We start from the raw sequence: 127,840 nt of genomic DNA on the forward strand, positions 1-127,840 counted from the left end.
GTACTGGACGCTACTAACATCATCTTACCTTCCTTAGGACTGTCATCCTACCAGCTCTGGACCGTTGTCCTACCACTCACCACTCCCACATCCGCTCGCGTCCCTCTCGCTCAATGCCACCTCTAAACATCGTGGTAGGCTATACTATTCTTGTACTGGATACTAACATTCATCTTATCTTCCTTAGGACTGTTGTCCTACCAGCTCTGGACCGTCGTCCTTGTCGTCCTACCACTCACCACTCCCACATCCGCTCGCACATCCCTCTCACCGCTCGCACTCACCTCACACATCCGCTCGCACTCAACCATGGTGCATTGTTCAATGGTGCGTTATTCTCTCACTCGTCTACCTACTCTACCCTTTCTTATATACCTACCGTACCTCTTTCTTATATCAATCGAATTCTTTTTTACATCACCCATACAATAACTCACACACAAATGTCTACTTACTCTCGATCGAATATTAACTCACATTTACTTACTCTTTCTATATATTTCACTCGTCCTCGTCTTTGACATCCTTGTCCTCATTCTTGTCCCCGTCGTTTTTGTTTTCTTCTTCTTCCTCCTCCTCTTCCTCTTCCTCCTCTCCATCTCCGTCCTCACTGTCACCATACTCACCATCACCATACAGTGTCACCCGCCTTCGGATTTTTGATGTGGCGCACTTCACAGCGGCGACCCGCATGGCCTTGGTAATGTTTTCTGCCTGCTTGAAGGTGCTCGTGTTTGTACACGTCTCGGATCATGCCTGGCTGGAAGCCTGAGCGGTTTGCAAGTCTCACCACTTTCTCTTCGAAGCGAACTGCGTGAACTGTGCGATATCCACAGTGTGGATTTGAGGGTCTATGTTGAGGAATCCTGGTGTTGGCCTCCAAGCTGCTGTTGATGGTGACAGCTTTCTCGGTATCTTCGATCTTGCTTGTCTGGCCAGCGCCAGCACCCGTTTTCGAGGAAGTATGCAAGTGTGGGGTCATTGAGTATATTACTGTGTACTAGCTCTCATTAGCTTGAATTTGCTTCCCTGAATGGACGATAGCTAGGAAAATTAAATGTTCTCAACCCACCAATTAGAAAATAGAATCAAATGGTGATTCAGTGCGGCAGTTAACACAAATTTGAATATTGGCAGTGTGGTGGTTGAAGTAGTTAAGATAAAAGAATCCCGACCCCTAAAACGTTGTCATTCCATCCCCGCCACCCAAGTACACACATTGCACTCATGTCGGTCTTCGAACTGAAAACAATCCTTACTCTTCTCAAGAACTCGACAGCCATCTCTCCTCTCGAGAAAAAACACCTTCGAGAAGAATTGGAGGGTTAGTGTGAGTTTATTCTCTTGAACGGCTTGAAGTGCGCGCACTCGGTACCTCCTTCGACTAACCAAAAAAAAAGGTAGAAAACATATCAGCACATGGAATGAGGCACACAGCCATATGAACAACTCACGTCCGCAGTTTCAGCTACAGTGGGAATCTGAGATTGTCGAGTACGTCCAGTTCCTGTGGGAGAAGACGAGAAGACGGTCAAAGAAAGGCAAGACCAACAAGCTGGGAGTCAACATACCGTTGCTTGGGCCTTGGTTTATGCCTCCATCCTACCTGCACATCCAGAAGTGGTCAGGTGGTGGAGCCATTGATCCGACAATACAGTACCTCACGCCACTCAATATTGTGCACCCGTTCTACTACCCACAGCTTGCACGGTGTCTGAGATGCGGGTCTGACAAGGACACGACTTGGGAGGGATGGATGAGCAAAGGACCTTGAGAACTCCATGGTATACTCTGTGAAGAGATGGCTCTCGGTGCACAACTGCGGTGCAACCGCTGCAAGGAGACATCAAAGTCGAAGCCGAAAACCAGAAACAGCACCACTCACCATTTGGACTTGGTGAACTCAAGCATCGAGGGCTATTGCTTCACGACGACCAGTGCCATGTATTGGAAGTCCTGGGAGCACTGGAGAATACCGCGTGAGTCTTGTGCACCGGCAGAAGACCTGTGTCAGTTGATCTGATGTATTCAGACCTCGGCAGGGGGCATACTGATCTTTTTCTACTGGTGTGCATTGACACAGGACTTGTTCGACCTGCTCGTCGAGTTACGGCCATCTTCGACATCTGCAGGTCTTGAAGAACGCATCCAACGTAAGTATCGTGCTACGTCATCGATGCAGCAGCTCAACGCACTTATAGAGCTGCATCTATTCGAATATAAGCGCCAAATGCTGGAATATCTTGAAGCAGTCAGCACTTACGAATCTTCAAACAGCTCAAACTCACGCACGCTTGGACTCGGACATTACTTTAACCATGGCGCCACTGGTAGCATGACCGCAGGATCTGGGCTTCAAGCGTTCTCAGAACCAGATGACCAGCTCGGCTACGATAACAAGTCGATCCCAAATGAAATAATAACCGAGGTCTTCGTTGATTTTTTGACTCGCACCAGGCAGGATGAGAGTGCGCTGTATTTGAAGTCACTATCTGGTAAGTACAAGACCAAATACACAAATAGACTTACGCACTCACCATTTGTTTGTCAGCAATATGCAGTTCTCTCGACAACACTTTCAAAGCATCAAACAAGGCCACACTCACAAACAAGGATGGGCAAAAGACAAGGGAGATCAAGGGCGGGATACTCACTGTGCTGAATGAAAGCAACGAGATCATTGCTTGGGTGAGTACTTCCATCTGACTTTGAAAAAGTTGACGCTGATACGCTGTAGAGACTCGCGCCTCTCAATGCAGAATATACGGCCCTATTACCCACATAATTCCCTACACGTTCCAGCTCTTATCCGAAGGATCAGTCATACATGCTCTCACGCACGCGCCCTACGTACGCGCCTCGTTCACGCGCCTTACACGCACTCGCGCCTTTCACGCGCACTCGTGCGCCTCCCCTTAGGCCGTTGTACCCTTGTCCGTCTGTCTGTCCTATGTCCTCGCTGATTTACTGGTACGTTATTCTTATCCCTTTCACTGAATTGACGTACCTTCGGTCCGATCTCCGCGCTTACATACAGAAAGTCTATCATAGGCTTTAGAATATATTTAGAGTTGATATGGTTACTCGGTTCGGTACCACGCTCGGAAGCGCGCCACATAGCATAATCTCCCTTCTTAAATAGAGGGAAAGTTCCTTTTAACTTACTTCCTTCCCTTCTCCCTTATCTGAGTATACTGCAAATTGTATAGTGCACCTTAGTACTTGAAATCCGATTATACTTCACTATTCTACCATCGCTTGCGCATCTGCTATACTTGAACACTCTCCCCCATCACTCAAAAGCACGCTTCCGCATACGCGCGCGCCCCTCGCATCTTTCGCTCGCGCGCGCCCTTCACGTGCCTTCGCATCACTTACTCGCGCCTATGTGCGCATTATCTTCTCGCGCCTTCGCGCGCCTGTTACCACCCGTCTAGTTGACGAAGACTCCCTCCATTACATTAAAGAGGAACTTCTCTCAGTAGCTGTCCTTTGGGTCGAGTCGTATTCTCATATCCTGGTCTTACTGTAGAACCCCCGTTAGCTTTAGCGTTTCACCTATAGTCAAGATTCCTCACCTTCAACGCCCTGTTTGCAAGTGTTTCTGTCAGACACGCGCGAATGCCGAGATCACGGAGCTACTGCGTGGCCTCAAGCGGCGCCATGATGTCCTCAACCTCCCGCAACCAAAGATGATGGTCACCAACAACTGCTGCCACATACATGGCGCGGTGGCTTCTGCCATGCCTGAGACAGAGGCTAAGCTGGATGTCTGGCATTTTAGTGCAAGGTATGTAACTTCAGCATGAGCTATACTGCTCTCACTAACAGGAACCCTCACCAAACGAAGATACATTGCTGCAATCTTGAACACCAGCAAGAGCCCATTCCATAGTGCCATCGCTGCCGATATTTTGGGTGCGATCCTCAAGAAACACGCAGAACATGGATGTGGAGCAGAGTACTGGGATTGTGGTGAACAAGAGCGGCGCCTTGTTGCAGTGTTTGACAAATGGGCTGAAAAAGGTGTGTGGTCAGCAGCGGCTCAGAAGGTAAGTCTGCCTGCTTCATTAGCAGTGGAAATGGAGTCTCACAGTGTCATATCCTGCTAGGTACATCAAGAACAACTTAAACACGTCCAAAAAGGGTGTCTTGAGCGCTCAGATCAAGACATCCGGTCTGATGGCAGCCCCATTGAGGGCACCCACAAGGGCTGGAACTCGTTGCAGCGTGCCCAACCGAGTGGGATCGTGATGCTGTCTGCGCTTGGGTCACGACTTTGTCCTCCGTCGAAACATTAGGGTCGCTTCCAGTAGGCGTCAAATGACGCCCTTTGTCAATTCACTCACGGCTCCCATCACATCCAGCTCTCTAACCACATTGCAAGACTCTACAACGGACTGCGTGAGAAGGACACACGGCTGCTTCCTCTACCAGAACTCCCAGATGTGGACTCCAGCGAGACCTTTGGACTTGTAGCGTCAGATAATACAAACTACATTTGGTGGTTGCTCGTCAAGGAAGAGACTGCAGACGCCGAACTCACACTCACACATAACTTTGAAGTTTGCACAGATAGCTTTACTGGTGGGACTATAGATTTTGCGACCGAAGCCAGCCGCAGCATCATGATCGAAGACTGGCAGATTGATCCGGCGCTCCTTGACCAACCTGCTACACAGCCTGCTGCTGCCACATGCTACCAAGTCATACCTGCCTCTCCAACCAAACGCAAGGTCTCTTGTGTCTCCTTTGACGCCAATGATGAGTTGGACAGCGGCAATACTTCAAAACGACCACGGACTTTGGTTTCAGCTGGCACCAAGACACTCAATGGCTACTTTTCTTCTGGTTGCATTGTAATGCGACCCAGAGAGCTCCACAGGCCTGTCACAGAGGTATGTTGTCATACCACCATCCTTGATCAATGATACTCACGAAAACTTCCTCCCAAATTCTCACAGGGTCATCCAGCAGTCACCAGCGCTGGCATCAACAACTCAATCACACCTGACCAACGTTACACATGAAAACTTCCTCCCAAATTCTTGGAGGATCGCCCAGTGATTCCTGGTGCTACTGCAGAGGTATGTCCCATCCCTCACACCCAACCAATGTTACACGCGAAACTTCCTCCCTAATTCTCACAGGATTGCCCCAGCACTGGTATCAGCAACACCATTACCCCCAGCGCTGGCATCAGCAACGCATTACTGGGGGTCACCCAGCAGTCACCAGTGATCACCCAGTGATTCCTGGGGCTTACTGCAGAGGTATGTGCAATCACACCCGACCAACGTTACACGCGAAAACTTCCTCCCGAATTCTCACAGGATTGCCCCAGTGCTGGCATCAACAACCACAATTACCCGGTCTCAGCACTTATTCTCCATTGCTACAGGTATTGATCCTCGCTCACTGACCCTTCAAAATTCAGACGAGTTCTACCTGTTTATGGACATGCGGGCCGAGTTCAAATGGCTGTCATATCAAATGACTTCGAAGCGCTGGGTGCTGGCAACAGAGGAGTACAACCGTCGTCTCACACAGACAGCTGGCCGGTCGGTCATTCAGAAGAACCCACAAGCCCTCCTACGTGCACTGGGTGACATCGAGCCCAACTGATGAACCGCATCATCAGAGATGAATATACCTGTGAGTTTATCAATATTTCTCTTGCATCACTCTGTAATTTTCTGACATCTGGATTATGAACACACAGCAAAGAGGAACAATGAGACATTTTGGCGCCACCATTGTTCTGTTGTACCTCTTGTCAAGCAGGAGCGAGGGAAAAAGGTCAGTTCACTCAAGTTCAACACCAAGTTTCATGCTGAAATTTTTGCTGTTTAGCCCCGAAAGGCGCAGACATGCTCACGCTGCCAAACGATCATGTACCCTGGCCCTGAAAACTCGCCACTCAACCACAAGCGGGCTACTGTGCTGATGGCATCAAGCAGGTGTCAAAGAACAGCGGTGAAGATCTCCCTCCCTGGCCTCAGCCTCAAGGTCTGTTCTCCGAAGGCCACACATTCCATCCGCACGCATTTTTGTTGGCTGTTCAGCGTGTCTATGAGTATGTTTCCTTGCAGGGACCGGGAGAGATGGACTTGCTTGAAACGGAGGCCTTCGCGAAGCTGCTTGTCTCACGCACTGAGATCCACGAGGATGGTGCAGTGCTTTTCTGGCTGTTTACAGACTTCATCGTGGACCCATCGACCCCTCGTGATTGCATCGTTGTCCGCGACGACAAGCAGTGGTTGAGGATCAATTTCCTGCAGCAGCCGTAGTTTCGTTCGAGATTGGTGTTTGCATTTTAATTCATTTCATGCCTTTGTCTTCTTACAGATCATTTACGCACCTAATAGTTTACTTTTTTCAATCACAATCATCGCAAGGTCTTCGCGCTACGAATGGTACTGTCTATTGCTCGAAAATCTGCGCGTCCCAGTCTCGTCCTTTGAGCTGAATACCTTCGTCTTAGAGGCAAAATGTTCGTCTTAGGGCAAAACTCCAACGTGTCACGTGACGACAAAAGTCACGTGCTTAGGAAAAGGTCCAAACGGTCTGGCGGAGTTGCAAAAACGGTCAGACCGTTTGGACCGTTTGTAATCCTCCCCTTCCCATGGCGCAGCTGCCGAAATTTCCGACATGTTTCTGAATCTCTTACTGGACGCGGCCCATGTAAGTTAACCACCGACTCGGATGGCTTGCAATATCCGGACGTGCCTCAGATCTCAATATTGATATCCTATCATCTGAACTGCATCTGAACTGCAAACTTCGGAATACGCAGTTGATATATGCATGAAGCAAGTATAGTTCCCAGCCTGATTAGAATTAAGATACGCCAATGGTACTTGAGCTTACATAATTACCCTTAGCCAATTTAAATTAGTTTGGAACGTCGCGGTAATTACCGCAGCAGAGTGCTAGCGAGGCACACTAGCAGTTGCAATTCCATGAGGTACTGACGTACTGCGATTGTAAATGAGAGCAGTTCTTAAAGATCAACGCGGTGCTTGGCAATGAGAGCCTCCTTGACGTGACGACTTGGCCGCAGCACTACCAAGCCTTGCCTTGAACAACAACTTGAAGTATAAAAACGAAACGGGTTCAACCAAGAACTCCCAATTCAAACGACTTGATTTACTCTGACATCAAAAAGTCAGCTCAATATTACCCCAACGTGATGGCCACTACCTCTGGAATTGGTGTCTCCCCCGAGCTGACAAAAGCATTCTCTGATGCTGTCGAGACAAAGAATGTTCGGTTCTTCAAAGTCATCATTCAGGACGGTTTGTGCTAGTTTACCTCTCTGCATCATTAGTGATCTCATACCATCACAGAGTCTCTCGTTCCTGTAGACTCCTTGCCAGTGACCGATTCCTTCAACGAGGATTTGGTACAACTTCAAGAATATCTTGAAGACAAGGAACCATGTTATATCCTGGCGCGTCTCGATGATCCTCCTTCAGAATGGCTTGCTATCAGCTATGTGCCAAATTTTGCCAACGTTCGGGATAAGGTAGGTATTGTTGTTGATATTGCTGAACTCAATCTGATCAGCCCAGACATTGTATGCTTCAACACGTAATTCTTTGACCAAGTCGTTGGGCTCGACTGTTTTCACGGACAGCCTATTTGCGATTTCTAAAGAGGACCTGACACCTGAAGCCTATGAGGCTCACAAGAGGCATAAGGCTGCACCAAAGCCTCTGAGCGCGCGGGAGCAAGAAATGGCAAATATCAAGGCAGCCGAACGAGAAGCTGGGAACAGTTATGAAGGCAGCAATGCAAGAAAGAACCATATTGGTCAACGCGTTGGTCTGTCTTGGTCCTCAGAAGCTGAGGACGCTGTGAAGGCGCTTGGCTCGCGAAATGATAGTCGGATTGTCATATTGGTTCGTATCCCTATTGGTTACATCCAGCGAGGTGTTCACCTCTCGTTTCAGAAAATTGAACCATCAACCGAGTTGCTCGAGCTGGACTCTTTCGTAGATGTAACAGTGGACAATTTGAGTTCAAGCATACCAAGTGATGAACCATGTACGTGCTCCTTGCACCGCGATTGCGCTTTATGTGATACGCTCACGCGTTCTTTCATTAGCATATGTATTCTATGCATGGGCGAACTCGTATTCTCAGGCAGGCGGAGATGTCGGTTTGTATCATTACACCCGCTGCATCGCACGTGATACATCTGACTTACTTGTTCAGTCTTTATATACTCTTGCCCTACGACATCACCTGTTCGATACAGGATGCTCTACTCATCAGCGGCAGTATCAACTTATCTCGCTGTGAAGGAATTCTTGATGGAAAGTGGGTCGGCATTCCCGCTTGCCACAAAGAGGCTCGAAACGTCGGACCCAGCGGAACTCGATGAGTCCTTCCTCAAAGCTGGTCTCAACCATGATGGACCCGCAGATGCTATTGTTAACAATAATGGTGCTCGGGAGGATTACCCTGCAAAACCCTCATTCGCCAAACCGAAAGGCCCTGCAAGGAGACGATGAAAGCTAAAGAAAGATGGTAATATTGTAACTAAATGTGCAGTAGTGTGAACATACCAACTTAGATACGAACTTGTATGAGTAATTGGCTATAACTTGTGTGGATGTGGTTGAGGGAACGTGAGTGACATCCACACTTACATATCCTTCCGGAAAAAGAGTCATTACTATGCACACCGGAGTTTCGTCGGCATGCAGGGTTTGGTGCTAGTGGGACTCCGCCGAGCTCCGAACATGCTCGTGCTCATTGGGCATGTGACCAACCAAATACACACTTATAGCGTTACCATGTCTAGCGAACACCAAAGACTTGTACCCCATCCATGTTGGCTACGTGCGTCTCGAGAGCGACGTTCGCCCCGGTTTTCAAACCTCGTGCAACCATCTTCCTTAGAGCAAGATGGTACAGTACTCCTTCGGAACTTCCACTACCCAATAAGTCGAAGGTGTGGCAGTCTGTCGACGAAGCAGTTAAGGATGTAAAGTCAGGAGACGTCCTTCTGTGTGGTGGTGAGTATCGTCGCATTCCATTTCTTATACCAGATGTGTGATATTCCGGAACGCAATACCCAGGTTTTGGTTTAGCTGGTGTGCCAGGTGAGTCTCGCTAGAGGGTAGATCTTGAACTGTGTAACTGAGCTAGGATACAACAAGACACGCTTCTTGCCGCCTTAGCCAAGCGCAAGGACGTTACAAAGCTAACAGGCATTTCCAATAATGCTGGCGCAGGCGACTCTGGACTTGGTTTGTTTTCCACAACTGTCCATGATCCGTGAACCTCATGAATATCCACAGGAAAGTTGTTCAACAGCAAGCAGATTGATAAAGTCGTTGCTTCATACCCTGGAGGGTGAGTAACTCATCTTGTTGGGGCTAGTTTGAGAGGAATTGTCCGTCTATCCAGAAACAAGGCCTTCGAGGCTTTATATCTCAAGGGCGAGGTGTCTTTGGAGCTATGCCCCCAAGGTACACTCATTGAACGTCTCCGTGCCCATGCCGCTGGTATCCCAGCCTTCTTCACCCCTACGGGAGCATCAACAGCAGTAGAAGACGGTTCTATCCCAACACGCTACAACGAAGGAGGATTTGCCAATGGAGTCAAGATACCAGGTATTAAGAAAGAATCACGGGAATTCGGAGGTCGCAAGTATATCATGGAGCCTGCCATTGCTGGCGATGTCGCTTTCGTCCACGCATGGAAAGTGGATGAGGTTGGCAACTGTGTGTTCCGGTGAGGAAACAAGATTTCATCTTTGTTGCCTATCTGAGCACTGAGCATGTTGATTCGCGCAGGTACGCTCAGCAGAACTTTGGTACAGTTATGGCGAAGAATGCAAAACTTACGATAGTGGAGGTGAGTCGTGGTATCGCGGTAGTTTGCCAGAACTTGATGCATTCATTGCAGGCCGACGAAATTGTACCTACTGGATCTCTTTCACCAAATGCCATCCATATTCCAGGCATTTATGTTGATCGAATTGTTCAGTCCACCGAGCCAAAACTGATAGAGCACACGACACTCGCGCCAAGCCCATCATCTTCTGCTGAACCGTCCACTCTGACACCTGAGAAAGAACACGCCCTGAAAATGCGTCATCGTATTGCAAAGCGGGCTGCCAAAGAGCTCAAAGATGGATACTACGTAAATCTCGGTATTGGCATGCCCACTCTCGTTCCCGGATACCTTGCGCCCGGTGTGAGCGTTCAGCTGCAAAGCGAAAACGGCATCCTCGGCATGGGGCCATACCCTAGTACGAAAGAGGAGGTGGATCCGTAAGTAGTGCTGCCAGTAAGTGTTTCTCATACTAAGCCTCTCTTTGTAGGGATCTCATCAATGCGGGTAAGGAGACTGTGACCTTACTTCCCGGTGCCTCGATCTTTGGTATGTTTTCAAATTGTAGTTGTATGATTCAGCTTCATTTGCTGACTCTACTGCTAGACTCGAGTGAATCATTCGCGATGATTCGCGGTGGTCACATCGATGTTTCCATTCTCGGCGTGAGCGTTTTCACATGTTTTTTGGATGATCTCACAATATCCTGGTTTATCTTGTAGGCTATGGAAGTATCACAGGCAGGTGATATTGCCAACTTTATGATTCCCGGGAAATTGGTTAAAGGTACGTGATCTATATGTATTTTCGCCATTCCGTCTTCCGCTGCGTTCTCACTGTCGATCACATTCTTAGGCATCGGAGGAGCTATGGACCTGGTGTCCAACCCCGACAAGACGAAGGTTATAGTAGTGATGGATCACTGTGCGAAAGACGGCACCCCGAAGATCTTAGCAAAATGCTCTCTTCCGCTCACGGGTGCCCGTACTGTCAGCCAAATCATCACAGAGTTGGCCGTTTTCGATGTCGACAGAAAGAATGGCCACCTCGAGCTTGTCGAGCTCCAGGAGGGCGTAACACTTGATGAAGTCAAGGCGAAGACTGGGTGCGATTTCAAGGTACGGAGGGATCTGAGCAAGCTTTGATTTGCTTTCAGGTTTTGCGGATCCCATTGTGGGGAAATGTTGATACCTTGTGCATTAAATGTATTATTCTTATATCATCCAGACAGTCTCAAACCAACCGTTCTGATTCAAGGCGCCGTGTCTTCTCGTCTCATTTACAACTTACAAGAATGTTGGTGTTTTACGCAAGCTCTGGGATGGGGTAAGTAGTGGGCTATACATCAAGTATTTTGGAACACCCTCGTGGCTCACATCTGGTGGTGTCCTACCGCTGAGTTTACGCTGCTTCCTCTCTGCGCAGCAGGACCTTACGAGCCAAAGAGTGATATTTTTACATCTCCTCTTACACCCCAACTTTAGCGGCAGACTTCTTGACATGCGCCCGTTCAACATTTTGTAGCCATCGGTCAAGCGAACCCAGAAAGAGGGAAAGAACATTGGTGCCGCTGTCGAGTTAGATGTTGCGGCTCAGTGTGTCGCGTCCTTTCTGGAGGCATGTTATGTACTTCTCTCTGTGGTTGTCCAATGAGCTTACTGGCACGAATGCATATATTCACACCCCCCGTAACACAACATGAGATCCTGTGGTGGCTTTTGGTGTTATTCGGGTTGTATTCTCTCGTCTCCTTTGTTTTCTGGTTGACGCGATAATTCTATGTGCAATGCAGCTCGAGTTGGATTTGTAACAAGTTCCCTTTCCCAGTTTGCACATCCCTGTATATAGCGTTTTGATTACTAACTTTAGCAACGATCAGACAAGTACTACCATTCGCATGCTTCGAACAATGAAGTAGATCGTTTCGAGAGAATACAACACTGGACTTGTTTGGGACTTGGCAGTGCATGCTCTTCGGAGTTTTGAAGGAGATGCCTGGTAGTGTGGCATGCCAATGATGATAGTGCCTGATCGGACCATCTGAGTCATTTCCTTATTCTCGTCGATAAGCTTCGGCTTCAGCTCCTGAAATTTGTATTCTAAAAGTACACATGACTTTATGCTATATGATGGCCGGACCCCACCAGCGTGGCTGGCTTAACGAAGGGTGACCAGTTCTGCGCACATCCGTCAGCATGTCAAATCTGCCAAATGATGGAGCCCAATTACCTTCAGCAGATGTTGGATGGATAGCAACCGTGTCATCTAGGTCCTGTTTCCGGGCTTGACACATACTCAGTTATCAACTGAAATATGACGATGGAAAGCACTCACCTCCCATCTTGACGGCCACTGCAAAGCCTTGCAATACCTCGTCGCTTCCTTGTCCAATAATATGTACACCAACTACACGTTCTTCTTCGCCAACAACAATAAGCTTGTACACGGTAGGCTCCTTGTGCTCTTCCTCAATTTGAGAGAAGTAAAGTGAGCGGAACGAGGATTTGTCTATGCTGAAATGAGCATGTTGGTGCATTTGAAAAGAAACAACGCAGACACACAGATCTTAACAGCAGACCCATACTTCTGGCGAGCTTCGGGCTCCGTTAGGCCTACTGTGCCAATGGTGGGGTGACTATATATGCACTATGAACGAGCACTTCCGACAGAAGGTGAGGTACACTCACGAGAAAACGACCGTTGGGATATCCTCATACAACAATTTGTCGTTCTTGAATTTCTCAGGCCCAAACAGCCTGTTTGATAGTCGCCGACCTGCTGCAATAGCGACAGGCGTCAAGAGCGCCTTGCCCTGGACATCACCTATCGCAAATATATTCTGCAGCTGAGGCTTGCCCTCTACAAACAGGGCCTTCTGGAATTCATCCACAACTACATCGCCCTTCTTGTCGAGCTGGATCCCCAGCTCTTCGAGACCCACACCCTCAGTGTTTGCGTGCCGTCCTATAGCCCACAGCACGCAGTCCACCTTGAGTTGTGTGCCATCGTTGAGGTGCACAGTCAATTCACCACCCTTCTGGCCTTCAACTTTGATGACCGATGTATTTTTGTGGATCTTGATTCCAGTGTGCTCCATCCAAGGTGTAAGTGTATCCTGGAGGATGGGATCAAAGGTGCGGAGAACGTGTTCACGCCTGATGAGAACATGTGTCTCACTTCCTAGTGTATGAAGTACACCGGCGAGCTCAACGGCGATGTATCCTGCGCCGACGACAGCCACGCGCTTAGGTTGGTCCTCAAGGTCAAAGAAGCCATCCGAATCGATTCCAAGACTCGCGCCAGGGATCTGGTCGTCACTTGGTATGGTAGGGCGACCTCCAGTGGCAACGGTGATGTAGTCACCTGCTATGACGTATGGCTCGCTACCGTCGGACGGCGTGATCTGAACCTCGTTGGGCGAGACTAGACGGGCAGCACCGCCATAGTAGTCCACCTTTTCTTTCTCGAGGTTCTTCTCATATATGCCATTCAACCGGCGAATGTAGGCATCACGCTGCGGTTTGAAGGATGCCCAGTTGAACTGGGGCGGAGGGACATTTTCGAAATGGTACCCTTTGCTTGCATGGCGCAGACGGTCTGCAAGGTCTGCCGCATGCCACATGATCTATGCCAACAATAATCAGGGGGTAAGGAATGAGAAGCAAGAAATGACACACTTTTTTGGGAACGCAGCCAACATTCACACAAGTACCACCCAGATGCGGTGACGATTCGATGAGAGCAACTTTCTTGCCATAAGATGCAGCGCGACGCTGGGGCGGAGGCACTCAGGATCTCCACACGATCACCCTGTTGAAATGACATACCGATGATGCGACTCCTCCGCTTCCACCACCGATGCAGATGTAGTCGTATTTCTCCTGCAGTTTATTGAGTGGTGCCATCTTAGTGCTAGTATTCGAGAATGATCTTGATATCTGGGGTGTGGGAACAAGAGAAGATCAGATACTGAGGTGACCTATGAGCCTATCATGGCACATTCAAGTTGGCAGGGCATTACCTGAAAGAGCCGCTGCGATGCCTGTGCGCGCACTAAGGATTGCGATGTTGCAATTTTCGCAACAAATAGGGCGCTTTGCAATAAAGGGGCCACCTTAAGGAATTGGACGAGCAATGGCTCGTCTGCACTCTAATTATATAGGCCTTAGCACCCTGCTCAGTCAGAACTTGGTCATTGCTGCGTCATCGAAAGTCGCGGGTCACGTGTAAAGTGACAAAGACACGCGTCACGGGTTACATTTGCCAACGATTATTATGTAAGTTAGAACCTACAAGTTTCGATCTGTAGAAAATATGGCAACGGTAGACTGGACAGCAGATGCAAATGAGGCTCTCACTCTTTCATTAGGTGGGTCACTATACACGAGCTCAAGCATAGCTAACACGCTTTGTGCAGTCCGAGCAGAGGAGGACAAACAGGTGCCCGGAAGCGAGGAAACTTCCGAAGAATTTCATCCGACATTTACTTACCCTGTATGTTTTTACTTTATGTTATACATGCTCTCCCGTGATACGCTAACATGCTGTCCAGATCTACGGAGAGGAAGAGAAGCTTTATGGGTACCAAGACTTGGTAATTGACGTGCGTTACAACTTCATTCGTGAGTCGACATCGGCGCTGAACATTCAACCGGTGGCCTGCAGCTTCGGTTTGCCTCCGGTTCACTGGCACAATACCTCTCTGTCCGCTACGCTCAAAAGCTAGATGCGTCTACAACTGTGGACAATGTAGAAGGCATATTAAAAGAGTTCATACCTCCTGGTACGTTCCACTTCTCATACCTGCTACTCCGTAACTGACTTTGTACCTGACAGACTATGATACAGACGAAGCAGCATTTCTCACACGTGTCAAAGAAGATGCAGTTTCATTTCAGCCTATAGGCAGCGTCGTACATACTTATACGCGACCCGTACCAAACACGTCGGGATCCAGATCTGCCACTCGGGAAGTGGTTGAGTACGAGGTGTACCACGTGAGTGTCGTGAGCACTTTCTGTCGTGAAATTTTACTGAGGCACGTATAGGCGACATGGAACGATCCAGGATTCAGAGAATATCACAGGCGAATGCAGATTTTCATTCTACTATACATTGAAGCAGGCTCCTATATCAATGAAGACGACGACGCGTGGCACTTTTTTGTGTCGTCAGTTCCTCATTCGTATCTACCAGACTATTTAACCGCGTGCAAACAGGTACGAAAAACGCAAGCGGCAAGATGGCACGAACACATACCATTTCATTGGGTATTCATCAGTGTACAAATTCTACTGCTTTCCCGAGAAACACCGTCTTCGTCTCAGGTACGTACTTCCTTTGCGAACTGGACCTACATCATCAATGTATGGTTTGCACAGTCAATTTATAATTGTACCACCGTACCAACACCAAGGTCATGGATGTAAGTACTGATACTATTATCCCCCGCCTCTATTAATGCTCAAGTCTTTGAAGCGGAGCTGTATAAAACAATTTATAACTACGTCCTCCTTAACCCCCTCATATCTGAGTTGACAGTGGAAGATCCTGCCGAGGCATTCGAGGATTTACGAGATCGAAATGACCTGAGGATGCTCCTCGCCAACGAGAATTTTATGAAAGAAGGCTTTGGCAACGAGGCGGTTTCGCACGGTGGAGGAAAGGTACGAAAACGGAAAACTCGCGTTCGAGCAAACCCGGTGGGTGCATCATCTGGTATGGTGAAAAGCACCGGGAAGATGGGTCCCCCGATAGATAAAGCTTGGTCTGAGACGTTTCGGACACAACTCAAGGTGGCGGGGGTAAGTCCTGAATTAAGTTTATTCTGATCGTTGTTCTGATTTTTTACAGCGTCAATGGCAACGACTTATGGAAATGCTCATCTTGAGGCATTTCAACCCCACCGACATTCAGGCTGCAAGAGCATATCGACTGCAGGTCAAGGAACGGTTATATCGTTTTAACTTCGTAGGTCTCGCCGCCAACTTCATCTCGCCTTTAATTAATGTCCTCTCGTCGACAGGAAATCTTGGCCCAATTAGAGAAGGAGGAGCGACTGGAGAAACTGGAGGAGACATTCCAAAGCTTACGAGCAGATTATTTGAGAATATTGGAGATGATCAAGTAGCGCGATTAAACATGCCAGTAGTTGCACTCATTATTGTTATTTCACGCACTTATAATATTTCTGCCACCTGTCTGAAGTAAGTTTCGACTACTAGTCGACTAAACAAGGTTTGTATATCAATGGCATAGGCACAGTGCCCCATGGAAAGCAACTGAGTCCCTAACAACGACTTGACAACACCCATATTGACTTCGTTCGGCAACTCATCTACATGAGAAACTATAACAGTCTGGCACATCATTAACATTTGCGATGAAGAGAGTAGTCCTTGGCTTGATAAGTCCAGTCTCGGAGAAAGGCAAAAGTGAATTACAGCCATTTGCAGAACACTAGTAGGCCAAAGTGCAAAAACTACTACTACATACATGGCAGGATTCTATTCTCCAATCAGATTACACAGGGTAAGCTAGTAGTAGCTCTCTAGGCCGACTGCAATAGGAAAAATAGCAAGAAATTCATGTCCATTGAGGAGCTCACCCAAGCACCATTGACCTCTCTTCTTGTACTGTTGCAACACTGCTAAAGGCTCAGTGTGGTCGATGTAAAACTCAGTGAACACAGATGAGATGGCTTTGTTGTCACAGTTGTCTTGGAAGAGTGTGCCCCTCAGTTGAGCAGCCTTCAGATAGCTGATGGGAGAGGATTCCAGAATCCCCTTGGCATGTTCATGAATGAAGTCCAAATTGACATTGTTGATATTTGCAGCTTCATGTTATTAGTTGTGATATCTTGATATGATGAGGGTGATAACATTAACTTACCAGCATATTTCGCCAAAGCATTGCAAGAAGCAGGGTGAGATGAGGCCAGACCAACAATGTCAACATCAAAGAATAAGGCATGAAACTTGAGGGCTTGCAAGAGCTGAGTTGCGATGTAACGCCGACGGACTGCTCTATGGACAACAAGCTGAGTCACCCAGCCAACTTGAACAGAATCAGAAAGTGAGATTTTGCAAGAAACTGTGGGACTGAACTACCTTTGTTTTCACCATAATCCCACACAGTAGCAAATGCATGACCATAGAGTTGGGGATGCTCATGCTCAATCTGGAGGTAGCAGGTTACCAGAACGGTATTCTCTGGGTGAGATAAACATTGAGCTCGTAGTTTTGCACTGGTCATCTTGACATTTTTCCCAGTGTAAAGGACTCAGCAATCACCAAGGATCCACATCCCAATTGCTGACCAGCTACAGTATACTTGGAAATTGTACTTGCTTGATCACCCCAAATGCCATAGTGGGAGCTGAAAAGATCGGCACACGATTTCAGTGTATCTTCTGAGATCTTACTGCCCACTGTCATCCTATAAGAGATGGAAGCATGGGAGGGAGAAGTGGGACAATTGAGGAGGGCAAGATGGCTTGTTGGGGGAGTGACAGGTAACATTGTTGGAAAAGTTGTGCGGTTCCGTAATTTGCAACTAGACTGAGTCCATAGCACTCTGGGCCATATCGAGATAGTAGTGACTCCGGTTGCGCAAGTCCATAAGCTTGTGCCAAAAAATATTCAGCAGTTGCCCATCAGACGTTCATGATTATTCAAACAAGTACAATATTATACAAGACCCAGCTGGATCCTATCACAACAAGAGCTACGGTAAATAAGACAAATTACACTTCGATAGCGAACATCCCCTACAAATGCAACATGTAAAGATATCCATACGCAATAAATATCATGAAACAAGGAAGAGCCCAACAGTATTCCCAAAGCCCGCCATCGCAGCTCCGCGGATAGCAAGGAAGGGCGACACTCTCGTGAATGGAATGCGGGGGCACTCCTCTGGCACCGCAGTCGGTGAGGGTGGCTGGCTGAGATACATCGAAGAAAGGAAGGACCGACGGAGAGAAAGAGGGAGTTCGTCCGTTAGGCTTGACATAGTAGCAGTTCGTGTCTTTGAGACACCAGTATCGAACAACCAGACCTCCCACCGGTCCAGAACCGCGGATGTTAGTCCACGCGATGTCAATGAAGGTAGAAGCTGGAATGAGCTTCTTGTGTGAGCCCGGGATATGCGACGAACGCCTATTATTTTTTCGCCTGAAATGTCCCAGCCCCCGCGATCGCATGCTGCCTCGCCCGCTCTTAGAACGGCGACGTTAGACCATGTTGACGGACGTGACACTATTGGTGGGTCGGTGGGGATGGAATGACCTTCGTCATCCTCATCTGGTAGATAGGGTATCACGTAGCTCTCTGAGAGGCGACGGAGTCCCTTTTCTGAGGCTCTGCGGGAAAGAATCCCGTGGCCAGAAACAGGAAATGCTAAGGTGTCTGGCGCGGAGGCAGTACTAGCAGAGGATAACCTCCGTGTGGATGTCACCGAGGACGGTCCTATAGTTGAGGCTATACTGCTACTCCGTGAGCGCCGGCCCGTAGCCAGCTCCAAGATGGCCGACTGTTGTGGATTGTTTCGAGGGCATGAACATCTCCTTCCCTGCGATGTGATGTAAACCTTATAGAAAATCACATGATGCCCAATTGAGACAGAAACCATAAAGCTGTCCATGGGCGGTTCGCCACAGAACTGGCAATTCACGACACGAGAGTTCGATATCCGCAGTTGGTCGATAGCGCCATGATTCTCCTCCAGGATGAAGATGCATTCAGAGGACCCGGCATCCCACAGAGAAATAACGCCAGCTTCTGAAACGATGCCAATAATTATATGATCCCTGCCATCTAACTTGACTTTACACGCATCCACCTTGCTGACGCGGTCCGTTGAGTTGCCTGATTGCAACGCACAGCGGATTGGCACAGCACTCCGAGCTTCGCATACGCCGAGTAGCTCTAGAGCTCCATCTGCCAACACGAATCCCGCCAGTATCCGGTCATCTGAGCGAACACGTAGAAGACGGCTCTGCAAGACAGGCTCAGACGACATTGGAGAGATGAATGACGCCGACGCGTGGTCCTCCATGACCCATTGGGTGATGACTCCATTCTCATACACGACAATGAGGGGCTCTGGTTGAGGAGGACCTGGAGGAGGTGTACATGGGCGAGATTGGGGCCCGTTCTTCTGCTTCAACACCGACTGGAGCGGTGGCGCGAAATGCATTTCCCTAACCCCTGCCGAGATCGAGGGCGGCGCAAGGGTGGCATATGGTCTTGCACTCCTCCCTGCCATGAACCATATCCCAATCATGCCATGTGTTGTCCCTATAGCACAATACTCTCCTGCGTCATCTAAGGCGATTGTACATATTCGCTCCTGCGAAAACGATGTACTGCTTGTACTCAGCAAAACGTCGCTTGTATCAATGAGTACAGGGTTCGGGTCGTTGAAGTGCCATATGGTAAGCTCGTTCTGTAATCCAACTGCAGCTATCACTTCGCAATCTTTGCTTGATGCAAGCAGCTCGACATCGGTTGCAAAAGCACGCGGTAGTGTCTTGAAAGAGGCTTCTCCATTGAGTGGCTTTTCACCCTTGGGGGACGGTGCATCAGCCTCTGCACGATTCCGCTGTGCCTCGAGAAGTTCGGCATCTTTCAGCAGGTATAGTAGCAGTCCATAAAGCGTGGCGATCGTTACGCTAATTGGCAACATGACGAACTTGAAGAACCAGAAAACGAGGTTGATGGAACGTGCAGGCACAGGGGCGTACCCATAACCATGGTCTGCCCCTGTATCAGGCTGGAACGCGACAATGGTCGGGACCTCAAGACGGAGATGAACTAGTGGCTCTTCATCAGGATTGAGCGTCTTCCAAATACGCCAGGCGGGATCTTGCGAATCTGGGCGACGGTGAGCTGCTTGTATGCGTTGCTGAACAGTGGAAGGAATGATGAATCCTGCCTCGCTTTCACGAGTAGCAGGTCTTGTCATAACATACAGTGTTGCGGTGATTGCAAGGAGCTAGAAAGGCCATGAACACGTAGACATACTGAGCTCAAACTCATACATACTAGTAACAGGCTTATATTTGTCAATGCGCGGCCTTTGAGTGATTCCTTCGCATTGAGCGTGGCTCGCTGCCAGTTAGATGCATTTTTCTCCAGTGAGGCGTCACGAGTCGAAGCAGACGCAGTTGGCGCTAAGCTCGGGTCTTGTCTCAGCAATTGATTAAGCTGAACTCATCTACTTCAGCGCCAACCCACGTATACAAACTCAGGTGGACTTACCTCCAGCCTTTGTATATCAATACTGAGTACCGCCAAGAAGAATGTATGGGCAAGGAACCAATGTGCAACGAGGACTACCACCGCGAATGTGCAAAATTGCCTGATTGCGCCAGCAGAGGAAAAGGCGATAACGCCCAGAATAGAGTTATAGGACACAACTTTGAGTGTATTAGAAGTTCCAGCACGGCTTAGACCTTCAGCGATGCGCTCTTTGACAGGGAGTGTGATAGATGTGCGTGTCACCGCATCCACGAGATTAAACATATTTTCTGCACCAATGAAGATGATAACGATAGGAAGAAGACTCCTGTTTATGGTAAGTGCTTGTATGACAAGACAGGATATAGAACGTTACCAGGGAACCATGGTCACTTTGAACCGTAGCAATGCGCATACACTCAGACTGGTGATTGTACTTGCCGCAATCTCAACGAGTGCCGTGAAAGTGAGACCGATACGGTTGTGTACACCGTTCATGCGCTTCATTGACCATGAGACATATGCAAAAAATGCACCATACGCGAGGTATAAGAATGTTGAAATGGATGAAGTTCCTGTAGTCATGGATAGGCTATGATTGTACTGCAAACATTTAGGATTCACGCACAAGCCACAAATAGTAATGTACATACCTCCAATGCGATTAGCTTCGGTTCCGCAGTCACTGCAAATATTTGCGCACTTTCTGGGTTCTCCTGTGTCGAGTTCTTGATAATTTGTAGCCAAGAATGATGACCGGCACTCCTCAAACAATCCGTCTCAGGGAATACATAGGTAAGTGCCAGGAACATTGCAGAATCAGGGGTCGCAGAATTACGTTGTGTGGAGTCGCGCCCTGCAAGGACCATCGGCGGTGTAACATGCATACCTGCAACGGTGACACCTTGTGAATGAGTGGCTGTTAGGGAGATGTTCCTATCACTACGCAAACGTTCCTCGTCGTGCTCCCAAAAGGAAAGAGGACTGATAACAAAACAGTGACGCAAGTTCAGGTTGTTACAAGAGACCCCATGATTCAGAAGTCCTCGGAGAATCCGCTTTTCTAGTTGAAGGGTGTAAAGCAAAGTCTGTAGGGAAAGTGCCCCTGCCCCGTCAGCTGTATTGATGAGAATGCGTTCAACACGAAGTGTACGGTCACTTCCACAACGTGCTCGTGTGAGGAAGTCGTCTCGTACTTGGAGGTTGGCGTTTCCATCCCAAAGTTGATGTACATCGCTATGTGTGTAACCGTCATATGCCGCATGAGCGGCGAGGAACGAATCGAGTGCATTTGATGTGGAATCAAAGCGGGAGTAAGATGGGGTCGACCAGTACATGGCAAGTGCAGGGTACGACAAGGATGTGATGACAATCGCCGAGATGAGGATGAGACGAATTTGATGTGTTGCGCAATGTCTTGATTCCACCGGCGTCAAATTCGAAGCCAAAATGATTACAGAGAGTACGCACATTCCGAATCGCCTTAGCGCAAGGTCTGCAAGAGTTCGCATTCTTTGCATAAATGAAGGTCCAAATGAAAAGAAATACTCTTGTTGGCGAGCCATCGAAGGCGGTTATGAAGGAAATTTGGAACCGAGCACCGTCAGTTGTACCCGGGCCTGACAGGCACCTTGACACCGGTTTCGGGATAGGTTTTTTTCGTTACCTGTTCGTTTCCAGAAGTACGGTAAACCCGAGGATGAGTGAAAGTATATTACACACTAGAGTCTGGAGGGTTTGTGCTATTGTAGAAACAACGACGCTGCCGTTGGTACTGACGGTAAGGTCACGCACTAGTACTTGCTTCGGAAGTAATTTATAAATGAAAAGGTTGACAATTCCCGTCAAACTCCCATCACGTATATGCACGGCTCCCTTATCACGTAAAGGTACATACTCCTGCAGCTAGACTTCTCACCAATCCAAGGTGTTTGAAAAAGTTCATATAATACTCTTACGAGCAGAGAAACCAATCCAAAGACCACTACAGAATACGGTTGAAACTACATGTGAGTGAAGAACCACAACGTTTCAGAACGAGATCCATCTACCCGCTTGCCACATACGCTTAGGTATTATGGGAGCGTCGGGCCGACGAATCCCACCAGTCACCCACATATCGCATTGTGCATTATATTCCTCTACAATACCAACCATCAGAATCAGTCTGCAGTGGAACTGAACTCAATCATGGAATCTCACTAGGCAGCAATGCAAGCTGCTGGTGGGATTCTCAGGCCCATAAATCACGTAGACTGCTACCCCGCAAAAAAAATATAATCCATAGATCATCGGCTAGCTTTCGTAAGTTGCAACAACCCATTGAACCGCGCACGATATCCATCAGCGTATAACAGCATAGTCAGACCATGGATGAAGTCCCTGTTCACAACACCGATCAAAACAAAGATAACGGAAACCACAGGAAAGGGACATACCAGCTCCGCACGAGTGAGCGTATGGGATAGTCCAGCACTTTGGGTATAGTGGTTTGCACAAACGATGGCCAGCGGTCGGTGACAATTGCTTTAGGGTTCGTCAGTGCACGAAGTCCTTCACTGCCACCGAACCGTCCGTATCCACTAGATTTGGTGCCTCCAAATGGCAGATCTTGGCTGTGGGGAAAATTAGTTACCGCATTCCGGATATTAACATACTGCTTACTTGAGCTAAAAGTAGCATATCAGCATTGCAGTAAATCAACATTGAGGCAAAACCGGCTCACATAGTACACCCCAAAGTCATTGACAGATACCATACCACAATGAAGCTCCTTTGCGACTTCAATACACAGGTCTTGATGAGGTCCAAAGACGCTGGCGCCAAGTCCGTATCGCGTTCCATTCGCGATAGTGATTGCCTCATCAATGTCATCATAACGAATGAGCAGCGCAATTGGGGCAAACACTTCATCAATAGACATCAATGTCAGCAACTCGAAACATATAACACAACAACGACACCTACATTCCACCTGTGCAATTCTCGAGTTGGGTTTGGCATCACCTACCACCGTTGCCTGGAAGAATGATTTCCCCTGGCACGATGTATGCAGGAGCTCCTTCCCGCCAACATCGACTCTTGCACCATCTTCCTGCGCCTTGAATATTAGGTCCTCGAGCACATTAAACCTATCATTGCTGATCATAGAGCCACAATCCACGGTGTTGATGTAGCCCTCGCGAGTAGGCGCCAACACAGACCCAAAGCGCAACTTGGCGACGCGGTCCGTCAAAATATCGAATAATTCATCATATTGTTTCGAGTGCACAATGAGACGCTCAATACCGATGCAGTTCTGACCTGAATTTTGGCTGGCACATCAGTCAGTTGGGAACGTGACGAGTAAACATGCGTAAAACTCACAATATACCACGCATCCAGATACTAGACCATTTCTGGAGGTCCGTGTCTGGTAGAATGATAGCAGGGTCCTTTCCACCAAGCTCGAGAGTAACGGGCGTCAGGTGTTCAGTGGCAGCCATGGCGACCTGCGGATAATTTAAAAACAATATAAATAGCGAGTCCAACGTTCTGTTCACCTTTCTTCCGATTTCCTCTGAGCCAATAAAAGTAATGTGCTTAATGAAAGGTGACTTGGTCAATGCTTCAGCCTGATCAGGCCAACAGCAAACAGTCTGAAATTTGGTTAGCATTGTGGTACGAAAATCAACACTACCCATACCTGCACGATATCAGCGTCGTATCCGAGAACCTCTAGGCACTTGTGAATAGCGCCAACAAACCATTCCGTAGACCAAATAACATGTTCAGATGCCTTGAGTACGATAGCGTTTCCGGCAAAAATAGATGCGATGATTGGTGACCAAGCATTATGAAGAGCTACAATCAGATCAGCCGCTTTATCAATTACGTCACTAAAGAAGCACCAACGGTAGTTCCACGATACGATAGCAGCCACCACACCTTTCGGCTCGTAAATGACCTGTGACTTCTTGTAACTCATCATCAAATTCGAATATCTCGTTTCCGTTCGTAGAGCACGTTCTCCGTGGTTAATCAACCACTCTAGCTTTGAGCACGTCGACAATATCTCGCCCAAAGCCGCATCAATCACTACAAGGAATTATCTCAATAACGACAGGAAATGAAACCAAAACAACTTACTTGTCTTTCCTGAGTCGCGACACGCGACCCGCGCACATAACTCCTGGTTCTCCACGAGCCACTTCAGTAAGCTGCGCATGACGCGTCTCCGCTCGCCAAATGACGTCTCGCACCACTTAATCTGTGCATTTTTCGCGCGTTTGATCTTGGCCTCGATTGACCGTGCATCATCCGCGAGAGCGGAAGTGAGGTGCAGGTTGTTAGCGGGGTCGAAACACGTGATATATTCGCGTCCACCTCCTCCAAATTGGAGAGGAAGGAGGTCGGGCATCTGGAGATGCGAGCGTAGGTTGGCATTGGGTATCACACGAGAGTCCCAGCTGGGGTCTGCCGCCTGTCAACAAGAGGAATGAGTTTTATCTTCCATAGGAAAAATATGAAAAACACGCACCTCTGGAGCAGGATGGTGGAAAGGCACTGCGCTGTTGACCGCTTTCTGGTATCTGTCAAACACCAGCCATATACCAAATGCTGAAAACGTGGTGAAGAGGTATAATACATCGACGATGCTGGCATTCGGATCGTCTTCGAGCCATAAGTTGAGCGTGTTTAGCGGATGGAATAAGACATAGAAAAGCGAGTGCATTTCTGCGACGACAGCGCAGAACTGGCAAGAACTTAAGAATTCAAAACCCCAAACCAACGCGTTCGAAATATAAAGACAGAAAAGGCAGATTCTCCATCTGATTCTCAACAACACGTCGGTAAGTTGTCACGTGATGTTACCCACAGGCGCCTATATGTAGTACAACTTGTACAAGAGGAAGATCACAAATTGACAATGACCAGCCTATGTATGAGTCTCCAGGAAAATTACATTAGCTGAAATCACAGAGCAACGCTGATAATGATTTGTAGTTACGTATGGGTATATCAGACAAAAAATTGCAATGTAACGCAACGAGTGGAGTATAAGGAGTAAAGTCAGAGTAGTAGTAACAAAAGGTAGTAATAGAACTCAAACAACACACTCGCGCAGCTGTCGTGAACATAAGCATTAAGCAAACTATGTCCGTCAAACAAGTCAAAAATGCGAATCCGTGGTATGTAAGTCGTGTGGCGGTCATATCGTCTCTTTGATGTTACTGCTCGAGTCCTTTTTCCGCTTGCCCTCGCCAATGTTAACAATCTTCTTTAGCGACGACAGGCTCGACTTGCTCTTCTCGTGGATTTTTCCCTTCTTGGAAGGAGAGCCATCCGGTCCTGAAGAAGTCGCAGATATAGCATTTGCTGCCGGGTCGGAAATAGCATCGTCTGCGGGATTGGCATCTACAACGCCAGAGGAGCCTCCACCACCGACTAACCGAATAGTCGTGCTAGGTTCTTGAGCATCCTCTTGCGACGGCCGCGAAGTAACAATGGACTCTGATGATACAGAAACCTCTAGTTCTACCACTGCATTAGTGGGGGTCGAGGGTTGCAGTGGGACTGCATCCATAGCAGGAGCAGAGTCGGCAAGGAGGTCGGTGACGTTTTCCACCGAAGGGGGTGGCGTCTCTATATGTACGTCGTCTGCCGTAGAGATGACCTGTTTGACAAGAGTCTCTACTTTCGCAGGAGGAGATTGTCTAGGAGGAACTCTAACGATTACCACGTCTGTTGGTATTGCCTGCATGCCGAGCCCACGACCCGCTTCAAGATCCTCGTTAGACGAGCGCTGTGAATCTGGCGGCGATGGGAGAGAGACGACGTCGTTGACAGTCGGTAAGTCTACGGGTAACGGAGCTGGGGGTTTTGTGATGGAGATAGCGGGAAAGGGTGGCGGTGGCTGTGGTATAACATCGGTAGGCTCTTCTGTGAGCTTCAAGTCCGTAAAGACGGGTATAGGAACAATTGCATCGGAGTCAGCGAGGTTCAAAACACCTAGACCATGTCTCTCCCGTGCCTATAATCAATACGTTAACCGTAGACTTCACCGATAAGAGCAATGATGGATACCTTGCCCTTCTTCTCATCCAATGACGAAGATCCGTGAATCAAACCTGATTCATACCATTTCTTAACGCTCCGGTCAGCCCATGCCTCCATTGGATTCAACCCTCTATACTCTCCGGTGAGCCGCAGTCCTCCCGATCCGGCCTCCCCACCACCGTCGCCTTGCCCCCGCCCACTTCCATCAAAGAAGTATGCCTCATACCCTAGGCCATCCTCACTGCCTTCGCTATCTCCTCCCTGTCCCAGCTCAAAGCCCTCACCGCTCTCTAATTCATCGACGAAATTTGCGAGCCACCGCGCCCACCCACCAGGTCCATCGCCATGCCAAAGCACTATTTTCGTGTCAAATTCGCGTCCGAAGACGATTACCTGACCCACGGCGCCACCCTTATCAGGGTTGAGGTCAATGCCGATATAGTTGCCTGCCTTATCTACGACGAGTGGGATCCAACCACGCTGCGAGTATTCTTTCCGCACATAGCCATCAGGTATGGACCGCATGATATCGCGCAGACGTGAATTGCTTCCTGTCTGAGGGTCGTCATCGACTTCGCGCCAAAACCGCCATTCCTCGAGGACAGCTTCGAGGGGGAGTAACGAGAGGCCGAAGAAGAGACCATCTGAGCAGCCCGCTGACGATTCTGCTTCTTGTCCGTCCACGACAAGATACGACTCCCTTACTGCCTGCGGTAGTGCAAAACCAAATTGCATTTCAATTTGTGCGAGGTCCTGTGGAAGAATTCCGTAGTTGAGAGTATCGCCTAGTTCTGGGTATTCACGAGCTAGCCATAGTTTTAGGCGATTCCAGGTATGTTCTAATGGAGGGTAAGGCGGCGGTTGTGTCATTGAATCTACAAAGGGTGTGTGATGAAGAGGAAGGAGTGAAGTTGGTCGTGAGCGAAAGCTGGAGATTAGCGGAAGTCAGTTGATTGAATTGAAAACAAAGTGAGAGTGGACGAACGAAGTCGGTACATAACTGTATGAAGAGATTGGGGATTGCGGTGGATATGTATATGTTGGACTGACTGGTCCTGGTGTCTGAAGAGCCGCTGGGTTGAAAGCGTCTGGATGTCGCCCATGACCCGATGACGAAGTTGGGAGTGAGAAGGCCTCTTGTGTTGTCGACATGGCTTGTCCTCGTCGTACAGATTGTTTACGGTCAGTCGAGAACAGTGAAGCGAACCAATTCATTGTTCGTCGTCGCCACCAAGACACACCGTGACAGTCCGCAAGTTGACCCAAGTGATGTTTGTTGTAAGACAGTTGCTAACCCTCACATTTGGGAAATAGATTTTCGTGTCTATTTGTGTCACATGTGTAAGTAACATGCCACCTCAGACTTTCTGTGTAAAATATATCTTTTACTGTGCAATGCGAAGCGACGGACGGCCTCTTATTTTAATACAGCAACCATCCCAAATATATGTAAAATACAACCGTATGTGTATCAAAGGCTTCGAATGCCCGTGAAGAACGGAATTAACGTGTGATTGATATGCATCAGATATCAAGGGTGGAAATCAAACAAGCCTACTGATCCATGTATTTATATACATATCATCGATAGGAACTTACATCTGCCCAAGGTTGTCAGAGACCTTGAAGTCGCAGGCTGTCTTCGCTTGTACCTCCTCCACCGTCACACCCTTGGCCACTTCAACGAGCGTCAAGATGCCACCAGACCGGTCGACATCAAACACAGCAAGTTCGGTAATAATCTGGCTGACCGCCCGTGCACCAGTCAGTGGCAACGAGCATTCCTGCATGATCTTTGGACCTCCATCTTTTGCACAGTGTTCCATGGCCACAATGACCTTCGTCTTGTCAGGATTTGATACCAGGTCCATGGCTCCGCCAATCCCTGCAGGTGTCACATGAGTCTAGGTACGGACTGTGATGCTGAATCACATGCCCTTCACAAGCTTGCCTGGAATCATGAAGTTTGCAATGTCGCCAGCCTGGGATACTTGCATAGCCTGGAAAATATTTGATCACAAAAAATTCCTACAACCAACCAAGATGAAACATACACCAAGGATGGCGACGTCCATGTGGCCTCCCCGGATCATACCGAACGAATCAGTTGAATCTATGTACAGCACATCAACACGCGCCTCTTGCTGGTGTCCTGACGTCACTCACCAAAGACCGAAGCGCCCGGTAGCAAAGTGACCGTCTCCTTTCCAGCATTGGTTATGTCACTATTAGCTTACTATCAGCACCAACATCATTGGAACACATAGCCAGCGATACCCACAGATCGACTTGGTCTTCAGAGGGGAACGGACCCATTCCCAGAATGCCGTTCTCACTTTGCAGCCAGATCTTGATGCCCGGTCGGAGATACTCCGTAACGAGGGTGGGAATGCCGACACCAAGGTTTACATAAAAGCCATCTCTGAGCTCTTGTGCTGCGCGCTTTGCTATTCTGCGCCGTGTGCTCTTTTCCAGGAGTTCCTCAGGTGAGGGGCCACCTGTAGTTCCGGGTGGCGGAGCAGTGGCAATTATATCAAAACCTCTTGGCTCAGTGGCCTGCACCACACGGTCAACAAATATTCCTGGGACGTGGACAGCGTTTGGCGGTAATGAGCCAATAGGGACAATTTCCTCTGCCTAGAAGCATGATAAGCTTTGTGCTAAATAGTTACTGCACTATTCTTACCTCTGCGATAACCAACTGCGCATTCCTTGCCATGGCGTTGTTGTAATTGTTTGCGACATATCGGAACATGAGGTTGCCTGCCTCGTCTGCCTTCCAGGCGTGGATGAATGCGACGTCACCAGCGATGGCAGGCTCCATGATATACCGCTTTCCATTGAAGTCTCTGTATTCCTTTTTGTTTCCCGGTATTAAGATACCTTCTTTAAAGCCGCCCGTTTTAAATCTGATGGGAATTCCGCCAGTTTCAACGGTCGTGGAGGCACCTGTGGGTGTGAAGAAGGCAGGAATACCTGCGCCGTGTGCACGCATCCGTTCAACGAGGGTACCTTGCGGGACCAGTTCGAGGGACATCTTTCCATCGAGGTACATCCGCTCAAGGTATTTGTTTCTGAGCGAGCAATGAGCACATGAACTTAAATGCAGAAGTAGCACATACCCGCCAAGGTATGATATTATGAGCTTGTCAAGTTGCCCGCTTTTCATGAGCTTGACTAGTCCATTATAATTGGTGAGACTCCACTATTGGGCGCGGAAAACTGAACTACTTACCCAGACCCAAATCACTTGAACCAGCATTGTTGGATACAGCAGTTAAACCGTGCACGTCCGTCCGTCGTGAAAGAGCAGTGATCAAAGTCTCTGTGGGGCGATTAGACATCCTTCTTTAGAATTAGTGGGCAATGAACTTACCAGGAGTACCACACAAGCCGAACCCTGACATTGAATGAAATCGCGTCAACTCCAATCTAACTGCAATGACGCAGACATACCTCCACTCAGGACAATGTCCCCAGACTTCACACCTTGCACAGCAGCATCTGCAGATGCCCATACTTTCTTCCGCTGGAGTGCATCAGACTCAGGCTGCGTCGCATAATGTCTTATATACAACCGGAAGGATGTCAGATCCTGGTATCGTCGAAAAATGCGAGTACTATGCATAGGAAGGAAGGGAGCAAGACCCATAGGTGCCAGATTTCAGGTCCCAGGACAGTGAACCAGAGGAATTTGGTTGTAGTTGACCAGGCGAATGCCAATTCCGTTCCGAAAATCAGTCAGCCGTCACTGGTCAGGTGGTCAGTTTCCGCCTCGAACCTTATCGTAGCGGTGGGCAAGCCGCCCCTCCCCGACTGTCCGAGAACGTCCGGGAAATGGCCGACTCTAGGGCTACTCCACATAGACTCTGAGGCCAAAGTCTTGGGCCGGTCTGGGGTTTCGGCAGGCGGAGTTCAAACATTCTTCGATGACAAGACGTCACGACTGACACAATCTCCCGCCCCCTCCCGCCGCTTGCCTGCTGCCGCGCCCTCTTGCCCGTGCAAACAGGAAATCGGGCGGGCGGCCAGATGGGCGGGATGTGAACAACAAAAGCTACTGATAGTGTGCATTTTGAGCGGAGCACGAATGCAGCATTCCAACAACAGATGGCGGGCGGGCGGGAAGGCATTTGCATTGGCAGGGAGGCAATATTCGCAGCGGCGGGGGAGCTTGTGTTAGCTATTGATCAATATTGACATGTGACGCTTTGCCTGTTTGAACTCCGCCTGATATCAGCTCCAGACCGGCCCAGGACTTTGGCCCGAGAGTCTACCCCTAGTCCTGACTTTCACGCTTGTCCGATTATCTCTTGGTCGTGTTTGATGGTACACTAAAACATGTGATCCTTAGCCAAGCAGGATTACACCGAAGCTAGGTGAGGAGGCTACACTCCAAGCATGTTCAAAGTGAGAACGAGCAAAAGTCCCACTGACACAAATGGTAACATCAGAAGTCAGTGAGTCCACACGATGATCTGAATGACACTTCGAATATGACTCAACATGATCGATGAGTGCTGAGTACAAAATCCAATCGTAGCAGCGAACATGGCCTCAGAATGATTAGTACAACAGGTCATGATACAACGCGACATAAAGTTTGTTATAGTTGCCGGACAACCGAATTAGGCATTTAAGGTTTGAGGTGGCTGTCAGCTGTAGTGCACCCCTTTTTTGCTCAAGCTGGGAGGCAGCTTTTATTATTATTGAACTCGCCCATTGAAGTCCTTAAGTGGTACAAGAACAATACACGTGCTGCAACGAACAATTTTCGTAAGGAAACGATGGTAACAATGTTTGTTCGATGATAATAAATTAATAACCTCGAAACCTGAGAGCGATCAAAGCTTGCTCAGGTTGCTCCGTACCTTGAAATCGCAGCCGGTCTTCGCCCTGACTTCTTCAAGTGTTACGCCTTCCTGGAGCTCAACAAGCTCGAGGTGACCGTTCTTCCTGTCGACGTCGAAAACGGCCAACTCCGTAATAATTTGGCTGACAGTACGGGCACCCGTGAGCGGAAGAGTGCATTCCTTCAAAATCTTAGGACTGCCGTCCTTTGCACAGTGCTCCATTACAACTATAACCTTCGTCTGGTCTGGGTTAGACACCAGGTCCATAGCTCCTCCGATACCTAAGAATGTGATCGGCGATGAGAATGCAGAAGACTGACGAAACATGTTTAAATCACGAACCTTTGACCAGTTTTCCGGGAATCATGAAATTAGCGATGTCGCCTGCTTGTGAGACTTGCATAGCCTATGAGATGAACCGGAATAGTGCGAGATGAGTCAGAAAGTCGACAAGTATACGAAAATACTCACACCGAGAATGGAGAGATCGACGTGACCACCACGGATCATAGCGAATGATTCACTTGAATCTGCCCTGTGGCGTTAGCAACCAAAGGTGAATCGAGCGAGAAACATACCGAAAACCGAGGCACCTGGCAGCAAGGTCACAGTCTCCTTGCCCGCATTGATGAGATCCCTACAAAAAGATGCTTAGTATGAGGAAACATTCCCTGGCGACACAACTTACGGATCCACTTGCTCTGCCGTAGGATATGGCCCCATGCCGAGAATGCCATTCTCGCTTTGCAACCAAACACGCACACCGGGTTCGAGGTACGCCGGAATGAGAGTAGGTATGCCAATACCGAGGTTTACGTAGAATCCATCCTTGAGCTCTTTGGCGGCGCGCTTTGCAGTACGATGACGCATCTTCTGTGCGAATTCTTTTTCAGCACTCAGAGTGGACTGTTCACCAGAAGATGATGGGCTTGGCGCAAGCTTGATATGCTCTATTTGCTTTGGTGCGGTGGATTGAACAACTCGGTCGACATAGATGCCAGGAACGTGGATGGCGTTTGGTGAAAGAGAACCAGTAGGCACGATTTGGTCTGCCTACAAAGAATGCATCAAATTCCTCACAAAAATACTGTGATGTACTCACCTCCACTATCGTGAGTTTTGCGTTCTTCGCCATGACCGTGCTAAAATTCTGCTGGGTATACCTATACAAGCCAGAACATTTAGCGCTGAGGTAAACGAACCGAAAATGGCCTCCTCACCGGAAAACACAGTTGCCAACCTCATCCACTTTCCATGCACGAATAAAAGCGACATCACCAGCAATAGCCGGTTCCATGATATACTTGCGACCTCCGAATTCCCGTGATTCTTTCTTAATACCTGGTATCTTGACGCCGTTGGCAAATCCTCCTTCGTTGTATCGTGTTGGGATCGAACCATCTTCTACTGCGGTTGATGCTCCCGTAGGGGTGAAGAAGGCTGGGATACCAGCGGCATGGGCACGGAGACGCTCAACGAGTGTACCTTGAGGGCATAGCTCCAAAGACACCTCGCCCTTGAGATATAGAGCCTCGAAGGCCTTGTTTCTGGAAAGATAGATTATTTATCTCGCGCTGGCCCCCACAAGATGAGTCACTCACCCTCCAGGGTATGAAGCGACGACCTTATCAATCTGCTTGGTGTTAAATAACTTTCCTATGGATATTCATGAGTTTTCACGGATCATGGATAGTTGTGGAAAACAAACCAAGTCCAGAGTCGCCTGCGCCAGCATTATTGGAAACTCCTGTTAGCTTTGTAACGTCCTTGCGCTTGGCTAAGGCGGCAAGAAGCGTGTCTTGTTGTATCCTAGCTTAGTTACACAGTTCAAGATCCACCCTCTAGCGAGACTCACCTGGCACACCAGCCAAACCAAAACCTGAATGTCGACGGTATATTACGTTCGGTATAAGAATAAAAGTTACAATACTCACCGCCACATAGAAGGATATCTCCTGATTTCACATCTTTGACTGCCTCATCGGGAGATTCCCACACCTTCGACTTCGGGACGGTACTGGACCATCTTCCTCTGAGCAAGACGGTCACACGGGGTTTGAAAAGTACTGGGACGAGCGTCGCTCGCGAGACGTATGTAGCCAGCATTAGACTCATTTTTCGATTTTTCTCAGTTAACACTTATAAGATTGATATTTCGGAGACGAGCTCCGAAACGCCCCTTGGTGCTAACTTGCGATATATCGTGAGAACGATAAATATTGATCTAAAACATTCTACTGACTACTCCGAACTTGCATATACACAAATCCGTCAATCTCCATCCGATTTTCACCAGCTAGGGATCAAGCTAAGGCTAAGGCTGGCTAAGCACACCAAAGCTGAGTACAAGGCACGTACCCTGAGTACCGTTTTCCTTGACAAAATGAAGGGCGACTAGCTCGCCGTTGCTATCTGCAAGGTTCATGCCCCTGCGCCTGCCTATCTTTCCAAGGCGACCCTCTTCTGTGTCCCTTCCGGATTCGCGGTTCGGTGCTGCGGGCATTGCCATCTCAACGTTACCTTTCTTCGCAGGGTCGCGTTCTGGGTCTCCTGTCGGAAAAAATTTCTCGCTTTGCTCGCTACATCCTGGGTCAACGCAAAGTTTCGAGTGCCCAACCAACTATCCCCGTTATTTGGGCATCGCCCCACCTGTATCCTGGCAGCACGATGAGTCTCCTCTTCCAGCGATACACACAGGCTTGTTTGAGCTGTCGGTCTTCAAATCAACCTTTTCTAGCCAAACCACATAGCCTCGTACTTATTACCGTTTGTTCTTCGTCTTCTGAATCGACGCTGACACAACAATTCCGAGCTTCAATAAGATGATCTCCACTTTCCCTCCGCATGCTTATCCGGGCGTTGGTATTGCCCCCCTCCCACTTCACGATCTGTCAATCCCACAGACTTCAATCCGAATGACCCCTCCGCCTGGATGTCGGCAGAGTACAACAACTCTCAGACTTCATCCACATACACTGGCTTCCCTGCGCACTCCAACATGTCTCTGCCTGTTGTCATGCCCTAGCCGCAGCATGCAGCCGCCCAGTTCGATCACTGGAAAGACATGTCACAACAGTACAACGCCAGGGGGTTGGACTACTTGCAGGAGTGAGCAACAGATCACAACATGGTTCTCCTGCTACTCAACTGGCATTCAGGGTTTGTTCTTCCCGTTCGGCGTTATTGATCATCACGAACCCCCCATCATGGGTTTCGACAATAACTCGTATTGATTGTTTCAGCTCGGCGCATATCCGCCTCCACTTACACGATCTATCACTTTATGTGTAGCTATTTTCTTACGCTTCCACGTTTGTATCCATATCGTTTTGATTGTCTTGTATGCTTGTGAACGAGCAATATCATTATACTCGCTTTAACCTCGTTATCGCGCAGAAAGTGAACTGCGTTGTACTTCCTAGACGATCCCCTCATTTCTGCCCTCCTGTCCAACAGACCAATCGATCTGGAGACCATTGGTTGAGGAAGGATATGGATTTGGTGCGTTGGGTGTGCCCCCGCAAGCGTCACCCCGTCATCCCTTATCAGATAGACCTTCACACAGAAGCCAGATCCGCGCACCTAACTTAGTTATATGTTTCTGGGGCCTTAGCATCAACAAAACCATATATTTAACCGAACCCATTTACAAATATCCTATATAATATAAAAGCAAATCCACTCACTCTTTGCAGAGCACTGGGCAGCCATCAAATTCACCGAACATTACAGTGTCACTACTGCTGGCCAGTCGATATATGCACACGCTCTTGGAAAACGATTGAGGTCCACGGCATACTCGAGTTAAGAAACCTTAGCTAGCTAAGAACATTTGACAAAGGAAAGGTATGGGCACATTAGGCTGCTATCGTGGTATGATTGACATTCCTACTTCTACACAAGGGTATAACTGGCATGCAGGGCGCTTGGGCCATCGAGTCGTCCGTCCAATTATCTTCCGCTTAGTTGAGGTAAACGTAGTATACAAGCAAGTTGAGCTCAAGCGTGCACTTCCGGTGGTGCGACAGATGAGAAACTGCTCGGAGCAATTAAACGAATGCTCGCATACAGTGCCGCATGCATGCAGGCCAAGAATGGAGCACGTTACCTGAAGTAACCTTGTCCTGTATCCCCGACTCCCAAAGGAGGGTTTTGTAGGTTAGAAACGTACCCGTCTCTGTCAGGTTGTTATTGCCTTATTGAGTGGTTCGTGGTTGCCGCGTCGCATCGTTGTGTGTTTTTCACTCCTTTGTCTTGTCTCACTTGTTTTTCGGCATTAAATTCAGTACGACCGAAGTTCTGAGCTGAGTAGTCGAGTCGAGGCGAGACATTACTGATACAGCCGGGCGGAGTTGGGGACTGGCGGTTAACCGCCGTTACGATTGGCATTAACCTTGTAATATGCCAGCCTGTTCAAGACATCTGACATCATCGGTCGCTGTCTCGGATCTTCATTCATGAGCTCTCGAGCTATTTCGAGTAGCGTGTTGCGATCCCTGGATGGACTACACAGGGAGCACAGCTCCTCCAACGTCTTTCCACAGGACCACAAGTCTGCGCGGATCGCGCTGTAGAGGCCTTGACCAGCCGCGACTTCAGGCGCAAGATATCCGGTGGTGCCAACAATGCCGCGGAACATTGTTTCAGTGCCTTTGACGCGTACGGATCTGTTGAAGTCGATAATAGACAGGCGGCCACCGTCGGCGGGGAGGAGGATATTTGGAGGCTTCAGATCCAGGTGCGCCACGCCATGCTGATGCATGAAGTCAACAGCTTTGAACAGCTGCTCGGCCACAGGCCATAGGTGCGCGCTGGCGTTGGATAGACTGGTAAGGTGGCTGCCAGCCATAGGCATTGATATGACGTTACCCCCATGCACCGGCCAGATTTGGACTGGCGAGATGGTGTAGTTTGAGGGAGATTCAATTCCCGTGAGGTATCGCAAGATCTCGACCTCCTTTTGCCCCTCTTTCACGAATTTGAGATATCTTTGTTGAGAATCATCCTCGATATTTGACACCAAGGCGAGGAACGGATGCTGTAAGATGTATTGTCAGTGTTACTATATTGTAGATGGCAGTGGTACGCACCCCAAATACAATGAACAAGATCTGGTAATCCATCTTTTTCAAAATACCTTGAATGTCGTCAGCATCAAAGACGCCGAGATCATCCTGAGCGCCACTGGCTTCACGGTTTTCTTCGAAGACAGAGGCCAATGTCGTTCTCGGCGTGTTGTTGTGCTGAGCCTGTGACGTAAGAGAAATCACCTTGGAAGCGGCAATCTTGATGTTGCCAAGGCGTGTGTTGTTCTTTGGATCAATTTTGCCTGCCAAATCGTCGAGCTCCTGCGCGAGGTTGTACATCTCACGAAGGAATGCGACTGCCTCATTGGCCTTTGTAAGGTCAAAATTTTTCTGGACAATGAATACCTGGCCTCCGTTTGAAAAAAAAAAGCGACGACAAACAGAGCGACATACCTTTCTGTCTGCACCAGGCTGGGTAACAATATATCTTTCGGCAGTCAAATTTGCACGGAGATAAATTGCCACAACGAAGAATTTCTCTCCGCTTGGCATAAAACATTGTCCTACCCACGCAAGAGCGATTCCTTGAACTAGCATGCGGAATCGATTGGACTCGCTTCTCTGTGAAACCACTTCACAGATCATGAAGGGGCAAAGAAACGACGTAGACGAAACCATGCAATCGCTGGCTGGGGAGAACTTGCACCAGGCGTTGCGATTATCCCGAGTATTCAGGAAGATGGGAAATTCCCAAGGTGTCTGCCTGAGAAATTAGTGATAGTCAGTTGGGCTGTAACAACGAATTGATCCCACTTACTCCTTGTATTTAAAATGTTCACTACGATGGGAAAAGAAAGGCGGCGATATAAAATGCACAGTGAAATTGCTAGCCTTCTGGGAGGAGGAGGAGTCCGCCAGAAGAGCGCAGTCTTGGTGATAAGAACGGAGGACGTTGAAGAAGGCTGCGAATTCCCGGGTATCATTCACATCGACGGGGTGGTCCTCGGTGGGTACAGCGGATAAAAATGTGGTATCAAAAAGTGGCTGGCAACTGGTGGCATTTTTCAGGTCCTTTGTCGTATCCGGGATGAATCTAGCGGGTGTGACTGGGGTGATTGACTGGTTTGAACTTGATAACATCCTCGAAGAGTCCGCATGAGACGGCGGGTCGTCGTTTGGTACAGCGTATGTACGCGTTCGAGCCAGTCGATCCTCTAAGTCAACGATTGAATCTGGTCGTTCTTGGCCATCAATCAGCCAGGCGCCACCGTCCAGGTTATGTTCAACGTCTCGCGCGGTCCATGACTGCAGCTTTGCTACAGTGACTTGCAAGTGACGAAAAAGCTCTTCATCTTTCTTAAGCACATTTTCAATGGCTTTATCTGTCTCCTCTGAAGCAGAGGATGAGAATGTCAATTATCAACAGATACAGTGGTGATGCACCTTCGAGTTGTGGAGGCTTAATCACCAAGTAGACATGATCGTTTCTTAGTTCTGATCCCAGTACTTTCAAAGATCTATTCGGTGACACTTCTGTCCAATTTTGCTCATCCAGACATTGTTGGACAATGTCGGTGTCGTCCAAGACGTCGTCGAAAATTATTACAGGGTTCTCGAATTTGTAGAACTTGCATCGATTATACAGGATCCTCTTCAGGACTGGATGATAGCGGGGCCCAAGGTATTCGAAGATATCCGAGATTCTACTATTTGCAGATATTGAAACTTTGCAAAGTTCGTTCCCCAGCACGGCATAGAAATCGACTGTGGCTGACTCGTCCCTACGTGACGTTAGTTGAATGCATAGAGTCATCGAGTGCAAGTGCGAACATTTGCAGATTCTAGCACCATGATGTACAAGCTCCCCATTCCGGATTCCTCCGAGTCGCACAGGTCACAGGAATGATTCGTTTTGTTCGCATACTTCTATTTCCTTTCGCCACCAGCGCCTGATATTACATTCCTCTCCGTACCTGTTGCATTCTTCCCCCCAGCTCACGCGTTTAGAAATGCCACTGGTCTCGGTCTTTCCTTCCGGACCGCTTGCGCAAAGGCGCTATAGTAACGGTGTCGATGGTCTATCTCTCTGGCATCATATCTCATCACAGCAGTGTAATGATCACTGATAAAGCCAAGGAGCAACGGGACATACGGTAGTGCACTTTATTGTTTACACTGGCAAACATAACTACACAAATGTCCCTTCGAAACGCTGAATACAAAAAAAAATGATCACTGGTAAAGCCATGATTTCTGAATTCTACCATTACACATCCGTATTGCGAAGACAGTCACCCAATTGCATTGAATTCCTAGTAGGCTCGTGACCAGCCTGGCTTTATACACCAAGCAGAGTTTTAATTTTAACAGGTGTTGATCGTGATCGTGCCTGGTACTCGATCGTGCTCCAACCATTGAAGAATATTGAAGTTTTGTCATTTATTCTATCTCATCTTTGTTGTTTATACTACTCTAGAAGATAACGTATTAAAGAGTGGTTACGAGTCTAGATTCCCAGTAGAAATCGCTTGTACCGTTGGATCAGGGGGTCCCAAGGGCAAGAGTTCCGCACCAAGGGCCTGTTGGCCCTTTCCATAGCTCAGTCAGCGTGTAGACTAGGTCTCGAGCATGTTGTCGCGTAGCTTCACCTCATTCCAGCTTGGTTGCTCTGTCTCTGGGCTGCGAGCCCCTCGGCCTGCTCCACCGTGGTACTGTACAGTTGGTGCGTCGAAGTGACTGGATATTTATCTGACTCCTTTCCTCAGAATACATATATTACTTCAGTGGAACTTCATGAAAGCATGACTCGCACAGACTATGACAGACTTCGAAGGAGGCATACTAGTCAGAAAGGAACGTGTTTGGAAACATTTACCGCCAATAATTATAATTACAATAACAATCGCCAATAGTTTTAGAACTCAGGCCACCCAAACTAACGACGATGGGAATGCTTGAAAATGTGATCAAATGGCTCAATAATGGGCAACTTACATGCGAGGGCAATAACCAAGTAGAGGGTGAGGAGCATGAGACCTTCCATATAATTTGCTTTCCCATCCCTGAAACTAGTGAGTTAGGTCGGAATGACCATGTGGTAAGAGGGAAACTGACATGAGTAATAGGTTGACCAGAAAGACAGATACAAAGAGGACAAGTGTCTGAAAATTCGTTAGAAACATAGATAATGACGGAATATGTTCTGGATAAGCAGACCTCGAAGTTATGGAAGTGCAACGTCAGGGGTTGGTCGACGCTAAAAAAGAGGACCGTAAGAAAAACGCCTCAAGATATGCAATATATGGTCGTACATCCAACCGGCAATCACAAAAAGTGGCACTACGAGGCAGGCAATTTGCTATCCAATAGTCAGTACAATCACAATGTTATGAGAAACGGTCTACACTTACAATCGAACTACCAACGCAAATGGTGATAGTGAGCTCGTATTTATTCTTCATTTCCATCCAGACTGAAGTTACATGTTCTGCAGCATTGCCCTACAAATGATGTTGGGAGGCAGTTGGTCGGATACAGCTTGAAACATACCACGATCGGCAACAAGACAACACCAATGAAGGCCTTCGGGATGGAATATCGGACTGCAGTTTCCTCCATGGAGGCAACCACTGGTATAATCGAACAGTTGAGTACAAGACCAAGGGAAAAAGGTGGGACACTTACGATACTCAGCACAACATGCAATGACGACAGTTACTGATAAAAGTCTAACGAACGATAATAAGCGCCCAATGTATCAAATGACAAAACCAAACATACGCAACACCAGCAGCGGCCGTTCCCATGCGAGGCTCCGTTTCCGCCATCTCACTGTTTTGTTCATCCGTAAGTGGAGAAGGCGCAATGAAGAGGTCGGGATGGGTTTTTAACTGAACCCTGGAATGAGTACGTGGAAGGAATAAGATATTGGAACATGCCTGAAACCAAATGTAGGCACAGTAAACTCCTAGGAGCAATATGGCAGTTCCTCTGGAAATAAAGAGTAGACCTGCAGTGGGACATTGGTCGGGGTCACTGCAATATTTCTGCTTTCCAACGTCTGTGATACTTGTATACGCCGCAGGAATAACAAGCGCTGTGAAGTATTAACAAAACTCCTGAGTTAGAGGAAATATTCGTACTAATACACGAGAGAGTCATAAGCTAGACTGGGTTAGTTATGATTGCGATGAACAAGTCAGATAACTTACGGAGGCAGATCTAAATATTGCAGTAATTTAACTAAGGATATGAAGGACAGAAAAACAGAGGACGCACGCCTGAGCTCCAGTACCATTGAAAAATGATATAATCCACCTATACCGAGTGAGCCCATACTCCCCTTTGAAAGAACAGAGGTCCCTTACTGGCAAGAAACGAACAACCAAGGACAAGCAGTATATTTGACAAGATCGATCCCAGCATCTAGCTCAAGGTCATTATATCACAAATAGTGGCCGTATGAAGACACCCACAGACATCTGAACAATTCGTAATTGACCTGGGATCATCGTGAGTTACAAACAACTTCAGAGAGGTTGACAGACCATTGAGTAAAGCAGCAGCGCCGACGATAATTTCAACGGCGTTCCCAAAGGATGCATTAAGGAGACCTGACATAGTTTCCCCCAATTTGACGGACAATTGATCAGTTGCCTCGCCCAACAACTAAAAAAAATGGTGTCAGTCTTCCAAGAGTCTGAAGCCAAGGGCACGATGGCCATGAAGCTAAAGAAAAATACAAGCCCAACATCCCAGTCCATGTTATGGGATATGAAGCTTAAAGGTATGAATACCAGTAGGACATCGAACCATGTCCCAAAAATAAAGAACTTGAACGATTGGGTCCATGATGGCTCACCCTCGCCTTTCATGAAGTTGACGACTCGACGAGTGATAGAAAGGTTTCTATGACCTGTATGGCCACCGTTTTCGAGGAGCGGTGCGTATTCAAAGCTGGACATAGATGACTGGGGAGGACGTGTTTCACGTTACGAATTTCGAACGCTCTGCAAAGTCACTTATAGTGTAGCACTAACTGTGACCACACCATCCACTATTGATGACACAAGCGGAGGTTAGTGGAACTATCCACACCGCGATGGATTTCGTGATGTGTCACATCATTGTGGTTTGTGGAAGTTTCGCTGCCATTGCCTGGGGATATTATTCATACTCAACTGGTCTACAGGCGAGAGCATCCCGCCTGCCTTAGGACGTGCACTACCCTCAGGCTCTATGCTGAAGACAACTCGCTTGTGTATGATCGAGGCCCGGGCAGCGGGTCATGGTAATATTTTTTCATGATTTGAACAAGAGCTGTCCGTGTAAGTAACTTACTGATTTATTCAACCTGTGGATGCGATTGGATACTCCCAGTAAACCAGAACCAAACTGTATTAGATGTATTCGATGCGTTGTGACTGACCTCACCACTTTCCCCTGTGTCACTGGTTGCACTCCAGCACGAGACAAATCCGGTCCAAGTGACAGTATGACGAACCTTGAGGTACTCTTTTTCGTCCCTGCGAAGTGATCCAAGCCTAGAAAAGTATTAATAAATGATTTGAAGGCCGAGACCGATGACTTGTCTGTCATAGAAGACAACTTTGCGGGATGTCATCACCTTAAAATAACACCTGTGGTTCTATCTCGTGACATGTTCCTGAAACAGTTGTGCGTCGGTGCACACTGGGAAGTGAACGTGCCGGATGAAAAACCAATTCATTTGAATCCTTGGTATGTCTAGTCACAATCCAGTATGTCTAGCTGGGAACTCAACCAGTGGGGGTGATACAGCTAGAGCAGAAGTCAGTTAGCTTACTATGGGCGGCCATCATTCACACTGCGGCGTAACTGCGTAGCAAGCAGCGCAATTTTCAATTCGGTACGCACAAATAAATTTACACGTATTCAGATGGTGACCTGAAAGCAAGCTAGTTTGAACTTTATAAGCCTGCCAACTGGAACATCGAGCACTGGGACCTACCAAGCTACTCCAACTATGCTCGCCAGCTGAAAACAAAATACGCCAAGCGCTAACCAGAAGGCCAAGAAAAGGTCCGCGATGGCGTTGATGTGGCACATGTTGATGGCAGATGTGGCGCGTGACCTTGCATGACGAGGACATGTCGTCAGACTGCGCGGGGTCACGGTGCGTATATAAGCAAAACCCCTCTTGCTCCGTACCTTCATCCTCGTAAAGCAAATCACAACATTCACAAAGAGTATCAGAGAATTAACATGTCAGGCAGTTGGACAGACGATATCTTGCTCAAGGTTTGTGGTCTCTCAAGCTTTAGCCTGATCATGTCGGACTCACCTGTCTCAACAACTAGATTGCAAACATCATCGTTTACTTCCTTTTCCTTGGTTCCAACGTCTACACTGTAGCGACACCTCATGATATCTACTTCACTGGCAGGGATACATACATAACACCTGCTCCATGGGCCTTTTTGATCTGGTATGCTGTTTACTGTCCGCCCTAACAACCAATACTTATGATACTCTCAGGTCTCTCATCCACTTGCTTCTCCTGGGTACCATCATCTACCAGTTCACCGCCTCTGGCAAGAAAGTAATAATTGATGGCATTTCATGGCGCTTCCCTCTCCTCGGCATCCTGAATGCGATATACGTACATTTATGGGCATCCCAACACTATATATTCGCATTCGTCCTTGCTTTGTTCGTAAGCAGTGCTATCTCCGTAAGTCTCTTCGCTCCCTTTATGGTGTTCAGCGCATCACATCTTTCATATTAGCACATCTACTACACGGTGAAGAAGTTCCACGCACCTGGTAACATCGGTGACGAAGTTTTGGTCCACTTGCCCTTCTCCCTTTACCATGGGTGGACTACCGTTCTTGTTGTTATCACTGCGTTCCAAGCATTCGGCGTCAACGCGATTCTTGAACCAGCCGGTGTTTGGACTAAGGTTTTCGCATTCCTTGCTCTGTACGTCAACAAGGTTCTTCTCGTGATACATCAGAATTCTAATGTCGTATAGGTTCTTCCTTGAGGCGACTGCGGCCACATATGCTTTCTCCAGCCCTGAGGGTGACCTTCCTGCCAGCTTCGCGATAACGTGGTCCCTGTTCGCGATCTTTGCTCATCAAAATGTTCACCGCTCGGGATTCATTCACTGGTCTGCACTCGCGTTTGCATTGCTCTCTGCGTTCTGGGTTTTCATGGGTATCTTTGGCACGTACAAGCGGTACAGGGTTGTCAGTGGTTCAATCCTTTTGGACGAAGAGCGTGCACCACTTGTTGGCGGTGAAAATTGAAACGTTTTTGAAAGCAATTCGAAGAGAACGAAGATGAACCCATATGACTATTGAATGTCCTTTTTGACATTGACGTAGGATTTCCTAATGTACTTCCCGTTATGAACATTCTTCTTGCATGGCTAGTGCTGTTGTCTTTACTTATGAGTTGTACTGTAGTTTGCTTGTATATCTATGGCCGAATCAGCAAAAGCGTTATCGATTCAGTTGAACTTCTGAAAGGGGTGCTCAGGCTCAACGAATCGTGGTATAAGTGGGCAGTAATACATTGTAACCCAGACTACGAGCGTATCGTAACATATGTTCTACTAAAACGAATAAAGCGTTCAAAAGACATGAATTGCCTTGACGTGGATGTTCCAATTGCAATTAAAATTGAGGAGAAAGGCGGCGAAAATGATTATCAGTGAAGAGGGAGGAGGAGGAATATCCGTGCACTACGTCTGCTCCCCGGCCTTTCGACCCTCATGTAAATATATTTTTATAATAGGCCTCGCCCACTACCGTCATCGAAAAGAGTCGTCGAGAATCAGGGCGGCCCTATCGACAAGCGGTGCAGTGCGAGCCGTAGTGTGATGGAAGGCAGGAAGATAACGAAGCCTCGAGTGGAGACAACATCAAGGTTTCCTGAACTCGCACAGCACTGTGTAGATGGTGTTGAACGCGGTATAAATCTCTTCCCTGACCTAGCGGAAAGGAGAAGAACAACAGGTGTCAGCGGAGGGTTCGAACCAGATCCACCAACACGTCGTCTCATCTTGAAATAATCCAAGAATCACTGACGAGAAGATGTAGCAAAGGTCTTCACCTTTGCACCAGTCAACACTATCTTCCCCGACACGAAGATCAATAACACGACCTTCGGCTTGAGCATGCGGTAAATGAGACCAGGGAACAACTAAAAGCGCGTGAGCAAATGAAGGTCTCGCATTACACTTACATACCTCAGGCTCGTAACTGCTGAACTGTCCGTGGCTATACGCAAGACCCTCCAAGCGAATGGGAAACTTCACGTCACAACTTCCGACTATATTTTGAATCTTGAACTCAGCGAACTTGGCGTCGAAGCCAAGCTTTTGCACGATACGTGCGTACTTGCGCGACGCCAATCTCGAATCGTCTTCGCTCTTCGCACCCGTGACGACCATCTTGCCTGAGGCGAAGATAAGAGCCGTTGTCTTGGGATCACGAATTCGCATGATAACAGCTGCAAAACGCTATCGTGCAAAGCGCATTGGCGTGCAACGACAGGTAGTCAAACAGTAGTACCAACCTTGGGGTTATACTCTGCATTCCGAGCGTGCAGTGCAATGGTCTTGAGGTCAAGACGACAATCGAGGTTAACTGTTGCAACAATATTTTGCAGCGTGGGCACGATGCCCTCCACAGCCGTAATGTGTTGTTGCTCAAGTGTGAGAGGGGCCGGAGTGGCGGGAACAGCATTGACCGGTGGTGTCGAAGGACCTGCCACAGCGGCTGATGTTGTGCCATTGCTAATTACCGTTGTTGCATTTGCAGGCTGTGACTGTGAAGGAGGAGGGGTATGTGATTGAGACAGTGGCGATGGTCCCGGAAGCGCGAGATTCGATGGCGCAGGAAGACTATAAGCACCAGCGCCGGGTAATGCTAGACCATGATTAGGTTGGGCAGCTTGGGGCTGAGAGGGTTGACTTGGTTGCTGGTAAGGCGCAGCAGACCTGCCGAAGGTAACCTGACGAGCGGGGAGTGCGAAGGACATTATTGACAATTGGAAAGACAACAAAAATTTGTTCTTCTAAGTTCGTGGGAAATCTCGGCGGGGAGAAAAATTGCGTGAAGGGTCGTGGTCGAGGCTATTATATATACCTTTCAATTTTAAACTCCGACCATGACTCAGATGTAATTTCCTTTGGACGTTTCTCTTCCTCTTTCTCCCATCATAAATCCATCACTTATGATCCGAGTGCGTTACCTTGTATTTTTCCTTAATCCTTGAATGCGCAAGGTAGATACTGGTGCGAACATCTTACTATGCTTTGTTCTGAATGAGCAGGATACCTTTGGAATCGACTTCAAAGCTACACATCGACCAGGCGCCCATTGTATGTGGCGTGTAATATTCCAGAACCCTACCCGAAAAGGTAATATTGTTCCCACGCCCGTGTAACCATGATGGTGTACGTGGCAGCGCAGCACTGCTGAGCAGTGCAGTCTTGATTTGGGGTACGAGACTAGTGCTAGTATATATCCCATCTTCCAGACTTAGAGGGATTGAAATATTGATGTTGTTTAGAAACAATCTAGGCAGTGTGTAGATCCTATCTTACATATTTGTACAGCCTTTTACGTCCTCTTACTGCAACTCAAGTTCTCATCTTTGACCCACCCGCGTCAATCTTGACATAATGGATACGGGATGTTACCAAATACCTACCCAGTAGCATCTCATCATGGCAGGTGTACATGCCTTGTCGTATATATGTGCGCATCAGTACTTTTCCGCAATGTACGCCGTGTGGAATCATCAAAGCTGCGTGCGCCCCTCCCTGAGAACGCTTTTCCAGACAGTACGGACGTATGTATAATCAGTCCATCTTCTGTCATGTATGTGGTCTAACTAGGGGTAGGTATGTATGGTACATATTATATCGTTTTGCCGCTGAACTCTGCTCTGCCAGCAGAAGTGCATGCAAGTAACCCTTAATACAGGCTGATCTCCCCACTCTAACCAGCTAAGTCAATGGTGGTCAATTGTCCTCTTCTGTCAAGGCTGCTATCGAGACTTCTTGGGTGAACACTATGTCCGAATTGGATTTTGATTCGGAGACACTACGACGAGTCACGGTCCTATAAATGTAAGTTGTGGCCACCAGAAGGTTGCATGTAATGAGCGAAACTGCGAGCTAATTGTTTTTAGTATGCAGTCAACCTTAACAAGATGCGCAATTCATACCTCAAGATCAGTCGCGATTCTCAAGGCAATCCTGAAATGGTTGAGTTGGCAGACAGCTCGGAAAATCGAGAAGATCGTCACAATGATACTGGTCGACAGTGCTGCCAGTATCATGATTCGTTCCTTCGCGGGAAGCCTCATGCCCCATAGAAGATGCGAGGTGAATGATACAATGATTATATCAGAAACGCAGTCCGCTGTTGATATCATCGTGAGTGGTCAGGATGTGGTTCAGACCAGATGATTTACTTATCAACTCAAAAATAATCACGAGGTGGGTCAAATACGCATGCTCGTGCTTATGCTTGTTGGCGCGATGGTACCAATCAGGATCGTGGCCATATTGCCAAGCTCTCTGCGCCACTAAAGCGCCATACAGCACCAGGAAACCGAGGGCTATTGCAATGGTCTTTAAGCGCAAGGACCTGACGGACCAGAAAATACGTGCCACAGAAAAGAGAGTACTTTGTCGGACTGCCCTGGTTTTATGATATGCTCAGTGAGCAACGCTGATGCACGGGAAGATGCACACCAGATAGCTGATGGAAATGCAAACCCGTATGCCCAGAAACATATGGCTGCCGACCGGCCGCCATCTGTTATGTAAAGATAAGTGTTAACCACAGTGGATAAATCATGTTGCCCACCAGCATAGAAGATTTTCCATCCAACAATTAATGAGGTCTTCGACGTTCGTCATCATTGCGATATAAAAAATACAACAACTTGCACTCACCACCCCGCATGCAAGCGCTACGAAAGCCCACATGTCCTCCACCCAGAACATTCGCGTCCGCACACGATATCCGAGCCGCAGGATAGTAATCAAAACACCCAAGACCTGAAGGATAGTGCAAACGACTGAAAATCTTTTGAATGGCTAGAATGCCTGTAGAAACGTTCAACTTTACCTCTCCACACTGTATGTAACATAGTAGTGTATCGATGTACGCTGAGCAGCAATGCAAGACCCAGCAATTCAGCTCGAGACTTAAATTGTGCATAAACCCTGAGGCAACGTAACAAAGCGTGGAAGATCAGCAAGGTCACGATAGAGCCAAGAAGGTCTCAGGCAACTTGGCAAAGGTGAATCTATTGGTCTGACTAGAAATCAAGGTACAACACGTACTTGTAACATAGCTCTCATGTTGTTAATCATTAGGGGGTTCTCCGCCGAGCGGTTCTATTAGGCCCCAACCGATACCTGGATGTCAACGATTTTGGGTTTATGTTACTTGTCAACCAGGGAATTATTCTTTGATAATGAAGTTATCATGCATTCTCAGTCGTTTTGGGTTCTCCCAGCCAATCACGTACGAGCCGTTTGATCCCATCGAAGATCAACGGCCAAGCTGTGGGTGTTTGTACTTAGCACGAGCACGTGTCAATTCAGGGATAGTTGATTGGGAAACCTGCCAAGTACATTGAATGTGACTCGTGCCTGCCTTCACTGCCCTTCAGGGAAAAAAGCAAAGTGAAAAAAACCCACCAGGTCACTTGTCTTGGAGAGCGACCGGCACGTATTGCATGTAACTTGCCGTAGACTTATCTCTTCGATAAACTCGGTAGCACAGACTACGAACTTCGTTCAAGATCTAACAAAAAAGTTACTCCAGTAGTTGGAACAATTGATTACTACTACTTAGCTCACCTCCGAGTCAAGACCAATTCGGAAGTCACCGGTCACCGGTGTCACCGCTGATCGCCACAGCTATATATAGTTGGCAGCCAACTCTAACGCCATGATGTCACGGGAGAACAGTGATATGCCCTGCCTCAGGCCGCAATATTCAATCACGGGTCATCGTACTCTTTTCGAGTTTTCGGGTCTCGAAAATAAAATAGACTAAATTCAACATTAGTTACACAGTATTGACAGTCTTCTCGCCTTGCAATGTAGATTGAATCCTCGAACTTCTCTGCTCACCGCTTCCTGACTCGGCATTGTCCAAGTCGACAGTGGTGAAGACCCCACCCGTAGTGGTTCGCGTCGTGTAATCATCGTCATCGATGGGGATCGAGTCATCCGCACCCGCGGAACTAATGATGCGGTACAGGAGAGTAACTACGACAAGGAGGTTGCAAACAAGAAGCGACAGGGCCGTCTAGTACGTTCAACACTCAGATTAAAGTACTCCTAGAAAAAAAATGACTGTACCTCGAAGTCTGTCGTCAGGGCAAGAACAGTGACATATTTCGATATTTGACAGACTCCCCGGAAGATGGATATAATGGTGATGATGATGCTGGAGGAGAATATGGCGAGAATCATCCTTTTTTGTCTTTTTGGCAGTCCGAGACTCCAGAGTAAGCGCAATGGCAGAATAATCAGTATTGTGTCGGATAAACAATCAGCTTACAAAGCGTGTGAGTTCAAGTCGTGTAAGAGCCACAAGAAAGTCGCACTTATCAGTTCGAACATGATCATTGGTTTCGTCATAAGTATATGCACCTTTCCAGTTGTTTGATACCAGCAGGTGTTATGCCCATAATGCCACGCTTTTTGTGCAACAAGTCCTGCCCACAAACCGAGGAAAAGACCAGCAAGACAGAATATCAGGCGACGGAGGTGCTGCGTTGCGTAAACAATGCGAACGATGGAGAACAAGATACTTTGCCGGACAGCCCTACTTGCCCTTGAGAATCGATGGTGGAAATTTGAACAGATACTTACCACACGACGGAGGGGAAAGTAAATGAGTACACCCAGAACGATACAATTCCTTCTTCACCCACTGCAGGCAAGAGTTCAATAATGAGTAGGCAATATGCACAAGCGAACTCCTTTTACCTGCTTTAGTGTAAGTCCAGCAAGAAGTAAACACGGCTACCCCGCAGAGAAATGCGACGCCTGCCCAAGCATCCTCGACCCAGAACCTGCCCAACCAAATACGATAGGCGAGTCTAAAAATCGTCAATACCAGCCCTAAAACCATAAACACACTCGAGACGGCTGTGGGAGGGTCAGTGAAGCTTTTATACCATGGAAAAATTTACCTCTCAGAGTCACGAAGGTCGACCAAGAAATCACCAGTGCCATGGGGTGAATACCAAAAAGGGGGCGGCACCCCAGACGACAGAATAAATGCATTTATCTTGCTAACTCCAAGTTTGCAACCCCGCTTGGTGCGCGACATTCCATCCCTGGATCTGTGACATGTTGCGTAACGATAGTGCTACTAGTACCAGTAGTGACGTCTGTTGACCCTGATTGTGGAAAGCATGAAAATTTTCACCCCAAGTTTAAACTGTAAATCTGGTCCAACGCTATAGTTTCCCCAACCATCGCCCAGGAACGGCTGGTTCGAGACTGGGTACGGTATACTACTGCGACAAGACTCTCATCAACTTAAAACGCCATCATAGAAAGTAACGACGACTCACACTGGCATATATGGCGATGTATTTCCGCAAAACGTCACAGGTGCAAGCCTATGCAAGCCCAGACCATCGAATCGTGCTCGTCCGCAGGGCAGCGAGCCTAAAATTGGCTCGCTTATCTGAAATCTGCAGTGTAGTCCTGATGAGCAGACATATAGCGATGCGGTTACTCTCTGAGATGAGCCTCGAAGCAAAGGAGCGACTGGATAGTGGCGTAGACTCGGCGTGGTGGTTTTGGACCGACGAATCACGATCGTTCAGTTGGATTGGTTCACGTGTTCTTTCGGCGATTAGATAACCACGTGCGAGTAGCTAGCTGTTATCTACGATAATCTCGATTCTCGAGTCATTTGCATCTGCTGCTTTTAAATACCAGTGAAATAGTTCCAACTGAGCTTAACCATACCTTGTTAGATGTCCAACTCCCAACCTACTACCATCCCTCCCGAGGCGCACGAGCAACTGGTCACGCCGTGGGATGTGCAGGGCTCAGTCTCCGCCGACGGCAAGCAACTTGCGATCGACTACGACAAGTTGATTATCCAATTCGGGACGCGCAGAGTTGATGCAGAACTTCTGGAGCGGTTCGAGAAATTGACAGGGCATAAGCCGCATCCGTTGTTGAGGCGGGGGATGTTTTTCTCGCATCGGTGAGTGCAATGCAGCTTAACTGCTGCGTCCCTTGCAATTCAGTTGATGTCATTGCGCTTTCATAGAGAATTTGACAAGATTTTGGATCGATATGAACAGGGAAAACCTTTCTTCTTGTACACGGGACGCGGCCCAAGTAGCGATAGCATGCACCTCGGGCATATGATACCATTCCTCTTTACCAAGTGAGTCATTTGCACAGCATATCCGTCATTGGCCTGACAATTTTTGGAGATGGTTGCAGGATGTCTTTGATGTCCCACTGGTTGTCCAACTAACAGGTGGGTATTTTAATCATCTCGATTTGATTACTTGCTAATCCAACGAACAGATGACGAGAAATTTTTGTTCAAGCACGAACTGAAAGCTGAGCAGACGCTACAGTTCTCGAAAAGCAACGCGAAAGACATCATCGCGGTGGGATTTGATATCAAGAAGACATTTATCTTTAGCGATTTCGAATACGTCGGTGGACCTTTTTACCGCAATGTCGTCAAAATATCAAGGCAAATATCATACAACCAATCAAAAGCCACATTCGGTTTCAACGACTCGTAAGTCTTATTCCTCCTTCATCCAGGATGGCCAGCATATTTTTTCAACAGGGATAACATCGGCAAAATCCATTTTTGTGCCGTTCAATCAGCCCCGTCCTTCTCGAACTCGTTCCCTCACATATTCGGCGAAGTTTCTAATATCCCTTGCCTCATCCCCTGCGCGATAGACCAGGACCCCTACTTCCGGCTTACGCGTGATGTCGCTCAGAAACTCAAGTACCCCAAACCATGCCTCATTCACTCTCGTTTTTTCCCTGCTCTTCAAGGACCTCAGACGAAGATGAGCGCGTCGGATGCGACCTCAAGTATATTCATGACCGATACCCCAAACCAGATCAAAAATAAGATCAATAAGCATGGTTTCTCTGGTGGTAGGGAGACGGAGGAGGAACACAGGAGACTTGGGGGTGATACGGATGTGGATGTTGCATATCAATATCTGGGCTTTTTCCTGGACGATGAGGAGGAACTTGCGAAGATAGGCGAGGTCTGTGGCTGCGGTTAATGTCTGCGGATCATGTCGCTGATGTCCGTGATCAGGATTACAGAGCAGGGCGTCTACTTACAGGACAGTTGAAAGCACGTTGCATTCAAATGTTGCAGGAGTTCGTGAAGGCCTTCCAAGAGGTCAGTGTCTCCCCTATGACCTCCAGGATTGTGTACTCACCCTTACACATAGCGGAAAGCCAAGATCACAGATGAGGATGTCAGCGCATTCATGGACTCAAACAGGAAAATAGACCCCAATTTCGGCAAGCGGTTACAGACATCATGACTCGAGTAAATTGTTGTACGAGGAAGTAGCATCCCTACAATACAATGTGTGTGCTACATGTTGCAGCAACACTGGGATATGTTAGCAAACACGTGGTGTTGCAGTGTAAACGAATCTGCCATTCCGTGTCATGATCATCGCGACAACTACACCTACTGACTATATATGAGATATCTGAGCACGATCCGGACCCGTGCCAACCGTGCATTGAGGTTGTAAGATGCACAGCTCATCCTGATCATCCTGTCAGGCTTTGACGATGGGAATTGTATTAGTGTTGTTGCCCTTCGTCCAGTGAAAAGGATACGTCTGGACCTGGCCATACTGCCATGCTGCAATGACATCCACCGTGGCCTTACCCCAGTTGAAGGATACATGATTCTCCTCGTCCGCAGGACCCTCGACAGATACGCAGGGGCTTCTCATTATGTGGCCTGATGAACCCCTGTGAGTGTCGAGTTGGTTCCAAGCTCGTAAGTAAATGATCCGGCTGACGACACTCGAAAGGCCAACTTGCACTGTGTGAGTTGCATGAATACTAATCTATTGACTTGTTCAAAGTGTTCTGGAAAGTGTGCGTTTTCGGTGATATTGAAGTCTTCGCGCCTGGATAGAATATAAATCAGCCCAAAAGATATCAAAACTATGCCTTGGGCATACTCAAGATGGAGGCGCTGCACTTCAACCATCAATGCTTCAGCAAATCAGCGATACGTGACCTGAACGTAGGACGTGCATGCTCGAGAGATAGTTCGTCGTCAACCTGACGGCATTGGATATGATCAAACATCACCATGGTTTCCTCGAGCGAGTTCTCGAGGTGGTACCAGAGGATATGGACACAAGCACAACACGAGGTTCAAAGCTTAACGCAGAGAAGAACCCGTGCACAGAATCCCGTCCACGACCATTTCGTGAGAGGAGCTTGCGGGAAGGTGTACTTCAAATATTGGATGATGTGGTGTGCATCAATTATCATATCCGGGACTTCGCCCGATCTGATTGCAGCAGTCAACCAGCGCTATTCTTTTTGGGACCATTTAATTATTGAAGCCGAGAACAAGATAATCCAAGAACCCCTTTCCAAATGTTGAGGACACACTTCTCTGTTTGCTGTCCGTCATCAGCCAGAACATGAACCCCAGAAGATCGTGCAACTTACCCGAGCCTTAGTCTCATTGATGACCACCAAACACGGGCCCGTCGGTGATACGAGAAATGATCAACAAGTATTAATGATAGAGTATACACACGCTGCTTGCTTGCATCACCGGTTCCTTGTCACCCTCACCATTTCCGGCTGTGTTTGTGACATTATCGTCCATGTTGTCGTCTGCGATGCTTCCATCATCATCATTCCCGTTGTGAGCACCCTAGAAGAACGGGCTGGCTGGCTTGCATCATGCGACACAAGCAGATCTACATCATCTCCGAGTCCTGTATGATAGATTTGTGGCTAGGTGAGCGCGTGGCTTGCTGGTACGCGGAAATTCCCAGCCGGGAACAGCACTAAGAATGGAGAACTGGCTGCTAGGGCGGTGGATGTAGTGTAGTGAAAGGCATGGTACTGCGGACGGAATGCCGAAATCAGTGAGAACAATGAAAACACACCCAACATACCCTGGAGGCACCGAAGCAGCAAGGCGCTCGATCAAGTCCGCCTTTCTCCCTCATACATTCAAGTCATACTCACGGCACGGCGCTCGCAGTTACTTTACGGGCGATAGTACGGTGTACGTATTCTCTGAGTGCAATAGTTTGACATCTGTTAGCGTAGCGTATAGAATGGAATACGTAAAAAAATCCAGCTCACCTCGTTGACGGGAAGAGTGAAGACTTCGTATGGGCCCAACTCTTCCTGTTAGCAAGCGCTCGTCAGGAAAGCACTCACCGCTTTATGCATGTGTGGGGGCTGAACGGGTCAATAACAGCATCGGAGCCAGTACTCGTGTCGACGGCTATCGGATGGGCGTCTATGACAAAGCTGAGATTCCCATGAACCGCGAACCTGGTGAATGATGGGGGAGGCGCTGGAGAAACAAGCTAGGTCACGTCTCGATCAACTTCGATTGAACCTAACGTTACATAACACTTAGTCTTTGTTTCTGCTCCACCGCTAGAGCATATCCCTGCTGAGCGCTGAGTACTCTACCTTCACTTTATTGCTGTACGGGGACACATTATTGAGTGCAAAAACGATCAGGTCACGGCTAACAGGCCTAACTGACTTCTTGCAGTGGACTTGTAAAATGACATTATGATCGGGCACGAATACTTAATATTATGCCACCGACGTCAGAACCCCGGCAAGCGATCACAGACGGCTTGTCTCGGAACTACCTTAGTCAGTGATACTTGTTCTACAAGAAAGTGAATCTCAATGTAAAGAATGTATGCTGGAGTCCTAGAAGATATAATGGGTGGTAAATATGATAACGAATAGGTGCGAGTCTGCTAACCTATGCCATGATCAACATGAACGGAAGCAAGCGTGCCAGACCCTCTTCAACCACGCGTTGGTCATTTTTAGCCCGTATAATCCACTAACAACTCCGCTCATGCCTTTGATGTCGGATTTGCCATTAGGTTTTGCACTGGTATCAGTGTCCTTCGTCCAATGGAAGGGTAATGACCGTATTTGGTCATATTGCCATGCAGCAATTGCATCTATAGCGGCCTGCCCCCAGTTGAAAGATTCATGGTCTTTATGGTCTTTAGGTCCGTCGACGAAGACACATAGTTTCTCGTTGTGCGGCTGGATGAACCCCTCCCGTACACCATTCCGGATGAGATCACGGAGAGGACTGTAGTAGGACAGAACATTGAGCAATATTACGGCTGCAAAATATGGTCTTGGTTGGCCAACATAATGATACTGAAGCAATGAAATATGTTTACGTTTGTTGTGAATGTTGATTTGGTTCCAAGCTATCACTTCAAGAATCTAGGGGCACGATAGGGTAAGTGTGAATTACGTTGAGCGAACGAGCCTCGTGTACCTCTTCAAAAGTGCCGTATCCTCCTGGCAACCCCACAAAAGCACCGGCACGCTTCGCCATCTCGATCTTGCGCTCGTGCATCGAGTCAACAACGATCTTAATGTAAAAACGAATTACAAAGATGGAAATGAAGAGGAACGGAAATCAATTAAACAATGTGGTATGGGCGTGCAAATTATTACTTACAGTTTCGATCTATGGAAAGTGTGCGCGTTGATGAGTCAGTTCTGTGTCGACATCATTGACGGAATCGCGTACATGTCTTCGCCGGTCCTCATTGAGAACTCCAGCAACAGATTCAGTCTTTACAACACCATTGCCCTTGTCTTTTTCGCCACCTGCAGCTTGGATGGCATATGGGATAATGCCAGTAACTTGACCGCCCTCTTCTATTACGGCACCTGAGACAACGCCCATAAGACCCATGTTACCACCACCATAGACAAGGGGTCGTTTTGCCTCTGCCAGAGCATGGCCCAATGCTGTTAAAAATACGACGCAAAACACGTGAGAGCAGTCGCGAGATTGAATGAAGAAGACATACATAGCGCAGCTAGCTGAAAAGCATTCTGCTTCCCGAGTGATGCAGCACAATAAACTGCCACAGCTGAAGAATTGGAGGGTGCAACCATAATTGACTGCTCTGGAAGGATTGTTGATGTTCGAGCGAGGGATTTGGGGTTGGAAGGATTATGCATGTCTGCACCTTTCAGCGAGCCTTTAAATAAATGTACGTACAGCGGACTCGAGGCAGATGGCGTTCCTGCCACGTGGCAGAGAGTTCCGCCTACAACACTAGCCTCGGCTTTTGTTCGACGTCTTTCGGTGGGAGACTCTAACACAAGAGCTGTACGTTTACCACTGCGCGTGTCCTTGGCTGAGGAGGAGTCGGGGGTGTCACAGTCGGACACCGGGGAACCGATGGGCCAGTGTGTTACAACTCGCGATATGTGCAAGTCTCACGATTTATGAGTTGTGCCATCCAAACTTCGTAAGGTGTTGTTGGCAGAATGACAGAAAAGTGGCTCCGGCTATTGCTGGTAGTATTTTTAGGTCAGATCGGCAAAATTCGAAGTCACTTAGCATATATTTTTTAAACTTATAATTTTGAGAATTCTAGACAAATTTAAACCTTTTTAAACTTTCACAATACACCCTCTAGTTGACACTCACCTAACCGAATCATTACACACCAAAGTTGCAAGTTGCAGTCCGCCAACAATTGTCGCCCTGATTTTTACTTTTAGAATTTGGCTGCCCCATGCATTTACATAACACATAACGTCACAGCTAGCACTAACACCAGAATTTCAATTGGTCGCACCGTTGGGCGGCAGAAACTCAAGTCCCTGTCAACCGGTTATGCCTTGCCTACGGCGGAGATGTGATTACGACAATAGCATGATGGGTATCGACTTCCTGCTGGTGGCAGAGCAGACGGCCCTTAAAGCATGGTGGAAAAACTTTCCAATTGATCCAGGTGACATTCTTGCAGGTTCGGAGAGTATTGCGCCCGACGACATTGCCGTTGAATTTGCGGCTCTTGGGGAGTTGAAAAGGACCGAAGACTCGGACAATCAATCTTCAGAGCATCGTCGAAGTCGAAGCGCTGGAGGGAAATGGTTTTGACTTGGATCGGGGCGAACAAGATAACAAAAGATGTTCAACTGAGGTGGTTCAAGTTAATATTAATGATGAGGACGAATAGGACGAGGCGATATTGTCATTAATTATCATTTCATACACATGATAGTCTACATAGTGAGAACCCCAGTCTCGGGGTGTGTAAGCCCAGATTTAGCCAATAAGCCTGAAGAGTTTGGTCACAGGAAGCTGTAGTTTCCAATTGCTACCCATCCTGTCCCTAGCTGCTACGTGGACACTGGAGACGGTAGGCAGCATAATTAATCTGAGACACTAGGGTGGCAGAAAGATAATCGGTAATCTATGATTAGATAACGTAGCACTGCCACACTGCTAAGCTGGGGGTCAGGCTACCCATACCGCCCGACCCATGATTCACTGGCACCTGCTCACGTTGCACCCTAGACCATAATCGGCTATCTGAGTCCTGACGGCGTGGGCACTATAGGGCACAACGAGGCGACCCGGAACCTGCAAGGCTGCAACGAGCAATTTGTTACATAAAATATGATTTTTCGGTCCCCGTGCTTTGGGGAGTCATGATCTGACCACTTAGAGACTCATCACAAGCTTGAGCTTAAGCTTGCCGACAAATAGTTTCGTTCAAGGTCTGATCAGTGACTAGTGCCAACCACCACAAAGTCGATGTTGTGTATTGAAGATCACCGACTCGGAATCACCGTGATCATTACCGTCGTTCATGTCAACGTTGAATCTATCCATATCCGAGGGCTAGTCGCACAGCTTCGAGGTTGCCAGCTGGCTCGAGGTGAACACGTTGAAAACGTGAAATCCGCCCACCAGCCCATGATGATCCTAGCAGAGCTTATCGGTGCCGCCATAGTCGAGCACTGCAAGTTGTCTAGTCGATAGCGTATAGAGGTGATTAGGAGGTAAATTTGAGGTAAATCATAGATTTCATGATATCTCAAGGCATATAGTCATGCAGAGGTCCTATACTTCCGCGTTTCACGCCCAACCTTCCTCGCACTTTCTCCCTCTGAAATTACATTCTACAAGTAACGGGACAATACTTTGTCCTGTCGGGTCTTCGTAGAAATCCATGAGTACCCAACCCCTGATCCGCGGTCCAGTATCTACATCATTCTCTCCTCGTTCGTCGAACTGATCAATGAGCCATTTGCCGACTCGAGCATTAACGCCTTCAAATCCAATTCCCCATTGCGGCCATCCGAGGCCGCGAGCGAATATGGGAGGGAACGCTAATGGTAATGACAATGCAGAAAGAAAGGATATTGATAGGGTCGGGGGAGAAGAATCACAGGAAGCGACGAGGATATTAGTTGAAAGAGCAACTTTCTCGGGAATAGAAAGGAAGGAGGGGATCGTGTACCTGTGGTGATAGTCAAGATCATGATTAGCCAGGCGATCCGAGAATCCCCATACATACCAGTCGTGAGTCTGGACCAGGACGTCCTGACAGTTCCAAGTGAAGCCGTGCCTGTCATTATCAGGCCAGATAGACGGATGGATTCCAATAGCTGCATTGTCCCAGCCGTGACCATCTGTGCCGAAACGGCTGAACATTACAACCTTGCCTCTTACCTCACCCAGAGTTGGTAGTCGATTTTCCAAATACCACATGCCCAAGCCCCCTGGGGAGGTAACAATCTCTTGGTGTACAAGCTTGCTGAAACGTTCCGTATCAGAATCCTCCTGCTTGATTGACATCACTATGGTCTCGCGCGAGGTCGAGGGCGTTGTGAGGAACGTGTATACCGTTGATAAGATTTCCGCAAACAGGGTACGTTCCGGGTATATTCCATGGTATGAAATGAGGTGGGAATCAACGATTGCCAAGCGTATGTCGAGAACTCGAATGCCAGCGTTAAGTTGTCTCTCAAGAGAGGTGCTTGGTGATTGGCATTGGGCGATAGGCCATCCATAAAATGCCATTCTATCATCATCGTCATAGCAGCATTCACTCGCACATACAAGTCAAGACATACGTGTCATGAGTTCCTAATATGTTTGGTTAGGTGAGTACTGAGATCACGAATAGCAATTTTACCTGGAAGCGTTAAAGATGATAGAGGAACAGCATCGGGGATGAGAGACAAGAAACAGGATGTATCGCGTCGAGGGAAAATAAGCAAACAATAATGTTTGCGAGACAACTGAAAGCATATGGATTCAGGCGGGCCAGTATTTTCTGCACTATTCTCTCACCTTATGACGATACACCACCCATTCTGAATCTGCTGGGACTTTGACAAGCTTCCACTTCGCTGCAGCGCCGACATCGAGACGCATAGTGACAGAGACGGGGGTTATAGGACTCGCCTCGTGTTCCTTCGTCGCATTATCCCATTTATGTCGAGATACCTTGAGAAGAGAGCATTTTCGGGAGAATGATACGCTCTTGGAATGGGCTCGGACGAGGAGAACGTGGTCTTCCTGTGCCGTGCCTCTGAGGGTACAATGTAAATCGTCCTGTGTCTGATTTGAGATTGTGACGTGCATACGTATTAGTGGAGAACACGAACTGTCTATCTGTTCGCAACCGTGTACAACGTTCGGCTCCCATGCTGCATAGCGTTGTGGCACCTCACGTGATCTGCAACGTGCAGAGCAACCGGCGGTCAGGGACTCGGAAGCTGGCATGTCACGGATTTTGATTCGAGTACTTAAACGAGTACGACTCAATTGGCAATTTCTCAAGAAACGGTCCTAATATTATATAGATATAAACATCGGGTCTTCGATACAACGTTTTCGAGTAGCAGTGTCAAAAGCACTTTGAGCGTACTTATCAGGGCTATTGTGATTCTCGCCCATCTTTCTCCTCGCATGCCTCGCGCCATTTCTTGCCCTTGTAAAAGACAGTCAGTGTCAGGATTTCCATTATTACCATAATGCCGCCCCAGATGGTGTACAAACCACCGTCGCCAATGGCAACCTAACAACAAAGTTTAAACAACTGTATACAGTTCAGCTAAATAAGATTGGACACACCTGAATCGGAATAGCCACTTCGATGGCAACGAAAGCAAAGACACATCGAAACACGCTATTTGTGGCAACAATCGTTGACGAACGGCCGGGGTTAGCATCTACAATGTATGCTAGCGTGCTTGCGTATATCCATCTAGAAAAATAACAAATAAAAAACACGTCAGTCAAGTTCTTGCAAAATTTATATGAGCGTACGTCGAGAGGAATCCAGCGAGATAGAGCATAAGGCAGATTGCTGCGATATGAACGTGCTTTTCGCAAACCCATGCGTATCCAATTATAGCCAGTGGCAAAAACCCCATTGCGGGTCGGGTGCTGGCCAATCGCATCTGAATTGTTATATTAGGATGCCTGTCGCATAGGCTTAGCCATAGGAACATTATCAACCTCGGGGTAGCTGTTGCCTCCATTCTCTTGCTTCAACTTAGCAATTGTTCGGTCAGACCAGCGGCCGCCAAGTAAGGACCCACATATAGAGCCTTCGACGCTAGTCAATCATTGTCAATCCAACAAATAAGATCCTACCCGTTCCAGACGAAAGTAGAACTAGACCGATCTGGAGAGCGTTGTAGCCATAGTATTCGGACAACGTTCTCGAACAGGTATATGAAATGCTGTAGCTGAAAGCGAATATCAAACCTAGACATATATATGGCTCGTCGGGTGATGCACATGATGGTTCGGAAGACACTTACCGGAAGCAAACAATATTACGAGATTATTTACGCGTGTAAGAATTTTCCGAAGTGGAGGAAACGGATTGACATCTGCGAGCGACACATCGACATCTTCCATACTTGAAGCATGTGCAACGGTGTGACTATTCGCCTCCCCTATTTGCTGCGGAGAGGCTATGCCTTCTAGCGTAGGTTGTGCGGGCTTGTCCGTGACAGAAAAGGCGTGACTGGATTTGTCCAAGTGTTGGTGTTGTAGCTCCCCTTCCTTTGCCCGTACTTGCAGAACGTTCTGATACGTCAGACTACGTTCCTTCCTGAACGTATCTTTGAATATGAAAATCAGAGCAAGGAGAACAACTCCGGCGCAAATAGTGATGAACCAGAAGACCGAACGCCAACCCAAGCTTTGTGTCAGCACGCCACCCAATATCGGGCCCAACGCAGGCCCCATGAGAGGAGCAGAATAGTATATCCCCATTTTAGTGCCTCGCTCATGGGGTTCGTAGATATCTGCTAGTGTGGCTGCGGCAATTGACATGAGTGCGCTCGAGCTGATTATTGTAAGCAGTGGCTCTGAGAGTCAATGTAACTTGCTTACCCGATAGCTTGAAGGGCTCTCATTCCAATCACCAGACCAATGGTTTTGGACGATGCAACCATAGCGGAGGCGACCAGAAACAATGCTACAGATGACACATAGACAAACTTAGATGGAAGAATATCAGCAGTTTATTGTTATGAGACAGAGCGCTCGACGAACCTTACGTCCTTTGATTTCGCTAATGGCGCTCCATATAAGTCCGGGGAGTCCCTGAACAAGAATAAAAATTGATAATGTCCAACTTATTTCCGATGTAGACGCTTGTAAGTCACTCTGAATTTGGGCATTTGCAGCTGGGCGCAAGTTGTTTCAGTCTTCTGACCACCTGGGGAAGGAATGGCCATACGATTCTGTATGCTGACAGCCAACCCTGCAATCATGGAGCCAGCCGAGACAATGATTAGAATAGCAGTCTATGACCGACAAGTCAGCCTTTTTTTTCAGAGTGTGAATGACTGCCACCTACCTTGTGGGCATTGCTCCATCTCAAAGGATCATCTTCCACAGTGACGTGTTCGATGTCTGTCTTGATTTCATGGTAGAAAGCAACGACTGGGCTTCCAACTTCAACTGCAATGTGAGGAGAATTTTGTACATGTCCGGTACCTTCCTCACAGACCATTGCATGAGCAGAATGCATGGTAAGCTGAGGGTTTAGCGAGTAACACCGACAAATACATGAAGCGCAAGCTTTTATATGAATCAAGTGAGGGCTCAGGCCTCGGCCCCAGGGAATCAAATGGTGGTGTGTGCTAATGATGGATGACGGTGCACACTAACGGGCTGACTGAAACATTTCCAAGGTGGTGCTGGAGCACATGGTATTGGTTCGGCATGAAAAGTGAAGACGCTAAAACCATCCATGGCAACAGATAATTGTGTGGGTGTAGTGTTTCGTCGGTCGTGAGCGGTCTGAGATCTGAGCCCCGTTGGTGGTAAATGCATTAACCAACTCGGTACGGAACTGAAGGTTATTCGCTTCAATTTCGAAGCACGGAAAAGAAGTTCTATTGACGCTTACGAGACGGGCCGCACAACCCCATTAGGAAACAGACCAAATATTGAGGCGCAGCTGTCGGGGTAAATATTACTAAAAGTCCTTATCTACTCAGTGAACACGATATATCGACGAAGATTTTGAGACACAAATGGGTAGGTCGAGCAACAGAGAAAGTTTAGTCATGAGCACGGCGTTTGCTACGCAGATGAATTTCGCGTATGTGGCGGACAAGACAATCTCTCCTCATGAGCTTGCCACATCCGTTCCAGGAGCAGTAAATGCGACGATGCGAGAATCCTCCAACATGCTTCCGCATATGAACGACGAGGGTATTAGCAGACACGATATCATTGCAGAGGTCAGTTGCCTGTGACCACCCGCAGCGATCTCGTGGCAGCAATGTCGACACACCGGCTGGTATATCCATAAGATGAAACGTTGGATGAGCCGACGGCCTCGAGATAACCTGTCGAGCAATGGGGTGCAATGATCGTGGGGTGGAAGGATCCGCAAGAGCTTGTTCTCGAGCGACTTGCGACGCCTTTCGGCTGTGGGGTTCCTACATCATAACGGAAGCGTAGGTCATGGGACAGTGAATACAAGCGATGATTACTCACAGCAGAACGATCGCAGCGCGCATAGCTTGTATTACAGGTTCTTCCATGCCTAGTGATTTGACGCCGTCAGATAGGGCGGCTTACAAGAAAATACCATTATACACTGGCGCAATTATAATTCGACGAAAGTGTGCTGGAGACATGAGGGCAGTGGCAATTTCGAAGTTCGCGCTAAAAAAGAACTTGTAAGAACAGTAGCGGACCGGGTAAAATTGACTGACTAGTTTAGAGTTTGCCCTGTTTCATCCGATTTATTGAGAGGGGGTTCAGCGCCACCAGTCGAGTAGGAGAAAACTATCGAACATGATGGTTCTCTGTGAAATGGTATTGCGGGGATGGTCAGCAGTTCGTTGCGCATGTTTGCAGTCAGGCAAGGAATATAAAAATTTAAAGGAGACTGCAAATATTCGTCAATTTATACACGAAGATGGCACTGTCGCTGGAGAGTCTATCCTGCCAACCACGAAGTGACTTGCAAAGTTAAGTCGTCAGGACCTTCTAAATCATAAACGGAGATTAACAGGCGTACAGATGAGGGTAGCTGTGACACAATTGATAAAAACTCTGATTCACAAACTGGTAATAACCAGTGATTGGGACCTGGGTGAAGGTGCGGTCGAACAGGAGAGTTTGAGACGCTATATTGCTGGTACATGGCAAGCGGTAGGAAAGGTACGGTATCCGATCAGAACGAGTTTGAAGAGTAAAACACCATTCCGGCAATGCTATGTTTGTGTGGGGGTTCAACACCATCTAGATAAGCGTTGCCCTTATTCGCGGCGTTTTAAGCGGGAAATGAGCATGATACAATTTGAATCACTATGATCACTGATTACACCAAGGGACCAAAGTCCCTCGTGTTGTGGGGCCAGCCGCCAGGACGGAATAAAGTATACGGCTATCCGTTGAGGCTATTCTTCCAATGGCCACCGGATCTTTGAATATCGAAGACCAAGCCCTGCAGATAGTGTCATAGTAGTAGTAACCGATTGATCATTGGGCACGCGGAAGACATATGGAAGACATAAGGTGAATAGCCTTAGGAAAAAGTATCCAACTGACAAAAATGACCATTACGTAAAGGCTCTTAAAGGTGTTTTTCTCCTTTTTTGCACTAAACGCACTTCAAGTTAGACTCCGTGAACCAGGAAGTCGTTACATACTTTGACAAGCGACCATCATCATGGCCAACACCACCGTCAAGGGTGCAATTGCAATCCATGGCCAGAACCCTCAGGCGAATATTTGCGGTACACTTTTTCATGATTAGCTGAAAATTGTATAGTTTCTAGTCGAGACTGTTATCCGCAATCGAATATGGGAATCAAATTATTGGAAGGAGCATTGCTTCGCTTTGACTGGTGCGTCTGCCGCGTTTTCTAAGACATTCGGTTCACCCTTTTTCAATATAGCGGAGTCTCTTATCGACCAAGCAATCGCGCTTAGGTGCATTGGGGGTGTTTATGGCAATCAGCGCCCTACAGAGTTCATGTGCTTGCTCCTGAAATTACTTCAGCTTCAACCGGAAAAGGAGATATTGATAGAATATCTACAGGCAGACGAGTTCAAGTGAGCATTATCATGTGCCGCCCGTTGATTGCTGATGCAGGTACTTAGATATATGAGGGCATTAGCCGCCATGTACATACGAATGACCTTCAGTGCAGTGGAGGTGTATGAGCTTCTTGAACCATTAATGAAGGACTACAGAAAGCTCCGATACCGCGACACAGGTGTGTTGATCTTTTTTTTCTCCGTTGGTACACGTCTTACAGCCTGACAGCAGGGTATTCACTAATTCATTTTGACGAATTCGTACATTCGCTTCTCACTGAAGAACGAGCCTGTGACATCATTCTTCCCCGTATAGCCAAGCGTTCGATACTTGAAGAGAATGGCGAGATTGGCCCTCGGAAAAGTCGCTTGCTCGATGCTATGGAGGGCAAGAGTGAACATGGTAGTGACAGGAGTCGTAATTCCAGTCGAAGTAGGAGCCGCAGTAAGAGCCCATACCGGTCACGGAGCCCCAGCGCTAGTAGAAGCAGAAGTCGATCTCCATCAGAGAACGGTCGGTACGTATCGCGGAGTCCCTCTCGTTCTCGCAGTGGAAGTATATCTTCAGATAGGATGAACATTGAGCCCATGAGTGTATCATAATCTACCTAGCACGTCTACATCTTTTTGACACCCTTAGTATCGAAAGTCTGGTCCTTGAAAGAAAGTAACTGTTTAGACAATTCCTTCCATCGCTCCTCCACTTTTGGGTTTTTCGCAATAGCTTCAGGAGAAAGATATCCTCGGTTGTGCCAGTTAGTGTACCACACTTGAAGACGTGACTTTCAGAAATAATCAAAGTCGAGGGAGGGAGAGGCTCACGAATGTCCGTGCGACGAGTTGGTGCTGCTGAAATACGATCTTCACGGCTCTTGACACAATCACGAAGAGCCAATGGGTTGTAATATTGGCAGAACACACTTCCTCCAATAGATTCGACCGCTTTGATGGCACTTTGAGATGCACGAGAAGGTGTAATGTGAATAGGCGTTTTCAAACATGGAGCATTCTAAATGAAAATGAGTTGTACTAGGAGGATGCCTGAGAGTAGAAACATACGTCGCCCAGAAGTTTGATTCCATCGTGTACATTATGAATACATCCGCTCAACAGCAATTCACGGGCTGTAATGGGGTTCTCAGGCGATGATTGTAGTCGACCTTGGTCAATCCAAAACTGTATCCGGTCCAGGTTAACAGGCGCGTACACCTTCCGGTTGCTTGACGGACCTGTCAGATGGTTATGAAACTAGCTAAAAGAGAGCACTGACGGATTTACAAAGCCCTTCTTTGGGAACCTCTTCGTAATCGGTGTCTGACCACCCTCGAATCCAGCTTTTGGTTTGCCATTACCTGCGCGAGCCTTTTGGCCCTTGTGACCTCGTCCGGACGTTCCTCCGCGACCAGAGCCTTGACCTCTACCAAGGCGTTTTTGCTGCCAAATAAAGTATTAGAAAATGTTGCATCAGAAACGATGACAATGCCAACCGCGTGCTGTGAGTTTGGTCCTGGCGAAAGATTCGAAAGCGTTATTCGAGCCGTCTTTGAGCGGAACACAGACGACATGTGCGCTAAAAGTAGAAGTCTAAGTAGTGAGTTGTCACTTCAAAATTCGACTCCCACGATTAGTTAGACGCAAAGTCGTCCCGTCCCGTCGTTCCTGTCTCCCCAAACGAACTTCAAATTTTAGTAAGGGACTGCTCAGTGCTAACACCATTTTTACTTTTCCCGACTGCCTAATATAAGCGGGAGAGGGTTCTGTCTGCAGCAAACGCACCACAGTAGAGATCATCAGTCCACCTAGTAAGGGAACTCATTGTCAATATATCTCAACTAGTTCACAGGTGATTGTTTGCATTTCTAGTAGTGACAAATTGAGCTGATCTCAACTCATTCCAGACGCTTGAGGAAGCATCCTCGGACCTCCAGCATGCGCCATCTCACCGAGTCAGGGACGTCGGTTTCTATGTTCTATCGAATTCAGAACGAAATCAATCCATCTTATCAGTTATTAATTACATCAATGCGAGTCTCGGATACCCTGGAACTTTGCCAGGTTCTGCAGGTTCTGCTACTTCTGCCGTTGATCAGGCACAACCAGTTTTGCCAGACCGGTTGGCTAAACTCCGTGGTCGTGCCAACAACATTAGAAAAATGATGGTAGCGGGCTTTGCCACGTAAGCTGGCTCCATAATTTATATCCAACTGACACGCTGTAGATAACAGCCTTCGACGGTGGAAATATTTTACTTCTGTCTCAGAAATGACAACTCTCAAACCAATAATCACGATCTGCGGGACTACGGGCGTCGGAAAGTCCAATCTGGCCATTGAGTTGGCTCTAAAGCTTGCTCAAGGAACACATGGGTGGAGAGGCGCGAGGATCATCAACGCTGACTCAATGCAAGTATACACCGGAATGGACGTAATCACAAACAAAGTCCCAGTCGCAGAAAGAATGGGGGTCGAGCACCTTCTCATGGACTTCAAGCAGCCTGGGGAGCAGTACGTAGTGGGCCAATGGCTCCAAGACGCTATTAAGTTGGTAAATACTTTATTTATCTCCCCTGTCGCTTTGCTCCCAACTTAATTGTAGATTGACGAGACGCATCGTATGGATAAGATTCCGATTATTGTTGGCGGTACATCCTATTGGATCCAACATCTCATATTTCCGAATCGGTTGCCCACAGTAGCGCAATCTTTATCGGATTCCGTTGCACAGTCTATTGCCAATTTACCTCCCGACCTCCTTGAGCTATTCAATGCTCTTCCAGAGCAGACCCCATCTGCAGCATCTCACCCTGAGGATGCATTGTTGTTGCACAAACTTCTTACTGCGCTCGACGAACCAGTCGCTCAGCGATGGCATTGGAGAGATACACGCAAAGTCATGGGAAGCCTTCGTGTAATTAAAGACACTGGGAAGGCCCCAAGCGAAATTATTCTCGAGCAGTCTAAAATAGCGTTGGTTCCAAGGTTTGAATTTCCCTATCAGCGGTGGAGTATTTTCACCGAACCAGTAACAGGTACCGAACACTGTGTTTCTGGGTCTATGCCGAGCCTTCTATCTTGAATGAGCGCTTGGATGCAAGGGTAGATAATATGATCAAGGTTAAGAAGGTCTTAATTGATTGACTGCATACTAAAAGGCTCGTTCAGGAAGGGCTATTGGATGAAATCAAAGCACTCCGGGCGATCGCTTCCTCCTCCACAAGTAGTTCGCCTGATGCAGTCGTCACAGAGCCATCTGACAAATCAGCTGTGCAACAGACTGATTATACTGTTGGCATCTACCAGTCTATTGGTGAATTTTGTTGACTGTTTTCTGCAAAAAATATCCAACTTATGATACCTAGGATATAAAGAGTTTCATGATTATCTCACTTCTCCAGAGCCCTCCGAGAAGCTTTTTGCATCCGCTGTGGAGCAAATGAAGTACGGAACAAGGCAATATGCGAAACGTCAGATACGGTGGTTAAGGAACAAGCTTCTTCCTGCTATCTATAGCGCAAATGACGGTACAGATCATGCAACAGCCCTCCTCCCAGTTTACCTTTTAGATGCCACTGGTGAGTCGACTGTGTTCGCATTTCAAATTCTAGGCGGTGTGATTTATTCCCTACAGAACTCGGCGACCAGTGGAAATCTTGTGTTCTCAGCCAAGGTGAACGTATTATGGAAGGTATATACTTTCTATTTACTTCGCGCTTGCACTGATGGATTCTGACAGCTTTCCTTGGCAATGAGACATTACTCGATCCTCTATCATTATCTGAAAGGGCACGAGAGATGTTGACAATCGACGTCAAGCCCACGAGGTATGTCAATCATATTCTAGCATCCTTGTTATCTTACCCAACAACTCGGTAGTCCTACAGAAGTATTGCGGGCGCGTAAGAAGGTCGTATGCCCTGCGTGTACCCTTGATCCGTCGCAGCCCTTCATGGTCGAAGATGGCTCTCAGTGGGAAGCCCACCGACGCTCCCGTGCGCATAGAAAATATGCTGCGAGAGATAAGAAAATGCATGGACGACCGGCCAAGCGGCGCGCTACCGTCCATAGCGACATTCCCAGCAAGGTTGACGCTGAAGATCAGCAAGATCAGCAAGGCTCCATCGTATAGATGAGGTCTACTTCTTATACACAGTTCGTCATTCCTTCTAGCATTCATTTACCATTTTTGAATGTCGGCTTTGGGAACATTTTTCGTTTCATGCAGTTATGCTCCCGGTAGTTCCTGTTTGCTTATTTATCCCACGCAATGAACTTCGGAGGAGGCGGGCTAATTTTCCTCCTGCGCCAGGGTTATTATCGATGAGTTCGTCCAGAACGACTTACATCACGTATCCACGATGTACTGATACTATGAGGACATCGGAGCAGGCTCCCTGTCTTGTTTTCCTGAAACATTTTCTCGTTTAGTTTTATCTGGAGCCATGTTGGGTACAGGAAGCCAAAGAAGCACACCTGAATGAGTGAACGTTGTGAAAATGAGTAGTAGTTGTATCAACGGACAAACGTTGTACTGTAGTTTTGTGAAAAATTGTGGTTGAGTGCGATGTTGATGTCGTCGTCCCACATCTCGCTTGCCACTATTGCCACAGCACCCTCAACGAGTGCTGCGACCGTTGCCCCTCATTACCTTAACTGCTCCTTTCGAATCCACTTTGAGAGGCGGAACCAGTGACGGACTCCTGTAACCCGAACTTCTCTTCGCTTTTCAACCATGACTTCCATGGCGGATGTTCCGGTGTACATGTTACCTGGAGTGCCGGTGGTGCAACCGCCTCATCTCGAGGGTCTTTCAGATCCGTCTCTTTCAACTGAAATTTTACCAGGTCCACCTTCCCTGCTGTCTGTTCAGCAGGCTGCGCACAAGCGCGACCCAAAGAAACCAGGAGCTTTTGTGTCATATCTGCCAGCATCTGATCCGGGCTCCACTTACTCTGGATTAATGGCTTCCACTGCCCTCAGCGCCACCGATGCTGAAGGGCAACGACGCAAACGTGCTAGGGTCGACAAAGGGTAAGTCATCGTATTCCACCCGGCTCCGACACTAATCATCTTTGCTGTTGTGCTGTAAAAATGATCCACCCTCGTCCCCCTCCAAAATTTGCCACGTCGCTGCCCGCTTATCCCTCAAACAGAACCGCAAATGGAAGGGCTCAGCGTGCATCTGCTCGCAACTTGAACAGCAGTACTATTCCTCTGTCGGATCTCATCGTCCCTGAAGCATCTTCTCGTCAACCCAGTATACCCCCACTACCAGACTCCGACCCTTTTCCGATAAACCATGACTTTGACGAACTTTCAATTTCTCGAGCTACCTCTGCTCCTGCTCTCGATGAACCCTTGCCGCCCCAACTGCCTCCTCCAGTTGTATCAAATGGGAGAGGAAGACCGAGAAAAGACAAAGGAAAAGGAAAAGAGACGGAAAAACACTCTGTAAAGATCAAAGAAGAACCAATGGCCACGTACTCGCTCTCCCCTGACCCTTCACTTGGACTGGTGCGCATTTGGTCCCTTACTTACGACCATACCCCTCATTACTGTGTCATTTAGTTGAACGAAGATCACTGCTCATCTTGTCGGTCATTGGGTGCTCTGGTATACTGTGATGGATGCCCACGAGCCTTTCATCTCTGGTGTTTGGACCCACCAATGGAACCTGTGGACCTACCAGAACTTGGAGAGAGGTGGTTTTGTCCTAGCTGCACGATTCGAAAGGTGCGTTTGTTCTATTACTAGGACTTTGTACAAGGATTTCATCCCATGCCACAACAGCATCCGCCAAACAAACCACCACCTTCCTTCATGTCGCCCCTCATTCATCAAGCACAGACAAACATTCCGAAAGAATTTCAGCTTCCAGAGGATGTTAGAAGTTTTTTCAAGGATGGTATGTTTCTTCATGGCCGGTTTTGTCTCAAAGGTCTTATCGTCGATGAACTAGTTGCTACTGGTTCCAATGGGTGTTACGTTGATAGCTCAGAGATCAAACCACCTCGCCTGAAGTGAGAGTGAAATTCCACATGTCCCCATTCGTTACTCATGCCTATAGTCGTCACGGTCAACTTGAGGAGCGTGAACCTTACCGCCTCAAGGACAAGAACGGCGTCCCTGTGCTTTGCTTCCGTTGCGGAACGTCTACCCTTCCCAGCGTTGTTGATGTATCTGCTCCACCGGCAAAGCGTTCCAGGAGGTCAACCTCGTCCTCCCATAGTGCCACCCCCGAAGTTTGGAGATGCATGGTGTCTTGCGATTACTGCAGCCTTCACTGGCATTTAGATTGTCTCGACCCGCCTCTTGTGGCTATGCCTCCATTCAATAAGAAGTGGATGTGTCCCAACCACGCAGATCATGCTTTGGTAAGTTCTCACAGTCCTTTGGTTGGGCTTGCATAATTCACTGCGCTCCCAGCAACCCAAGCGTCGCGTTCCAAAGCAAAACCCACCCATGATAGACATAACAAAACCGCGCCAGTTTAATAATGGCAACATCGACATCGTCCACCCACAAGGCACTTCGATAGCAGAGAAGTTAGTCCTGGATGAAATCCTTATCAATGGTCGAAGATATAGGGTTCCGGAGAAAGTGATCATGCTCGATTTCTGGAATAAGATCAGTAAAGATCAGTATCTTGATCAAAGGTGTGTGTGTGGCATTGATAGGTGGCGGTCGTTAATGCGGAATAGGCCACCGGTGTCCGCGATGTCTTCGCCGCTTACATCCCTGAGCTCTTTGGATGATTTTGATGAAAGCATTGGCACATTACAAGAAGGTCCTCTTATCTCTCGAGATGAGTTGCATGCTGCTCAGGTAAGATCCGTTTGAGGGCTTCCATCATCACACCATTTCAGGGTTAACATGGCTTATAGGCATTGTGCAATTTCCAGCGAATGCTGACCATACAAACAGAACAGAGACATGGCCCTATCGGTAGTTCAAGGAATCTCGTTGATTCCAGTACACAAACGGAAGCAGAGTTACCGCCTACGATACCTTTGCCCCCGCAGGTGGAGGTATTGAGAGCGTCTACTAACAAGGCATGTTGACTAATTACCTGCATATCCATATCTGTGTCACTGAGGAAGGTTCTTGCAGCGCAAAGCACCTATGAAGTCCACTCTCCCTGCGGCCGAGAACAAGTCGTCAGTACAAACTCCTGACCAGTCGGCTCCGGTGCGGCCCAAGAGGACGCGAACTGCGGTAAAACAGGAGGCGGAGGAAATCAATCTACGTCTGCCTGATAACACCGAGAAGGTAGCAGAGTCTGTGAGTACTGTGGATATCTTCGGGTCTCCCACTTACGTGTATATGCCCCCGAATTTTGCAGCAGGGGAAGTCCACGAGAATTACTCGTCAACGCCGGAAGCCCAGACCTTCGGAAGCAGCGAAGGACGCCCAGGCGCCGGCATCTTGTTCCATGATCCGATCTGTGGGTCCTGATGCTTCTGACTTGAGTAGTGCTTCGGTATTGCCCACCTCCAATCCTCACAAAGTCAATACACCTATTACTCCCAAGGCCTCAGTCACAATCACCCAGTCTGCCCAGTCTGCCACTCCAACGTTGAAGATACGATTACCGCGACTGAGTGCTGTCAGCGCTGCAGTACACTCAAATGCTGCACCACCACCCACGGCACCTGTACACACTGCAGCAAACTCTAAGGAACCTCGCCCGAAGCGCCCATTACGACGACAGACTTCTGACACTGCTACTGTTTCTTTCAGCGGCACATCTTCGTCTGCAACTGATGGTGGTGACGAATTTGAGCCAAGCAAACCCAGTAAGATTTTCGTTTCTTGCTATACATCTGAGTTTTAATGTAGATAGGATATCTAGAACCTAGGCCAAAAAAGAGAATCCGTGGATGAGCTCTATGGACCATATGTTGCACGTTGACATGCAGTACAAAAGGGAGGGGTGTAGAAGATTATATATATCTTGTCACGTCAAACATAAATCTTGATAATGGCGTTTGTTTTGTTTGGCTATGTTAGGAATACATTGCAAAGCCAAAGTACACACGTACGTTCGACCAATCAATGACACGATGGTGCTATAACGTTATAACTCGTCCATTATTGTGTGTTGCGGTGCGGTTATCTTGTTGCTCTGCACCGCTTCGATGTTGCAACGTTGATGATCGACATTCCTTGTTACAGTTGGCTCATGTTCAAGAATCACAGCAAACATTGGTGTGCACAGTGCAGTTTTGCTTATGGTCGCCTCTTGAGCATGTACTGACTCTCACTGAATAAATTTTTCCTTGTAGTCACTCACATACACAAATAGCTTGTCTTCACCGCCGATTTTGGGCCCATTATCGTGTCGCTTGCATGATTCATCACCAATTCACTTCGCGAATGACAACCATTGAACACCATCTTTTACTTGTTGCTTTGGTTTCCATCGGGAAGTTACTGTGAACGTGTCCCATCAGATAACATCACCATCTCGGCCGAAAGATTCTTCAAACCATGCCGTGTTCATCGCCATATGTGCATGATACCCGACGCCGCGTCGCAACTTTGCAAGGCGCTCGGCAAACGGTCGATCAAGGCAATTACTGTATGCCTTTTCGCGATGCTCTCAGCCGATTGGCCTGCAATGAATCTGCAACCCTTCGGTATTCAAATCACGTATTTTTCATTCTCTTTGCAAGTTTCATCCGACTTTGGGACCGCCGACATTTTTCGATTGATTATGTTAGGAGGGGCTGTGTTCGCCTGCATGCATATACCCGACCTATCACACAGCCAGCCCGATGGAACCTGCAAAACATACTCGTCGGCACACCGGCACACTCAATAAGCACTCATCATGTTGTCTCACCAGCTGTGCATGAAACAAGCGACTCCGTTTGCCTGTATCAACAGCGAGATTTTGCCGAGAGGATACCGAGATGATGGAGGGGAAGAAGAAAGCCTAGGTAAGTCTAGCGGGGATGGAATCAATATGTATCATATTTGGCCCACTGCGCATCGACGTCGTTGTGTGTACAGGAATACTCAAACGTTCAAATATTGATCACAAAGTCAAGCCGAATTTCAGCATGCTTAACTAATATTCAATGGATCTTTACTCGATGGATCAACGGATCAACGGTTCTTTACTTGATGGATCCGCAGGCCCTTACTCGGTGGCTCAACGGCATGTTTCTATCTCCCGATTTGCGGAGCTCTCGCGATGTTGTTGACATATTTCCCACTATTACCGTCATTTGCCGTAGATATGGCTATGTAGGACCGCTTACTACCGGACGTCATTGTGCAATCCAAGTACTAATAGTCTGTCTTTTTACTCGGCTCGACAATGTCTCCGCCAGTCGTTCAGTACGTTGTTCCCAAGGAACCCACTATACTTGCAGGTCGTGAATATGTTGATCTTCCAGGTTACGACCTATGGCTACACTTTGTGAGTTTTACTCAGCTGATGGGTTCTCGGTCCCTCTGACAAGAGGAACATTTTTTAGGTGGACAATGTTCATGCATTCGATGGGTCCATTGACATCGAGCATTTCCACGACGCCCTGGCAAGCACTTTGCAAATGTACCCTCATGCCGCGGGGAAACTGTGCACAACCGGCGGTCGTTGGTTTGTGAGTGTTACAGAATCATGCATGGCCGGCCGAGACTCAAAGACTTCAGATCCAGCTGACAAATTCCGGACTGGCTGTTGAGGCCGAGGATCGCAAAGAAGAGTTGTCTACCTCTTTTATTCAAGGAGACTGGGTCATTCAAGACGACCTTTCTCCCTTGCTTAGCCAACCACCACCAGATGCTATCATCGTCAATGGTAGTGCTTCCCTGGTTCGTTTCAAGATAACAGCGTTCAAAGATAGGACATTTCTTGCGGTATCTTGGCACCACACTCTCGGTATGTCTTATACGTGACTCGTGAATCATTTTTTGAGTAGGGTGGGAAATGGCAGGAGATGCGGTGGCACTTTTTCGGTTCATGCAAACGTTGTCCATGTTCTACCAAAGGATCAAGCCAGATTTTTCTCCTCCAACTTTCGACAAATATCAGTACCGAACCCCGGAGCCATCTACGTCTTCAAACTTTCTTCAACTATTACCTCATTTGTGGGTCTCTTATCCTTTCGATGAGCTCGAGGCCAAATATGCCGAGGCCTGCGAGGATCTGGGAAACCTTAGATGGAGATTTCATGAACATCATCTTCATGCGCTCCACTCCATGCTCAGTGGCAATGAGGAGGGCTATCTTTCGTGGCACGATTGCCTCACAGCGTATGTCGTCACTCTACTGAACCGTTCTATGCCTAGGCCCATTCGCATGGTCACGAATGTTGCTAATGTGAGGCTTTCTTTCAACATTATAGATTGCTTCTGATCGCTAGACGCTGCAGTTTCGGCGTGTTGAAGCTCACTATATCGCAAGCAATGTTGCAGGAAATGTTATCCAAAATGTCTGTGGCACATTCCACGCAGCAAATATTTATTTATCTGTCCGTAGATCCCCACCGGCACCCTGCCATCTAATATGCGAGGTATCGCCATTGCTGTGCGGGAATCGATTGTTCGGTGCCGTGACCAGATGTTTCTTGAGGATTGGATGGCCGTGACAAGCGATATCATGCTAGCAACTGCCAATGCTGGGAAATATTTCTTCTTTGCTTCGCGTCCTGGCGTGATGACAATCAATTCTAATGTCGCGTATGAGTTTTCTGGGTCTTCCTCAAACACTCTCTCATGACTGTTTACTTGGCAGGATTGATTGGTGTGACGCTCACTTCGGGTTCCCTGATTCTTCCAGTTTTTTCACAACTGGGATGTCGAAGTTCTATTTTCGGCCCTTCAAATCGAACCCCACGCTATGCGATGGCACTTGGCGATCTCGAAAGGGCTCGATAGACGTATCTATGGGTGTTCCGAGAGTACTGAAGGCTAAGCTTGTAGACCGCCTGGCGTTGGATTTTGAGACGATCCTTTATCGGTCACCACGGGACACCGAGCTGCGAATGGATACCGGTGCCCAGCCAGGAGTGACACCATGAATATTAATTATGTATGCACCAGATACTTGTACACCATATACATAAGGAGTCTTTTTGTATTATTCATTGTTTCCGTAGTCTGTTCCAATTATCAGCCGTCACCTCCGCATATGCATGATTTTGAGGGAAATTGCATTCATTACAAAAGGAAGTGTGTATAAATATTGGCATAATGTATCTTGTTCTAGTGGTAACCGTCACTTGCGTCGGCAAGACTTCGAGCACGTCTCACAACACAACAGCGCATTGTAAAAAATGTGATTGACCATTACAAGTGCTAGAAATCTTGAGAGCATCAGAGTATGTATTACAGAGTGGTGAATGAATCGAAAATATGTTTATCGGTCCCACAAATGGTATTACTCAATCATGATCTAATAGTTACGCGAGTCGGACGACACAAGTGGCGGTGGATTACTCTGTAGCGCTTAGCATTTAAAGTTGTTCCTATCTATATTTGACCAATCATAACTTCCACTGAACCAGTGTACGATCTTATCATTGTGATGAATACACCTTTGAAGGATCTTGTTGAGGAGTGGCTTCGCCTTGATCCAGTGTGTGCTAGAGGCTGTTGCTTTGGATGTTGCTCACAGTTACTCTAGAATGAATCCACAAGAAAGGATGTGGAACATTTGTGGAATAATAACGCCGTTGGCGAGTTGGAACGACGTATGAGGTATGTTACCAACTAGCATTACGGTTCGGGCAAAGACATGCTGAGCATGAGACGCGCATAGGACACGCATAGAATTCGGCACCGCAGGTGTGGATGTTCATTGTTAGCTCAGCCTGATATTCTGAGGCTTTGCATTTACAAAGGTCTGAGGGGAAAGATGGAGGCCGGATGGTCTCGCATGAATGATCTGATCGTGATTCAGGCATCTCAGGTGGGTTGATCACTTGAAGATGTTAAAATCGTCGTGAATGCGACGTAACTAACCCCTTGCGACAGGGATTGTGCGCCTATGTCCTCGAACACATTCAGAATGCTGCTACCCGTGGAGTAGTCGTAGGACATGACCACCGGCACAACTCGGAGAGATGGGCTCAGCTTACTGCAGCTGCTTTCATCGCCAACAATGTCAAAGTTTACCTGCATAATGGACTTGTACATACTCCAATGTATGTTATCATCCCTTCTGCGGTTACTTCTGATATAGATCAACCGTACTCGAAGGGTTCCATTTTCCGTAAAAGCGCTCAATGCTGCCTGTGGAGTCATGATCACAGGTACGTTGCACTTTCCATTACGGAGTCGCACGCCTTCAAGCTGATTTCCGATCTAGCAAGCCACAACCCGAAGGTCAGGCAGACATTATGTGTTTGAAGTGTAGCTCATTTAATTTCTCCTATAGCAAGACAATGGCTACAAGGTTCGATCCTGATCAACTCCCGTGTCGCTCCACTTATCATTAGCTAGGTTTATTGGGAAAATGCAGTCCAAGTAAGACATGTGACTTGTGTTTCCATCCTTTATCACTGAGTGTGTTCTTCTTTTAGATCATCGGTCCGCATGATGTCGGAATTGCACAATCCATTATGCAACACTTGGAGCCCAGAGTGCATGATGCTTCTCGGATAATGGAATCGGACCTGTGCATTGATTGTACGGAGGAGATGAAAAAAGGGTACTTTCATTCTCTCAGCAATCTGCGCGCAAAGATGTTATCGTAAGTTGTTGGCTACCACTTGTCATTCTGACCCTATTGAGTCACCAGATTTGACGGAGCTTCAGTGGCGTTCGTAAATACATCTATGCATGGCGTTGGGGATCCATTTGCATCTAAAGCCTTCGAGATTGCCGGATTTTCGCCTTATACACCTGTTAAGGAACAGCAGCATCCAGATCCCGAATTTCCAACGGCGAAGTTCCCAAACCCTGAAGAAAAGGGTAATGACTACCCCCTTTTCTGTAATTATAGCTCTGACGACGAAGCTTGCAGGCGCACTCGTATGTTGAAATTTATGTGTTTGGAGCACCGGCTAACTTGTTTTCAGGATCTAGCTATAGCTACGGCGGACGCTAAGGGGGCATTGTATGTTCTTGCACAGGACCCAGACGCAGATCGCTTCTCTGCAGCTGAAAATTGGTATGCATGAGGCTTTTTGTACTGGCTGACTTCATTAGAGATCGATCTATAGTGATGGAAAGTGGGTAACATTTACTGGTGATCAGCTCGGAACATTGTTTGCCTATCATGTATTCGAGACCTACAAGGCCTCCAGCAAGCCAATAGGTCAGTTCGGCATGATTCGTTGCCAGCCAGCCTGAACATATCTTTAGGCAAGTTGGCCATGGTTGCTTCAACAGTCAGCTCCAAGATGGTTGAAGCCATGGCGCAAATTGAAGGGTTTCGCTTTGTCGATTGTCTCACAGGTGTGCACTGCATAATAGGGTTTCTGTGAGGCGCTGGAAACGACTCATGCCGTTCTAGGCTTCAAGTTCATTGGCAACACTGCTTTAGATCTTGTCCAGGCCGGATACGAAGTACCTTTTGGATACGAGGAAGCCATAGGGTACATGTTTGGTTCTGAAATTAGAGATAAAGATGGGGTGGCCGCAACTGTAAGTGACCCTGCTAACCGTTTTACTTCTTTCTCACCAAGATCGTCTAGATGGTATTTGCACAACTTGCTGCAAGCTTACGAGCACGAGGCACCACAGTGTCCGCACATTTACAAGAATTATATCGAAGGTGAGCCGTCCTCATCATTGTCGTGGCCACGAGTTTATCGTAAACCAAGATATGGATATTTCGAGGTCCGTATACACTCGTCCATCGCCGTAGATATCATCTCATGGATTCTGCAAAGACGAGCAACAGCTATTTCGTCTGTACTGACCCTCTTGTCATCGAGAATATCTTTAGGAAGATTCGCTCTTCTGGTGATATGGTATCATTCCGCGTGATTAGAATGGCAGGAAATAAACGTCATTATTGACAGGGCTCATCTCAAGGACGTTCCTATCCATCCTCAATTGGCGGGTTGCGAATACGGAGCGTTGTCGATCTAACGGAAGGGCACGGTTATGATAGCACGAACGCACCCACTTATCAACCCAAATTACCGTTGTCCTTAGGACATATGATGCAGTTCAGAGCATCATCCGATTCAGATGACTCTGGGATCGTCTTGACAATTAGGTGAGCCAAGGTGACTGTAGTTGCAACTCGTGCCATGTTCATTTTCTGCACAGGACAAGTGGGACCGAACCAAAGGTAAATGCTCTTAGATGTCTTCATATAGTGATGTCTGAGCTTCCCCGCATCAACCTGCCTAGATCAAGTACTACCTCGAAGGCAGTGGTAGCAACCGCCAAGTTGTGCACAGCTTACTTGGTGGTGTAGTGGATGATCTAGCAGAAGATTGGATGAATGCCGCTGAGAACGGACTAGGCCGGCCATGATTTAAATGTTGTAAACCCAATTCGTGTTGTTTGTCGCATTATGCTGTACTGTAGCCACAAAGCTCAAGCGCTCGCGCAAGTTGAAGTCCCCAAGGCTTTGTTTTGATGATCGGGTTTCTCCCTGTCATTCTCGTGGTAAGGTGTCAAGTTGAAGTGTGATAGCATGACTTGGCATGGATCCGCAAGATGCACTAGAACGAGAAATTCTTTTCTTCCGAATAGGTTGCCCTTGTGCGCAGGCATTGTCAATAATTCCCACTTGTACCGAACAAGTCGGATAGGATGCTCCGCAGCCACTTATGTCCGGATGTTTGCGGGAACCGCTAGTATTGCTGGGGTCTTACGAATGATGTGCAAGGCTAATTCAGTGACCAAATAGAATCGAAGAAAGGAAGTTGAATCATGGCGATCTCTTCCTTCGACTAGCATCAAGCCTCTTCGACCTTTCCCATATGTCAACGGTGACTTCCCGCTCAAGCATAGACGCCGCTAGTAATCTGTCTCAAACATGGACATGACAATCAAATAGATATCAGTGAGAGACTCCGCACCTTGCCACCTTCATCAAGTGAATAAGATCGTCTGCTGTTATAGATGAGTCTTCTTGGCGTTGACGCACAAAGTCTTCTTGAATGTGCTGCTTGAAAGTCAGCCATGTAAGACACGGTATCCGATATCGCACACACCCGCGACGTCTCCTCTGCAACTTGAACAGTCCCAAAACAACGTTTTGCGGCTGCCAGGAAAGAACGGTATGCCGCCAGCTTCACGGTATCGGGTATCTTTATCTGGTCTCTCGGTTTATACAGATTGTCCTTGAGCGAGGGTTTTGTTTCCAAAGGTACAGTGAATCCCGTCTGTCATGGAAGAAGGTGCGAGTAAGTGTCTTGGAGTTATAATGAAGGTCGATATCTGTATTACCTGGAAGAAGGCACTTTTCCGACCATCACATAACACAATCGTTACTATGTCTGTTGAAAATGAAAATTTACTGAATGGGAATGAGTACTCGAGCGTTTGAGCATCCATGACTTCCTGGACAGCCCTAATGTTCATGATGCCTGCAAAGCCATATTAACATAAGATGCCAGAGCCAGAAGGTACCGTTGGACTTGATACCTTTTTCTACAAGCTTGCCCTCTCGCACACCATTCTCTGTTAGCAGTAAGGCGGTCCCTTGAGGGACCTGCAAATAGCCCGAGTGCAAATCTTCATCCTTGCTTTCAGGACTGAAATTTTCCTTGTTAAGAAGATCCAGGGAGAGGGGCACCGTAAGATACTGCGGTAGCAAGTCAGAAAGTACATGGTGAAGGGTAGGTAGTGCGGGTGATGACGGTGTGGGTGAAGGAAAGCGTGATAAAGTGAGGGACGGAGGTAGGAGGGGTGTGGTCCGAGTGTAGCTGTATCTGGTATGAGGCGAACTCGTTTGAGAGATAAGGCAAAACTGACACTTTTGCGGAAAGTTCGAGAACAAGCCAATGTGCTGCATCTTCATCGCCCCCAAGGGCCTCTTCGGCAATCCATTTGATGAGATCTTCTCGAACAGTCGCTAACTCTTCTGTGTGCGACGCATCACCTGTAGATTGCGGTTTATGGCACAGAACATGAAGTGATGGGACCATCGGAGAAGAATCAGCTTCTGGATCAAGACTGCACCGAATTGAGCATCAGTCGCAAAGATGGTTTGTACACTCACAACTCAGACGTCAAAATTCCGATAAACGTAACGACGTCAGTAGCTTTGAGTGACTGAGCGGCCTCGTTGTCATAAATCTAACGAATCACGAATGAGCCGAATTTTTGGTGAATTATGCGTATCTACCTTGATTTGGACGCCGATATGGGGCGCATTTGGCACGGGAAATTTATGAGGTTGTGGTGGACTTTGACTAGAAGAGCTACCTGAGAAGGTCAGACTTAAGCACCTCAATTCAGCACGCCGAACATACCGCAATGCGATCTGTCAGTCAACTCTTCTGTTCTCCAATCAGTCTGCCCTGGCACCGTCACGGCCCATAAAGTAGTAGCCTCTCTAAGGTCACAGTAATCAAAACTCGAAGGCCATTCACTAGCAGGTATGTTCTGTGAGATTCCCCAACCACCACATTTATTTTCGTTCAAGCTTGCGAGATACATCTCCGGTGAAGGCGAAGTGTCCTGTACCATGCCATGAAATCGCACCAAAGATCTATGTGTGAATGATTCAGGGGGATGGTTCACATCCAACGGAAGGACCTAGTAGCATCAGGATCAATAACGGTGGTGTCACTGCAAAGATTCCATAGATCCCAACCTCGCGAAGGGTATCATCGGAATTTAGAAAGACATCCGAAAAATGGCGAGCGACGACAGCGGGGAATTGATTGACATCTCCGGTGTGCTCCTCAAAAAGTTCTTGGACTGCTTTTGTAGGATTGTTGATAGCATCTATGAGAAAAGCGGATACCATGATGAATAACGCAACACTGGTTTGCGGCGGGCGGTTAGAACTTAGTACTGTTTCAGCGACGCGCCTCCACGCATAGCCGTTCGGTGTTACCTAAGCATTCGGCTGCATCATCCGTGGCTGCGCCAAAGCGACTTGTACTACCACGACAACCATGCCTCTCTTCAACCGCTCAAAGAAGCGTGGTGACTCCTCCGACAATGGACAAGATCAGGACGGAGGGCGTAAGAAGGAGAAAGGAAGCTGGAGGAAACCAGCAAGTTAGTACACCTGCTCCAGAAATCTTGAGAAGACTCTGACATCTGGTTATTACGCTAGATACTGCGTTCAAACAGCAGCGTCTCAAGGCGTGGCAGCCTATCTTGACGCCGAAAACTGTTCTCCCAACGCTATTCATTATCGGGATCATCTTTGCACCGATAGGTGGCTTGTTGGTGTGGGGTAGCAGTCTTGTGAGTTCTAGGTCAGCTTGTGCTGTTCAATATCTACAACTGTGCTCGAAAAGGTGTCGGAAATGACGTTCGACTATACGACTTGCTGGAATCAGTCAAGTTCGACGTCACTAACCAACCTCACCTTCACGAGCATGCCCTACACATATAACCTACGATCATCAGACTCAGGCAAAACAATCACACCTCCCTCATTCGCTTACTACTATAATGACTTAGCACCGGAGGACCAGAAGCATTCATGCTACATCGATTTTACCGTCGTATCTGACCTGGCTGCCCCAGTGTTTCAGTATTACAAGCTCACTAACTTCTACCAGAACAACCGTCGATATGTCCAGAGTTTAGACACCTCTCAATTGCAGGGCAGCTATGTCTCTCCGAGTACTCTCAGCGGTAGTAATTGCAACCCTCTCAGCCTCAATGCGGACGGAAAAGCTATCTACCCCTGCGGATTGATCGCTAACTCCGTTTTTAATGGTGCGTCTCAGAGTACAATACAGTGTCTGGGAATCTGATGACCTAATGTTGTACAGACACCTTCTCTGGGTTTGCATCGTCAGACAACCTCTATTATAATTTCTCACAATCTGGCATCGCCTGGCCCGGCGAGGCTAAGAAATACAGCGCCACGTCGGGTTACACCAATAACCTGGATGAGGTCGTACCTCCTCCGAACTGGGTGCTGCGCTACCCAAGCTACCCCAACGCCAGTTCCATACCAAACCTGCAAGAGGACGAGCACTTCCAGAACTGGATGCGGACGGCGGGTTTGCCGACGTTCACTAAACTTTATGGGCGCAACGACACTGCCACCCTGCCTGCGGGCCAATATCAAGTCCTTGTCTATATGAGTATGACCGTCGTCCCTGTGCCTGCTTCTGTTCCTGACTGTTGTACTTGCTTTCAGATTATCCGGTTCAGGGCTACAAGGGAACAAAATCCCTCGTCATTTCTACAGTGTCTTGGATAGGTGGGAAGAACCCATTCTTGGGTTGGGCTTACGTTGCAGCATCGTGTGTCTTTGTGTTCCTTGCATTAGCGGGCACTATCCGACACCTTCTCAAACCGAGGTATGGTTCTTTTTCATGTATCATGGGACTATGACTAAATGCGCTGCAGACGTTTGGGAGATATGTCATTGCTGTCTTGGAACCGATAGAGCATGTTGGATTTTACGAACACTCGTATGTACCGGAGGGTGGCCGATTTGACCCTGTAATATCATTCCATGAACTTAACCCGCTGCACATCATATTTTATCTATTTTATGCGGCGAAGGGGTATAGCCGATGCCGTCGCAGCTTATAATGACGAAACCTGATGGATTCTGCTGGAGATGAAACGTAGCGCCGGTCATTTGTTCCGCTATCTTTATTGCAGTTCTGTGGGTGGAAAGATTCGAGTCAAGGTAGATGAATGTCGAAAATGCCACCTCACATTGTGTGATCTGTGAGAGGTCCCGTCTTGATTGTTGAGTGGCCCTTTGCTAGAGCTATGAAGATAATAATCTGGTCCTGAGGTTCAAGATTTAGCGGATTGGACTCTAATCGAGGAAAATCTCTGACCTGTAGATGCTCATCGACGCATCCATCATGACGAAGATTACGAAGGAGCTCCTCTGCAGCTTCTTTTCCAATTTCCTCTGGATCCCTGCTCTTTGTCGAAACTGAAGATCCGCCTATCACGCACCCATTGCCAGTCTCAGCGAATACTAAGATTCCCCCTCCACTGCCGAACGCCTCTTCCTGGGTTTCTCTGACCGCGTCAATCCGGATAATAGCAGAAGAAACACCTGCAGCGAGTAGTATAGCACACGCAGCGTTTCTCATGCGTTCGGCAATAATGAAAGGAAGCCCTCCGACCCGTGCTTCACCTCTGATGAGCTGAACAGGGCCCCTCTCTGTGAGGGTTACTGGAGGAAGTGCTTTTGTGAGGGAGGGGACACTACAAAACACGGCTCCGCCTCCCTTTGGGAAGTAACCTCGTCGTATGATGTTGAGCGCGATGTCCAGGCCGAAATGCCGTTTCATGAAGGGCAAGAAAACATGCTGGGTATAATCTATCTGAGGAGCTTGGATTGCATTTGTCCCTCCGCGGAGAGTTAGTTGGGAAGGCGGAGTGGGCGAAGAAGAAAATAGTAAACACGGCAAGGAGACTTGGAGAAGCAAGGTTGTCGAGCCCGCTGTTCCGGGATCAGCAGTTAATATTTTAGGTAGTTCTATTTTCCCGGGTTTGAAGGTGACGCTGGTCGATGACAAGTGCACGCCCTCTGTTTCGGCTGAACAGATGGCGGCTGCAAGAATGATCCCTAGAGTCCGTGTTAGCCACACTGAGATACGAAGCTGATAGTACATACCTGCTTCATGCTGTTTTCGGAGGCCCGGAGGTTTTCGATTATGGCGAACGTTTGGGATGGATATCGGTTTTGACAATAGTGCAGAGAGAGCGACGGCGTTGCGAAGGATCTGTCCACCACCTTCACCAAAGCTTCCATCAATATGCACCAGATTATGCGCGATGGTGGAAGTCATGATTGTGTTCCAAATCGGGGGAGTTGGTTGTAATTGGTCCGTGCACTAGTTGAGAAGATATAAAAGGGAGCTGCGAACGACCTGAATCCTTACCACTCTGGCCTTTTGGCTTAGATCAAGTGTAGTATCTGTTCTTAATAGTTTAACCACTATTATGAGGGCACCGCCCTCATTCTTTGGTTATCAAATTTTTGCCGCCCTTGTTCCTTCGAGCTCTGCTTGCAACTCGAGAGACATGATGACCTTGCCACTGCACTATCGGCCTGCGTCGTCGGGGGTTCTTTTTTCCCAAACTCTTTCTCTTTGTGGAGTCGCTACTGCTTAGTCTCTTTACTTTGCATGGTGCTTGGCAAACAGTATGAGGCTTGGTTTTTTTGTGAAATTAAATGTTATTTTTGTGTCTATAACTGTCCGTGATAAGTTACAAGAATTAGAGACTAAACGGTGTGGGTAATCCAGCCTGGGTCCTCCGAATTAGGTACAGAAAAACTGAACATATGTATGAGTGGTCGTGATGAAGAGGGTATCACCTTTCAAGTCCGGATCCAAGCTAGATAACCACATGAGGCTTCAACATAAGAGTACACAAAAACATACACCCACCGCATTTCGTTGTCGCGGGAGCCATGCAGTGGGAGCAGGCTTGCCTTTCGACGACGGATTCGATGCGTTTCGAAACTTCGCCATGCCTTGGTTGAATATGTAGCTGGACATCAGCACTTGCTCTTTGCGGCGTTGCTTCTCGAGATCGACCCGCATCGCCTGCAGGTGTTGATTCGTGAGCTCCCGACCAGACAGCTTATGATACAAAGTTCGCGTACCCTTTCGCGTTGAACTTCCTCCTTCAAATCTTTGATTTGAGTCTGGAAGCTTCCTTCAGCCTCTTCGAAAGAGGACTGCACGATGGTTTAAACATCAGAACATTGATGAGTCAGGTAGACCTAAACTCACCGTCGAACGGCCACCGAGCTTGGCTTGCTCCTCCTTGAAAAGCTTGTCCTGAGACTTGATAAACTAAGAGCAGGACTGAGCGAACGACAATCATCTTTGGCCGCATCACGTACCTGCCGTGCTTTGGCGAGTTTATCTTGAGCAGTTTTCAATTGCTCCTTGATAACCACATTGTCTTCATGCAAAGCTAATAACCTTGCCTTGACGTCTTCTGGCACATCTTTGCCAGAGACCGATGCTCGCAAGTCACTGGTAGCAGTCAGCGTGCAGACCACCATTAACAACTGCAACGACCTACCCAAAGACTCGCTCACGCTGGATCATCTTATCTCTCTGACCAATACCGTCGCTCTGCAGGCTCGCTTTTTCTAGCAGGAGCCCATTGACCTGCTCCAATAGCATCTTATTCTTTTCGTTCAGCTCCCTGATCTGGTTCTTTAAACGATTCATATCAGCTTCCATGCCCGCCTTGTCTTCCTTGAGGGATTCTCGCAATGATGCAAGGATGTCGACCTGGTCCTTGTTTACAAGATTCACTGCGAAATACCGCCAGTCAAAAAAGAGTAGCACTTTCGAGATCCGAGGACTTACGATTCGATTTAGCAATCGTTAGCTCCCTCTTCTGAGTCTCAAAAGCGACTTCAAGCTCGGCGTGCTCTTTCCGCAAAGAATCTAACTGATCGACTGTCTCGTTAAGACGTTGTCGTAGCGCAATTGCAGCTTCCGGCCTGTGAACGATTTGAATCGGCTACTTGTATAGGAGAGATTCACCTACCCATCTCCTAGTGCTTTACCACTCCGTATTTCCTCGAGGTCGCGTTGCAGTACCAGCTTTTCTCGATGTGCGGTCATATAATCCGCTTCGTACCGTGCCTTCATCTTATTGGCGTCTTCTAGCAGGTTCTGCAGGACAAGTATGTGGCTGGTATCGGCTTCGTTCTTCTTCGCTGATTTCAACTCCCTTTGCAACTTCTTCACCTGCAGCTTCAAATCCGTCATCGTCGTCCCTGTAATGGCATCGTCTAGCTCTCCATCGAGACCAAACGAGTTGCCCATGAGCTCTTCTTCAGTGAGTTCATCATTATTCCCCAAAGGCTCTGTCGCCTGCGTCTTCGACGTAGTGGGTGCCCGATGCGAAGTGAGTTCCATCTCGCGCATACGTTCCTGGTAGAGCTCCAACATCTCGGTATCCTTCTTACGCTCCTCGGTAGTAATCTTCAACTTCGTACGGGCTTGTTCCAACTCGAACTTCACTGTCTCGATATCTTGTGAGCGTGTTGAAACCCTTCCTTCAAGTTCGGCTATCTGGTTTTTATAAGATTCTATGAGTGGCTTGAATGCGGCAACCTTGCGGTAGTCCTCCTCAAGCGCTGCATTCTTGTCGACGAGATCGGCATTTTGTGCCTCCAGCGACTGAATGGCAAGTCATTGAAGTGGTCGACATGGTTACAACAAAGAACAAACCTTGACGTGTTGGCGAAGGTCAGCGCCCTCCTGGAGTTTCTTCTTGTACTTCTCCATGACATTCTCTGTCTTTTGTAGTCTATCGGCTGCATGGCGATACCTATGTGTTTGAGTACCAAGGTCAATCAGTGATTGAGATAACACATACTCATCTACTTGGTCTTTGAGGCGCGCAGCCTCGTCAGCTTTGACCTGCAACTCGTCGATTCGTCGTGTAAGGTCAGTCACCAACGATGTGTGCTTGTCAAGCTCGGCCTCCGCCATGGCAAGATTGTCTTCGCTCTTTTGGCTAGCACCTCCGCAGTCATAAGACGAGATCTAACTGAATGGTTCGAACATGTACTCACAGTTCAGTGCGAAGGCGCTCGACCTCGGCACGCATCATGCCATACGCATTATCATTGCGTCTGCTCTCAATGCCCCTTTGTGCTTCACGTAACCGTGTCAACGCATCGTCCTTTTCAGATACCATATCGTCGTAATTTGTTTGTAGCGTCCTGTGGTCTTCAAGAAGAGCCTGGTAGACCTTCTCTACAGTCTCCTTCTCTGAAAGGATCTGGCTCCTTTCAGACTGTATGAGGTAGTAATGGTCGTCTCTGGAGATCCCATCAGTGACTAAAGCCCATTCTTCACAACTAACGACTGACTCTGTCATGCTGGCTTCTCCAAAACTGATATCCCCTTGCGAATCACTGATTTTGCTCATCACCTACATACACGCACGCATCAATAATGGTGAATACTCCACGCGTGCAATCAGCATACCTGCTCAATAGCCTTCATCAAAAAATGCTGGTCCCCCTCACTCAACTGCTGGATTCGGGCAATGATCTCCTTGTTCTGCTCGCACTGCACCGCGATCGCGATCGTGATCCGACACATGATGAGCGTCTCCCCGACATCGCGGTCCTTTGCAATCGCCTGCAAGTTCGGAACTTCGAGACCGCTGGTAGGTTTCTGCAAGACTTCAGCAAAGTACTGCGTAAGGAGGCGATAGAGACGCTTTAGTGCGCTGAACCGGAGAACCCAATTATCGGAGAGCTGTGTGGAGGACCTGCTAGACTGCCTGAAGTACTCTGCATCTCTGACGGCGAGTTTAGTTTCTTCTTGCAATTAATTACAGATGGATGGATGACGTGAGACATACACTAGAGCGAGAACATCGAAGAGTGCGGCCCCATCGCTGAGGTCGGCGACGGTGGTGACTGGCCGGGCTAGGTTGAATGTTGCGAAAAAAGAGATGAAAGCGTTGATCTCTCTTCTCTCCTGCTCGGACATGGCTGTCAGGATTGCGAGCCGGTGGTTAATGCTCTCCTTAGGAATTAATTATGAACGATTTTCATTGGCTGATTATAACTACTTGGGCACCACATACCGCTCGGACTTTAAATTGACAAGCGCTCCGAGTCAGCCCAGGCTCAGCCAATAGAAATTGTGGCCTCAGGGGTTGTTGTCTTCGCCCACACCCGTTATGCCTTTGGGCTTCTTAGTGGTGCAGTACTGCAGTAGACTATTCCCTCTAACTAGTGACGCGAAAGTGTACGTTCTCACGTTACTATGTAGTAGTTGTCACTCAGATCTTGCCTTGCATTCTTACATTCTGTTAGACACAAATAGCCATGCAAGCTCCACCAGGACGAGAAACCATGCAACAGCACGACGCCGTTGTAAACTGTGCGACGGTACTTACACGATATGAATGTCTGTGCACCTCAACGTCATGAGTCAATGAATAGTGAATTATTGCCATAGATGTACGCTACATACGAGCCGCTGTAGCCTCTTAACCCCTGTATAATTTCGAAAACCAAAGTGTCGAGCAGAATAGCGCCACTGCAAAGAGATAAAATATTCTTCCTTCCTTCATAGGATCGCCATTTGCAAGGAAATTGCGCAGCGGAAGAAAGATAAGACCAACGACGAAATTGCTCGACCCTTGAAAATTGAAGTAGGAGACGGACTTTCGAGGGCACAAATGAATACTTACAGTTCAGCGACAAACCCACTGATGAAATGGCGGACACAGCCTGCATGGGGTCAGTGAAGGAGCTATGCACTTCGTGGAATAACTGACATGGGGTGGTGCCACCTCGGGGATGATGACAAACGGAATAGGACCTAATCCGAAGGCAAACGACCTTCAAGATAACATAAGTTGCGGAGAAGAATTAGATATAAGCCACGTACATGACAAAAGTGGTGATTGCGATACTGGACAAAGTCACGAGACCGCTATTCAGCCCATAGCCAACAGCCAGATGAGATAGAAGAGCGGCAGCAACTGATAATTGGATTAGTTGTTTCCTGCCCACTCGCTAGGTACCTGTTAAGTTGCTGCAGATACTTGAGCATGACTAAACTCGCCTCAATAAGGAAGATCGGCGGAAAAGTCATGAAAAAGTTGACAATTGTGATTACCAGCGAAACATATGATGCTAGTTCGGGAAGGGATTTAGAGAGTATATCGTTACTGTAGTACAAGACTTTGGTACATTGAGAGATGTTATATTGTGCAAGTGAGTGTTCTGCTTACCTGCGTTAATTCCTGATATTTGTTGGGATGTCATAGCGGCAATAATTGTCAATAGAGGCCGGCGAAGTTCAGTAGAGGCAAACACTTGAGGAATAGTCATTGCAGGTTGGCGGACAGCTGAGGGGCTTTCTGTGGCGCTATCACTGTCTGGTAACAGAGGTTCCTCGCTGTCTTGTTCTTCAGCTAAAGATACGATTAAAAAATTGACTCGGTAAGTTAGTATCTGCTCACGATCTATACGCGAAGCATCATGGATTTCGCCCCACAATCTGTGAATCGCTAACTTTTCTTGATCTACCAGTCCCTTTCGGTTAAGATACGAAGGGGACTCTACGACAAACGGGCTGCTGAAATACTGGAAAATGGATATCCCCGATGAGATGAGCAGTACAAAACGCCATTGTCGGGGAGTAGCAAGACCGAAGCCCATTCCTTGGGTGACCATTATACCGATGACTATAGCCAACTGTGTTAGAACGCCTAACGAGACAGTCGATCAATATTACTGCTCATTCATGAACTAAGAAACAGCACGAACCCAAGTTTCCCTTGATTTTGACTGGTGCTATCTCAGACAGGTATATTGGACAAAGACAAATGCCTAGGCCAGCTGCGAGACCAACAAGAAATCTGTGGGTGTGGGAGATTGTAGCGAATATTGCTAGTATGAAGCACATACCTGCCAAGGATCAGTGGACCTACGGAAGAAGACAGTCCAAATACGGCTGAACCAACAGCTGTGAGCACAGCGCTGAGACGAGAAGCACCTTTCCGCCCATAACGGTCCATAACAATGTTAGCACTCAAACTGCCAAAGAAGCCTCCCATGGTATACATGGATGTCACTACAGAGAATGTTGCATCGGACATGGGGATACACGTGGGTAGACCATAGTACATTGGGGTAGTTGCATCAGCGATTTTGCACGTCAGGACAGCTTGTAGCTGATTCAGAGCGGACGTGTGATAACCATACTTGTACAAAGACGTGAGCAGGGCATAGACTTGAATAGGGAACAATATTGGGTAAATACCTGGAACGAAACAGTGAGGACCCATAGACATACGAGCCAGCCGTACTTGGTAAATGTATGAGCGCCCTCAGATGTCATCTGAAACTTATGAAGACAGTAGTACAACTGCCAATGCGGACAACCGCTGCGTGGCCCGGGCAGCTGTCTCGAGGTTTCTCACGTATCACTGACATAATGTACTAAAACGTTAAAGTCACGTTTATCGTTATGCCTCCCCGTCCGGCGTGTACTAGTAGCGGCAATTCCGGCAGAGAGCGGCAGTAAAGCTGATGGCCAACAACGGCACGTCGGACATTGAAAATAAAAGGTACACCAGCAGGTATTGATACTACTCTACTTAAAATTTACTGACAGAAGCCGTCCACATCCAGGCTGCAAACAGTAACTGTTGGAATGCGGCAACTGAGATGCGATGTTCATACGAATGAGTGTACACTATGTAGCTATGTATAGTTTCTGAATTTCTGCCTTGGCTTACATACAATCCCTAATCGGCACAATACACGTGATGCGAGGTGCGAACTACCCGTGACTGTAAAGTTCATGCCTAAGGCTAGGTGTACACTACTACCTAGCACCCACCCGCTGTTTGACACTAGGCTTAAAGCCATTTCTTTCATATATATGCTACGGTAATGAGCTTGTCGAGAAGCCGCGCCGCCCGTTCCTGTTACGAACATCCAGCAAGCCCAGTCACACACTTAATGCACCCGATGCACTCAAGTATCATTGTGCACCCAGCGCCATCTATTCCCATGATCTCTTCTGGTATCGCGCCTTCTCCAACAATGTCTTACTATCCAATGTCACCCAGTCTTTCCGCCTGCGCAACGGATCATGACACCTCGAGTTTCTACCCACCCTCCTAGCGTGACTCGTGAGTGCCGCATCCATTCTAGTATCCTGTTGCACCTTTGCCACCGCATTGTTCACAAAATGTATCTATGTCCTATGATATGAATTCTACATGTTTCGTTTACTTCTATCTACTCCTGAACTCGGAACGTGCCTGCGACTTGGTGAGAATAACGCCGCACGGCGCACCGTGAGTTGGTGAAATTTTACTTACATAAACCAAATTAGGAAGCCACCCCAATGAGGTATCATCGCTTAAGGTTTGAGGCTGAAACTAACCAACTGATGGTTTCAAACTTTCAGTGACCTTTTCGGCGTGGACTAGGCGAGTCCATCGAGGTCACTAGCACTTCTAGGCATCGCTACATCTCTAGTAATGTTGCAAAGCATCGTGCACTCAGGCTCGAAGTGCGGTAAGTATGTAACGTCTGTGACAGATGTTGTTTCACTGACATGAACTAAATTTTAGCCTAGTGACGTTACGACTTTAATGCCATCATAATATTGATGCTGCTACCCCCGCTCGTTCTGATGGACTGAGCTGCTGCATTGCGTGGAGAAGGTATGCATTATTATGTACGTAGTCAAGCTCAAGCTTTGGATTACCTCCGGAGGGCCACATGATCCATTCTGATCATTCTTGTCGGTCATTTACCTCCACATGATGGTGATTCGGTACCTTCACGGTTCCCAATTCGGGCAAGCCGCACTACTAAAATTTGATCAGAACGTTTGTATGCCACTTTCCTCTTCCGCCTTGCCAACATAGCTGTGTCCTACACGTTCAGCCCGACCTTCACTCTTTCTGCCTCGAGCCTCGCTGGCTTCTACGCTCCTTATAACTCACGCTCGTTTTGTTTCGTATCATGTCACACACTGCATTTCTCGCAGCTGCTATTCTCGCATTTGCATTTCCTTATGTTTATGCCGCCACTTCCGATCAATGGCGAGGTCGATCGATTTATCAGTGCGTGTATCTAGCCATTTCACCAAGTATCTGATCGATTAATTTCTGTAGAGTCATCATCGACAGATATGCATTGCCCGAAGGTGCTGACCCTAACCAATGCCCATCGGGGACCCGTACGTGGTGTGGTGGGACCTGGAATTCGTAAGCACCGCGAGCGCTCATTTTTACTTTATCCTGACTTCCCACAGTCTTCGCCAGAATCTAGACTACATTCAAGACGCAGGTTTCACCGCAGGTACGTGCAACTTCACTCGTAGTCATTAAGATGTCTGACTTGATATTTCAGTCTGGATAAGTCCTGTTTCCCAAAACTATGAGGGTCCGACTACGCCATATGGAGACCCCTACCACGGATACTGGCTTGCGGATGCTTCTCAACTCAACTCTCGGTTTGGCACGTCTGACGATCTCAAGGGTCTTTCAGAGGAACTGCATCGTCGCGGAATGTGAGTGCATTCACAGACCAAAAATCACATTGTTGAATCTTTCAAGGTACTTGATGATTGATGTCGTTGTTAACGATGTCATGGCGACTTCGATAACCCCCGATTTATCTACATATATGTTCAAAGAACAGGTAAAATTACTCTTCCGTGTGCTTCATACATTCAATTGCTGAGTCATTCATATGTAGTCGCAATACCATCCATATTGTGCCATAGATTGGAGCAACACCACTAGCGAGGAACAATGCTGGTTAGGCGACACCGTCGTTCCTCTTCCTGACCTCAACACGGAAGACCCAACTGTTGTTGCCGGGTTCGGTGACTGGATTCAGTCCTTGGTTAAGGAATACAATATTGATGGACTCCGGATTGATGGTAAGTGTGTTCAAACAGTTTTATGATCATAATATAATGAAGACTTTACCAGCTGCGAAGTAAGGTTTCCCTCCATCCCCCCCACTCACACTAACTGAGGTGTAGACATGTCAATATCGACTTCTGGCCCGTATTTTGTGGCAAAGCCGGTGTATTTTGCATAGGAGAAGTCTTTGGTTCAGATATCGAGTAAGGTCTCACCGGTCTATCCTGCGCTGTTTAACACAAATTTGTATTGCAGCGACGCTGCTCTCTACCAAGGATCCAATGCCCTTGACTCAATTCTGAACTATCCCATGTACACCGCACTCCTTGATGCGTTCACCCTTCCTGGGCCACAGAATATGAGTGCTGTTGCAGATATGATTGGGCAGGAGGCAGCGAAGTTCAAGGTATGTGGTCCACATCTTTCTGTGAATGCACTCCAATGGTTGTAGGACCCCACACTTCTCGGGAACTTTATTGAAAATCAGGACATTCCTCGCTGGGCGAATATCTCTGTCGATCCACAAAGTTTATAGTAAGCTCTTTCCTATATTGTATCCTGCAGATCCTAACTCAAAATAGCAACGCCATGGTGTTCAACTTTATGACTGATGGGTAAATTGCATCACCGTGTTTGCTAACAAATCGCTGACATGTGAGAAGCATACCCATTGTGTATTATGGTCAAGAACAGGGCTTCAGCGGGAATAGCGATCCTGTGAGTTTGACCTTGCTGTTTCATTTCGATGCGCCTTAACATTGCCGCAGTATAATCGCGAAGCAATGTGGCCTTCGAAATATGCCAACACTACAACATACCAACTCATAACCACATTGAATCAGGTATGCCATAGTTTGAATTTGAGGGCCTAATGTTAACCATTGCGTCTCACAGTTCCGCAATTTCTTGGTGAATAACACCCAATGGGCAACCACGCCGACGCAGGTGCTCACGACATCACCATACGGCATTGCAACCTTGAAAGGGGATTGTGTCTCCATCATGACCAATATCGGATCTCCCGTAAGTCCATGTGAACCTTGCGAACTTTTATCCCCGCATCTTCGATTTTTTCTGATCTTACCATACCCTATTATTAGCCTCAAAACATCAGTATTCCCGTGTATACCCCGTACCTTGCAAGCGCGTCACTAACCAAGTCAGCTGCTTCTCAAATTTAACTTGGACATCAGAACTCACATCCTGTTATAGTGTATTGACTTGTGAACAGTGGCCAGTAGGCAGCAATGGCACCATCAACGCACAATATAGTTTAGGAGGCGTGCCTCTTGTTCTCTATCCCACTACTCTTCTGCAGGATTCTGGTTTGTGCGGGAACTCGGACACCGCGACAGGTTCGGCCACATACGTATCCTCGGCCCTGCGCATCCATCGTCCTGTCATATCTCTTTTAGCTGTGTTGTCTTCTTTGTTGTTGGGCTTTTTGTCTTCTTTTTGGTGATGTTTAGGGACGCTAATGGATAAATTTTCATATCGACTGAAGTTCCTCGCATCCTCGACTACTCTTGGAAGCTGTCGGGTGTGACTCAGCAGGCATCGACGATGTCAGGTAAGTTGAGTTGACTGGTATGTGGTTTGCAACATATCATATTCATTGAAGCGAGTGGACCATGATTAAAATCGAAACGTGCAGGTATCCCGGGGTGAAGTGCGCTGTTGATGTTCTATTCATGTTTCCAAACGGTAAGTATGAATTAATGTGGCCAAGTGGTATGGGGTACAGCACACAAGCTGGACAATTCGATCTCGCTATTGGCCTGCTGTAAGTAGGTCAGACCGCACGGGCTCAACCGTTACACCAGAAGGTAGAATACTTTAGTGACGGTATATGCTACTCGGGTAAGCCAGTATGGATATGCACCCTGAGCCCATCTGGTGTGATGCAGAGATTTCATGAAACGCAGTGCCTGCCGATTCAGGAGTCCACTCGTATTACCACCTATGTACTAGCACCTTTTTCGATAACAGGAATCGTTTGAATTACCCAGGCCGTCGAGCACAAGCTCTGGGCTGTTCTGAGATGTGGTGACCGACCTTGACAATAGCGGTCGAAATGCCGGAATGCCGTATTTGTTTGAAACCGAAGCTATCGCCAAACAAGACACACGATCTGTCCATTTGCGGCAATCAAGGTTGAACTTTACGTCGGCTAGGAGCAAACTATCAGGACTCGGAGTCCACGAAGCTGTCATCAATTCCCTCGATCGAACTCATCAAGCTAGCTAAGTCTGAGTGGAGGCTGTGCCCATTTGTATACATATCTTACTCCTGAAGGAGTATGCTGCTATCTGTGAGTACTAGTGCTGCTGTGTCCAGTTACATTTCAGTACGGTGATCAAAGATATCTGAGCTTCAAGCGGGCTAGATATCTTAGAGTCTCGCCTTCCACATCGACCACGTTTGAGGACCACAGATCTGACGGTTTAAATTGAAATTTCAGGTTGTTTGTTTTCCACATCACTCCTTGGACCTCTCCTTAGCATCAGCATCAAGCTTGTCGACAAGATGTTCATCAATAGCACCCTCAAGCACAAACTCACTTTTCGGCGCAAGAGCGAGGGCTCTGCTTCCAGAGTCGAATTACCTGCGGATACAAAGCCTGTGATCGAGCCCAACTCGCCGACCGCAACATCTTCTCCTTCATCTTCGAAGGCTCACAAATTTCGCATTTTCTCCACTCTCACGCACATCAAAAAGATGTCTCTGGCTAGCGTCTTCAAGAAAGGCCCTGTTAGTTCTCTTCTCAGCGTTATGCGCTACAATCGACTTACTTGTTTTTAGTCGGTCCAAATACCTCCCACAGCGCTACATTGTACAACTTCTGCCGTTCCAGATATATCAAGACATGTCCTAGCTGTTTCTGAAGATGGCGTCTTACATCCCACGATGCCCTTGGAAACAAAACATTGGGAGGGCGGTACAGAATTTGGGCTTATATCTTCCGCTATGGACAGATCCTCAGATCAGGAGGATATAAATCCCAATCCTCCTGGTAGTCGCATAGCAGATCGCGTGACCAGTTTGCGAATGAGAACTGCTGCAGTTTGGGCTAGCATTCCGGCCACCGTGGAAGGACTACCAGCTTCATGCACATCTAGTGAAACGTCTACTCCAGTCAAATCCCAGATGAATTCCTTGGAGCACTATGAGACTACAACTGTCGCGTCTGCAACGGTGGACAGCCCATCGTTTTCGTCACCTGCTACTTCTGTCACGGCAGTGTCAGATTGGGGTCCGCGGGACTCTTTGGCCAATCTCAGCATGACAGGCTACAAACAAGAGCGGATACGCGTAATGCCAAAAGTATGTTTCACGTTCTTGGGTTAATATCGAGGCTTATGACATTGTGAAGGTCTTACCTGCGTTGGATGTCGTCTCCCTTGCACAGCTGCCAGAGCTGGGTTTGGCATATGCCAAACCTCCGTCTGAATGTCGGACGCCCAATGGGGACAAACTTGACTATACCCCCAGTACTCCTACATCTGGTTGGGAGTCATCCCCTGAGATACCAAGTAGCTCATCAGGACAGCGCGCAAGTTCGCGAGCAGCTGGACACCTGGACTCACCTTCTCCGAGCCCTCGAATGGCTCGTACTATACCAAGCACTGCCGGCTACCCCAACACTGCCAAGGAGCGATCCTTCCATTGGTTGCCAGTCGTGCAACTTTTCACGAATTCGGACGAAGACCTCGCAACGTCCAGCATCCGAGGCTCTCTTACCAATCTGTTCCAGGGACCGCTCGCAGCGGAGATGCCCCTTCACCCATGGTCGTGCGCAAAGATAGCTCGTGCTGAAACCAAGCGAGCGTCTCGTAAGAAACAATCGGACAAGAAGGGCTTCTTTACTCGCATATCTCGCTTTTTGGAGGCTGGTCCTCAAGACAGTATTCCTGTCTCATCCAAAAGGTATGCCTCTACAATGTGCTCTTCCGCTTTGGAATTCATGCTGATAACTCGCACAGGTAGCATCACTTACTCAGGACTGCATAAGAATTTCCCTCTATCACTGTTGCTTGTGTTTTTTTATTCTCATCGTCATCCCATGGTATCACCTTTCATCTATGCGCTCTGGAGCACATTATCAGCCTAGTTTATGATACATCGCACACATCCATTTCTATCCATCGCATACGTCACGTTCTCTCGCTCTCGTTCTCGAGTTATCCGCTTTTTCATTGCAATTGGACCATAGGAAGTCGTGTTATCTGTCTACTTCCAGCTCTGGTACACGGTACAAGATTACATTACCCCGGATCTGCAATTATCGGCTTTCACATGTTCAGGCTGCAGTGCAAACGTGAATTTCAGTGATTGAGGCTGTGCCGCGGGGTTTATATTACACCACGTCGCTCCGGATCCGACTCCACCTCTTGACCAGAACATGTCTTCCGGAACTACTGCACAAGCAAGTCCACCATGAAGTATGTGAATCAGGCATTTGACATTCATGAATATAGGACCCTACATGGAGATCGAGGGAACAAGGTGAAGAAGCAAAATACATTCACGAGAAGGCGAGGCTTCCCAAGGGGTTACTGCATCAACCATGGCAAGCATTACTTACCGGCTTTCTATACACAGGAGCAAGCTCAGCTCGCTGCTCTCCATGAGGAGCAGGGAAAGCGCTCCACTACATCTAATGACAATACCACAAACGATGCCGCATCATCCACCAAGGAGCGTGATTTTGAAGGTGGCTTTGGTGGCCAAGAGGATTTGGAAGATCGGTACGCAACAACTAGCGGAGAGCACTAGCTTGGGCCTAGCATTACAGGCGTCGTTGAACAAGCATAATTAAGCGTATCAGAAGTACGAGCAACATGAGACACGACGATAGATGAAAGAAACTGATAGCTATATATACTAGGATGTTATATAAATGGATGTCGGTGTATGTCCTATGTATGCCCGCAGAATATGTAATGGGTCCGTCACACGTGTAGGTAGGATTGAAAGATAGTAATACTGTCAAAAGAAGGGAAGATACTATATAAGTTGTTGAAGTTCAATTTGAGTATAACACAAGGTTCAACAAGTCAACTGATGAATCTATCGTCCTACCGTCCTCCAGATCAAGTAGCCCAGGAAATTCCAATATTAGTATTAGTGGTCCAGTCAAATTCACAAGGAGAAAGGTTGTGTTGTCCCAAAGTTAACGAGCGGCGTTATGATTGATGACGAGGGACGGGGGTGATGAGCGGAGCAGGAACCGCTCGAGCGGCAGCTCCACTGCTACAAAGGGGTGAAGGTGGTGCGGCGGTCCCAACCCATGGATTGAGATAGCTGCACGATGCAATGCCAACCATTCCACTTGCAGTGTCGGAGGGATTCTCCCAGCCATTCCCAGCACTGGCGGTTTTAACAGCATGAGCAGAAGAGTACGTGAATGTAGGAGGGGGAAGGGTTGCCACAGTTCCCGTGGGGGTATAGGAAGGCAACAAGGAGACAGCACCGGCATTACTGATCTGAGCAGGCGGCCAGCTGTACGATGAAGTAACGGCCGCAGCAATCTGACCTGCACCTGCACCCCCTGTTTGCCATGCTTGGAGAGGAGGACTCCATATACCTTGATTTGCGCAAGTTCCTGATGCAACGCGAGGGTCTGCGGGCATCCACCCATTCTGCAGACCAAGCTGGTACGACCATTGCGGTGACTCAACGACACCAGAAGTAGAAGAGTTTCCGATTTTCCATGTCCAGAAGAACCAGTTCTATAGACATTAGTTCATATGGAACCACGACTTCTAAAGAGAATCGCTTACCTGCAAAGCATCCATGCTGGCCAAGGCGAATTGCTCGATGCTTGATTTCATGGTCGAGTTCCAACTCTGCCAGTCCGTCCATGGCGTGCAGCTCCCCATGACAGGCCAGGTTCCTGGAGTATATGTACCCTCGTAACGTGTTCCAAGTCCCACACCGTTCAGATAAAGACCGCAGTCAGTAACAGCATTACTGAATTCTCCGGCAGCTGTGAACCCGAATGCGTTCATGGAGGTATTCATCGTGGCACCCCAGGCAGAGCATGGAGTCTGAGCGTAAGATGACATAGGGGCAGAAGACTGGGTCTCAAAGCACATATAAGGATGATTATCGAGAGCAGCGCGGTCAGCATTCGGGAGCCAGCCAGCCCATTGAGGAAGACCGAGGAATCCATCGTGGTAGGAAATGAAGGGACCATTGCCTGCCCCAATGCCCGAAGCCTCGCGGACGTTATTGTATGCCTGCATATAGCTGCAGTGCAAATTATGTTACCGTTACCGAGTGTGGTGGTCCACAATCACTAATACACTTACTATCGAGAGAGAGCATCCTGGCCGATCGGGGTTCCTTGGGGCTCATTTGTAATGCCGAAAATGGTAACAACATTCTGGTACTCAGGCTGAGAGATGAACTCTGCGAGGATCCGAATATAATCTAGTGACCGCTGGGCATTTGCGATACCCATCGGGCCGTAAAGAACGTTTATTGACCCGAACTTGCCGGAGTGATTCCACCCATTCTGGCTTCCAGGAAGGGCATGGAAGTCGAGGTTAATGCGAATACCATACTTACGAGCCCACTGAATGGCCTTTAAGAAATATCTAAAACTTGCTTCAGCAGGGTAACGGGATTGGAAGGATGATGCGGACATACGTCCACGAGGTCTTGGGGAGGAACGGTTCGCCTGATCGTACCTCGATCGCCCAGTATGGAAGAGGAATGCGAACGAAATTCAGTCCTGCTCCAGCAATTTCGGCAAAATCTTGTTCGGTCTGGTAACCGATTAACATCTTCAGTTCCTTCACTTGCAACATGAAGAAAAACTTACAATGAACGTTTGATAATGCGTTTCTAGTTGCGACAAACCGCCGCCTGGTGATGTATCAGCGGCCATAGCTTCGCTCAGCGTCCACTCATCAATAGCTGTAGGGTATTTCTGGTAAAGAGCGGGTGCGCTAAGATAAATATAAGTAAGGTTCATGGTTCTCGGAAGCGAAGATAGACTTGCATAAACTAGTACGAAACATCAGTACAGTGTATTAGTCAAACTGAGACTAACTCACGGGTTCTGTAGTAAGCCAACCACCCAAATTGACGCTATAAACAACAATGTGTCATTGTAGGTACAGGGAATGGCAGAGAAAAGCATACCCAAAAATCTTATCAATGCCGAACCTGAAGGTCTGGTTGAGGGGAAGGGTCCACGACTGAGCCTGAGCATTATTGTTGAATGGATTTTGAGGATCCCAATACCAGGTACCACCAAAAGGGTTCAAGTACGTGAAGGTAGTACCATCCTCCATTGTGATGGTGCTGCCATTGCCACCAGTGACAACATCGGAGGCAGGTTGACCGGATGAAGAAGTTGAGGTGGAGGTGGGACTGCTGGGAGAGCCAGAGCTATTATTCGACGATGATTTTGGCTTTAGCACGACGAGATATATAGGGACAACGATAGCAACGAGTACTATGACAGCTGCGAGAATTGAGCCAGCTATGATAAGTCCACGCTTTGATTTTACGCGTGGGATTGCGTATGCTGACCGCTTCTCAGCAAGGTAACGAGGAGAGTTGGAATTCCCACCCTGACCAGAGCCAGAGTTGTACTCAGGGTCATTGGGATCATCATGGTAGGCAGCAGACTGTTCTGCCTGAGGAGTATCATTATTCAAGGCGTAGACAGAGGAAGTAACGACAGAAGGAGCTGTTCTGAAGGTATTTTGGGTATTTTGTGACGCGAAGGAATCTCGATATCCATTGGAAGGATCGTCGTACAAAGCTGCGCCAAGAAAGCGTGGTTGGGCTGCACCCGGGGGTGGGGTGTCAGCAAAATAAGACATTTCAATAGGAGGAGTGTCGAAACCGGAGGCATGGGGAGAGGAAAGATCGCTGTAAATAGAATCCCTAGGTGGATCTTGAGTCAAGGGTAAAGGATCGTAAGGAATATCTTGAGAGTGTGCGTTATTATTGGGATACATGGTATCTGGAGGAGGGGAAACGATGATTTCAGGCTGCGGGTCCTGGCTGGCCATGGATGGAAGAGAAGGTTAGTTCGGCATAACAGAAATGAAGAAGAACTTTATGTAAATGGCTGCGCTCAACGGCCTCATGGGATACGAATCTGATCGTCCAGTAGAAAATAGACTTACCGACTAGGGATAGTGGCAGTGACTAAGACACAAGTCTAGTGAACGCCAGTTACACAGCAGGGATAGCTAAACGAGAGAGCTGGGATGTAATGGTGGGTTTAGAAGAAGAACAAATACTCGGCCGAACCGAGAACGTTCTCAGTCCGAATTTTGACACTGCCTCCGAGTCTTACGAAACTGTCGAACTGTCGTGTTTAAATTAGTACCTGTCGTGAGGGCCGGGCTGGTTCAGAATTCGATGAACAGTATTATGGCAAGTTCGTTCAAAAATACCATCCAGTTACAGTCAAGACGCCCGCTATTACAAGCTAGCCTATCTGAGATTCGAGAATTTCGAACCAGACCAACTCAAGAAGAAAGAGTCTGGGACGACGAAGGAGGTATCAAAGTGTGTGACCTTGCCACCAATTCGTTTTATATTGCGATTCCCCATAACTATATTCGAAGCCATCGAATTTGCAACTTCCCTTGGTGAACCCATTGAAACCTATTTTCCTTCTATGGCAGGGCAAACCTACCCTGAATCAACTGGCCCTGGCTATAACACACTGACTTGTATCCACTCGTGAACGTCTCCACCTGCGCGCGCAAGTGTCAACCCCGGCATCTGCGGGGTCAGACGTCAAGGGACAAAACGCCACCTCCTATATATCCAGCAAGGCACAAATTTACTCTTCAAATTCAGGCGATATCGTCTCTCACCCGCAAACTCCTGCTACTTCTAGCTTTCCTTTCATGTATATCAATGCAACTGATTGATATCGATGTTCATTCCGTCTATGATTGCATTGTACATAATAAAAAGGTGCGCGATGTTCAGCCTTGGCAGTCCGCCAATGTCATGTCTTTATGTAATCTGTTATCAACAACAGATCAGCGCTCAGCCCGACAGCCCTTCAAGCTCCCAAACCTTGCCAGTCGCCACCCTCAACTCACATAGCCATAGCAGGTGTGATTCCAATCGTCGTTGATGCGCCCTCCTCCTGAGTGAGTTTGCTTATGTACACTGACCACTTTCACGGAGTTGCCCAAAACCGGGTATGATGAAAAATGCATGTTGGTGCAGCTTATGGAATCAACACACTGCGAATACTTAGGATCACGACAATCTATGATAGGGTAACTCTTTTCGAATGTCACCGGTGTCACCTGTGAGATCCTATGACTTACATGCGCCCGGGCAGGCAGCCTTTGGGTTCCGGTCTAAACTTATGCTCGGCAGACGTCACCTCATGTACTCTATAATAGCTGCGCACTTGCAAGACCCGGTACCCACTTACGTGAGAGCTCGGACGTGTTGCAAGACTTTTAATGGTTTCACATATGACATCGGTTCTCTTGATTTATTTTTTCGACAAGAACATTGCAATCACCTGATCCACCAAACAATTCGGTTCCGATCGCAGCTTCCCAGCTAAGCCTATCCGCAAATCACACAGATATTTGTGTCTTCGAGTTCGCCGTGATTTCGGGTTGCTAAACTTAGCTATTGCAAGGACGGCATACTACATAGCCAACGGAAGCCGTTCGGATTGCAATCACTTGTTTTATGATGCTTATTGTCTGATCCGATCTCGCATCGATCGTGCGCAATATGTCCAGTACTGTATCAGCATCTGACGCTTTAGCCCAAACTATTCATGCACACAACAAGCGGTTGCTACGAGGAAGAGGAAACAAAGTTTTTTGATCGCTTTCTATACTTAGCCAACTAGAGCGGCCAAACGGTATTCTCGACTCCCGGCGTGGGTGTGTGCACGTGGTAACACTCTCAGAGCTACCCCGTGCACGGCGCATGGCGATTTTCACACCGACTGACTGGTAGTCTGGTACGTGCACACACAAGTACTGTCGACCGGCCCAGAAACGAGTCAAGCCAATGTGCTCATGACATGAGGAAAGGATCGACTGAGAAGGAACCACGGAATGCGAATCTGCAGTGCGAAAGACGAAGGGAGTAGGGAGAGGTCTAAACTATATGACGCAGGCTCGATATACTTGCGTCAAGGTCTGTAGCATCATATGGTGATTATCTGCTCGATCAACTCAACCTACAGCAAGACGCTCCACCGACCACGAGCAGGTTTCAAAGTTATATCATGGTTCAACATTCAATATTCAATATTCATGACTCATCTTTTTTTCTTGTCTAGGATACCCCCCGCTATTTTATCGCATATCCACTCCACCGCACCAAATTCACTCGTCTGTCACTTTCGCTGCTCTCGTCCTTCTCCAGCAATTAAAGGAACACTTTCGTACCGCTCGAGGATCTTTGGGTCACCGATTTTTGTGTCCACCCAGATCTATTTTACACCGATTGGAGCGGTCTCTGTGGTCGTATGCGGCTGTGGCCGCGACACCCGAAGGTGATGTACTGGTTGGTATCCAACCAGTACAATGTAACAAGCCAGAGTCTACATATGAGGAGAACTGTTCATGACATTTTAAATTGACAATTGGATATATTCGTACATGAATACATTGTAGTTAACGCGACATCCGAAGATCAACTGCCAAGTCAGCAACGAGAGTGGTAATGAAAACAGTAACGAAGGAGAGACATCGGCGAGGGAAAGACTGGGAAAGACAATGACAAAGGGAACACGAGCAATGCACAATTGGACATGGTAACGAGGGGCAGACCCGGGGGAAGAAAGACAACCTGAATGATCATCCGGGGGCGGTGAGTTGTATTCTATGTAAATTCGAGGCATGAGAACCAATTGCCAATTGTGTAGAATGCGCGAGGTCTATGTGGCGAAACAGTTTCTCGACTTTCTTACTTGCAAATCCTCTACTGCTCAACTACACTTGACAGGCTCTCGTTTCGTCACAACCGCATTCCGCTCCCTCATAGCAGCCGGCGTCTCGTTTCATTCCATTAAAGTCTTCGTTTTGTTGCTGGTAAATGAACTCGACGCATCCGAATCATTTTCGGCCTTGATTCTGCATCGCGAGTTGCTGTGAATCATCCTGAACTTTCTCCACAGGTTCGAAACGATCTTTCAGGTCGCAAAACCCTTCGGATTTGAGCCCAAATTTTAGTCTCACCACCATACCATGTTGCTAATATTTGTACAAATCAGATATCATTGCTAAGCGCTAATCGATGGATACACATGGAGGAATATATGTGTGGTGATGTTAGTAAGTGGAACCGAACATCTAGGGAAGAGTCTGGGGTGTGCGCGTGAATGACGCGATGGTGCCGGAACCGAGGAAGGTCCGACTCGGAGTGGTGACAGGCTCTCGCCACGTACATAGCGCCGTTGGACGCCCCGCAGCCAACGTAACGCTCCCTAAAGGACTGGCATCAGTTCTCAGCTGATGCCGCCGGCCAGCGCATACTGCCCATGTTCATACTATTCTCCGTATCTCAGCAAACCCTACCCAGCGGCCGCCCACCAAGGGCATCTGTCTAAACTTACTGCAATCATTTTTTACCGAGGCTAGCGGCTAGCCTGATTCAGCCTAGTGTGTCTTTACTCGGCAAGTTGACGCTTTTCGCTTTGAATATTATGTCAATGGCATGATCATTGATTAGTGTATATACGTGATGCAAAAAATTGGGTCGTTCGTTCGTTCGTTCAACCTTCGCTCTGTATATCGTTGATGTACGACTGAACATCTTTGTAGCTTATGCGACCCTACATGACGTATAATCGCATCGAAGAGATGCAGCCTTTTTAAAGCCTATAGCTAGTTTAAACGGACCATGTTGGCGAGCGAAGTACGGTACTAGTACTACCACATTTGTACATTGCACAGCATTTGACTTTACGTCTACTATGTAGTACCGTCGCGAATGCCAGCTGGCAAATGTCCGGGATACACGCGTTTCAACTACGGGTCACTTGAATGGTTGTGCCAACGATCTCATTATCGGGTTTGTGTTCAAGGCTACGTTCTTCCGTCTCACGATGTGGACGCCATCTATTCAAATAAAAAATATTCAGTATGCTTCGATTTTACCTTCGGGCAAATATAAAGTGGATACGAAACTTTGTCAGGTGCCAGCGTTTTCTTTGTTGCACTCTGCGCATCTCACTCGCCGGTAAGGCATGGTGCTTGCAAGCTTACTTTTGCTCGCCCTCGGCGCGATCGTGAGTCAGACCACCCAGGTCGCCGCACTGGGATCAGCATGTGGTGTGCCTCTCACTACAGGAAACGCATTATGGGGAGAGCCTTACTGGCTTGAGAATATCCACCATCAGGGTGTGGCACCGTTTGCGCCTAATGCGACAAAATATAAAGTGTTCCGGAACGTGAAGGAATATGGAGCTGTGGGCGATGGTGTGCATGATGATACTGCTGCTATCAAGTGCGGTGTCCTTCGCATCAATGATCTTATCCTAACGCTTATGTTTTTTGTAGTGCTGCAATCTCCACCGGTAGCAGATGTGGTAACTTGACTTGCGGTTCATCAACGTAAGTCACAACTTTTCCAAGATATCTAGTGCACTCTCAGGCTCGATGGCTCGTTAGAACCACTCCGGCAGTGGTCTACTTCCCAACAGGGTGAGTATCTGTGTATAATGTCGAGTTTATTTTCTGATGCGCTTAATCAGAACCTACCTCGTGTCTGCTCCACTTCATGCATACTACTACACAGTCATGGTGGGCGACGCAAAAACACCCCCGACGTTGCTTGCCAGTGCTAACTTCACAGGAATAGCTGTAATTGGTGCGGAGCAGCCTCTTTAGTGTGATAATACCAACTAACGGCGAGATCAGACGGTGACCCGTACACAAACAATCAGAACTGGTATACCAACCAGGTTAGCTTGTACGTGTCTTTCGAATTTCATTGTATGCACGACATCGATGGCTTATTATTATGAAAGCTACCGGTCAGCGCGTAATTTCGTTATCGACCTCACACGAATGCCTGCGAATGTCTCGGCCACTGGTATTCACTGGCAAGTCTCACAGTCGACGTCGCTGGTCAACGTGGTAGTCAACATGTCTACCGAACCTGGAAACAATCACCAGGGTATGTTGTTGTTATGAATGATGGGATGTTCATTTATTCCTGTTCCTAGGCATGTATATGGAGGATGGAAGGTAAGTGAACATCGCTATATCGACAAACATAATATATGAACACTAGCAAAGTGGTGGCTTTATGGGAGATCTCGTATTCAACGGGGGAAAGTATGGTATCTGGGTCGGAAACCAACAGTAAGTGTTTGCGTCCATGTTACTCTCCGAGTCCCGTAGCATATGATACATCTGCTCACAGGTTTACCGTGCGTAATCTCACTGTCAACAATGCAAACACAGGTAAGATTTACGATGTATGTTAGTATACTTGACCCATATCACTTCCCCCAAGCTGTGTTCGGATCATGGAACTGGGGTAATATTTGATCTTTTGTTGTGAGTGCGCAATTGATGAGGTATAGGATGGACATACCAACGTGTCATAATTAACGACTGTCAAGTCGGTTTTAATCTTTCGGGTGGCGGGAATGGAGGAGAGGCCATCATTGACGCAGTGGTCACAAATACCCCTGTCTTCATCAAGACACCCAAGCCGATAAATGGCTCTGTTTCAGGATCCCTCGTATTGAATAACATCCATCTCAACAACGTTTCCACAGCTGTCATGGAAAACGGTACTGCTATCCTTACTGGTGGAACAAGGACCGTTGACTCGTGGGGCAAGGGTAACATCTATACAGGAACGCACCCGAACGGAACGTTCACACAGGGCAACATACACTCTGCACATAAGGATTCGAGCCTTTTGGACCATAATGGCTTCATCGTTAGCAAAGGACATCCCATGTATGCTGACTATTCAGCCGATCAGTTCAAGAGCGTCAGGTCATTGGGAGCCGTCGGAAATGGGATAGCGGATGACACTGAAGCTATTAAAGCTGTGCTCGCAAAGGTATCTTTACACGATAGTCTGACAATATTTATACTGATTGAAATTTGGGGCAGTACGCTGGATGCTACATCATATATTTCGATGCTGGCATCTATAAGGTTACTTCGACTATACAGGTTCCAGCAGGAACACGAATTGTTGGAGAGGCTTGGACCCAGATTATGGGCGCCGGCCTTAATTTCAATAATAAAGAAGACCCGAACGTTGTTGTACAAGTCGGTACACCAGGCTCGCAGGGCATTACGGAGATTACAGATATCGTGTTCACGACGCAGGGACCAGCTGCAGGCGCCATTGTCGTGGAGTGGAACGTCCGCGATCCCCCTGGTCTCCAAGGAGCTGCAGGAATGTGGGATTCTCACTTCCGGTGAGTTCCCTTTGATCTCATTTGGAGTTTTTTTCGCTGATTTGCATCTGTGACAGGCTCGGCGGAGGCAAGTTTAAACTTTTATCACAGGCGGACGTTGACTTATCATTCTTTATTTTAGCTAATGGGACCCACCTCCAAGACGCAGAGTGTTCCGCGGGATCCGTAAATCCAGAGTGTTTTGCAGCTTTCCTTGCTTTGCACATCACGTATGGTGCATCGGCTTACCTTGAGGTGCGGCGTTATGACCTTAGCAATAGTAGTTAGAGCACTGATTTCCAATTTCTTTCACCAAGGGAACATGGGTTTGGCTGGCAGATCACGATCTCGACGGCTCTCACCAACTAACCTTGTTCAGCGGGAGAGGTATTTTGTCGCACTCTCAGGGTCCTGTCTGGATGATTGGTACAGGCGAGTTTGTCCTTCTAAGCACACGACGGGTATACTGATTTCGCATAGCCTGTAAGTATCGTACTTTGGGTTTCACTCATACATTCATAGATGTTCTCTACAGCGGAACATCATGTACTCTACCAGTATAGTTTAGTCGGGGCGAAAAACCATTACATGGGTCTGATCCAGACTGAGACGGTAGGTGAATCCAAAGACGACACGAGTTTGCCTCTGATATCTCTGCATAGCCTTACTTCCAACCTGATCCTGCACCGCCAGGGCCATTCGATATCTCAAACGTTTACGATGATCCGACGTTTGCAAATGGCACAACTATGGCTTGGGGTCTCTGGGTGCAATCATCCACTGATATCATCGTGTTTGGTTCGTATTAATCATGTGCTCATATGATGCTTGCGTTTACGTGCTATGCATTTTCCCCAAAGGTTCCGGTCACTACAGTTTCTTCCAGGTGAGGCATAGCCGAAGTGAACTGGGTCGTTTCTAACCATGCCTCCCACCAGAACTACAGCACGGCATGTGGGGGTAATACTACATGTCAAACACAGATCGTCAACGTGGACTGGGCCTCTTCCATCAGCATATACAATCTGGCAACCGTGGGGACAAGATACCAGCTCAGCATCGAAGAGAACGGGATCATCTATTTTGCCAACGACTCGGAAGGCTTTTCGTCCACTGTGACGCTATGGAGCCCTGCGCGAGCTATCTACCCATAAAATTTATATCCTATAGAATCCATATACCCCTTATTTATTCTTCTTCGATCACAATTAGTGGGAGAGGTTTTTTATTGTAACACAGTCATTTCTCTACACATGCGTGCAAACTTCTTAATTGCCTCCTGTGTGATCTTTACATCCATTCTTTGTTCCAACTTCTTACATTTAGTACTGGACAGTTTATGGTCTTTGCTTTAATTACTGTAGCAAATCTGGTGATGCGTTTGTAGCTGAGTCATCAAGGCACTTGGGCACCTGTATCTACATTGGATGTGCTTGATGAGTGGTGTTTGATTTAAGGTGACTGCTTGGTGAGTGTCATTTAAGTTTGAGCATCTAGCTTTGTCTACCACATGATTGGTTGATCACCAAGGTCAGACAAACAGTAATTGGGCTAGGCTGAGCATTAGCTTGATTCAGATGCTGATGAGATTGCCACTGAATGGAAGAAAACTTGACAAGTGTAATGCATTAACAATGATAGTGAATTTAATGCATATCTTCGGGGCACATTAGTGGACTACCAATTTTGTAACAGGTGTTACAGACCACACAAGGTTTCACAAGGTGCCACATGACACCATAGGTCTTACAAAATTCACAGATACATAATCAAATATCACACCACTCATAGGCTACTAATGGGTGACTATCCGTAGGCAAAATAATGTGGAATAGATTATAACAGACTTTGAAAGATATTTGCAAAAGATAATCTGTACAGAAAACACAACCGTAACGCATCTGGATTAAAATAATTCGGTCAAAACTGCAATGGACGATCTACTACTACAGTACCACAATCTGGTGAATGATGGAGAAGAGACAGCATTTCTTGACAATGAAGAAGACGTGAGGATGTTAGCAGCTACACTCGTTGTGATGCATAAATGATTCTATATGTTCGTAGTTAGTAGAACGACCCTGTGGTGGTCACAGGAATACGTTAGACTTTAGTACACACATGAAATCAAGTCTTTAATAATAAAAAAACAGTCATGGTAGCTTGGGGAACGAGTTGTTTTCGCAAGTCTAGACTTATAGGGAGAGAATGGTGTCGGCACTGCTCACCTCGTACCCTGGCCGGTCGCAGTGGTACGTGTCAACATCATCTGCTGATAGCAATCTTAAAATTTCAGCTAAAAACTTCGCCAGGGAGCTCAGGGATGGGACTGCATATATTGGGAAATGTTTGGACCAGGTGGCGACCATCGCCATGCTGAACATGTGTCAGGCGGACCTCAAGTCATGGATTAGTCAGCAGATAGCTTAGGCGTAGTGGCCCAAAACAGATTTAATCCGTCGTTTATAATCCGGAATAATCTGTAAGGGGGGGGCCCCCCCCCCCTTCTAGATTTAGAGTTTGTAAGGGGGTCAAAAAATAATGTTTTGCAAATTCGACGCAAATGAACAGTGGCATCGCGGCACGACTTGCTTAAATGGTCTCTTTTATTCTATCTTATTTTATTCCACATTATTTCAGCCTACGGATAGTCACCCAATGCCTACAGATGATAAGGTAAACATCACATGATGTGACAACAGTGTGACAATCTCATGCAATCAGTTTGCCAGAGCGGCAACAGCATTCAGAGTTACAATCATCATAGAATTAGGGGGAGTTACAGTAGTAGATGAGCTATGTAGTGTAATAGTAGGATGTATACAGATTGGTAACATATATGGGTAGGACTATGGGACTTAGAGATAACTCAGGCAAGTTTTGAGAGCAAGGTTATTGAATGTGATAAGACTTGTATTGACTAGCATTATCTATTCTGAAGCAGGTGACAATTAGTATTTTGCTATGCAGAAGTTAGAACAAAACATGCACATTTTCTATCTGTGAGTTTCCAGCCTCAGGCTCGCTGTGACCTCCATTTTCCCTTCCCCTCTTTGCTGCACATGCAGCCACGACATTGCTGATCTGTGTGTCATGACAGCGCTTTTGTCTTCCCATGATGAGTAGTGTGGCAGTGCAATGGCTGACACTGTATTTCTGTTGGAACTTAAAGTTCATTTTCTATCCATAATCAAGCCCTACAAAACTCTTAGAATTCAAAATCAACTCACTGCTTCCACAGAACACCAATATACTCAATAGATCAATCACAGACTGGTTATTTCTATATTTTGCATAAACTAATTCTATATATTTCACCTCTGTTAAATTGTTTTTGAATATTTCAGCTTCATCACTCTAATGTAACACTTGGCATGTGATGTTTGATGATTTCGCATGACACCTACCTTACTATAGGAGTTTTGGCAAGTTGATGCATCTATTCCTCCCACACTTCTGTGGAGTTTTACATTGAGCAGGAGGGACAAAGGCTAGACAAAGGTACAAATCTCAGTATTCAGATTGAAGACTCTACTAATGAATTATGTACCTAGACAAAGGTATGACTATGTAACGTTAGACTTGTGTGTAAACGACATGAACTAATGACTTACATCCCAGTATTCGGATTGAAGACTGAGATGTTTCGATGCTTGGAATGGGGTTTATAATGTGAGTGTGCCAGGAACTTTGATATAAAAGAAAATAAACTGAAACATTGCAGGGTGCAAGCTGATGTTGACACATTGCTCACCATTACCCATTTTGGATGCGCTCACTTTCTACCTCTCCCCCTGTGCCTAAACTTTAGCCACTCACTCTCCCTCTCCTTCGGCTTCCCTTCCTTCAGCCTTCTGTCCTTCAGCTGTCTCGGATTCCAACAACTTCCTAGTGAGTAAATATTGTAAATAGCATGTTTCCATGCTCTTGCTTAAGTCAAGTTGGCTTATTTGTGAGCACCAGCAACCAGCTATGACTTAGAACATGGAGGCCATTTTGTCATATTAATGCATTAATTGAATGCTAGTTACAAGACTAATGTTATGCATTAAATATTGTAACTACCAGTGCACCAGCCTTTAATTTAATTTAAATTTAACTTTTCACTTTCCAAGACAGAATATAATCATAGCTGACACTAACTAACCCTAACTAACTGCTAACCACTAACTACTAACCTCTAACTAACCAACAAACACTCTAACATCTAACCCCCAAACTCTAACTAAAATTAATTGTAATCATTATGTAAATGTGTCATAAGTCATTACAATGATTAATGCACAACATGTGTCTTGTAATTACAATGGTAATGCATTAATATGACAGAATCAGGTGTGGGTTGATACTAAGGATGAGAATGACTCCACTGATGTCTAGCATACTATCCTTGCTATATGTCTACTTATACTTGCAAACACTATGTTTTTCCTTCATGATTCATCATATAATGTGAATATATAATGACAGACAAAAAGCACCATTAAAAAAGTGAAAATGAGTAAGATATGTGAGCTTGCTGTCTGATACAGTGCCAACAATGTTTGCTTACCATTTTGGGTTGTCATACGGTGGTGTGCAACCTAAAATAGAAGTTACCTGTCAACTCTCAACTTTGATCAAAATTTGATTGTATTGACAAAAAGGAGTCTGATGTTGTTTTATTACAAATTTTGTTCACAGAGCAAAGTATATATTATCTTCACATTTGGTCAAACTCTTTTCTGTCAACTAATACTATGTTTTTTTATGACATATCAGAGGAACAAAAGTATAGATATATGAATAACATAGGGTGATATAAATTATAAACTGTGCAGAATGTGATCAGCATGAATATATTATATCGCTTGCATTCACAGACAAAAAATTCTCAGCTTTATTCCAATGAAAAGATGATAAACATAGCATAATCACAGTCAAAATCCACTCAAAATGTAGGTCCCTGACTTATTAAAAATGCGGTTGTTATGTGGCCATGAAGAAAAATGATAACAAAAAGATGTGACAGAGTAAATATTATGTTGGATCAAAGTGTGTAGATACACTAAACAGAATTTACATGTGGGAATCCAATTCAAGCTGATATAAATTAAGGAAGATGCTGGCAAAATTTTAATTTTGGTTATTATTTTCCATTGAAACCAAGTGTGATCTGAGTTTGTCTGAGATCATGCTGGGTTCAACATTTGATGCATAGGCAAATTGGTCCATGCCTCCAGTGTCACTGCCTTCGTTGCATTGTTGACATTCGGCTGTGGGTGACTTCGTTATCCAATGGAGGTGCTTATTGAGAGGAGCATGGCCAGAACATAGTTGGAACAGGAGAGAGCTGTGCCTTTGTGGGAGGTGTTTGATGATGCTAGTGAGGTGCTTTGAGGGAAATGATGCATTGATGGCATGGATGATGTCATAGTGTGGGGAGAGCATCATGATCCTTTTGGCTTCTAGCTTGATTTTCATTTGGAAGTTTTGCAGTGTGGACGACTTGCTGGTAGGGAGGGTTATGGGGAGGTTTGTCGGTGTGAAGAAGTAATAGTGACTGGCCAGCAAGAAAGCTAGAGCACTAATAGATCCAACTGAGTGCGGGTGTGCTGTCTCGACCCAAGAGGATTGCTATGAAGCACTTCCTTCAAGTATAATGCAAAGGGAGCAAACATGGAATGGAAAAAAAACCAAGTCGACCTTGGAAAAGCGAGTCCGCGGGTCTGGTGAGTGTGCGATGCGAAATAAACGAAAGCGAGAGGATCCTAGGTAAAGAGCGGCGGGTTTCTAGGTAAAGCGCGGTTCCACAAGTAGCGGTGTGTGTGAGGAATGATAGCTAGATGAGAAGGGGTGAAAGGGGGAGAAAGGGTGAAGTGGGGTAAAACTCAAATAGACCTCTGGATGTGAGTATAGATTCAGCCCAAGGGGATTGCTACTGAGAACGATTCCTCTAAGTAAAATATGGAGGGGAAACTTGGAAGCTAGTAAGAGTAACTGAGAATGGAAGAAGCGTGCGATGTTGTGCTGATGTGACGCGAGCGCGAGTGAACCACTGAAGGTGCGATATGATACGTGACCAAACGGCCAAAAGATTGATGGAGCGCGGAGATGCGGAGAAAAGCCGAAGATTATATGAGCGCGCTTTTTAGCGCAAAACGTGAAGGTGATGCGATGTGACGGTAAAGTGGGAGGAGAGTTCTGACGATAAATGCGATGAGTGATGCATGAACGTTTAGCATGACTGTTAATACAGCGCATGATGTAGTTGGCCGAAGGTTTTAGATTTAGAGTCAGAGTGTTGTGTGCAAACAGATGATAATTTCGATAGCGGGAAAAAGAAGATACATGAAAAATCATAAGTCCTAAGTATATATGATAGCACATGTAGCGCTGTTTGGAACCGAGAAGATAACCGTAATATGTATCAAGGGTCCATAACACAAATAACGAGACATAAGCGATATCACTTTCGGAAATATAATCAGTCTAATGCGAATGAGATAAAATATGCACCAATGGACAAGCGGAGGACATGGATAGGACGGAGGAAGGATGCGCAATGGAACTGATGAAAAGCGGATGTGAACTGAAGCACGTGTGTGAGCCGCGGCCATCGGCTGATGATAGAAAAGGTGTGCACCATGGTAGTGATAGCGCGCACTGCGCTAGGACCTAAGGGACACTGCAAAAATAGCCTCTACAAGGCTGCAAGGACTCCAAGTCCTACAGCGGCTAGGTATAGATGAGGTTTATGGCCGAGGTATAACTAGGTATGAGATGCTAAGTTGGAAAACCGAGAGCAGTTCAGATCTGCACAGAGCCTAGGTAAAGAAACTTAGAGGCGCATTCTCAGAGCGGTCAAGAACATGTGGGTTCAAAGTGAGGATGAACAAAGCTTGTCAATTGAACAAAGTACTAAGAACATCTAAGGTGACTCCGCAAAACAAAGGTAGCATCCAAGGGAAGGGAAGTAGTGTACTGTATGTAGCGCGCTGTAAAGAGTTGATTCTATGTGGGCGCTACAAATATGTTACCTTAGGAACTCAATGTGCGAGTGTGATGTTCATCCCAAAGAGACTGCCGATAGAAATGCTCCTTGATATAATGCAAGGGATATCTTGTTAAGATCGAAGGTGAGAGAAGGAAAAGCTACCAAGAGTGCACTTGGTGTTCTGAGGATGTGTCCGAAGTACTGGAGTACTTGTCCGAAGTGGTCCGAAGGTGGTCCGACATCAAGAAACGAAGGTCTGAGGTTGCGCGAAGCATCCGAAGAGCTTCCGATGAACAGTGAAGGTTCCGAGAGAAGTACGGCGGGTGTGTCGAAGTATAAGACTCGCGAAGTATGACTAGGCAAAGTCTATCAAAAGAACTTAGAGACAGCAAGATGCGAAATGGCAGCGGTCAGGCCAAACAATCGTTCTGAATGAACAGAAGATTGATTGTGTGAAGTACGACTATCCGAAAGTGACTCTACTAACTATGACTTGTAGCAGGGAAGGTGAAGTGAGTTGTGAGTAGCTAGCGAGGCAGATTATATCCTACAACGTGAAAGTCCAGAATCTGCATAGGCGAAAACAGTAGCAAGATAAGCCATCCGAAATGTAATAAGACTCGAGGTGAGCCGCTACAGAGATATGCATGTAATAGCACATGAGGCGCGCAGCTATACGTATTAACCAATGATTTCGATGGGCCAACAGCATATGTGCCCCTAAGACATAATCAATAGTAGATGAACAAGTAGAAAACGCACCAGTGAAGTCAAACGGACACGGACGGGACATGGTACGGAGGATCAGAAGTGTATACAGGCCTCGGAAATGGATGGACGACCTTCGGACGATTCAGACGGATGCACGGAACTCTCGGAAGGCAAATGGAGTGTCGAGGAATATGTATGTGGGATACCTATGAGATTGGTAGGATATGAGCCCAACACCGATCCGAGTGCTACAGCGCGAGACTTTATCCTACTGCATGAGTGTCCAGAACCTGTAGGCAAGAACTGTAGCGATGAAACAAGGCAGATAAGTAATATGTAACTAGAACACACGCGGAGCGGAATACGTGGTTACATGTAATAAGCCTTGATATTGTTTAGTCAAACCGAGAGAAAATGAACACGCACCAACAGAGATAGGTGGATATGGAAAGGACATGGACGGAGGATGGTTCTGAGTGCGGGTGGATGCCAGTGGGCTGTCGGCCGAAGGAAACTTCTAGGGGAGGACTGGAATGACATAGATCTGACGAGTTTCCATAGACCTTGACATGAGTATCAAAAGACACTTGTTCCTGCCCAGCGCGGGTCCGAGCATCACATCGGTGTGCATAGCGATTTTTGGAGGCTCCTCCCTTCTGACCTGTCTCCCTTTGCCACTTTCTTTGCTCATTCATCTGCTGCTTCATTTTCCAGGATGCCCACATGGCCTGGGGCCCACCTTATCACTAGTCATCTGCTGTCCACATCAGGTAGCAGGTCATGGAGATTGTTATGGAAGATGTCCATTAGGTGATGCCCCAGCTGTGAGTTGAAGGCTAGAGTTGCTTGTATGGCTGCCTGATTGTCCACTCCCAGTGCCAATGTGTTCCCTGCTCCCACTCTTCTTATCAACTTGATCACTAAGATCATCCCCACTTTATATATCTTGCTGTCAGGATGCTCTTTGGAGCCATGCCAGCTTTCTTTTCGGTGTAAGACCAATTAAGATTGGTGTCTGAGATACTGTTTATGAGCAAATATTCAAGGCATGTTCTGAAGGACTGAGGTCCTACACTGCAGTGGCAAAGTCTCCAACTCCTGGCTCACTAAGAAAGCTCCTTTCATGCAACAAGGGCTAATCCAGGCAAATCTTAATAGACAGAAGATTATTTATAATACCAAAAGACACAACAGCACAGCTAATGGAAGCCCAACTGGTATCCAAAGCGAAGCTGGCCCTAGAGATGATGGACAAGGATGACATTCCAACCCTCAAGGACCTATCCTTTGTATCAGCATGCACACTCCCCCATGGAGGCATACTATATAAGCTAAACTCCAAGGAATCAGCAGAATTGTTCAACACACCCACAAACCACAGCAACTTTCTGGAGAGGTTCAGCACCAACATCACCATAAAGGACAGATTGTTCCTTGTTCTAATGGAAAACGTACCACTAGCATTCATCCTGGAATCAACCACAGCCATTGCAGGTTGAGGCTTGGGTGCTTAGGCTTGGGTGCAGGATGAGAAGCAAGCAGCCTCTTCGTGCACTGGACCACAATAGTCCTAGGACCATCAGCAACCTCCCCACTAGTAGTTCCATCCACCACAATGTCAGATGCACTAGCTTTTGACATGTTTTGAGATCAATGCAGATGTCCGATAGCTTATCCTGTGCATTGCCAATGCATCTCCATCTCCATCGATCATCTGTTATATCCCATGTTACGGACCTGGACCGATCATGCACTCATCTCCAGATGTCTGGATGTCTGGATCTGACCCGCTTCTTACTTCCGCTTCTTTCCCCTTTCATACATCCCTTTTTGGTTAGCCCCTTTTACTGGTCCCCCAGTTATTTACATATCTGACTGTACTCATTTATCTGGACCTTGTTTTATCTCTGACTTCATTTTATTATGTTCCATTATACTATTGATAAGCTTTCCACATGCCTCGTACATAGCCTTGCACTGTGCTGACTGATCTTCTGTTATGTTTCTGTAGTATATAAACCTTGTAAATTCTCTGTATATCCTCAGTTTGAATATCATATTGGATTCTGCTCATTCCTGCCTCCATCCGACTTGAGTTTCTCCTCTCATCATCCTCCAATAGTCTTAGGATCGATTCCTATTGACTTAACATCTCCGCCTCTACCTTTGGTAGTCTTCCGCTGTTTCTTTCTAGTCCACACAATGTCCAGATTAGCCTTCCCTCTTGTTTCCGAACGTCCACTGGAATTCCCGTGCATCAGACTTCGTCCTATAGCCTTTGGAAGTTAAGGGCACATACTCGGGTAAGGGGCGCAGTGGATGAGCTGAAGCCAAGCCCTTTGGATCCGAACCCTTGAGCACATTCTTAACATTATTGCAAGCTCCCTTGTGTAAATATGCGGGTCGGTCATGTATGTATGAACTAGTACTATGTAATTGTAGATGGCGGTGAAGGTACAACAATTCAGATGGTGAGTCTGAACAATGTTGGGTCTTGCAGAACCTAGCTGCTATTCGACCCTAAAGGGTTTCTGGACCAGGCTCAAGGCTCAGAGGAGAGGAAATGTCATAAAAACTGCTGAAGACTCAGACTCATACTGGTAACTGGTGAAAAGGTAACTCCCTTATGTAAGCTACAAAGTGCCAACCTAAGGTAAGGTAAAAACAGTCTCTACAAGCCTAGCCAGAAATGAATCCCTACAGCGGCCAAGATGATTCATAAGTGGTAAGGTGGTTGGCATGCATTGTGAGGGCATGATTGGGTTATGGAATGTGATTGGCAAGTATCAGCCAGTATAAGATTCATCCCTGCACACTATTTAGTTTAGAATGTTCTACATAAACCAATGACTTACCCTCCGCAATGCTGATCTTAGGTGTTGGATAAGATGAGCACAAGTGCGTGCACTGTTACACATCAACCACCTTAGCAGGCACAGTGTTGTGGGGTTAGGGGCCTTGAGTCCGTAAATCAGGAACTGCATGAGTGATGTAGTACTGAATACATTACCACCGTGACCTTTGCCATGAGGTATTCGAGTTGTGTCTGTGAAATTGGGTGTATTGTGGCAGATGAGATTCACATGCGATAAACTTATGATATTGTCCACGTTGATGCCAATGTGAGGTAAATTCAAAATGCAAGACATGTTTTTGGTCTGACATTGAGATATAGATGGGTATGTTTAAATGATAATCTATTTTTCTTACTGTAATTGCTCCTTTTATAGCAGTTGTAAGTGGATGATTAAGATGACGATTGAATGGATCAAACAACCATAAACAACCAATAGAAACAGATTTGGATTCTGTTATGATAACCACTCGGCTAGACACAGCTCTGATTTGCTTGCAAGCTGACCGACCATAAGCATATGTTAAGGTGTGCTTTCATAGAATAAAAATAAAAAATGTTATCATCGGCAGGTTTCAAACCTACACTATTCAAGAGAAACAGATTTTGACTCTGATGATCACTGGATCAATTTCATCTTTAGCAGGTTTTGAATCCACACAGACAGATTTAGATTCTGTTGTATCAACTGCTTGGCTAAGACCAGTTAGATTCACTTCTGATGAACCCAATGATTCAGAAGTGAGTCCTCGAGGTACATTTATCTGCATTTTGTCAGTTATTTCAATAGCATGATTACTGTTGATTATTTTATAATGCTCTTATGGCAAAAGACACAGACTCCTGCTAGGGCTCTTAACTTCAAGACCTGTTTATCTAACAATTGTCCTAAAAAAGTGCTGATGACAGACCCCCATGGTGGGCCCATGAGTGAAAACTGACATAATCTGTATAATGATGTGTATTTTGCATTAACTTGGGATTCATTATGTTCCACCATTTTGGATGTCATAGAATAAAAACATTGTTATTGGCAGGTTTCAAACCTGCACAGTTGAAGAGAAACAGATTTTAAATCTGGGGATAACTTAACCAAGATCAATGAAGATCAATGTCTGAGATGCTGTCCATGAGCAAATATTCAAGACACATATTCTTAGAGAAAAAATGCAACATTCAACAAGTTTCAAACTTGTTGCACTCTGATGGAAACAGATGTTGATTCTGTTATGACAGCCACTTAGCTAAATACAACTGTGATCAGCTTGCAAGGAAACCGACCATGAGAAAATTTCAAGGTGTGTTTTCATAGAAAATGAATTTTATCACTGGCATGTTTCAAACCTGCGCAGTCCAAGAGAAACAGATTTTAACTCTAATGATCACTTGGCAAATTCATCTTTAGCAGGTTTTGAACCCACACAGACAGATTTAGATTCTGTTGTATTAGCTGCTTGGCTAAGACCAGTTGGATGCACTTTCAATAAATTTATTTAGAAGTGAATCCTCAAGGCACATTTATCTGTTGGGTTCCCTTTCCAAGCAAGTTGTAGTGCTGCCAGTGAATTGAGGTGTGCCAACCAAAATTAGAAATTTCTGACAGAATACTCAAAAATGTCTGACTGTCCCCATTTGTATTTGCTTGCACTTGGACCTCTGAGAATCTATACACTGCAAAAAAATTATGAGCAGGTTTTAAAGAAACATATTTTGATTCTGTTGCAATATTAACAGGTTTCAAATTGGTGTCTGAGATACTGTTTATGAGCAAATATTCAAGGCATGTTCTGATAGAAAAAATGCGACATTCAATGGGTTTCAAACCTAAGTGCATGAATTCATTGGATGCTGAGCTTTCATATTTTTGTACTGACATCAGGAAATGTTAGGGTGTAATTGCATAGAATAAAAATATTACCATTGGCAGGTTTGAAACCTGCAAAGTACAAGACAAGCAGATTTTGACTCTGATGATAACTTGACTAAGGCTAATGAAGATCTATGTCTGAGATACTGTCTATGAGCAGATATTCAAGGCATGTTCTTATGGAAACAATGCAACACTTGATAGGTTTCAAACCTGTTGCACTCCAATAGAAATAGATTTTGATTCTGTCAGGACAACCACTTGGCTAAAACACAACTCTGATGAGCTTGTAAGCAAATTGCAAATCGACCATGAGCATGTGTCAAGGTGCGGTTTTATAAAAAATGAATATAATCATTGGCAGGTTTCAAACCTGCACATTCCAAGAGAAACAGATTTTGACTCTGATAATCACTGGCAATTGCATCTTTAGCAGGTTTTGATCCCACATGCACACAGATTTGAAACAGATTTGGATTCTGTTGTAGCAACTGTTTGACTAACACCAGTTAGATCCATCTTTAAAGAAAACATTCAGAAGTGAAGCTGCAAGGCAAGTCTACAGTTCCCTGTCACTTGCAATGTTTTCCCTCAGCTGAACAGATGAATTGAATACAGACTGCAATACTACAGCACTTTCAAAAAGTGAAAGGAGAGAAACATGATGATGAAAGGTCTCAAATACAATGCACTTCAATCTTATACATAAGTGAATAATGGCTGGATGGCTCTTTTGAATCTCAGCCTTGACAGATGTGTATTCTTTCTCATTCTCCAGGTCATTAGGATCAAACTTGAAAGTTTGATGTATAATCTGCTCTTCTTCTTCAACCAAGTTAAGACCTTTGGAGAGAATTAAATTGCTTTTGTACTTATCATTCTGAGTTTACATCAAAGATACTTACATTTGCCTCTGGTAATTTTTTAGGAGAAAAAGCAAAATAAAAGACTCAACAGTGACCATGCTATTAAAAGAACTGACAAAATGCAGATAAAATGTACCTTGAGGATTCACTTCTGAATGAGTTCATTGGAAGTGAATCTCACTGGTCTTAGCCAAGCAGTTGATACAACAGAATCTAAATCTGTCTGTGTGGGTTCAAAACCTACTAAAGATCAAGTTGCAAAGTGATTATCAGAGTCAGAATCTGTTTGTTCTGGACTGTGTGGGTTTAAAACCTGCCAATGATAATTTTCATTTTCTATGAAAATGCACCTTGACACATGCTCATGGTCGGTTTGCTTAAGAGGTCATCAAAGTTGTATTTAGCCGAGTGGTTGTCATAATAGAATTCAAATCTGTTTCCATTGGAATGCAACAGGTTTGAAACCTGTTGAATGTTGCATTTTTTTCTATTAGAACATTCCTTGAATACTTGCTCATAGACAGTATCTCAGACACTTATCTTCATTGGTCTTAGTCAAGTTGTCATCAGAGTCAAAATCTGTTTCTCTTGGACTTTGCGGGTTTCAAACCCGCCAATGATCACATTTTTATTCTATGAAATTACACCTTGACATTGACTCATGCATACTTTCCTGAGAGCTACATTTCACTGGTCTTAGCCAAGTAGACATTGAAACAGAGTCAAAATCTATTAGGAGGATAATGGTGTATAAACTGAGCCTAAAAGTGAGTTGTAAATATGGATCCTATGAGCCTACAAAGATATAAGTCTCTACAGCAGAATAATTTTTTTCGCCAGCTGATAGCTGAGGCATGAGGCTAACCTAGAGTTTAGTCTATGAACAAATTAGGTGAGGTGATGTGGAGCCCAGAGATATTCTTGAACACAGAAAAGTACATCCACAAACATCATATAAAGCAGATGTTTGGGAGCATGAGCTACAATGTGAAAGTACACATGAGTCAATGTCAAGGTCTGATTTCATAAAATAAAAATGTTATTATTGGCAAGTTTCAAACCTGCGCTGTCCAAGAGACACAGATTTTGACTCTGATGTTCACTTGCAATTTTATCTTTAGCAGGTTTTGAACCCACACAAACAGATTTAGATTCTGTCATATCAACTGCTTGGATATAAGACCAATTAGATGCACTTCCAATGAGTTCATTCAGACGTGAATCCTCAAGGTATATTTATCTGCATTTTGTCAGTTCTAACATTAATTTCTAACATCCTCCTTGAGTCCAATCATATATGATTCTCCCATTGTCAGTTGTCACTCACGACTCAGTTGTTAATCCAAAAGACATCACAAACATTATCGACCCACTGTGGTGGTCTGCCATCAGCAATTTTTCAGAGCAATTGCTAGATAAACAGGCCTAAGAATCAATCATGGTGATCATACTATTGAAAGAACTGCCTTGAGGATCCACTTATCAATAGGTCCATTGGAAGTGCATCTCACTGGTCTTAGCCAAGTGGTTGATATGATGGAATCTAAATCTATCTGCATGGGTTCAAAACCTGCTAAAGATGTCATTGTCAAGTGATCATCAGAGTCAAAATCTGTTTCTCTTGGACTATGCAGGTTTGAAACCTGCCAGTTGCAACATTTGTTTTCTATGAAAACACACCTTGAAATATGCTGATGGTTGGTTTTCTTGCAAGCCAATGCAAGTTGTGTTTGGCCGAGTGGTTGTCATAACAGAATCAAAATCTGTTTCTATTGGAATGCAACAGGTTTGAAACCTGTTGAATGTCACATTTTTTCTATAAGAACATGTCTTGAATGTTTGCTCATAGACAGTATCTCAGATATTGATCTTCATTGGTCTTAGTCAAGTTGTCACCAGAGTTAAAATCTGTGTCTCTTGGACTTTGCAGATTTGAAACCTGCTGATAATTATGTTTTTGTTCTGTGCAATTACACTCTGATATTTTCTCATGGATAGTTTTCTCCAAAACCCATCATAAATACTCTTTTCCACATCATTGCAATGATAGATTCAAAATATGTTTCAATCAAAGCATACAGGTTTGCATATTTTACATTAGAGGAATTGTTCTCAGTAGCAATCCCCTTGGGCCAAATCTATACTCGCATCCAGAGGTCTATTTGAGTTTTTACCCTACTTTACCCTTTCTTCTCCTTTCACCCCTTCTCATCTAGCTATCATTTCTTGTACACACCATCTATGAGCAAATATTTGAGGCATGTTCTTATAGAAAAAAAAGTGATGTTTCACAGGTTTCAAACCTGTTGTGCTCTAATAGAAAGAGATTTGGATTCTGTTACATACAACAACCACTTGGCTAAATATAGCTCTGTCATATCAACTGCTTGGCTAAGACCAGTTAGATTCACTTCCAATGAACCCATTCAGAAGTGAGTACTCAAGGTACATTTATCTGGATTTTTTCAGCTCTTTCAATAGCATAGTCAGTGTTGATTTTTTATCCTACTCTTATTGAAAAAGACACAGACTTCCTGCTGGGACTCTTGACTTCAAGACCTGTTTATCTAACAATTTCTCTGAAAAAGTGCTGATAGAAGACCACCATGGTGGGTCCATGAGTGAAAACTGACAATGAAAGGATCACACAGTGTATTTTTGACACAGAGTTCAATATATGACCAAAGTCTTGATGCGAACTTGGAAGGATAAGTACAATAACAATATAATTCTTTCTAAAGGTCTTGACTTGGTTGAAGAAGAAAAAGAGCAGATTACACATCAAACTTTCAAGTTTGATCCTAATAACCTGGGGAATTAGTAAAAATACAAATCTATTAAGGCTGAGATTCTTTATTTTGCTTATTCAAGTGATTGCCAGAGTCAAAATATATTTCTCTTGAACTAAGCAGGTTTGTAATCTGTATAATGATGTATATTTTGCATTAACTCGTGATTCATCACATTTCACCATTTTGGATTTCATAGAATAAAAATGTTATTATTGGCAGGTTTCAAACCTGCACAGTTGAAGAGAAACAGATTTTAAATCTGGTGACAACTTGACCAAGACCAATGAAGATCAATGTCTGAGATGCTGTCCATGAGCAAATATTCAAGACACACATTCTTAGAGAAAAAATGCAACATTCAACAAGTTTCAAACTTGTTGCACTCTGATGGAAACAGATTTTGATTCTGTTATGACAGCCACTTAGCTAAACATGACTGTGATCAGCTTGCAAGCAAACCCACCATGAGGAGATTTCAAGGTGTGTTTTCATAGAAAATAAATTTTATCACCCAGTGGCAGGTTTCAAACCTGCACAGTCCAAGAGAAACATATTTTGACTCTAATGATCACTTGGCAAATTCATCTTTAGCAAGTTTTGAACCCATGCAGACAGATTTAGATTCTGCCATATCAACTGCTTGGCTAAGACCAGTTAGATGTGCTCCCAATGAACCCATTCAGAAGTGACTCACATACTTTTGCCTATTGGCTGCACTTCCAACTTGCTTCCATGCGCTGAGAACACAATTAGAATTACTTATATAGCACCATGTATCTTTTGACTTTGAACAACTCTCCACGACCATCTTGCATATTGTGGGACTCAAAGTCTAAAATACGCTATAACTGCTATTTGACACTGAGCGCTCGAAAGCACCTAAGCGTAGAATGTCGCACTGTTGTCTAAATACTTCTGCTTTATCTCAGAACTTCCTCGGGTCATTAGAATCAAACTGGAAAGTTTGATGTGTAATCTGCTCTTTTTTTTTTAATCAAGTCAAGATCTTTGGAGACAATTAAATTGTTCTTGTACTTATCATTCCGAGTTTGCATCAAGACTTTGGTCATACATTGAACTTTTGTGCCTTGAGGGCTCACTTCTGAATGAGTTCATTGGAAGTGCATCTCACTGGTCTTAGCCAAGCAGTCAATACAACAGAATCTAAATCTGTCTGTGTGGGTTCAAAGCCTACCAAATATTCAATAGCCAAGTGATTGCCAGAGTTAAAATCTGTTTCTCTTGGACTATGCAGGTTTGAAACCTGCCAAGGATAATTTTCATTTTCTATAAAAATGTGCCTTAATATATTCCCATGGTTGGTTTGCTTAAAAGCTCATCAGAGTTGTGTTTGGCCAAGTGGTTGTCATAACAGCATCAAAATCTGTTTCCACTGGAACGTAACAGGTTTGAAACCTGTTGAATGTCGCATTTTTTTCTATTAGAACATGCCTTGAATAATATTCACTCATAGACAGCATCCCAGACACTGATCTTCATTGGTCTTAGTCAAGTTGTTACCAGAGTCAAAATCTGTTTCTTTTGGAATTTGTGGGTTTGAAACCTGCCAATGATGACATTTTTATTCCATGAAATCAGACCTTGATATTTTCTCATGAATGATATATGTTTTTTTTTTCCTGTCAGAACACGCCTCGACATGGACTCATGTGTGCTTTCCTGAGAGCACCATCTCACTGGTGGTGTGATTTCATAAAATAAAAATATTCTCGTTGGCAGGTTTCAAACCTGCACTGTCTAAGAGACACAGATTTTGACTCTGATGTTCACTTGCAATTTCATTTTTAGCAGGTTTTGAACTCACACAGACAGATTTATATTCTGTCATATCAACTGCTTGGCTAAGACCAGTTAGATGCACTTCCAATGAGCCCATTCAGAAGCAAATCCTCAAGGTACATTTATCTGCATTTTATCAGTTCTAATATTAATTTCTAACATCCCCCTCAAGTCCAATCATATGTGATCCTTCCATTGTTGGTCCTCACTCATGACACAGCTGTTAATCCCAAGACATCACAAACATCATCAGCCCACTATGGTGGTCTGTTATCATCACTTTTTCAGAGCAATTGCTAGATAAACAGGTCTTGAAGTCAAGAGCCCCAGAAGAATTCTGATGTCTTTTGCAATAAGAGTAGAATAAAAAAATCAATCATGGCGACCATACTATTGAAAGAACTGCCTTGAGGATTCACTTTTGAATGAATTCATTGGAAGTGCATTCAACTGGTCTTAGTCAACCAGTCAATACAACAGAATCTAAATCTGTCTGTGTGGGTTCAAAACCTGCTAAAGAAGAAATTGGCAAGTGATCATCAGAGTCAAAATCTGTTTCTCTTGGAATGTGCAGGTTTGAAACCTGCCAATGATAAAATTCATTTTCTATCAAAACACACCTTGAAATTTGCTCATAGTCAGTTTGCTTGCAAGATAATCCAAGTTGTGTTCAGCCATGTGGCTGTCATAACAGAGTCAAAATCTGTTTCTATTGCAGTGCAACAAGTTCAAAACCTGTTGAACACCACACTTTTTCTACACAACCATGACTTTAATATTTGCTCACAGACAGTATCTCAGACATTCATCTTTTGTTTTTTTCATGCAAGCTTGCGCACCTGGGGCATAAGTTGAATTCAATGGCGAGTTTTATTTTCTTGCATGCACTTACCTTGACAAGTACTCATTTTACTGGTTGAATCTCTTTGTTCAGTGCGATGTGACATGCTCACCCTTATCCAACAACTCAGCCTTTTCAACAAATCTGTCTTCATTATATACCCCGTCCATCATTCCTGCCTCATCTATCATTTCTGGATCCTCTTCCACCTCTACACTGAGTTCTTCCAGCTCTATCTCAGTACTATCCACTTGGTTGGCTCCTTGTTTCTTCGCATTGAACTTGTTGATCAACAATTTCACTACTAGGTTTATCATGTGAAGGAAGCATCTAGTGTGCATCACTGCTCCACTGAACCTGAGCACTTTATCACTCAGTTTGCAAATTATTGTGTCATTGTTGGATGCATTATCACATGTAATTAATACTCAGCATCTGTGTCTCATAGATTCATTTGCATATAAGTGTATTTTGTTTTTGTGAATCATATCTTTTCTGATATGCCAAATTCTTCTAGCATCTTTGCAAATGTCTCTGCAAGCTCTTCGCCAGTGTGGGACTATGAACCTCTTAGCTCACATACACCTACTTGATAGGTAAGATTTTACCTTCCCAACTTTGACCACATCTAAAAGTGCATCCAAAGTACCAAAGTACTTGTCCAATGCAAGTGAAGGTGATCCAAAGTCAAGAAATGAAGGTCTGATGATGCACAAAGGCCTGCTATTAAGAACATGCTCAAGGAGGTGGATCCAAAGGGCTTGGCTTCAGCTTATGCACTGTAACGATACAACAATGGCTGGGCACTACACAAAGTAAGTACTCAGCCAAATATATGTGTTGTGGTCTTGCATAGCCTAGTCTGCTATACTTGCAAAATAAGTGTGTTCAACTCAAGGGGTTAGCTGTTTGGAAGAAGTTCTAATGTTAGTGATATAATGTGCGGTCAATAGTCTGAGCACAGGAAACAATGTCCAAAGGTATAATTACGAGTCCAATGTTTTTTGGGTTAGTGGATTGGTGGGTTTTGGGTTGCAAAAACAGGTATAGTGAATGTTGGGGAAGTGAGCAGTATGCAGATTAACAATAATAATGGGTATTTCAGATAGAAAGAGCAGTGATATTCACAATGTCAACTAAGAACTATAAAATATCGTGTTTGACCCCTAAGCATCAGGAAACAGCTCCCTACTACTTGGATGATGAATGACAGTCCAATATATATGTAAGTATGTATAAATGCAGAAACCTATAGGCAAAAGTAGTAGCAGAATATTTATTTTGGATCCAAAGTACATGTAAACAAACACTACATGCTGCAGACGATGGGAAAACATGTAATAGTACTGGCTGAGACATGGGTAATGTGTGAAATAAGAACTATGCACCTAGTGGGGCTAGCAGGACAGGACAGGACATGAGGACAATCGTGTGGGAATATGTTGAGTCCAAGTTGGCCTAAATGTCGTGTTGATCAGATAAGCATTGAGTTGAGTAGCTAATTGTTGGATTGTCATCAGAAAATGATTAGCATGTGGCAGACATCTGATGTGCATCAGAAAATAACTGAAGAGGAGCTTAGCACAAGGCTAAGTGCTACAGTGCTGTGTCCCCTACCCAAGTAATTGCCCTTAATTTCCAGTGGCTGAAAATGAACTCCAGAAGTTCAGCGGACATTTAGAAAACTACAGAAGGACTACTATGGACAAAGTCCGGAGTAGAACCATACAGAGTATGGACTGCCAGAGGGAGAGCTGAAGATGTGAAGTCTTCAGAATCAATCCTAATACTTAAGAGAAAGACAAGAGATGAGACTCAAGTTAGACAGAAACAGGAATAAGCAGGGATCTAAGATGATATTTGAACTGAGATGTTACAAAGAGTTGGAAAAAATATGGGGTTCAGCAGGTTTTGAACTTGTTGCACTGCAATAGAAACAGATTTTGACTCTAATTCAACCAGTAAAATGAGTACTTGTCAAGGTAAGTGCATGCAAGAAAATAAAACTCGCCATTGAATTCAACTTATGCCCCAGGTGCGCAAGCTTGCATGAAAAAAACAAAAGATGAATGTCTGAGATACTGTCTGTGAGCAAATATTAAAGTCATGGTTGTGTAGAAAAAGTGTGGTGTTCAACAGGTTTTGAACTTGTTGCACTGCAATAGAAACAGATTTTGACTCTGTTATGACAGCCACATGGCTGAACACAACTTGGATTATCTTGCAAGCAAACTGACTATGAGCAAATTTCAAGGTGTGTTTTGATAGAAAATGAATTTTATCATTGGCAGGTTTCAAACCTGCACATTCCAAGAGAAACAGATTTTGACTCTGATGATCACTTGCCAATTTCTTCTTTAGCAGGTTTTGAACCCACACAGACAGATTTAGATTCTGTTGTATTGACTGGTTGACTAAGACCAGTTGAATGCACTTCCAATGAATTCATTCAAAAGTGAATCCTCAAGGCAGTTCTTTCAATAGTATGGTCGCCATGATTGATTTTTTTATTCTACTCTTATTGCAAAAGACATCAGAATTCTTCTGGGGCTCTTGACTTCAAGACCTGTTTATCTAGCAATTGCTCTGAAA

At 46.5% G+C, this 127,840-nt stretch overlaps 43 protein-coding genes across 43 annotated transcripts; 20 read left to right on the top strand and 23 right to left on the bottom strand.

The window, feature by feature from the left end:
• Positions 1-501: 501 nt before the first annotated feature.
• Positions 502-982, bottom strand: F5147DRAFT_649486 (uncharacterized protein; the record flags this gene model as incomplete). The annotated part of the gene is made up of 2 exons (XM_041433343.1): positions 502-610; positions 633-982. The coding sequence occupies 2 exons, from the start codon at positions 980-982 to the stop codon at positions 502-504; spliced, it is 459 nt and encodes a 152-aa protein (XP_041296767.1).
• Positions 983-1,435: 453 nt separating this feature from the next.
• On the top strand, positions 1,436-1,774 carry F5147DRAFT_569298 (uncharacterized protein; the record flags this gene model as incomplete). The annotated part of the gene is made up of 1 exon (XM_041430948.1): positions 1,436-1,774. A coding segment is annotated over one exon (339 nt), but the record flags the coding sequence as incomplete, so codon positions are not given.
• Positions 1,775-1,801: 27 nt separating this feature from the next.
• Positions 1,802-2,785, top strand: F5147DRAFT_769513 (uncharacterized protein; the record flags this gene model as incomplete). Its single annotated transcript, XM_041441046.1, has 5 exons — positions 1,802-1,979; positions 2,043-2,153; positions 2,202-2,495; positions 2,552-2,688; positions 2,738-2,785. The coding sequence occupies 5 exons, from the start codon at positions 1,802-1,804 to the stop codon at positions 2,783-2,785; spliced, it is 768 nt and encodes a 255-aa protein (XP_041296769.1).
• Positions 2,786-5,364: 2,579 nt separating this feature from the next.
• On the top strand, positions 5,365-5,616 carry F5147DRAFT_535741 (uncharacterized protein; the record flags this gene model as incomplete). The annotated part of the gene is made up of 1 exon (XM_041430150.1): positions 5,365-5,616. A coding segment is annotated over one exon (252 nt), but the record flags the coding sequence as incomplete, so codon positions are not given.
• Positions 5,617-6,928: 1,312 nt separating this feature from the next.
• Positions 6,929-8,673, top strand: F5147DRAFT_676077 (actin depolymerizing protein). The gene is made up of 6 exons (XM_041435990.1): positions 6,929-7,298; positions 7,350-7,528; positions 7,575-7,904; positions 7,956-8,049; positions 8,111-8,164; positions 8,221-8,673. Exons 1-6 carry the CDS (start codon positions 7,193-7,195, stop codon positions 8,517-8,519), a joined length of 1,062 nt encoding a protein of 353 aa, XP_041296771.1. The 5' UTR covers positions 6,929-7,192; the 3' UTR covers positions 8,520-8,673.
• A 98-nt stretch (positions 8,674-8,771) lies between these two features.
• F5147DRAFT_629717 (3-oxoacid CoA-transferase) lies at positions 8,772-10,994 on the top strand (the record flags this gene model as incomplete). The annotated part of the gene is made up of 11 exons (XM_041432759.1): positions 8,772-9,026; positions 9,090-9,113; positions 9,171-9,260; positions 9,312-9,366; positions 9,421-9,747; positions 9,810-9,870; positions 9,922-10,289; positions 10,340-10,398; positions 10,456-10,514; positions 10,572-10,635; positions 10,705-10,994. The coding sequence occupies exons 1-11, from the start codon at positions 8,840-8,842 to the stop codon at positions 10,992-10,994; spliced, it is 1,584 nt and encodes a 527-aa protein (XP_041296772.1). The 5' UTR covers positions 8,772-8,839.
• A 926-nt stretch (positions 10,995-11,920) lies between these two features.
• On the bottom strand, positions 11,921-14,054 carry F5147DRAFT_676088 (uncharacterized protein). Its single transcript, XM_041435991.1, has 8 exons — positions 13,871-14,054; positions 13,677-13,818; positions 13,527-13,622; positions 12,537-13,474; positions 12,411-12,484; positions 12,184-12,357; positions 12,079-12,132; positions 11,921-12,026 (listed from the first exon to the last, which is right to left on the bottom strand). Exons 2-8 carry the CDS (start codon positions 13,752-13,754, stop codon positions 12,007-12,009), a joined length of 1,434 nt encoding a protein of 477 aa, XP_041296773.1. The 5' UTR covers positions 13,755-13,818; positions 13,871-14,054; the 3' UTR covers positions 11,921-12,006.
• Positions 14,055-14,130: 76 nt separating this feature from the next.
• F5147DRAFT_676098 (acyl-CoA N-acyltransferase) lies at positions 14,131-16,051 on the top strand. The gene is made up of 11 exons (XM_041435992.1): positions 14,131-14,218; positions 14,267-14,343; positions 14,402-14,452; positions 14,515-14,632; positions 14,686-14,846; positions 14,898-15,019; positions 15,069-15,176; positions 15,231-15,274; positions 15,328-15,653; positions 15,703-15,819; positions 15,875-16,051. The coding sequence occupies exons 1-11, from the start codon at positions 14,164-14,166 to the stop codon at positions 15,977-15,979; spliced, it is 1,284 nt and encodes a 427-aa protein (XP_041296774.1). The 5' UTR covers positions 14,131-14,163; the 3' UTR covers positions 15,980-16,051.
• Positions 16,052-16,270: 219 nt separating this feature from the next.
• F5147DRAFT_606428 (uncharacterized protein) lies at positions 16,271-17,297 on the bottom strand. Its single transcript, XM_041432342.1, has 4 exons — positions 17,168-17,297; positions 16,959-17,129; positions 16,741-16,905; positions 16,271-16,684 (listed from the first exon to the last, which is right to left on the bottom strand). Exons 1-4 carry the CDS (start codon positions 17,283-17,285, stop codon positions 16,386-16,388), a joined length of 753 nt encoding a protein of 250 aa, XP_041296775.1. The 5' UTR covers positions 17,286-17,297; the 3' UTR covers positions 16,271-16,385.
• A 201-nt stretch (positions 17,298-17,498) lies between these two features.
• On the bottom strand, positions 17,499-21,895 carry F5147DRAFT_629728 (sterol-sensing domain of SREBP cleavage-activation-domain-containing protein). The gene is made up of 6 exons (XM_041432760.1): positions 21,561-21,895; positions 20,744-21,506; positions 20,467-20,693; positions 20,112-20,418; positions 19,896-20,057; positions 17,499-19,845 (listed from the first exon to the last, which is right to left on the bottom strand). The coding sequence occupies exons 1-6, from the start codon at positions 21,653-21,655 to the stop codon at positions 17,659-17,661; spliced, it is 3,741 nt and encodes a 1,246-aa protein (XP_041296776.1). The 5' UTR covers positions 21,656-21,895; the 3' UTR covers positions 17,499-17,658.
• A 36-nt stretch (positions 21,896-21,931) lies between these two features.
• F5147DRAFT_606436 (Aldehyde/histidinol dehydrogenase) lies at positions 21,932-24,875 on the bottom strand. The gene is made up of 11 exons (XM_041432343.1): positions 24,610-24,875; positions 24,219-24,552; positions 23,985-24,167; positions 23,776-23,933; positions 23,633-23,728; positions 23,457-23,581; positions 23,058-23,404; positions 22,816-22,997; positions 22,755-22,759; positions 22,529-22,705; positions 21,932-22,472 (listed from the first exon to the last, which is right to left on the bottom strand). The coding sequence occupies exons 1-11, from the start codon at positions 24,802-24,804 to the stop codon at positions 22,379-22,381; spliced, it is 1,896 nt and encodes a 631-aa protein (XP_041296777.1). The 5' UTR covers positions 24,805-24,875; the 3' UTR covers positions 21,932-22,378.
• A 140-nt stretch (positions 24,876-25,015) lies between these two features.
• On the bottom strand, positions 25,016-27,430 carry F5147DRAFT_629736 (uncharacterized protein). Its single transcript, XM_041432761.1, has 3 exons — positions 27,115-27,430; positions 26,157-27,057; positions 25,016-26,103 (listed from the first exon to the last, which is right to left on the bottom strand). The coding sequence occupies exons 1-3, from the start codon at positions 27,342-27,344 to the stop codon at positions 25,282-25,284; spliced, it is 1,953 nt and encodes a 650-aa protein (XP_041296778.1). The 5' UTR covers positions 27,345-27,430; the 3' UTR covers positions 25,016-25,281.
• A 21-nt stretch (positions 27,431-27,451) lies between these two features.
• F5147DRAFT_409018 (uncharacterized protein) lies at positions 27,452-29,779 on the bottom strand. The gene is made up of 9 exons (XM_041429650.1): positions 29,506-29,779; positions 29,365-29,454; positions 29,252-29,306; positions 28,816-29,203; positions 28,411-28,766; positions 28,296-28,354; positions 28,184-28,242; positions 28,066-28,129; positions 27,452-28,014 (listed from the first exon to the last, which is right to left on the bottom strand). Exons 1-9 carry the CDS (start codon positions 29,645-29,647, stop codon positions 27,725-27,727), a joined length of 1,503 nt encoding a protein of 500 aa, XP_041296779.1. The 5' UTR covers positions 29,648-29,779; the 3' UTR covers positions 27,452-27,724.
• A 1,023-nt stretch (positions 29,780-30,802) lies between these two features.
• Positions 30,803-33,093, bottom strand: F5147DRAFT_676114 (3-oxoacid CoA-transferase). The gene is made up of 11 exons (XM_041435993.1): positions 32,917-33,093; positions 32,838-32,861; positions 32,691-32,780; positions 32,584-32,638; positions 32,203-32,529; positions 32,085-32,145; positions 31,671-32,035; positions 31,561-31,619; positions 31,454-31,512; positions 31,325-31,388; positions 30,803-31,263 (listed from the first exon to the last, which is right to left on the bottom strand). The coding sequence occupies exons 1-11, from the start codon at positions 33,086-33,088 to the stop codon at positions 30,974-30,976; spliced, it is 1,566 nt and encodes a 521-aa protein (XP_041296780.1). The 5' UTR covers positions 33,089-33,093; the 3' UTR covers positions 30,803-30,973.
• A 2,128-nt stretch (positions 33,094-35,221) lies between these two features.
• F5147DRAFT_409138 (uncharacterized protein) lies at positions 35,222-37,976 on the bottom strand. The gene is made up of 6 exons (XM_041429651.1): positions 37,840-37,976; positions 37,453-37,790; positions 36,827-37,400; positions 36,463-36,772; positions 36,073-36,414; positions 35,222-36,020 (listed from the first exon to the last, which is right to left on the bottom strand). Coding segments are annotated over exons 1-6 (2,238 nt in total). The 5' UTR covers positions 37,842-37,976; the 3' UTR covers positions 35,222-35,348.
• A 668-nt stretch (positions 37,977-38,644) lies between these two features.
• F5147DRAFT_751480 (calcium proton exchanger) lies at positions 38,645-40,973 on the bottom strand (the record flags this gene model as incomplete). The annotated part of the gene is made up of 15 exons (XM_041440189.1): positions 38,645-38,944; positions 39,004-39,071; positions 39,124-39,170; positions 39,226-39,265; positions 39,321-39,367; positions 39,420-39,509; positions 39,559-39,638; positions 39,694-39,737; positions 39,790-39,899; positions 39,948-40,105; positions 40,152-40,173; positions 40,348-40,434; positions 40,485-40,510; positions 40,557-40,677; positions 40,725-40,973. 15 exons carry the CDS (start codon positions 40,971-40,973, stop codon positions 38,931-38,933), a joined length of 1,203 nt encoding a protein of 400 aa, XP_041296782.1. The 3' UTR covers positions 38,645-38,930.
• A 1,173-nt stretch (positions 40,974-42,146) lies between these two features.
• Positions 42,147-43,515, top strand: F5147DRAFT_606446 (uncharacterized protein). Its single transcript, XM_041432344.1, has 5 exons — positions 42,147-42,288; positions 42,348-42,475; positions 42,526-42,721; positions 42,776-42,969; positions 43,022-43,515. Exons 1-5 carry the CDS (start codon positions 42,253-42,255, stop codon positions 43,296-43,298), a joined length of 831 nt encoding a protein of 276 aa, XP_041296783.1. The 5' UTR covers positions 42,147-42,252; the 3' UTR covers positions 43,299-43,515.
• F5147DRAFT_676135 (TBP-domain-containing protein) lies at positions 43,516-45,094 on the bottom strand. The gene is made up of 4 exons (XM_041435994.1): positions 44,572-45,094; positions 44,243-44,515; positions 44,107-44,196; positions 43,516-43,984 (listed from the first exon to the last, which is right to left on the bottom strand). Exons 1-4 carry the CDS (start codon positions 45,034-45,036, stop codon positions 43,916-43,918), a joined length of 897 nt encoding a protein of 298 aa, XP_041296784.1. The 5' UTR covers positions 45,037-45,094; the 3' UTR covers positions 43,516-43,915.
• Positions 45,095-47,960: 2,866 nt separating this feature from the next.
• F5147DRAFT_409288 (uncharacterized protein) lies at positions 47,961-49,218 on the bottom strand. Its single transcript, XM_041429652.1, has 5 exons — positions 49,022-49,218; positions 48,905-48,965; positions 48,637-48,857; positions 48,389-48,585; positions 47,961-48,335 (listed from the first exon to the last, which is right to left on the bottom strand). The coding sequence occupies exons 1-5, from the start codon at positions 49,164-49,166 to the stop codon at positions 48,093-48,095; spliced, it is 867 nt and encodes a 288-aa protein (XP_041296785.1). The 5' UTR covers positions 49,167-49,218; the 3' UTR covers positions 47,961-48,092.
• Positions 49,219-49,969: 751 nt separating this feature from the next.
• Positions 49,970-51,732, top strand: F5147DRAFT_676147 (tryptophanyl-tRNA synthetase). Its single transcript, XM_041435995.1, has 7 exons — positions 49,970-50,261; positions 50,328-50,447; positions 50,497-50,543; positions 50,594-50,816; positions 50,868-51,306; positions 51,360-51,446; positions 51,499-51,732. The coding sequence occupies exons 1-7, from the start codon at positions 50,026-50,028 to the stop codon at positions 51,592-51,594; spliced, it is 1,248 nt and encodes a 415-aa protein (XP_041296786.1). The 5' UTR covers positions 49,970-50,025; the 3' UTR covers positions 51,595-51,732.
• A 2,332-nt stretch (positions 51,733-54,064) lies between these two features.
• F5147DRAFT_569756 (uncharacterized protein) lies at positions 54,065-55,225 on the bottom strand (the record flags this gene model as incomplete). The annotated part of the gene is made up of 5 exons (XM_041430964.1): positions 54,065-54,432; positions 54,493-54,538; positions 54,594-54,689; positions 54,852-55,075; positions 55,138-55,225. 5 exons carry the CDS (start codon positions 55,223-55,225, stop codon positions 54,065-54,067), a joined length of 822 nt encoding a protein of 273 aa, XP_041296787.1.
• Positions 55,226-57,206: 1,981 nt separating this feature from the next.
• On the bottom strand, positions 57,207-58,511 carry F5147DRAFT_569313 (PLC-like phosphodiesterase; the record flags this gene model as incomplete). The annotated part of the gene is made up of 5 exons (XM_041430949.1): positions 57,207-57,591; positions 57,649-58,155; positions 58,208-58,220; positions 58,270-58,375; positions 58,428-58,511. 5 exons carry the CDS (start codon positions 58,509-58,511, stop codon positions 57,207-57,209), a joined length of 1,095 nt encoding a protein of 364 aa, XP_041296788.1.
• Positions 58,512-58,900: 389 nt separating this feature from the next.
• F5147DRAFT_676168 (vacuolar DHA amino acid exporter) lies at positions 58,901-61,473 on the bottom strand. The gene is made up of 10 exons (XM_041435996.1): positions 60,958-61,473; positions 60,838-60,904; positions 60,651-60,784; positions 60,489-60,595; positions 59,909-60,441; positions 59,739-59,852; positions 59,601-59,692; positions 59,409-59,542; positions 59,214-59,346; positions 58,901-59,157 (listed from the first exon to the last, which is right to left on the bottom strand). The coding sequence occupies exons 1-10, from the start codon at positions 61,129-61,131 to the stop codon at positions 59,017-59,019; spliced, it is 1,629 nt and encodes a 542-aa protein (XP_041296789.1). The 5' UTR covers positions 61,132-61,473; the 3' UTR covers positions 58,901-59,016.
• An 83-nt stretch (positions 61,474-61,556) lies between these two features.
• F5147DRAFT_409460 (uncharacterized protein) lies at positions 61,557-62,771 on the bottom strand. Its single transcript, XM_041429653.1, has 5 exons — positions 62,638-62,771; positions 62,330-62,579; positions 62,211-62,279; positions 62,109-62,157; positions 61,557-62,050 (listed from the first exon to the last, which is right to left on the bottom strand). Exons 2-5 carry the CDS (start codon positions 62,464-62,466, stop codon positions 61,667-61,669), a joined length of 639 nt encoding a protein of 212 aa, XP_041296790.1. The 5' UTR covers positions 62,467-62,579; positions 62,638-62,771; the 3' UTR covers positions 61,557-61,666.
• A 465-nt stretch (positions 62,772-63,236) lies between these two features.
• On the top strand, positions 63,237-64,441 carry F5147DRAFT_409524 (PRP38 family-domain-containing protein). The gene is made up of 5 exons (XM_041429654.1): positions 63,237-63,345; positions 63,394-63,469; positions 63,521-63,677; positions 63,726-63,841; positions 63,892-64,441. Exons 1-5 carry the CDS (start codon positions 63,292-63,294, stop codon positions 64,263-64,265), a joined length of 777 nt encoding a protein of 258 aa, XP_041296791.1. The 5' UTR covers positions 63,237-63,291; the 3' UTR covers positions 64,266-64,441.
• F5147DRAFT_569796 (ribosomal protein L15) lies at positions 64,280-65,227 on the bottom strand (the record flags this gene model as incomplete). The annotated part of the gene is made up of 5 exons (XM_041430967.1): positions 64,280-64,431; positions 64,485-64,671; positions 64,722-64,881; positions 64,933-65,096; positions 65,150-65,227. 5 exons carry the CDS (start codon positions 65,225-65,227, stop codon positions 64,280-64,282), a joined length of 741 nt encoding a protein of 246 aa, XP_041296792.1.
• Positions 65,228-65,924: 697 nt separating this feature from the next.
• Positions 65,925-67,787, top strand: F5147DRAFT_569693 (tRNA isopentenyltransferase; the record flags this gene model as incomplete). Its single annotated transcript, XM_041430960.1, has 8 exons — positions 65,925-66,206; positions 66,258-66,640; positions 66,691-66,775; positions 66,824-66,968; positions 67,021-67,233; positions 67,290-67,346; positions 67,395-67,482; positions 67,535-67,787. 8 exons carry the CDS (start codon positions 65,925-65,927, stop codon positions 67,785-67,787), a joined length of 1,506 nt encoding a protein of 501 aa, XP_041296793.1.
• A 603-nt stretch (positions 67,788-68,390) lies between these two features.
• Positions 68,391-74,688, top strand: F5147DRAFT_743608 (uncharacterized protein; the record flags this gene model as incomplete). The annotated part of the gene is made up of 20 exons (XM_041439612.1): positions 68,391-68,689; positions 68,812-69,172; positions 69,227-69,391; positions 69,449-69,563; positions 69,618-69,678; positions 69,726-70,032; positions 70,085-70,314; positions 70,360-70,483; positions 70,543-70,680; positions 70,769-70,939; positions 71,004-71,165; positions 71,190-71,454; positions 71,518-71,558; positions 73,005-73,085; positions 73,144-73,269; positions 73,319-73,547; positions 73,588-73,988; positions 74,041-74,100; positions 74,148-74,347; positions 74,403-74,688. The coding sequence occupies 20 exons, from the start codon at positions 68,391-68,393 to the stop codon at positions 74,686-74,688; spliced, it is 3,822 nt and encodes a 1,273-aa protein (XP_041296794.1).
• A 453-nt stretch (positions 74,689-75,141) lies between these two features.
• Positions 75,142-78,209, top strand: F5147DRAFT_676198 (uncharacterized protein). Its single transcript, XM_041435997.1, has 22 exons — positions 75,142-75,245; positions 75,294-75,367; positions 75,429-75,454; positions 75,511-75,578; positions 75,644-75,813; positions 75,869-75,921; positions 75,978-75,994; positions 76,047-76,064; positions 76,112-76,135; positions 76,192-76,361; positions 76,410-76,582; positions 76,635-76,642; positions 76,690-76,781; positions 76,834-76,928; positions 76,976-77,068; positions 77,127-77,257; positions 77,308-77,387; positions 77,437-77,452; positions 77,506-77,586; positions 77,638-77,837; positions 77,891-77,912; positions 77,975-78,209. Exons 1-22 carry the CDS (start codon positions 75,195-75,197, stop codon positions 78,098-78,100), a joined length of 1,788 nt encoding a protein of 595 aa, XP_041296795.1. The 5' UTR covers positions 75,142-75,194; the 3' UTR covers positions 78,101-78,209.
• Positions 78,210-78,353: 144 nt separating this feature from the next.
• On the bottom strand, positions 78,354-80,585 carry F5147DRAFT_676201 (putative alanine racemase-domain-containing protein). The gene is made up of 10 exons (XM_041435998.1): positions 80,394-80,585; positions 80,050-80,335; positions 79,923-80,002; positions 79,797-79,873; positions 79,550-79,750; positions 79,220-79,500; positions 79,022-79,161; positions 78,787-78,957; positions 78,652-78,737; positions 78,354-78,597 (listed from the first exon to the last, which is right to left on the bottom strand). Exons 1-10 carry the CDS (start codon positions 80,547-80,549, stop codon positions 78,501-78,503), a joined length of 1,575 nt encoding a protein of 524 aa, XP_041296796.1. The 5' UTR covers positions 80,550-80,585; the 3' UTR covers positions 78,354-78,500.
• Positions 80,586-80,589: 4 nt separating this feature from the next.
• Positions 80,590-82,518, top strand: F5147DRAFT_409862 (ligand-effect modulator 3 family). Its single transcript, XM_041429656.1, has 6 exons — positions 80,590-80,806; positions 80,865-80,998; positions 81,052-81,478; positions 81,535-81,852; positions 81,909-82,071; positions 82,121-82,518. The coding sequence occupies exons 1-6, from the start codon at positions 80,701-80,703 to the stop codon at positions 82,158-82,160; spliced, it is 1,188 nt and encodes a 395-aa protein (XP_041296797.1). The 5' UTR covers positions 80,590-80,700; the 3' UTR covers positions 82,161-82,518.
• On the bottom strand, positions 82,251-83,532 carry F5147DRAFT_569706 (RNA 3'-terminal phosphate cyclase domain-containing protein; the record flags this gene model as incomplete). Its single annotated transcript, XM_041430961.1, has 4 exons — positions 82,251-82,383; positions 82,439-82,515; positions 82,567-83,309; positions 83,358-83,532. 4 exons carry the CDS (start codon positions 83,530-83,532, stop codon positions 82,251-82,253), a joined length of 1,128 nt encoding a protein of 375 aa, XP_041296798.1.
• Positions 83,533-83,614: 82 nt separating this feature from the next.
• F5147DRAFT_606494 (HOOK-domain-containing protein) lies at positions 83,615-87,261 on the bottom strand. Its single transcript, XM_041432345.1, has 14 exons — positions 87,095-87,261; positions 86,713-87,031; positions 86,595-86,656; positions 86,295-86,543; positions 86,096-86,236; positions 85,948-86,047; positions 85,259-85,896; positions 85,075-85,211; positions 84,782-85,019; positions 84,597-84,732; positions 84,484-84,546; positions 84,354-84,428; positions 84,136-84,294; positions 83,615-84,082 (listed from the first exon to the last, which is right to left on the bottom strand). Exons 1-14 carry the CDS (start codon positions 87,223-87,225, stop codon positions 84,059-84,061), a joined length of 2,472 nt encoding a protein of 823 aa, XP_041296799.1. The 5' UTR covers positions 87,226-87,261; the 3' UTR covers positions 83,615-84,058.
• A 407-nt stretch (positions 87,262-87,668) lies between these two features.
• F5147DRAFT_676210 (general substrate transporter) lies at positions 87,669-89,680 on the bottom strand. Its single transcript, XM_041435999.1, has 10 exons — positions 89,515-89,680; positions 89,160-89,455; positions 89,019-89,110; positions 88,712-88,960; positions 88,481-88,663; positions 88,312-88,430; positions 88,135-88,262; positions 88,022-88,085; positions 87,935-87,974; positions 87,669-87,882 (listed from the first exon to the last, which is right to left on the bottom strand). Exons 1-10 carry the CDS (start codon positions 89,590-89,592, stop codon positions 87,731-87,733), a joined length of 1,401 nt encoding a protein of 466 aa, XP_041296800.1. The 5' UTR covers positions 89,593-89,680; the 3' UTR covers positions 87,669-87,730.
• Positions 89,681-91,235: 1,555 nt separating this feature from the next.
• F5147DRAFT_569288 (glycoside hydrolase family 13 protein) lies at positions 91,236-93,608 on the top strand (the record flags this gene model as incomplete). Its single annotated transcript, XM_041430946.1, has 15 exons — positions 91,236-91,336; positions 91,388-91,480; positions 91,528-91,574; positions 91,626-91,785; positions 91,832-91,916; positions 91,974-92,164; positions 92,260-92,349; positions 92,402-92,552; positions 92,598-92,680; positions 92,728-92,760; positions 92,809-92,863; positions 92,914-92,988; positions 93,041-93,169; positions 93,247-93,305; positions 93,359-93,608. 15 exons carry the CDS (start codon positions 91,236-91,238, stop codon positions 93,606-93,608), a joined length of 1,602 nt encoding a protein of 533 aa, XP_041296801.1.
• A 691-nt stretch (positions 93,609-94,299) lies between these two features.
• On the top strand, positions 94,300-96,447 carry F5147DRAFT_676218 (uncharacterized protein). The gene is made up of 5 exons (XM_041436000.1): positions 94,300-94,457; positions 94,608-94,897; positions 94,949-95,470; positions 95,520-96,073; positions 96,130-96,447. Exons 2-5 carry the CDS (start codon positions 94,673-94,675, stop codon positions 96,131-96,133), a joined length of 1,305 nt encoding a protein of 434 aa, XP_041296802.1. The 5' UTR covers positions 94,300-94,457; positions 94,608-94,672; the 3' UTR covers positions 96,134-96,447.
• A 298-nt stretch (positions 96,448-96,745) lies between these two features.
• On the top strand, positions 96,746-96,922 carry F5147DRAFT_560588 (uncharacterized protein; the record flags this gene model as incomplete). The annotated part of the gene is made up of 1 exon (XM_041430582.1): positions 96,746-96,922. A coding segment is annotated over one exon (177 nt), but the record flags the coding sequence as incomplete, so codon positions are not given.
• Positions 96,923-97,332: 410 nt separating this feature from the next.
• F5147DRAFT_569813 (glycoside hydrolase family 5 protein) lies at positions 97,333-99,987 on the bottom strand (the record flags this gene model as incomplete). The annotated part of the gene is made up of 7 exons (XM_041430968.1): positions 97,333-97,878; positions 97,930-98,398; positions 98,461-98,748; positions 98,801-98,919; positions 98,976-99,102; positions 99,203-99,244; positions 99,299-99,987. The coding sequence occupies 7 exons, from the start codon at positions 99,985-99,987 to the stop codon at positions 97,333-97,335; spliced, it is 2,280 nt and encodes a 759-aa protein (XP_041296804.1).
• Positions 99,988-101,966: 1,979 nt separating this feature from the next.
• On the top strand, positions 101,967-102,956 carry F5147DRAFT_676227 (uncharacterized protein). Its single transcript, XM_041436001.1, has 2 exons — positions 101,967-102,713; positions 102,772-102,956. The coding sequence occupies exon 1, from the start codon at positions 102,319-102,321 to the stop codon at positions 102,667-102,669; it is 351 nt and encodes a 116-aa protein (XP_041296805.1). The 5' UTR covers positions 101,967-102,318; the 3' UTR covers positions 102,670-102,713; positions 102,772-102,956.
• A 1,342-nt stretch (positions 102,957-104,298) lies between these two features.
• Positions 104,299-107,711, top strand: F5147DRAFT_676232 (glycoside hydrolase family 55 protein). Its single transcript, XM_041436002.1, is given in 20 exon segments — positions 104,299-104,620; positions 104,674-104,727; positions 104,785-104,817; positions 104,868-104,983; positions 105,034-105,085; positions 105,144-105,292; positions 105,342-105,363; positions 105,415-105,480; positions 105,542-105,582; positions 105,635-105,658; positions 105,705-106,195; positions 106,249-106,562; positions 106,619-106,629; positions 106,684-106,796; positions 106,859-106,972; positions 106,983-106,986; positions 107,077-107,153; positions 107,204-107,339; positions 107,402-107,427; positions 107,480-107,711. 20 exon segments carry the CDS (start codon positions 104,361-104,363, stop codon positions 107,693-107,695), a joined length of 2,319 nt encoding a protein of 772 aa, XP_041296806.1. The 5' UTR covers positions 104,299-104,360; the 3' UTR covers positions 107,696-107,711.
• Positions 107,712-108,472: 761 nt separating this feature from the next.
• F5147DRAFT_649516 (uncharacterized protein) lies at positions 108,473-108,971 on the top strand (the record flags this gene model as incomplete). The annotated part of the gene is made up of 4 exons (XM_041433344.1): positions 108,473-108,550; positions 108,609-108,654; positions 108,704-108,793; positions 108,838-108,971. The coding sequence occupies 4 exons, from the start codon at positions 108,473-108,475 to the stop codon at positions 108,969-108,971; spliced, it is 348 nt and encodes a 115-aa protein (XP_041296807.1).
• Positions 108,972-115,523: 6,552 nt separating this feature from the next.
• F5147DRAFT_524107 (uncharacterized protein) lies at positions 115,524-115,727 on the top strand (the record flags this gene model as incomplete). Its single annotated transcript, XM_041429957.1, has 1 exon — positions 115,524-115,727. A coding segment is annotated over one exon (204 nt), but the record flags the coding sequence as incomplete, so codon positions are not given.
• A 9,787-nt stretch (positions 115,728-125,514) lies between these two features.
• On the bottom strand, positions 125,515-125,670 carry F5147DRAFT_531633 (uncharacterized protein; the record flags this gene model as incomplete). Its single annotated transcript, XM_041430092.1, has 1 exon — positions 125,515-125,670. A coding segment is annotated over one exon (156 nt), but the record flags the coding sequence as incomplete, so codon positions are not given.
• Positions 125,671-127,840: the final 2,170 nt, after the last annotated feature.

This window comes from Suillus discolor (assembly GCF_016758755.1).
Source record: "Suillus discolor strain FC423 chromosome Unknown F5147scaffold_8, whole genome shotgun sequence".
In the NCBI taxonomy this organism is placed as follows: domain Eukaryota; kingdom Fungi; phylum Basidiomycota; class Agaricomycetes; order Boletales; family Suillaceae; genus Suillus; species Suillus discolor.

Coding starts and splice junctions, on each gene's coding strand:
- F5147DRAFT_676077 (XM_041435990.1), top strand. CDS start 7,193: ATGGCCACTACCTCTGGAATTGGTGTCTCCCCCGAGCTGACAAAAGCA. Junction 7,299..7,349: donor CAAAGTCATCATTCAGGACG/GTTTGTGCTAGT, acceptor ATACCATCACAG/AGTCTCTCGTTCCTGTAGAC. Junction 8,050..8,110: donor CATACCAAGTGATGAACCAT/GTACGTGCTCCT, acceptor TTCTTTCATTAG/CATATGTATTCTATGCATGG.
- F5147DRAFT_676088 (XM_041435991.1), bottom strand. CDS start 13,754: ATGGCACCACTCAATAAACTGCAGGAGAAATACGACTACATCTGCATC. Junction 12,485..12,536: donor ATCCCAACGGTCGTTTTCTC/GTGAGTGTACCT, acceptor GTGCATATATAG/TCACCCCACCATTGGCACAG. Junction 12,133..12,183: donor AGTGGCCGTCAAGATGGGAG/GTGAGTGCTTTC, acceptor GTATGTGTCAAG/CCCGGAAACAGGACCTAGAT.
- F5147DRAFT_676098 (XM_041435992.1), top strand. CDS start 14,164: ATGGCAACGGTAGACTGGACAGCAGATGCAAATGAGGCTCTCACTCTT. Junction 15,275..15,327: donor CCAACACCAAGGTCATGGAT/GTAAGTACTGAT, acceptor AAGTCTTTGAAG/CGGAGCTGTATAAAACAATT. Junction 15,654..15,702: donor CACAACTCAAGGTGGCGGGG/GTAAGTCCTGAA, acceptor GATTTTTTACAG/CGTCAATGGCAACGACTTAT.
- F5147DRAFT_606428 (XM_041432342.1), bottom strand. CDS start 17,285: ATGACAGTGGGCAGTAAGATCTCAGAAGATACACTGAAATCGTGTGCC. Junction 16,906..16,958: donor GGATTATGGTGAAAACAAAG/GTAGTTCAGTCC, acceptor ATTCTGTTCAAG/TTGGCTGGGTGACTCAGCTT. Junction 16,685..16,740: donor TGCTTTGGCGAAATATGCTG/GTAAGTTAATGT, acceptor AATAACATGAAG/CTGCAAATATCAACAATGTC.
- F5147DRAFT_629728 (XM_041432760.1), bottom strand. CDS start 21,655: ATGGCTCGCCAACAAGAGTATTTCTTTTCATTTGGACCTTCATTTATG. Junction 20,694..20,743: donor CGAAGCTAATCGCATTGGAG/GTATGTACATTA, acceptor AAATGTTTGCAG/TACAATCATAGCCTATCCAT. Junction 20,058..20,111: donor TTGATATACAAAGGCTGGAG/GTAAGTCCACCT, acceptor AGATGAGTTCAG/CTTAATCAATTGCTGAGACA.
- F5147DRAFT_606436 (XM_041432343.1), bottom strand. CDS start 24,804: ATGCACTCGCTTTTCTATGTCTTATTCCATCCGCTAAACACGCTCAAC. Junction 23,934..23,984: donor TATCGTATCGTGGAACTACC/GTTGGTGCTTCT, acceptor ATCTGATTGTAG/CTCTTCATAATGCTTGGTCA. Junction 23,405..23,456: donor ATCTGGATGCGTGGTATATT/GTGAGTTTTACG, acceptor CTGATGTGCCAG/CCAAAATTCAGGTCAGAACT.
- F5147DRAFT_629736 (XM_041432761.1), bottom strand. CDS start 27,344: ATGAATTGGTTCGCTTCACTGTTCTCGACTGACCGTAAACAATCTGTA. Junction 27,058..27,114: donor TACAGTTATGTACCGACTTC/GTTCGTCCACTC, acceptor GCTAATCTCCAG/CTTTCGCTCACGACCAACTT. Junction 26,104..26,156: donor TGGATGAGAAGAAGGGCAAG/GTATCCATCATT, acceptor TATTGATTATAG/GCACGGGAGAGACATGGTCT.
- F5147DRAFT_409018 (XM_041429650.1), bottom strand. CDS start 29,647: ATGGGCATCTGCAGATGCTGCTGTGCAAGGTGTGAAGTCTGGGGACAT. Junction 29,455..29,505: donor CGGCTTGTGTGGTACTCCTG/GTAAGTTCATTG, acceptor ATCGCCCCACAG/AGACTTTGATCACTGCTCTT. Junction 28,243..28,295: donor ACCGGGCGCTTCGGTCTTTG/GTGAGTGACGTC, acceptor TGCTGTACATAG/ATTCAACTGATTCGTTCGGT.
- F5147DRAFT_676114 (XM_041435993.1), bottom strand. CDS start 33,088: ATGCTGGCTACATACGTCTCGCGAGCGACGCTCGTCCCAGTACTTTTC. Junction 32,036..32,084: donor CAAAACTCACGATAGTGGAG/GTGAGTACATCA, acceptor CATTCTTTGTAG/GCAGACCAAATCGTGCCTAC. Junction 31,513..31,560: donor GCCAGGTGCCTCGGTTTTCG/GTATGTTTCTCG, acceptor GCCACAGGGCAG/ATTCAAGTGAATCATTCGCT.
- F5147DRAFT_409138 (XM_041429651.1), bottom strand. Junction 37,401..37,452: donor TAAGCCTCCACAACTCGAAG/GTGCATCACCAC, acceptor CCTCTGCTTCAG/AGGAGACAGATAAAGCCATT. Junction 36,021..36,072: donor TCTTGTTCATTGTATTTGGG/GTGCGTACCACT, acceptor TACATCTTACAG/CATCCGTTCCTCGCCTTGGT.
- F5147DRAFT_606446 (XM_041432344.1), top strand. CDS start 42,253: ATGTCAGGCAGTTGGACAGACGATATCTTGCTCAAG. Junction 42,722..42,775: donor TCGTAAGCAGTGCTATCTCC/GTAAGTCTCTTC, acceptor CTTTCATATTAG/CACATCTACTACACGGTGAA. Junction 42,970..43,021: donor GTTTTCGCATTCCTTGCTCT/GTACGTCAACAA, acceptor AATGTCGTATAG/GTTCTTCCTTGAGGCGACTG.
- F5147DRAFT_676135 (XM_041435994.1), bottom strand. CDS start 45,036: ATGTCCTTCGCACTCCCCGCTCGTCAGGTTACCTTCGGCAGGTCTGCT. Junction 44,516..44,571: donor ATGCAGAGTATAACCCCAAG/GTTGGTACTACT, acceptor TTTGCACGATAG/CGTTTTGCAGCTGTTATCAT. Junction 44,197..44,242: donor TCAGCAGTTACGAGCCTGAG/GTATGTAAGTGT, acceptor ACGCGCTTTTAG/TTGTTCCCTGGTCTCATTTA.
- F5147DRAFT_409288 (XM_041429652.1), bottom strand. CDS start 49,166: ATGGTTTTAGGGCTGGTATTGACGATTTTTAGACTCGCCTATCGTATT. Junction 48,858..48,904: donor ACTTTCCCCTCCGTCGTGTG/GTAAGTATCTGT, acceptor AAGGGCAAGTAG/GGCTGTCCGGCAAAGTATCT. Junction 48,336..48,388: donor CCCTGACGACAGACTTCGAG/GTACAGTCATTT, acceptor TGAACGTACTAG/ACGGCCCTGTCGCTTCTTGT.
- F5147DRAFT_676147 (XM_041435995.1), top strand. CDS start 50,026: ATGTCCAACTCCCAACCTACTACCATCCCTCCCGAGGCGCACGAGCAA. Junction 50,448..50,496: donor ATACCATTCCTCTTTACCAA/GTGAGTCATTTG, acceptor CAATTTTTGGAG/ATGGTTGCAGGATGTCTTTG. Junction 50,544..50,593: donor ACTGGTTGTCCAACTAACAG/GTGGGTATTTTA, acceptor TCCAACGAACAG/ATGACGAGAAATTTTTGTTC.
- F5147DRAFT_676168 (XM_041435996.1), bottom strand. CDS start 61,131: ATGCATTCTGCTCATGCAATGGTCTGTGAGGAAGGTACCGGACATGTA. Junction 60,596..60,650: donor GCGAAATCAAAGGACGTAAG/GTTCGTCGAGCG, acceptor CTTCCATCTAAG/TTTGTCTATGTGTCATCTGT. Junction 59,158..59,213: donor AAGTGGCTATTCCGATTCAG/GTGTGTCCAATC, acceptor CTTTGTTGTTAG/GTTGCCATTGGCGACGGTGG.
- F5147DRAFT_409460 (XM_041429653.1), bottom strand. CDS start 62,466: ATGCGCAACGAACTGCTGACCATCCCCGCAATACCATTTCACAGAGAA. Junction 62,158..62,210: donor CGAATTATAATTGCGCCAGT/GTATAATGGTAT, acceptor TCAAATCACTAG/GCATGGAAGAACCTGTAATA. Junction 62,051..62,108: donor CGCGCTGCGATCGTTCTGCT/GTGAGTAATCAT, acceptor GTTATGATGTAG/GAACCCCACAGCCGAAAGGC.
- F5147DRAFT_409524 (XM_041429654.1), top strand. CDS start 63,292: ATGGCCAACACCACCGTCAAGGGTGCAATTGCAATCCATGGCCAGAAC. Junction 63,346..63,393: donor TCCATGGCCAGAACCCTCAG/GCGAATATTTGC, acceptor AAAATTGTATAG/TTTCTAGTCGAGACTGTTAT. Junction 63,842..63,891: donor GCTCCGATACCGCGACACAG/GTGTGTTGATCT, acceptor ACAGCCTGACAG/CAGGGTATTCACTAATTCAT.
- F5147DRAFT_676198 (XM_041435997.1), top strand. CDS start 75,195: ATGAATACACCTTTGAAGGATCTTGTTGAGGAGTGGCTTCGCCTTGAT. Junction 75,246..75,293: donor AGTGGCTTCGCCTTGATCCA/GTGTGTGCTAGA, acceptor CAGTTACTCTAG/AATGAATCCACAAGAAAGGA. Junction 75,455..75,510: donor CATAGAATTCGGCACCGCAG/GTGTGGATGTTC, acceptor GCATTTACAAAG/GTCTGAGGGGAAAGATGGAG.
- F5147DRAFT_676201 (XM_041435998.1), bottom strand. CDS start 80,549: ATGGTATCCGCTTTTCTCATAGATGCTATCAACAATCCTACAAAAGCA. Junction 79,751..79,796: donor GGAATTTTGACGTCTGAGTT/GTGAGTGTACAA, acceptor AATTCGGTGCAG/TCTTGATCCAGAAGCTGATT. Junction 78,598..78,651: donor CACTTGATGAAGGTGGCAAG/GTGCGGAGTCTC, acceptor TGTTTGAGACAG/ATTACTAGCGGCGTCTATGC.
- F5147DRAFT_409862 (XM_041429656.1), top strand. CDS start 80,701: ATGCCTCTCTTCAACCGCTCAAAGAAGCGTGGTGACTCCTCCGACAAT. Junction 81,479..81,534: donor CGCTAACTCCGTTTTTAATG/GTGCGTCTCAGA, acceptor AATGTTGTACAG/ACACCTTCTCTGGGTTTGCA. Junction 81,853..81,908: donor TCAAGTCCTTGTCTATATGA/GTATGACCGTCG, acceptor ACTTGCTTTCAG/ATTATCCGGTTCAGGGCTAC.
- F5147DRAFT_606494 (XM_041432345.1), bottom strand. CDS start 87,225: ATGTCCGAGCAGGAGAGAAGAGAGATCAACGCTTTCATCTCTTTTTTC. Junction 84,733..84,781: donor CAGCGTGAGCGAGTCTTTGG/GTAGGTCGTTGC, acceptor GACTGCTACCAG/TGACTTGCGAGCATCGGTCT. Junction 84,547..84,596: donor AACTCGCCAAAGCACGGCAG/GTACGTGATGCG, acceptor TCCTGCTCTTAG/TTTATCAAGTCTCAGGACAA.
- F5147DRAFT_676210 (XM_041435999.1), bottom strand. CDS start 89,592: ATGACATCTGAGGGCGCTCATACATTTACCAAGTACGGCTGGCTCGTA. Junction 88,961..89,018: donor CAAAATCAAGGGAAACTTGG/GTTCGTGCTGTT, acceptor CTGTCTCGTTAG/GCGTTCTAACACAGTTGGCT. Junction 88,664..88,711: donor TGATGCTTCGCGTATAGATC/GTGAGCAGATAC, acceptor TCGTATCTTTAG/CTGAAGAACAAGACAGCGAG.
- F5147DRAFT_676218 (XM_041436000.1), top strand. CDS start 94,673: ATGTTCATCAATAGCACCCTCAAGCACAAACTCACTTTTCGGCGCAAG. Junction 94,898..94,948: donor GCGTCTTCAAGAAAGGCCCT/GTTAGTTCTCTT, acceptor ACTTGTTTTTAG/TCGGTCCAAATACCTCCCAC. Junction 95,471..95,519: donor GGATACGCGTAATGCCAAAA/GTATGTTTCACG, acceptor GACATTGTGAAG/GTCTTACCTGCGTTGGATGT.
- F5147DRAFT_676227 (XM_041436001.1), top strand. CDS start 102,319: ATGGTGATTATCTGCTCGATCAACTCAACCTACAGCAAGACGCTCCAC.
- F5147DRAFT_676232 (XM_041436002.1), top strand. CDS start 104,361: ATGGTGCTTGCAAGCTTACTTTTGCTCGCCCTCGGCGCGATCGTGAGT. Junction 105,481..105,541: donor ATCTGGGTCGGAAACCAACA/GTAAGTGTTTGC, acceptor ATCTGCTCACAG/GTTTACCGTGCGTAATCTCA. Junction 107,154..107,203: donor GTCTGATCCAGACTGAGACG/GTAGGTGAATCC, acceptor ATCTCTGCATAG/CCTTACTTCCAACCTGATCC.